This window comes from Mytilus edulis, chromosome 10 (assembly GCF_963676685.1).
Source record: "Mytilus edulis chromosome 10, xbMytEdul2.2, whole genome shotgun sequence".
Taxonomy (NCBI): Eukaryota; Metazoa; Mollusca; class Bivalvia; order Mytilida; family Mytilidae; genus Mytilus; species Mytilus edulis.
This window is the reverse complement of record NC_092353.1, coordinates 39610404-39732645: the sequence shown is the minus strand read 5'-3', so window position 1 is coordinate 39732645 and position 122242 is coordinate 39610404. Positions and strand designations below refer to the sequence as shown.

At 31.4% G+C, this 122242-nt stretch overlaps 3 protein-coding genes across 5 annotated transcripts; 1 reads left to right on the top strand and 2 right to left on the bottom strand.

The window, feature by feature from the left end:
- The first annotated feature begins 4290 nt into the window (after nucleotides 1-4290).
- LOC139491147 (calcium-responsive transcription factor-like) lies at nucleotides 4291-28131 on the top strand. 3 transcript variants are annotated; one of them, XM_071278562.1, is made up of 13 exons: nucleotides 4291-4377; nucleotides 6715-6878; nucleotides 7294-7518; nucleotides 8555-8694; nucleotides 9714-9903; nucleotides 11547-11655; nucleotides 11829-11966; nucleotides 13370-13582; nucleotides 14601-14751; nucleotides 15807-15951; nucleotides 16735-16874; nucleotides 17491-18385; nucleotides 27938-28131. In XM_071278562.1, exons 2-13 carry the CDS (start codon nucleotides 6722-6724, stop codon nucleotides 27955-27957), a joined length of 2523 nt encoding a protein of 840 aa, XP_071134663.1. In that variant the 5' UTR covers nucleotides 4291-4377; nucleotides 6715-6721; the 3' UTR covers nucleotides 27958-28131. The 3 variants fall into 3 exon arrangements, with proteins under 3 accessions (XP_071134663.1, XP_071134664.1, XP_071134665.1); XM_071278563.1 differs by having other exon boundaries at nucleotides 4357-4555; XM_071278564.1 differs by lacking the exon at nucleotides 4291-4377 and adding an exon at nucleotides 4575-4640.
- Nucleotides 28132-34777: 6646 nt separating this feature from the next.
- On the bottom strand, nucleotides 34778-41366 carry LOC139492761 (microfibril-associated glycoprotein 4-like). The gene is made up of 6 exons (XM_071280912.1): nucleotides 41354-41366; nucleotides 40404-40661; nucleotides 39441-39568; nucleotides 38871-38967; nucleotides 35534-35704; nucleotides 34778-35022 (listed from the first exon to the last, which is right to left on the bottom strand). The coding sequence occupies exons 1-6, from the start codon at nucleotides 41364-41366 to the stop codon at nucleotides 34778-34780; spliced, it is 912 nt and encodes a 303-aa protein (XP_071137013.1).
- An 11139-nt stretch (nucleotides 41367-52505) lies between these two features.
- On the bottom strand, nucleotides 52506-72887 carry LOC139492760 (microfibril-associated glycoprotein 4-like). Its single transcript, XM_071280911.1, has 6 exons — nucleotides 72714-72887; nucleotides 63597-63854; nucleotides 62193-62320; nucleotides 61813-61909; nucleotides 58512-58682; nucleotides 52506-52741 (listed from the first exon to the last, which is right to left on the bottom strand). The coding sequence occupies exons 1-6, from the start codon at nucleotides 72757-72759 to the stop codon at nucleotides 52506-52508; spliced, it is 936 nt and encodes a 311-aa protein (XP_071137012.1). The 5' UTR covers nucleotides 72760-72887.
- Nucleotides 72888-122242: the final 49355 nt, after the last annotated feature.

Here is a 122242-nt window from a genome sequence, read left to right as displayed (position 1 = left end):
TTGAATTTCTTTCCCTCAATGATATGCTTAGAGAAAAAAACAACAGAGGAAGATGTTATATTACCTAAATTTTAAATGTTAAATAAACAGAAAATACATTTCTCTTTTAAAACCTTTACCCCCCCCCCCCCCCTTTCCAGCTAATCCCCGTTTTAAAACTAACTTAAATATGATCCTCATTAAATTCGATTCAAAAATAGTCCTTTTATAAGAATAGCTACCCAAAAAGTCGTTATAATTTCATTGAGTCTGAAACTAATCCAAATCAGATTTCTTTTATTCGGATATTCTTAGATACATTTCTTTTTTGGCAGAAATTACCAAAAATTGTTTTAACTATCTTTCTAACTTTAAAACACTGATTTAGATTTACGTTGTACACAAAATATAATTAAATAGTTTATGTCCCAGCTTAGATAAAAAAAAAAAAAAAGGAATGAGAAACCTTTTGTTTTCCTATTTTGAAACTACGATGTTTGTACGAAGTTCAACTCTGTCGTAATTTCAAGGCAGATGGTGGATTCGGGGGTGGGGTTGAACAGGTCTTTAACCCAGGTCCCTTGGATTGGACAAAGTATCGTGTTTTAGCTTAAAATAGTCAATTTTGTCTTTAGTCTCGCTACACTCTGTGATATTTTTTTTAATTTGATAGAATAACGCCCATTTTAAAATCCAGGAACCGCCCCTAAGATAAAAATAGATTTGAACTGTGCAGTATATCTGAGGTAGTTAATGCACACCTTTGCTGTGCATAATCCAGATTATAACACAGTAAGAACAAAGAGATTTTACTCTTGCCATGTGTTAAAAAGTACATCATTCATTGTATAATTTTAAATACAATGTTATTTAAACCTAATCTCTCAAATAAAAGGGCTACTAAAATACAGTATAACAGTGATTAACCTTACTCACTTTTATAATAATAAGAGATAGTGCATTTCAAAAGTAGCATAAAAATGTTCTTTTATTTTCATTATTAAGTGCCAATCTGTCTACGAATCAGGCAGTGGTGATAAAATGACAAAGAAATGCACAAAACTTTATCAATTGAGGGGAGTTAACTCCAAAATTTGCTATTATTCTTACCAAATATTATCTTGATATTTCTTGAACTAGCAAGTATAATAAGGCCTGGCCCTGAAGTCATAAAACTTTCGAGCCCGTTTTTGTACTCATACTCCAAAATCAACCAATCAAAATGCTTGATTTCATGTTTCAAGCATGATATTTGTGCTCTGAACACTAAGCAAAGTTTCATGACTTCAACTACTGGTCTTTTTGTTCAATTTCTTTTGTTTTGACAAGTTTCAAAATTAATCAACCATGCAGCATTATTATGTCAAGTGAACTGCTGAATTTTACAAAGTGCAATCTTGTTATAACTGGCTGAAACTATTCTTTTTTAAATAAGAATTTACTTTTAAATCAAAGACAATTTATGTGAAAAATAATTCAACGATGATTTAAGTTTTTGTACATAAACATTTAAGGAACAACTACTAGGGATTACAAGTTTAAGTCAATTATAAAATTGTGTCTACTAATTATGTATAGAATCCTATTTTTTTTATTTGTATCCTGTAAATTGATTAATAGGCTTGAGCCTATTATACTGAATTGTATTTATACATTAAAAACATGTATATAAATATTTATTTATTAGTTTGTAAATTTCCAATTAAAAGGGATGAACATCAAATATGAATTAAAAAAACTGAATATCTAAGAATAAACTTACTGGCTTGCTGTTTATATGTAACATACAAGTTCAAAGGAAATTATCAATTTTCGTGAAGAAAATTATAAAATAATTAATCTAATTATACCAATTGTCTCTTATAATATACTATGTATTTGTATTTCGTTTGTCCTGTCTCCCTATGTATTATCTTAATATGTTTGTATATATTGTCCTCTTGTACACAAGTATGTGTCTGAGGTTATGAATAAAATCTTGAAATCTTAATACATGATGAATGTAATGTAAATAATTTTGTGATTTGTGTTTTTTTTTCATTTACTGGTGTTGGGCAGCACTGCCATCATTGGATGCAAACATTACTGACTTACAAACATATAACCAGGTTTTGAGCCGGAAATTATGACAGGGATTATAATTTCAGATGTTCACCTTCCAAATAATGCATCTATAGTAAATGAATAATAAAACAATAAGAAAAAACTAACAATTTTTTAACAAGATTTATTTCATAGCTATATTTTTTCCGAAAAAAACCCCATTGACAACCTCATTTTATTCCAAAAAATACATATTGATGCTTAAATAAGAAGTGATGTTTAATACATGTATTGACTTTACAATATGTTTTCTCATAAAACCCAACCTCATTTTATTCCCAAAAATACATATTGATGCTTAAATAAGAAGTGATGTTTAATACATGTATTGACTTTACAAATGTTTTCTCATAAAACCAAGAAGTTGTTGTTGAAATGATTGACTGTGATATTGTAAAAATGTATATTTGTTGATTGTTTATATTTGTTATTTAATATATTCCTTTTATCATTTCTATTAAAGAGAGAGACTCATATAACAATTGTCTTTTTATTTCTGTTATGATTCTTTTTTATTATAAATACCAGTGATTACAAATTTAAATGTAAAAAATTCAACATAGCAATAAATTTGAAACTGATGATCCCTTTTCTGTAATTGAGTATATAAATTTATCCGAAAAAGGTGAAATATTTTATATACTGACAAAAAAAACGCTAAACGCTAAATCACTCCAAAGTTCAAGTTTCAAAAGAAGATGGATGCTAACATATATCTTGAAGAATTACTCCCTCAAGGTTTTGAAAAGCATCTCTGTCAAAGATTTTATTGTTCTTCCCGAAATAGGAAAGTTAATTTTAAAATCTTGCACATATCCCAGTGGCGGATCCAGAGGGGTTCAGGGGGTAGGAACCCTCTTTTATTTGGATGATCAATGCATTTGAATGGGGACATATAGTTGGACTACTGGGGGCACTGGTCTATATATACATATAATACACATGCTGTTCCATTATGGATACACATACATTTTTTTCTTGTTAATTTTAATTGCATTTCAAGACATAAAAACTTTAATCAGACGACTCTTTGAATGTACACAGAACTCAATATAAATCCAGTACATCCATATAAGCACAGAAAAAGGAAATTTTTAAGAAAATAGAGTACCAGACACCTTAGAAACAAGTTGTGCCAAAAGTCCTTTAGATTAAGGTGTAAGGTAAAAATCTATTAAAAATATTGTTCAAAGATAGATAAAAAGATAGAAATAATGAATGACAGGAAATGTGGGCCCGGGGTAAATGTCAATAAAACAGAAACCCATCGAGGTGTTGACAGCATAAAAACAGAAAATGTAAGTTCATGGTTTAAACTTTCAAATTATTCAATATATATGATAGTTTACACTTAATGCAGATGTTATTTCCACCACCTCAGTGCCATGACTTTTTTCAAGCAAGCAGCATAATTTCAATTATAATGACAAAGCTAATTACAATTAAAACTTAGAAATCAATTAAATTTTTCATATACTTCCTTCATACTAACTCAAATAATATATATTAGAAATAAAAAATAAATGAGGTGTTGTCATTGTTGAAATAAGTAGAAAAAACTCACCATTTTTTGAGTTTTTTTTTAACTTTTAAGGTATCTTCATCATGCAATAATAGTGATGTTTCATGTGAGCTTGACAGTGGGGGATTTAGAGGGGCCAGGGCGCCCTCTTTTCTGGGAGAAAATTTGGTTGCTTGTTTTGGGAATCACTGAAGCATGTCAGGAGCTGGGCCCCTCTTAGGCAGTCAGTGGGACCCCACTTATGAAAATTTCTGGATCCACCACTGCTTGGAGCATGTATCACTATCCTTTTAAAAAAAAATCTTTGATATTATAATTTAATTTCTTTAACTTATGTTTCCTTCTTCTGCTTTAAATTAGTTATCCCTGATCATCCCTTAGGTTAGTCTAAATAATTATGACGTCTGGCAAGGCTTTTTTGATTTTTTTTCTTGGACGCCTTCCTACGATGTCATAATTATTTGGACTACTCTTAGGTATTCAAAATATTCATATGTTTGTCTCTATTGTACAATGAAGGTCTTGGAAAAGATTTATATTCAATATCATGATTTTAAAAAAAAATCCCTTTACTGTATACTTATATATGCATTTTTATATAAAATAGAAATATTTTGTCCTGAAAAAATCCAATGCAATTCTAAAAATCAAAAGTTCCCGCGCTAATACACTCACGGCAGACACGCCCACTTTTGCGAGTGCGTATACGTCACTTATGTGCCTCATTTTGGTCGCCATATTTATCAGGACGAGGTCCAGTCAATGATTTCGAGGTTTGTGACTCGTTCTCACAACTTTGCCTCATTGTTGTAGTTTCTGTTTGTCACCATATATTGTCCTTAAACTCAGAACGAGTTTTAAAGGATATAACAAATACATTAAATATGCAACTGATTATTTTCACCGAGACACGCAGTTTTGTGCAACATAATCTGTCAAGTAAACCGGAAGGTTACAAAATAAAATATTATTTTCTTTTTTAGCTTGAGATGACCGCGGATGGGGGTCCGAAACGATAATTACATATTCTTCCAAAGTAAACAGCACTGGATGATTCTGTTTAATTTTTTACGGTTACCATAAATGTTTTCAGTCTCTTGACAAGAAACATATGGCTATGTTTTGCATTGGGGTCAAATTTCTGCTGTCTTCATGGAGAAGGGGAGGGGGGGGGGGGGGGGGGAGTGGATAACTCGGACTTTAATTGCGATTACAGAGCCAGAAATAGTTGTGGGGGGAGGGGTTTCCCCCTCACGAAGCTACATTTATTGCTACTGCATAGATTTTGTACATGTCCCTTTCTAGACGTTGACCCACAGGGGCTTGTTTAGTGGGTCAGACGAGGTTTTACTGTCAATGGCGATCGCTATTCCTAATTTTTTTCTTTGGCGCCTTTGACATTATAATTTTTTTCTTTGACGCCTTACTTCGACGAACGAAGTAAGACGTCAAAGAAAAAAAATTATAATAGCCTTTCAAGTCTTCATAATTATTTGGACTAGATATGGTTAAGGGATACCCCAAATGACTGTAGAACTAAGAGGGCTGGTATTGTGTCTGTTTACCCTAAGAACATGTTCGCTCATGGTCCGTTCTCCCTTTTTTGATAAAAATAAATATATTTATATTCAAGTTGAATAAACTTATTCCGATATTTATAGTTATATACTTGAAATTTATGAAAACATTTAGATATATATTAAGAAGTTGATGGCTTGATAGGATTATTAATTTTTCATAGACATAATAATTCTCACTGATTTTTGTGATACTTGTCTTTTGACAAAATGTTTTATGAATTTATAATAAAAACAAACATTTCATTTTGATAAACTAGTCGGCTTGGAATTAATAAAAACAATGATCACGATGATGTACAAACTGTAAGTCATGAACAAGGGTTAACAAGTTCATTTGTTATATACTCTGAGACTGAATAAATATGAGTCTCAGTTATGCTGCATAAATTGACTGAATACAATTATTTTGTAAACAAATATCATTAAACATTTATATGAAAATACATTGTACTCCAGTATTCTACTATTAAGCAAATCAGAGGGAAATTTTATAAATAAGTTGCGGCATTGGCGGCAATACAAATATTCATTCAATTGTTCAACATACTTTCAAATTATAATCATTATGCAACTAGACATTGATTAGAAAAAAATATAAAAATCAAGGCGAATGGACCCTGGACGAACAGGACATCAAGACGAACAGGTACTAGGGTGATTGGACCCTGATTCAGGGGGCGAAAGATACATGAGGGACATTCAAACTCGGATAAAAAAATAAACTGACAACCGATTAAAAGAAAGAAAAAAGACAGAAAAACAATAGAACACAAGACACAACATAGAAAACTAAGGACTAATCGACATGAACACCACCTCAAACTGTGTTTTTTTGGGGTGGGGAAGGGGGTCTCAGGTGCTCCCTTAGAGTTAGCAGATCCCTTTTAGCTTGACCCCAAATTCATGAAATTGGAGTTGTGTAAAGTCTCTGTTTTAGTCATCATATCTATTTATTTTGACTAGACTTATGAAATCATTATATGAAATACCAAAAAATTAGATTATTTGGGCAAATTGACATTAATTTTTGAAAAAAAAGTACAATGTTTATAGATACATGTATAAGAAGATGTGACAACCCTCCATCCAAGTTAAAATTTATAAAAGTAAACCATTATAGGTCAAAGTGAGGTCTTCAACATGGAGCCTTCGCTCACAGTGTACAGCAAACTATACCAAAACTCTTTATTGAAAATTTCAATATGAAATCATTTACATCTTTTATTAAATAAAAAATTTCCACCTTTTTAGTTGACTAGTTTTATTTTAAAATGTCCTGCTTATACACTTAGTAATACATGGATATAGATAACATGATTACAAATTCAACACACCAGCTAATAGTTCTAATGTGATATTCAAATAATTCAGACGCTTATAAATGTATAGTGATTATTAGATAAAGAATTTTACATTTTTTTTATGTTAACTTAGGTAAATAAGTAGTATTGATCAAAAGGAGGAAGCTATTGAAAAAAAAATATTGTTAAACTCACAAAATGATTAAAAATAATTGATTTTTTCCCCCAGGTAGAACATGACAGAACTGGATGTGGTCAGTTCATCCACTGACCTTGTTTCCTCAGTCTATGACCCTTCAAGCCAATCTTCAATTTCTGATTCCAGTTCAGGATTAGTGGTAGCTGATGAGGAAATTTCAAGCTTAGATCCGGATTCATTACATGTGTCTTTAGGTAAGTATTAACATACACTAATGATTTTAAACATCATTTTGAAAGAAGAAAAAAATCAAGGACTTAAAGGATTTTGATAAAGCTGTATTTGATACTGGATTATCATTTTAATATTTTTTACAAATTAGATGAATTTTGAATTGAACTCCATCTTCTATCTAACATTGTTGTCATCATTATTTGAAATTAAAAAATCGCTTTTTTAGCATAATGAACTGCAGTTTGAACAGAGATACAATAAGAAGGAGTTTTATTTTTGTTTATCAATTTTCTAGTGTTCATTGAAAAGAAGTCTGAAGTATGTTTAAAAAATCACATGATATTTATAATTACATCAGTTTAACTTTTCATCATTTGCATAGGGTAAAATTAATTTTTGAATAGATACACATGTATATTTATTATTTTTTTTTAGCTCCAAGTCTAGCCAATCCAACAATCCAAGGTTTATTATCTTCCCCTGTCAGTCTGACGAATGCTCTGACGATTGGTCATCCAGAGGGCATACAGATTATCACACTCAACAATCCTAATGAAATACTATCTGCAGGAAATTCAGATTCAACAAGATGGCAGCTTGCTACAATTATAACAGTAGGGGATGAACATGTGGACCATCATGGAAAGTCAGAAGTACAAGGTATACTAAAAATAGATATTTTAGGAAGATGTGGTATGAGTGCCAATGAGACAACTCTCCATCCAAGTCACAATTTATGAAATTAAACCATTATATGTCAAGGTACGGTCTTCAACACGGAGCCTTGGCTCACACCTAGCAGCAAGCTATAAAGGGCTTCAAAAAATGCCTAGTGTAAAACCATTCAAACAGGAAAACCAACAGTATAATCTATATAAAAAAACAAGAAACAAGAAACACTTATGAACCACATCAACAAAGGGCAACTACTGAACATCAGATTCCTGACTTAGTACAGGTGCAAAAAAATCATATTTTACATGGGTTGTACACAATGTAGAGTGATAAACCATCTGCACATGGGAATTGAATGCAAAATGACATTACATAATTTGGAGTCTCATTGGGAGAATCTGATCTCAGGTCATTCTTATTGTTTCGTTAGAATCGCAAATCCTGCTTATCATTGCAGAAATAGCCCTTGTATTTTAAAGTGTCCTGTTAGACTTTGTTTCCCTTTTTCCCTCACTAAAAATAGATTGACTTTCAAATATCACGCTTACACCTCAATAAGACCCACATGAGTAATAGAGCTGTGTGTTCCTACAGTTTTCCATTACTTCATATTGGCTGGAAATCATAATTAATGCAAGATAAATTGGGTGTAAGTATTAAATTTATATACATTATTTAGTCTGAATCTTTTAGGGCTTGTACATTTAACACAGTACAAGCAGATTTCTTTGTTTCTAATCTTTGAGCTTGTATTGCATTTCTTATTTTACAATGGCCAAAAGTTTATGTTCCCCTCTCATTCTACTTAGTTATTGAGAATTCTGAAGAATTTTTGAAGTTGAACTATGTCAATTATACACAATGGTACCAGGTACATACATTATTGTGTATGCTTTAGTTTTGTTAAAGTTATTTTAAAAAAGGTTATAAAAAAAATAGAAGTTAGACATACTGTTATAGAAAGATGGATTCATACACTAAAAGCTAAAAAAAAACCCATATTGATATTTTTGATTGACAGGTTTGGAAGAAGGGAGTTCTAATGAGGTGACCCCATCAACATCAGATGACAGTGTGTTGATGCCACCCCCTCCTGTCCCTGAGTTGATGCCACTTCCTGCTGATGCTCCAGAATGGGCCAAGAGAATAAGGTGTTGTGAGGTAATAATTTGTTACTCGTATAAGTTGCCCCAGCAATCAGTACACTGGTAAAAAATTCGAAAACCAGCCAACCAGGCATGTTCTTTTATTCATACCACCATGTTTAGATTGAAAATCCTAACTCCTTACTTTTTCTGCTATTTACCAATGAAATATATGCTCAGATACAAAATGATGTTTTACAAAAATATCAAGAAAATTACATTACTTTTTCAAGGTGCATCTAAAAATATTGAGATTTTATTAAGTTGATCATTACCTAGTATTACCCATTTCTGGGAGTATTGCCCACCCCAGAAAACGTGGGAATTCCCGCCTGGGTTTTACCGAATGGGTAATACTTTGCCAACCCTGAGATGATGTCATTAATTGTTTAAGTTATCTTAAAATACAAAATGGAGTTATCTTCCTTTGTCCAGATTGTAACCCACGCTTTATAAAATGGAATATTTAATTTTACTTTCCACTGTTCTTACAAGCACTTTGAATTGCTTTTAATATTTACAGACAGTCCATGATCATTTGTTTACATTTTACATTTTTAGACCTACATAAATTGTTATAAAACTTGGGACAGAAGCTAATGTTCTCAATCATTACACCCTAGCTCTATTGTTGTGTTCTCAATCATTACACCCTAGCTCTATTGTTGTGTTCTCAATCATTACACCCTAGCTCTATTGTTGTGTTCTCAATCATTACACCCTAGCTCTATTGTTGTGTTCTCAATCATTACACCCTAGCTCTATTGTTGTGTTCTCAATCATTACACCCTAGCTCTATTGTTGTGTTCTCAATCATTACACCCTAGCTCTATTGTTATGTTCTCAATCAAGAAATAGAATCGAAGGAAAGTTTGTTCGTTTTTTTTTTTTTAGATAAATGGACTTACATTTTACAATCAACATTACTCATATACACTTAACAGCAGTAATTGCATGCACAACACAGGGATCTGCAGAACCCTTTATAACTTCTTCAAACAATCCTAAGCAATATTTATGACTTTTTTGTTATAGAAAATTGGAGATTATTACAGAGGATATGTTGAAAGTGACATGGATCTTGACCTCCTTTTGACTTTCCACAAACAACAAACACAGAGTCTGTGGGGCACCAGACAATCACCTAGTCCAGCCAAACCTTCCACAAGATTAATGTGGAAATCACAGTATGTTCCTATGGATGGTATACCTTTTGTTAATACAGGTAACTTAAAGCTTTTTTCAGTTACTGTATGACATTATTATAAAGACATTCCTGTATTTAATCTTAAGTTCAGTGCTACTTTATTTTGATTTATTTTTGTGGGTATCAATTTTTTCGTGGATTGAGGAAAGTTGCAATCTCTGCATACAAGGCTTATAGAAAATTTGTAATTTATTGAACATTTGAATGCATGGTTCACCTCAATCCATGAAACCTATAAAAATTGGTATCTTACCAAGAATAATGAATTCACAGTATACTGAAGATATTCTAGAGTACCGTAAAATGATTTATTGATCAGCAATACTTTTCTAACTTTCGAATATTGTTTCCTAGATTGTGAAAATAATGAGTGCAGATGAATTCTTGGGTATATGTATAATTCATTGATACTTACAAGTGAATGATTCTGTACAAAACAATTTGATGATTGTTAGTTAAACATGTTAAATATCCTATGAACAGTATGATTTATAGGGTATTTTTCAAAAGCATAGAAGGTTTGAAGGTATGTAACAAATGTTTTTATATTTTTGAAAGTTGATTAATAAATTATTCATGATCAGCAGACACAAGCTGGCTTTAATTGCTTGTTCTCCAAGGGTAGAGTGGAAATGATTCAAGAAAATGCACAAAACCACAATAATTTTCCTCATGGTTTTGATTTAAGGCTGCTCATGCAAATGATATTTACTGTGAATTCATTATTTTGGTTGAATACCCATTTTCGTGGGTTTTATGGATACAGGTGAACCACGAATTTAAATGTTCAATGAAATCACAAAGGAGTATGTTCGATAAGGTCCTAAAATGGCCCCATTTTTTAGCGTAAATTTCAAATTCGGATTTATTTACCAATATCACGATAAATTATAGCTAATACATTGACTGCATAGGATATAAGCCATTTTATTGAAAATTTCACGTTTCTGCGTTTCATTATGACGTCACAAGTTGTACACATATTGGTTTTTCACGTAAAAATCAATGAAAATGGGTAATTTTCCATAGATTATTGGAGAGGAAACATAGAGCGCATACGTCGACAACAAAGATCTTTTAAAATAATGTTTGTGAAGACATTTCACATGTCTTATTTGAATATTAAGCTTGTCGACGCCTGCGCTCTATGTTTCCTGGTCCTTTGTTTGGTTGAAATCCAGGTGATTTTGTCAAATTTCACAAAAATCCCTTATCTTGACCTTTTTGGGATGTAAAAATCAACATGTTAGAATTAAACTTTGACAAAAACAGTTCTGTTTAACTTTCTCACATGTCTTTAAGGCAACTTAAAGCATTTATTGTCTTGTAACTATGAACTTTATAATTGGGGCCAAATATGGCCCTTACCGAACTTACTCGTTTCTATAAAATTGTATCGAGACTTTGTCAGAACCACAAATCAAATATCCACGAAAATGCAAGCTTTCGAATGCACGAAAATTGGTACCCATGAAAATAAATGATTCACAGTATAGCATCACAATTGTGGAGGTGGAGAAAATATATTCACACAATACTTACTGCTATAGGTATTTAATTTTTCCTAAAGGCTACAGATTTTAAAAATATAGAACTAGATTCTATTTAGTATTTAAATATTCATAAAATAGCAATGATGATGTCTAATATATATATTTTAGGAAGTAGAGCAGTCGTTATGGAGTGTCAGTATGGGCCTCGTAGAAAGGGTAATCCACATAAAAAAGAGACCAATGCTTCAGGAGACTATAAACTTACCTGCCCTGCTAGGTATGTTCCAATCAAACTATTGTCAAATCTGTCCTTTTCAAAAGTCAAATTGTAGCAAAATATTTCATGAAATTAGGTAAACTAGATGCAAAATTATATTTTTCTGAAATTATGGCTTAATTCATGCACACAGTTGTAAAGTGATTAAAAAAATCATTTCTTTTTCTTATCAGGATTTATGTGAAAAGAGTAAAGAAGTTTCCAGAATTTTCTGTAGATTTGAATCTAGATAAAAAGACATTGAAGATGGAAATGGATAGAGCTTTCCATGAATTAAAACAGACTGGTTTCAATGGATTTGGACAAGAAAGGTACACAAATTGAGTAATCTGAATTGTTTTTTTAAAAAGGATATGTTTTAGTCCTATTTACAGGCCCAAAAAGATTGAAGCCACTTTACATCTAAATACAATGTTACACATAGTCTTGCATATAGTTTTTACTTTTTGATAACTGGCTTATTAAAGAAAACTTATTTATAGAAAGCGTTTAACTTGTGTTAGTATGCATGAATAATAAGGGTTTATAAGATATATGGGAGATGAAATAAGTTTTTCATTTAATATGAACCCATTCTTTACGAACTTTACAACACTAACTTTTAGAAAATACAAAAAAAAGGATTTTTTAATCAGTCTGTTCATTACTTTCCCCCTTGTTAAATGTTTCTCTTTATCATTTGCATGTATGTCCTCTTCAACACTATAATCATTTTACATACATGTATGAGGACATTAAACCTAGACATTTGAAAACCATAGATGTACAAATATTTAGAAATGTTAAGAGGTATAAGACAAAAAGGACATTGCTGGAGTTTAATTATCGTTCAATTAAACTAGTACTCCTAAATTATATTTTTAATTTATCAATAGGAATTTGAAAATCATTTTATTGCCATTTTTATGGATTTGGGGTGATTTACACAATGTTACATAATGAGCATTTTTGACCATACTCTTGTGACCCTCCTTTTAAAATCTAAATACCTCAAAACCCATTTCAAATGAGTTGATCTCGTATTCACTCATTCAAAGTCATGTGATATTAGATTAAACCCATTTACACAGTAATATGATTAACATTAGGGCTATTCCAGAAAAAAATGTATGGGGGGGGGGGGTTGGAAGGCAGTTTTTGTCAGCACCCACCATCCAGACAATTGTAATTGAGAATTATAGTGCATATAGTGTGAAAAGTTGCTCTGATACCCATCACCTATGTATTACTAATACAATGTGGCTTCCAACATTTTTTTCTGGAATAGCCCTTAAGTGTTTCTCAGTGGAGAATTTGAGAAGTGGATAGCTATGCTGTATTTGTTTGTTTGAAGAGTTATCAAATGTTTATATTTTAAGGAAAAGGTTTAGGTTGTGTACAATGGTAACCATCAAAGGCACAATTTCATAGAGGGTAGTTTTTTGTGTGTTTTTGAGCATCATACATGATTTTAAATTTTGTTTGGCAAAGGGAGGTAACTCAAATGGAATAGATGTAAACAACAGACCTTAGATTAGATAATAAAAGTTAATATTAAAGACCCATTACCCTTAGCTGAGAATTGCTATTGTTTTCATAATGAAAATAAAGTTAAATAACCAACATAGTATTAGGGTATTTGTTATAAAATGTGTTGTGTAATTGTTTCTCAAAATCTATAAATTTCACCAAATCTTAGTTAAACTTCCATCTATTATCTATTATTTCTTAACAGATATTATGTGCAGCTTCCAACAGAAAAAGCCCATGAATTCCATGACATGACCTCTATCCCTGCGGTCCAACCTGTTGTACCTATACACACTGTAGAGGCAGAGGTAGATTCCGATCAGATAGCACATAGACTGGATCCTAGAGTTGCTCAGAAAATCAGAGATCTTGTAGCCAGTGGAGAAACCAGAGTTTATGCCATCAGAAAACAATTGAGGTTTAAATGATTTATTTTTTACACTCTATTTTAATGGTTAAAAGTATTTTGAATATTGCGATGGTTAGAAGCTTGTTAAAATTTCCTTAATGATCAAGTTGATCACTCTTTTAATATCATAGTGATTATATAACAAACTGATCATGCAGCTATCACAATTTGCTTTCAAATAGAAATCTATTTGTTTTTTTTGTGTTTTTAAACATTTTGGGAAGCAGATGTGATGATAACTTTCTGCTCTGATTGATTTTTTTCACAAGTGTGTCATAGCATAAGTTGACTTCAAATATTTCTAAGTAAAGAACTCATCAGTGCTTGTAAATATTTACATATTCATATTGTCTTTTTAGGAGGAATGGGAGGGAATTTAATGTTGAAATGGAAGATCTTTTATAGCAGCCAATATTTACAACTTTTCTAGACTTTGTTGTTTAGTTGCTGTCATTTTGATGTACAAATGTATACCTACATCTCTCTATTGTGGTGTCTTATGATGTGATTTGTATATAAAAATTGCATGGCAGGTAATGGTTGCATTGCAGGATATCCTTACCTTATTGAAGTATCCTTCCTTCGTGCTTGAAGATATTGATTTGATATTTGATATATAATGTTTAATCATGACAAGTTACAGATCAAGTTCTAATTTTGTTCTGGTCTGATGGTTTTGTGCAGGGTTATGATCCTTTGACTTTGAAAATTCACTCTAATAATCAGTTTTCCACTTTTTTTTGGTCAAACTTGAATATATTGATTTAAAAATTGGTATAGTTTTCAAACACTTTTTTCGTCATGATTGAAAAAAATTACTTGATATTTGTTATATAGTTTACACCATGACAAGTTAACTGTTATAGACCAAGTTAGAAATTTTGTTCCAGTACAATGCATTTTTAACTGGTAGGAAATACTCACAGAATGATTGGTTAAATTAAATGTTTTAGAGCAATGGTAAACTACTGTCATGACTGTTGTCTCATATACAGGTTATACATGTTTGATATAAATGTTGTTTTAGGGCATTTGTAACTAGAGACCTATACCATGGGGGTAATGTTCCAGAGAGACATGATCTGACATTATTCCCTACTGTTAATGATTTGAAGAACCATATCCACCAGGCATTAAAAGATGTAGAAAATGGGACACTGCCTCTAACAGCACCTACGGTATGTTATTCAATATACTGTGGATCATGTGGATTTATTGTTATATGTGGGATACCAATTCTTGTGGATTTCATGGCTAAACTTAAACCATGAATTAAAATGTTCAACATATGAAATATGAATTTTTGATAGTTATGAAATCAAATTTCCACGAAAATTGGTACCCCTCGAAAATAAACAAATCCACAGTAGTATTTATGATGCAAGGTTGCATAAATGATAAACAATCTAAAATTGATAAAATTGGTGCAATAGAATTGATTTGACTTAATAGCATTGTTGTTCATCTGAACAATACATTTGTTTCTAGGTTTTTTTCTACACTGAAAAAAATCTTATTGTTTGCAACTTTGTAATTTTTCGCATTTTCTTATCAATGCTAAAGGCTAAACTTATACTGTTTGAGTCATTACAGTAGATATATGCATTTCCACAGAAAATATACTTCAGAATGAGTTGTACTCTGAAAGTACATATAGAGCCCAGGTGGTCGTGTGGTCTAGCGGGACGGCTGCAGTGCAGGCGATTTGGTGTCACGATATCACAGTAGCATGGGTTTGAATCCCGGCGAGGGAAGAACCAAAAATTTGCGAAAGCAAATTTACAGATCTAACATTGTTGGGTTGATGTTAGACGAGTTGTATAAAGCAAATTTACAGATCTAACATATTGTTGGGTTGATGTTTAGACGAGTTATATATATATATAAGTCTCAATACGAGTGGATGATTCATGAGTATTATTATTAGACTTGAAGAAATCATCTCAACTATTTATCTCCTGATCATTGTAACAAGTCAAAGAAGCCTTACAAAAATGTACATTTATATGTTGCGAAATATAGAACAAATCTATTTTAAAAAGCCATGAAGGATTTCTTGGAGTTTAAAAAAGTGTTTATTATTTTGTGTACATATAAAACTATCAGTAAATACACTTATTCGTCTCTGTATGTATTCAGTTGCATTATGCTCTCCTGGTAGAAATATTTTTATTCTTAACATTATTGATTTGTAAATTAGGGACACTGAGATTTATCAGTATTTTACTTGTAGGTTAATGTGGAGATAATTGGAAATGACAATTCTAGAGACTCCAGTGGAGACCAGTCATTATGGTTGCAGCAAGGTGGGGGATCAGATGGCAGTGAACCAGTACCAGAAACAGTAACTGTCACATTGACTCAACAACCTGGTGAAGGTAACTTTGCATATTTAAGCATAAGTACAGGAGAAATTTGTCAAACTCATATCTTACCTCAGAAGTAGAATGACTAATATTTAAAATGTTAAGCTATACTCATGGGTTCAAATTAGCAATAGTCAGTGGTGTGTAACACCATTTTTTCAGTTATGACCTTTCCTTCTGTAACTAGCTACACCTGAAAAACTTATATTTTGAATCACATCATTAATTCTAGTTTATAATCATTCTTAGAAAATATAATTTGATAAAAGGGAGTTATTTTGATTGCTTTACATTTTTATGCCCCACCATGGGGCATTATGTTTTTCGATCTGTGGGTCCATTCAGTCGTCTGTCTATTCTGCTTCAGGTTAAAGTTTTTGGTCAAGGTAGTTTTTGATGAAGTTCAATCAACTTGAAACTTATAACACATGCTCTATATGATATGATCTTTCTAATTCTAATGCTAATTTCAAGGTCCACTGAACATAGAAAATGATAGTTCTAGTGGAGCATCAGTGTACTATGGACACATTCTTGTTTTTACAATTTCTTGTCACATGACACATGGTGATCATTGTAACAAAAATAACTGAGTCATAATTTACATATCAAGATCATTACAACACCATGAGTCAATTTCGTTTTGGTGCTAACCAGATGCCTTCCTAAAGGAGTTAACCTGATGATAGGCGATCCACAAAGAAAGAGGCAGACAAAATGATACTTCGAACATTGTTCTCAAATATATCTTTGTTTTTTTTATATTGATATTTGATTAATTATATTTCTTTATAGATGGCCATCATGTAATATCTAGAATAGAAACACATCTTAGTGATGGTACAACCAGAGTGAGTACAACCTTGACCCCTGAGACTGCTCAGTTGTTGTCAAGACTACATCCAAATATGTTCCCAGCAGGATCACTTTTACAGGTAAAAATAATTTCATCTTTTCAATTCATAATTCAAATATTGTAAAAACAACTGCTCTGAGCAAATGTTTTTGGCATTGTGAGATATTCTAGATGAATCTTTTCTATTGATCATTCATTGTTAGTCTTATCAATGAAAAAGGTATTGGAGGGTAGACTTTTAACAAAAACCAAAAAACTCAGTGAAATTGCTTTAAAACAAGAGTTCATCATATAGACACACAAGCTTTATCATGATTAACAACAACCAATGTCAAATAATTAAACGATCCTTCCTATCCGTCTAACATTTATTAAATGGAATAACCATTAATAGAAGTTAAATTATTTGTTAAGGTTAGCTATATATGATAAGTGTTTTTAATTGTTATAAATTGATGTCAATCTAGCATATCTAATAAATTTTGGACCAAATGAGTTCAAAAAAGATAACTAAATGCTGGTGTTGAAGTTTTGGATTCAGATCTTTGAAGAATTTTTAGACAGGCAAATCGCATGGTAACTGATGTCATGTAATAGCATGGTAACTGATGTCATGTAATAGCATGGTAAATTTTATAACAAATGACCTAAAAACTTTAAATGAACTTATCTAGATTATTTTTTCTTCTTTTCAGCAACAAATTGACCAAGCAGTTACATCAATATCAGACAAAATACTGACTGATCAAAAACCTGATGAAACTAATGATGTGAACACAGATGAAAATAATTTTTCCTCGGTTGACAATTTTATGCCAAGTTTTAGTACAACTGATAGTTTAGTGACGAGTTTTAATTCTGTACCGAATCTTTCAATTGACGGTTTACAATCAGAAGATGGTATTAGTTCTCAATATACAATAGAACATCTAGGTCAACATATAGGTTGTGAAAATTTAGACCAGAGCATGAACTCGATAGAAAATACATCGCAAATTTGTGAAGGACACAGTGATTTAAGTAATATAATTCCAAAATCAGAAAATTCTGAAATTTCAGAATCTCCGTCACAAACAAACATTCAGACAACTCAGCTAGGAATCAAAAGAAAATGTGAAACATCTCATTTGCAAATTGATCCTTTACCTTCAGAAAGTCAAATAAGTGAGACATCGTCACAGGTGGCGCCACTTGAAATAAACACATTATCTGGAGACATGAGTGGAATCATTCAAATACCATACTCTGTGAATGGATTACAAATTATACCAATTTCTGGAGTAGGAAATAATTTATTTAGCTTTTCTAACGGAAATATTCATCCTGTTCAAATCGGACAAATTACATCAGACGATAATGTTTCTCTGACTTATTCGTCATCAGATTGCACAGATATGCAAATTGATAACCCACAGTCTATTGCAGATATGCAAATTTCTTTTGCAAATGATGTAGTCGATACTACCCAACTTGAACATTATAGTATAAAACTAAATCATAAAGACAATGAAGATGTGCAATCTAATCAAATTAGTTCAGAAATGTCACAAGAGGAAATGGAGACAGCCATTGATGAATCTTTATTGCAGGGTAAATATTGAATTATTACTGTGAATTTCATAGCCTATAGCACTGGTAACCCTAGAAAAAAATAATACTTATCAAAAAAGATGTTTTTATAAAATAAGAGACTTTTATATCATCTCATTATCATGATTATGACATAAACTTTCCCAAATAAGGAGAGACATAAAGTTCTTCCACTGATGTCTAGTAGAATTATTTTTTGTCTTAATTCTAGATTTACAGTACTAGTAGCTATATATGTATATTTTATTTATACATGAATAACTTGATATACATAAAAACATTGATAGATATATGGGCCATTTCAAAAAAAATGAAGCTTTTTACTTTTTGTGGTATATTTTTAAATTAGTTAAGTTTAGAATTATAACACAGGTGTTATAAAATGCAGGATAGTCAGGGCTAGCTGCATGCCAAGTTTCATGAAGATATCTCAAACCACTGCAGAGAAATGTTTTAAAAACAGGCCATTTTTGTCAGGAGTGTGACGCTTTTAGCGTGACATTTAAAAAAATAGAAATTTTCAAAGTAGAATTGAAAAAGGTGGATCGTTTTTATGCTTTACTGAAATATTTCTGGTAGTTGCTACATTATTAGTCTTAAATATTTTTGTAATTTTGTCCAATAAAATTTTAAGATAAGTAATCACTGACCTTTATTGTGAAGGTATGTACAAAAAATAAAGTCTTTCAAAAAATGACACTTTTAAAACTAAAGCTTCCTTGTAACCATGTTTTAAAGTCCAATAATGCCAGTATGGGAAATAAGTTTGTATTGGTATATTAGCACTATAATTAAGGGTATGTTGGTGCTCTAAATCACACATTTTATTGTTTTAATGGACACCAAAGAGAGGCACCCAAAAATGTCAGGAGTGTGACAACTGTCTTTAAACATCTACCAAAGAATACATAGGACTTAAATATTTTCTTCTTCTTTATTTTTCAGAAGTGGCTATTCCAAAGAGAAGAAAAAAAATTATTACAACTGTGATATGTTTATATCATAGATGTGGGAGTGCATTATATATGTCAGGAGTGTGACACTTTTTTTAAAGCGTTTTCTGTCAATTCATAATTTCACAAGGACAAGTTCAACAAGTTTCTTTGTGTTAGAAATGTTAAAACCAAGTTATATTCCTATCATTTACCTCTTAAAAGTGTAATCTATCATGATTGTTTTGACACAATAAGTTTTAATTGGTCATTTTTCTATTTTTTGTGCACAGTAATGCAAATTTATCAAAGGAAATAAGTGTGTACAACTATAATATTATAAAGGAAAGTGAGGAAATGAATTTTGTACAAAATAGAACAATTATTTTGATTTAAAATGGTATATTTAAAGATGTTTCAATGATTAACCATTTAGATGTAATTCGTCACACTCCTGACATGAATTTAACGATTTAAGAAAAATATTAAGATCAGCTTTATTTTTAGGACAGATATTTGAAAGACAGCTAGTAAAATAAAGAAACTTTTGGTAAATCTTCCATTCCTTAAAACATCCACTATACTTGCTGACATAGCCAGGCAAAATTCTCTAGAAGAAATGATTCAAAGAAAGAGACTTGGAAAGAGAGAACCCCCAAATACTGGCTGAATCTGAAATAAAAAAATGATCAGAGGAAGTTGGACAATCTGAAACAAAATGAAAAACTACAAAACCAAGCTAACAAAAAAAGGCTTAAAGAAAGAAGAACTTTGAATTCCAAATTTGATAAACAATATAAAGAAAAACAAAGGCAGTGGCAGAGAAACAGTAGAAAAAAAGGAAGAAAGATAAAAAAGAAGTTGGGTTGAATATATATATATAGAATCGAACAAAAACAGCTCAGATTCAAATGAGAACAGATCTGTGACTGTGTCAGATTCCAGATCTACAGTGAGAAAACCTGCACAACACACAAGAAAACAACTGCCACAAAACAAAAATGCTTGGACGAGTACTTTGAACACATCATTAAAAATGCTACACCCAGAAGAAAGGGCCTTCTCGAAGAGATCATTTATAAGCATTTTTGTTTTGTGGCAATTGTTTTCTTGTGTGTTGTGCAGGTTTTCTCACTGTAGATCTGGAATCTGACACAGTCACAGATCTGTTCTCATTTGAATTTTTGAGCTGTTTTTGTTCGATTCTAAGTCCTTATTCAACCCAACTTCTTTTTTATCAATCTTCCTTTTTTTCTACTGTTTCTCTGCCACTGCCTTTGTTTTTCTTTATATTGTTTATCAAATTTGGGATTCAAAGTTCTTCTTTCTTTAAGCCTTTTTTTGTTAGCTTGGTTTTATAAGTTTTTATTTTAAGATGTTCCAACTTCCTCTGATCATTTTTTAATTTCAGATTCAGCCAGTATTTGCTGGTCCTCTCTTTCGAAGTCTCTTTCTTTGAATCATTTCTTCTAGAAAATTTTGCCCTGCTAATTTCAGCAAATCTAGTAGATGTTTTAAGGAATGGAAGTTTTACCAAGAGTTTCTTCATTTTACTAGCTGTCTTTCAATTATCTGTCCTAAAAATAAAGCTAATTTTCATATTTTTCTTAAATTGTTAAATTCATGTCAGGAGTGTGACGAATTACATCTAAATGGTTAATCCTTGAAACTTCTTTAAATATTCCATTTTAAATCAAAATGATTGTTCTTTTTTGCACAAAATTCATTTCCTCACTTTCCTATATGATATTATAGTTGTACACACTTATTTCCTTTGATAAATTTGCATTACTGTGCACAAAAAATAAAAAAAATTACAAATTAAAACTCATTGTGCCAAAACAATCATGATAAATAACACATTTAAGAGGTACATGATAGGAATATAACTTGGTTTCAACATTTCTAACACAAAGAAACTTGTGGGACTTGTCCTTGTGAAATTATGAATTGACAGAAAATGTCTTAAAAAAAGTGTCACACTCCTGACATATATAATGCACTCCCACATTTATGATATAAACATATCACAGTTGTAATAATTTTTTTTCTTCTCTTTGGAATAGTCACTTCTGAAAAATAAAGAAGAAGAAAATATTTAAGTCCTATGTATTCTTTGGTAGATGTTTAAAGACAGTTGTCACACTCCTGACATTTTTGGGTGCCTTTCTGTGTATTTTTTTTAAATGGCCCTAAAAAGAAAGTCCTGTTCTATGGCAAAAGATGTCAGTAATTGAAATCAATGATATAGCAATGTGTTAAGTGAATTTTTGTGCAAGTTTAAAGCATTTTTCAATCTTTGTAACATATGTCAGGAGTGTGACAAAATACTGAAAATAGAAGGCTTTTTCTACATACAATTACATAAAAACGGTACAATGAAATGACATTTTTATTTTTCCAAATGATCACAAAAACTCAGGGCTTTCAAAGTTTACTATTTTAACTGAAATATATTAAGATTCTTTTTATTGGCAAAAACTTCAATCACTAGTTATTATTATTTTTCTTAAATTAAGCTATTCAATTTGATTGTTATTATATGATTTAGCAGAAAAGATGGAAATTTTGGTTTTAAAATTTTTCTTATTCTATTGACTTTCATTTGGAAAAGGTTTGAGCGATGTTTTCTTGACTGTTTTATTACCAAACTTGTTTATAAGTAGTATGGTTTCTGTTCAAATGTTTTGAGATGTATGTTATTAAATTTTAAGATTATTCAATGTGTCTGTTTCGTTCTGCTTGAAACTTTGGAATTATAAAATCTAAAGTATCGGTAATAGGGTAAGACAAAAAGAAATGAAAAATATTGAGTTTGAAATTGGACCCCCTATGTCGCACTTTTGCTTCATTTTTTTTGAAATGGCCCATATATATTTATCATATGTTTAGTAGTAAATACAGTAGTTTTACATATGTGATAAATAGCCTGCTGTTTAATCCATATCGCGCAACTTTGATGCGCACCCTTTATCGCATACCCTTTATCACACCCCTACTTTTTTTTTTTTTTTTTTTTTTTTTTTTGACATAAAGTCAGTTTTGGTTTTTTTTGCTTAAGAAAAATTTTCCTCAAAATAGGTAAATTTTTTGAATGACGTCATTGTTTGGTATGTGACGTCACGAACGTCGAGTTTTCATATTGTATGTGACGTCACGAACGTCAAGTTTTCATATTTTTTGGCACACTAAATGCAACTATGAAAAATACAAAACTCACAAATTAATACAATAATAAACAAAATATTTTTAAAACAACAGCACGCAAATTGTAAGGTAACCCAGGTGCTTCGGATAAGTAATTGAGCAGTTCTTTTAAGGCCTTTGAAACATACCAAAAGTAGAACTGAAGGTAACCCAGTGGTATGGATCAGAAAACAGTTCATATAATATAAGGGGCAGCCCCGATGTTCCGACACCCCGTTAGTCCGACACCCCATTGGTCCGACACCCCACTAGTCCGACACCCCATTGGTCCGACACCCCACTGGTCCGACACCCCATTGATCCGACACACCAATAGTCCGACAATACAATTAATCCCGACCAATAGTAGTAAGATGATACACAGAAACTTACTAATTTGTGAACCTAGTGTTAGACCAGTTTTTAGAGAGCAATCAGGGACTCATCGATAGTACTATTATGTAAATGTTTATCTTTACGAGGAACAACATAAGATAACTTGCATACCGAAACTGTGAACACACACTTTCCACATCAATGAACTTGTCAATTAACGCGCTATCCGAACGGATTTGCTTACCCCTCACCCCTCCATTGCGGGAGATGCAAACAACAATCTTCAACTTCAACTCATTTATTGGTAAATGAATTGATTCAATATTGTTGATTAAAGATATGCATTCATTGGTTATTTTGACCGAAACCGAAAACTACATGAGTTCTTTCCGTATTTATTTGTTTGTTTATTGTTAGTCCTATCAGATCTATTGTATTTGAAATAAAAGTGAACACAAATTCAGGAATTTTGCGACTTAGATCCAGGGTACCCCTAGAATATCTATATAAAAGGCAACAAACAAATCGACCTATAAGTATATAAGAAAATAGGGCAATACAAATGTTCAATTAAAACAATCCCTAAACAGTATTGTTTAGGGGCCAATTGAAACACGACTCCGGGTGCGGGAGTTTCTCGCTTCATTGAAGACCCATAAGTGGCCTTCGGCTGTTGTCTGTTCTTTGGTCTGATTGTTGTCTCTTTGAAACATTTCCCATTTCCATGCTCAATTGCACTATTAGATAAAAGTTGTTCAAAACAAAAACTCGCACTCACAAACTGAAATGTAACTAAGTGATCTGGAAGGATATTAACAACACTACAAAGAAAGTCTCATCAGAAGATCGTTATATTCTACTTGTTACCGGTATTCGATTGTGTGGAACCAAGAAAAAAAAACATGTACATGTATATTGTTACAAAAAGCATCTAGCTAGGCAAGGTATCAAAATATCAACAAAATAAATGCAGGTTCAAATATTGAATGTAATGTTATGGCAGTTCTGTGTTTGTTTTTTTACGCCCGTCAAAATTTTTGGTATACAAATGCCCGTCTGTCCGTTTGTCCATCTGTCTGTCCGGCGTAAACATGTCGCATCGTAACTTGAGAACGACTCATCCAAATTTCATGAAACTTAAGATAGTTGTTTTTTATGATAATCAAAAGTTCTGTATACTTTTTGATGACAATAAAATTAAAACTTTTTGAGTTACGGGACTTTGTAACTAAAACAGGGGTGTTATTTTTTCACATGTCGTGCCGTATCTCAAAAGCCATTGATGAGTATTGCTTAAAACTTAACATACTTCTTAGTTTTAATAATCTAAAGATCTATATACTTTTTGGTTTTGATTGAAAATTTTATTTTTATGTTTTTTTGTAAAAAAAAAAAGGGGGGGTGGTCACATGTCGCGCCGTATCTCAAAAACGATTTATGATTTTTGCTTACAACTTTATACAATTCTTAGTTATATCAATGTTAAGATCTGTATACTTTTTGGTGATGATTTAAACTTTATTTTAGAGTTATTGATTTTTTTTTATAAAAAAGGGGGGTTCTCACATGTCACCCAATATGTATGAAACTATAATTTATGATTATTGCATAAAAGTTCACACACAAGACGACGGACGTATCATGCGCTCATGGCGCAGCTGTTCATTAAACAAGTATTGCTGCGCATATATCTACATACGCTGATGTCATCGAATGCAAAATGGAGTTCTTTATCGCTTCATATACCGTATACCGGGTTGTTTTTGTGGGGTGTAAATTTTCGCGAATAGAATAAAATCTCCAAATCAAATTCCGCAAGTGATTATGCAAAGGTATGATAAAAGTTATGAATTCGCCAAAATAATAACTTCCAAAATATTTCGCATGTATATTCATTTTCAAGGAAAATCGTGAATTGTTACACCCGCGAAAATAACCCGCTATACGGTATATTAATATAACCAATGAAATTTCAAGAGCATATATTTGTTTTAATAAAATTGAGAATGGAAATGGGGAATATGTCAAAGAGACAACCACCCAATCAAAGAGCATACAGCATTTCTTTGTCAAAATGTTCAAACTTCTTGAGAAATATATATCAGTAAAAAGCATGCATATCATAGTCATGATAATATAACCCATAATAGCGTTCGCAGGTACCTAAATACATGGGTCGTCTTATTGGCCATAATGCACGCGAATGCATTACAAGAATTGTATGCATTCTCCTTATTAACATAATATTACGGACGTACTTATACAGGCATTTTCCTTTTGAAAACTATCACCAGTTGTGTTTATACCTAGTAGTTTATAACATACATAGGCAATATATACTGTCATCTCATGACTGTACATTATATAATTCAACTAGAGGGTTGTCGGATTCGCCTGAAAGTGTCAAGGCAGATAAATCTAAATCCAATAAACCTTTTTGACACATGTCAGATTTGCTCTAAATGCTTTAGTTTCATAGATATAAGCCAAAAACTGCATTTTATCCCTGTGTTCTATGTTATGCCATGTCGGCCATGTTGGTTGGCAGGCGTGGTCATCGATCGGACACATGTTTTAAACTAGATACCTGATTGTGGCCAAGTTTGGTTAAATAGTTATCAAAGGTACCAGGATCATAATTTAGTACGCCAGACGCGCGTTTCGTCTACATAAGACTCATCAGTGATGCTCAAATCCAAATATTTATAAACCCAAACAAGTACAAAGTTGAAGAGCATTGAGGATCCAAAATTCCAAAAAGTTGTGCCAAATACAACTAAGGTAATCTATGCCTGGGGTAAGAAAATCCTTAGTTTTTCGAAAAATTCATAGTTTTGTGAACAGGAAATTTATAAAAATAACCACATTATTGATATTCATGTCAACACCGAAGTGTTGACTACTGGACTGGTGATACCCTCGGGCCATTAGATTCAGAGAAGATTTTTGTTAAAGTGAACAGACGACGACGAAAACGGACGACGGACGCCGCACGCCAAGTGATGAGAAAAGCTTACTTGACCTTTCAAGTCAGGTGAGCTAAAACTGTACCTATTTATTAGCATATGATAGTCATATTACACGGAGTCTAATGAACAGCTTGATTATCATTGAATAAAATTAAGGAGTAGTTGATAACATAAATAATAATTTGAAGTAAAAGTTAAGAAATCAGAAGATAGTACTGTAACAAAATCGACGTTCCTCAATTAAAGTTTTTATGATTTTGCTAATTTTCAGGAAGGCTTCAACAAGTGGATATATGAAACACTTTTTAGGAATTTATAAGTCAATTGCGATCCCTGAAATGGAAGTTGTTTCCCCTAAAATTGTGTAATGACGTTGTTTTAATCGTGCCGATATATATATATATATATATATAAAAGAAGATGTGGTATGATTGCAAATGAAATAAATCTCTACAAGAGACCAACATGACACAGAAATTTACAACTATAGGTCATCGTACGGTCTTCAACAATGAGCAAAGTTCATACCACAAAGTCAGCTTTTAATTTTAAAAAAAGTCCCCGAAATGACAATGTAAAACAATTCAAACGAGAAAACTAACGGCCTTGTCCTTAAAAAAAAAATGAACGAAAAACAAATAGATAACACATAAACAAACGACAACCACTGCATTCTAGGCTCCTGACAGGCACATACATACAAAATATGGCGGGATTAAACATGTTAGCAAAATCCCAACCCTCCCCCTAACCTGGGACAGTGGTACAAACGTATAACAGTACAACATAAGAACGAACTATACAAATCAGTTAAAAATGGCTTAACTCATCAAATGGACAAAAATACAAGTAGACGTGGCCGGGTACTTGTACATCCCAACAAGAAATAGACACTAGGAACATATTTTTTAGCGTGTAAACTTTATATATCTTTTAATGTACGACGAATGCAGTTTGCAATTATGTCTTTCAGTATTTCAAGCATTTGCATAGTTATATATAATGTCATAATCTATGTTAAAAGTGTCGGACTAACGGGGTGTCGGACTAGTGGGGTGTCGGACTAATGGGGTGTCGGACTATTGGGGTGTCGGACCAATGGGGTGTCGGACCAATGGGGTGTCGGACTAACGGGGTGTCGGAATATCGGGGCGACCCCTAATATAATACTCTTCTGTTGAAATATATGATAAAGTGTATAATACATGGCAAAATCCGTATCACATGCCGTATCACCCTCGACCAATATCATCCCTCGGGCCTAAAGGCCCTTGGGCTGATATTGATTTCTCGGGATGATACGACATATGATACGGATTTTGCCATGTATTATTCTCTATATATTCTACGACTGCATCGAGTGTGATACGATATTTATCTACTAGAGACAGTTAAATATTTAAAATTTAACTGTCGAGAGTGGATAAATATCAGATTACACGAGATGCAGTGGTAGAATCTGTTTCTCTAATGATTTTCAAAGAATATGCAGGCAAACATATTCCTTCTTTTCGAATGATCTGAAAAAAGATGTGTTCTTTCTATGTGACGTCATCAGGCATGGTCGCCTATTTTCATGCCGTCACAATAGGAAATTCAGAGGAAAGCAAGAAAATTCGACGTCATAATCGGATTTTAACCAATGAAGAACTTAGATCAAACAAACCACATGTTGATTAAATTTTTCTATACAATGGGTGCAGAAAGGGATAATTTGACGAAGAACATTGAAGAATTAGAGAAATATATATATATTAGGGCTCACACTAACAAGCGATTTGGGCGATAAAGTTGTTTTCTTGTTTGCTTTGCCCAAACGTCAAAAGTGATATCAAGTCTTCCTGTTCACAAAACTGGCTTTCAGTCACTTTCCTCATGGTCAATTTTCAATTTTTACCAAATCAATGAACAGCAATTTTTTATTTAAAAGTAAAGAAATTCAAAGACATAAATGATTTATTTTCTGTCGAAAAGAGGTTTAAAGCATTGCATATTATTTCATAAAGAGCCCTGTATATATGCATATATTACATGAACCAATTTTGCAATGAACATACACTGTACTTAATACATGGAAGTTAGACCTGTACTAAAGATTTTCAAGAAGTCAATTTTTTTTTATATTACAGGTAACCTTGAGGATTCCTGACCATGCTGACATTCTACAGTTATGATCATTCTGAGAGAGTTAAAACATTATAATGGTCACACATTTCTAAGTGCTTCTGATCTTTATAATTATTAATAGTCTTTTAAATTATTGCTATTTAAGATAAAACAATGAGATGTGAAATATTGAGTCACTTTAAATTCAAGAAAAATATTTTATGAGTTTATTTATTTACTTTCTGAACATGCTCAACATGAACATGCACATAATAAAGCACATTCTGAACTGTCATATTCCTGACTTGGTACAGGCATTATCTTCTGTCGAAAATGAAACTACTTCAAGATTGGAATACTTTACATCCTTTGGATTATTGATGCATGTAAAGGTAAATTCTCTTATTGAGTCGTGCTATAATTTTGTTTGATAGTTTTCATTGCCAACTTATTCAGTTATCTATGCCATTACATTTTCTCAACAACAAGTCCTAGTAATATTTTTGGTTGAATGTTGGTGCTTGTTAAAATGTTTAAGCCGTCCTTATTTTTATGCACCAGTTCTTAGACAAGAGTCTGTTGTTCAGTGGCTGTCGTTTGTTGGTGTGGTTGATTGATATGTGTTCATGTTGTTTCTTGTTTGTATCCTTTGAATCGTTCAACACTAGTAATTTTGCTATCCTTATATTTTGTTGTTTGCTGTGAGGTAAGTCTTTGAATTGAAGACAGAACTTTAACCTGTTATTGTTATCTTTTACACATTATGACTGGGATTGGGAGTTGAATTAGTCTTATATTGTTCAGAGAACGCTGATCACATTGATGTAGAAAGAGGTTTCGTGGATAACTTTGACAACACAGCAATGTAAAGTTTGTAATAAAAATAATGAAATAAAATGATGGTATATAAAGTTCTTTATCATATGTTGACATTCCTAAGGAGCACAGAGCAAACCTATGATTATCCTGAATTCCTCCTTTGATAGTGACTTTAGAGTGTATGTTTAGGTTCTAAAGTGAGTGAAATGCCAATACCTAATTTTCTTTTATCAAGCAGTTTATATAATGTAACATATACTAGTAAATACAATGTTGTTTGTCATTTTATCTGTAAGGATAACAACATATCTATGGAGAATGAAAGACAGTTTCAAGCAAGTAGATCTTTCAAGATTGATGCATGTAGCAGATATTTCATGGATCAGTTCAATTCTATTTTGTTTTGATGACCTTACAGCCTTACTCTTTCTGGATATAGTGTCTACGTCTTTTACTTCTAGAAAGATAGAGTTCTCTATGGGCTAATGATGTTGTTCTTGTATTATAACCAGTGATTCAATGAGTAAACACAATGTTTGATAAATATCTTTATTAAAACATGCCCTTTTCATATTATCATATCACATGTCAAATGCCTTTTTTCTATGATTGGCACCCTGCCCTTTTGAAATCCTAGCTGGAACACTGCCTAGTATATTACAAGGCATTAGGAAACTAAGTTACTCAAGGAAATGCCCCCAAAAAATGAGGGAACTATTGAATGATATTAATACTTAATGATGTGGTTAAATTGGAAACAGGACAGGTTTCCACCTCTAAGGATGTTCGCTACTCGGTTTCAAAATAACAAGCTTATTAGAAGACTTTTATAAATTGGAAGTATGTAACAAAAGGAACTAAAAAGGCAGAAAAATGAAGAGTCCATATGCTTGTTTTCGAGAAATTAGCCATCGAAATTTAGTGGTAAATATTTTAGCTACACTTTTCGTAAATTGAACATTGGTACCCTTTTTCTGTTCAAACAAAAAAGAAAGAAAAATAACAAGGATTTTATAGGATTTTCAAATATTGTTTTTTTAAGAACAGAAAAATGGGGTAAGCGTTTTTTTGTCGAGCCTGCAACTTTTGTTGCAGAAAGCTCGACATAGGGATAGTGATCCGGCGGCAACGGTGTTAGCTAACTTTTTAAAAACTTTATATTTTAGAAGGTGGAAGAACTGGATGCTTCATACTTTGTATATGGATGCCTCATGTTACAAAGTTTCTGTCAGTGACATGTCAAATGTCCTTGACCTCATTTTCATGGTTCAGTGACCACTTGAAAAAAAAGTTAAGATTTTTTGTAATGTTGAATTCTCTCTTATTTTAAGTAATAGGATAAAATTTATTTGGTATGTGCATACCTTGTAAGGTCCTCATGCCCGTCAGACAGTTTTCACTTAACCTCGACCTCATTTCATGGAACAGTGAACAAGGTTAAGTTTTGGTGGTCAAGTCCATATCTCAGATACTATAAGCAATAGGGCAAGTATATTCGGTGTATGGAAGGACTGTAAGGTGTCCATGTCCAACTGGCAGGTGTACATGTCTAGCGTGCAGATGTCATCTGACCTTGACCTCATTTTCATGGTTGAGTGGTCAAAGTTAAGTTTTTGAGTTTTGGTCTTTTTATCTAATAATATATTCTATAAGTCAACTATATTTGGTGTATGGAAATATTATATGATCTGTATGTCAGTCGCGCAGGTTTTATTTGACCTCGACCTCATTTTCACGGTTCATTGCTCAGTGTTAAGTTTTTGTGTTTTGGTTTATTTTTCTTAAACTATAAGTAAGAGGTCAACTATATTTGTTGTATGAAAGCATTGTTAGCTGTACATGTCTGTCTGGCATGTTTCATCTGACCTTGACCTCATTTTCATGGTTCATTGGTCTTTGTTATCTTGGTTAATGTTAAGTTATGTGACAGTTGTTATAAAGCTTTATACTTAAGACTATCAACATAATATCAATGATTAGTAAAGAAGGCGAGACATTTCAGCGTGTGCACTCTTGTTTTTAATAACAGAGGATTATGAATTTCTGGCGAAAATTCAAAAAACAAGAGGAGCAAACATCCTTAAGCAGTCACCAATGTGCATATACCATAATTAATCTGATAAACTCTCATTTAAGGATGTCTGCTGCTCTAATTTAAAATAACAAGGATTTCATGTGATTGCTTAAAATGAAAACAACTTTGATATTTAAACAAAATAAAGTAATAAAATCGATAGTCTCGTGTGTAGTTTTCAAAATACGAGACATTTAGAAGATGGCGGGAAAAGGGTTTTCTTCAGACTTTACTATTTGTTAACATTGGAATTGTTTTTTACCCTTTAAACCAAGAAAAAATAACAAGGATTTCATGACAAAAATTCAAATGGTCATAAATGATCTATTGAACAGATTTATGAAGACAAAAGTGGGGTCTCGTGTAAAAAAAAATTTAATACATTTGTATGGATAAAATCTGAGAAAATCGAAAATATGACAAGAATTCAAAAACATGACCAGCAGACATCCTTAAGTTCATATGGGAAAAAGAAAATCAAATCTGACCACACTAATCAAAGAAGACAAGTGACTCACTTATGTTAGAGAGTATGAGACATTTAAAAGTAGGTCACACAGTTATAGTGCTTCCTGTCTTCCTTTATTCGATCACAAACTTTTGATTTTCAACTATTTGAAAACATTGAGAAGTTAAATATTTTTTTTATCATAACTTGAGGAAAAACAAATATTTGATGAAATTCTTTCTTATTATCTGCAGCTGGTATGAATAAATAGTAAAATAACATAACATACCGATCGAAGTGTCGAACACTGAGGAAAATTCAAAACGGAAAGTCCCCAATCAAATGGCAACATCATAATTAAGCTAAAACAAATCAAATGGAGGGATAACAACTGTTATAATCCTTTATAAACTTTCGATGTACAAAATGGTTGATTAAACCTGGTGTCATAGCAAACTAAACCCTAGCTTGTATGTAAATGAATGTAGTTGACCTATCAAAGTATGCACAGCCAATGTGCTGTTTACAATGCTTATTTTATATTAGAAATGAAGATGTTACGGTTGATGTGTTCAGTATTTTTCAGACCTTACTATTTGTTTTATATGTGCTGCCTGGTTATTTAGGGCATTTAGTTTTGATGCTCATAAATGTTTTGTATTTTGGAGTTCTTATTCTTCTAATATTTAATGTCATGACAGTAAACAGTAGCACTTTTTGTGAACTACACTTACATTTGTATGTGTTATATATGGTGTAAATTATTTCATAATAAAACAGTGAATAACATATTTTTATCAAATAACTTCATTAAAATAATATGAATCTTTTATGTCTATGTGCATTCAAGTTCGAACACAAGAAACAAAAATGAAACTTCTTGATAATTAGTTACTGTCTGATATCTGATTGTACAGTGTAGTCCATAAAGATAATGTGTATTAGTTATTCTGTAAGCCATGCACGAACAGAGGTACAGGGGATCTATATAATAACTTTATATAATGTCAATAAAGGACATGGGTACTAAGGTAAACATAACCATTGCGGTTTTTTTGGCTTCCTAATATCAATAAGTACAATTGGTTGATGTATCATCAGGGCTAAGTAATAGTCATCTTGCATATTGGTTCATTTGATACTGTGGTTGTAACATTTATATATTTGAGTGCAACATAGATATGAATTCAAATAATACACAACATAAGCTTTCAGATTTGTTTTGAATAATGAAAAAGACAGGATCATTTAGATAAAAAAAAATACAAAAGAAAATGATTGTGATAATTACTTTATGAATGCATTCCGGGGAGAAGTCATTACATCAAGGATCTCCAGAAATGCATACATAAATGCATCTCTAAATCTGTATATACATTTCCTTATTTTGAATTTTAATTAATATTTATCTTATATTTCATTATTAAACAGAAGCTAGATGAAAGAAAAGCAGATGATATAATAATCATTTTGTCTAAACAATTAATAAAAATTGAGAATGGAAACTTGGAATGTGTCAAAAATAAAATAACCCGACCATAGAACTGACAACAGCCGTAGGCCACAAATGGGTCTTCAAATTAAAGAAAAAATCTCTCACCCACAGTTAGGCCTTAGCGGGTCCCGTAATAAATATGTGCACTAGTTCAGTGAAAATGGACGTCATACTCAACTCCAAATATATAAATGAACTAAAATTTAACAAAAAAAAAACATACAAAACTAGCAAAGGCCAGAGGCTCTTGACTTAGGACATGTGCGAAAAATGCGGCGGTGATACACATGTTTTGTTAGATTTCAACCCTACACTTATACCTCCAGCCAATGTAGAATAAAAAAAACACACAGTAACACGCATAGTAAAACTCAGTTTAAAAGAGTCTGAGTCCGATGTCAGACGATAAAGCAAAGGAAACTAAGCAAAATAACAATAATACACAAATTTACAAAGGAGTCATCAACTAATTACCTTCATTGTGCATCTGTCAAAATTCTAGTATATGTTCAAAAACTTTCAATGATTTTGTATTACCTAAAGTAATATTTACAATTGCAGTTCCTTAGTGAATAATGTAGTTGTACACACTTTTATTATGAACTCAATTTTTAGGTCCCTCTTCAAAATAAAGTTACTCCCACGCACTTATAACTAAATATAAATCTTCTTTTCAACATAGGAAATAATAGATAAGGTTCAAAGTCAACAACATAATTTGTCAAAAATATATTAATAAAATATTATAAACATTAAGTATTCTTTGTGATTATTTTTTCGTTAAATCTTCCATATCTTCAACGAAAAACCTGAAACATCTGGAAAAACATACTCTGCGCTCAATACTAAATAAAAATGTGTTTATTCTCGAATTGACAACAGGTAATTATTTGAAAATATCATTTTATCAAGTATTGTAAATCCTATTCTGTGTCTTAATTCTAATCCTAAAGTAAAAAGAGAAATTTGTCCGTGAAACATATTCTTTGATATTCAGATTACAAGAGAATGTATACATACCAATAACGATTGCACATTGTAATTAACAAGGTGTGCAAAACTCGAGAATTTATGAGTATTTCCCAGCGCTTGTAGCTTTACTAGATTTTATTGGGTAATGATAGGTAACACGAAAGGCCGTTCGAAAAGAGCAGTCATTACTCAATTACGAATACTATTCCGTTTAGATATGTTTGTGTAAAACATACTGATTTTATTTAAAGTCAACTTATAATTCATACTTAGTGTTTGCATTTAAGAAAGTATTGATCCAGCAACCCTGAGAAATTTAGAATCGTATTCAAAACAGTGTGGCTGTGGCCATTGATTGACGACCTAAATTATACCATTGACTGGGACAGATTATGTGAACGTTTGTCTATAACGATCACTGATCACTCCTTTCTTATTATAGAGTTTAAACTGTGGGGTCATCAAAGGTTCTTAAACGCCTTTAATAATAAAATAATTCGAAAATTAATCAGGGATAACCTTTATGTTTTGATTTATATTATTGATATAAATCAAAACATCGTATTATTCCTGAATAGTTTTTCGAATTACTTTATTTGGGTGTTGAGAACCTTTGGTGACCCCACAGTTTCAGTGTCTTAAACAAGTATATAGTGAGCAGTGGTCGTTACAGACAAACGTTCACATAATCTATCCCAGTCAATGGGATAATTGAGGTCTTCAATCAATGGCCACAGCCACACTGTTTTGAATATGATTCTAAATGACGAATCTCAGATACATGTGAAATAAATCTTAATTAAATGCTAGCCTTACAAATTGTCTGCAAATAGCTTATATTTTGATTATTTATTATTCTTTACATTCATTTTTCCATAAATTGAAAAAAATGGTTCCTGTTTCATATGTATACAAATGTTGGCGGGTTACTTTAAGTGTTAAACGACAGGCATGGATTGCATGTTTTTTTTCAATTTCATAACTATGTTTTCTGATTATGTACTTTTAACTTTATTATCATTACAATATTATAGACGACACCAGGGTGTTCAGGTTTAAATGAAAACAGTTTTCCTCCTGATTTTGATATCTGCATATCTTAGTGATATGTCTGATTCAAAGGTATCCCATCGTACACCCCTGCTATCCTCAGTTCCTGGATTGAAGTATATTCCGTTAAGGTTAGCATCGGAGCAATTGATATACCACCATGCTCCACGTCTCAAATCTGGACAGATATTTCCGAATGTTACATCCCATGTCGTAAATATGATGCCGTTTACGTGTGTCAGGGAGTCGCCTAAAAAAGGAAAACATAAGCATTGCTTAATGTTAATTTGAAAGTAGTTGCGCATGTTTTTCTAATTTAAATATTATTGCTTCATTATAATGTATAAAGTGTACGTTGATTAGATTTTCAACTGTTCATTTAAACCAGGAACATATATTTATTTACGATTATAGAGTTATATGGTTTATTTATTGAGCAGTTCCAATAGTTTTTCAGTCAGATAATACCAAAATCCATAAATTTTGGGAAGTCTCGGGGAGTCCGAGATTTTTAAAATTTTATACTGAAAAGCGTATCAGATTAATTTCCCGTTAGGTATGCTGTTCCCAGTTTAACCTTGCTGTAATATTTTCTTTAAGTCTTTGAAAGTTGTAACATATCAATCTCAATTTATTTTGATAGACAGAAAAAATAATAATTTTGATTATATGTCCCTCTTTCATGACCTTTTATAAGTATCAACATTCAAGTTGCACTAGAACATATTGATCTTTATTGTGAAATATGTATGCTAAGATACCTGCGTCACTGTTTGAATCAAAGCCATACACGTTGAGCCTGTAATTATCATCACTATTGCCTATGGAAAAGCTGGAGTACAATGCATATCTTTCCTGATCCGCAGCATTTCGTAGATCTACACGTAACTCGTATTGAGCCTGGTTTGTTAGGAAGTGGATATTTTCATTGCCTGTAATAAGGGACGGATCAATATTTATTGTGGGGTTGGGACCGGTGCAATTCACATTTCTCCCTTAAAAAAAGTTTCTGTCCTACCCTTTGAATATACCAAAAAAAGTTTCTGTCCTATATGAAAAATCTACCTAATAAGTTCATATATGTCCTACCTAATCTATGAATAAATCAAACAGACTTTAACTTCATTTTTATCAGATTAACACAGATCAAATATAGTAGTCTTGGAATTTGTCTGGAAATTTTAACTGATCTACTCCTTGAAGAAGGCAAATAAGGGACCGTTCAATATTTATCAGATGGATGGGCCGGTGCATTCTTAATATTGAAAGAATCAAAGAATAGACTTTGGTGTTAATACAAAATTTAAAATCTGCTAGTTAATTCCATATATATGTATATATTCATGTGTGTATCAGAACCATACATTTTATTGTTTTTTTTTAAACCAGTATAGATATACATGTAAAGATTTGATTTTATATGTGCAGCCTCAAATTGATTTAAAATAAAGGAAATAATTTAAATTAAGGGACAATAACTCTTGGACTAGTAAACATATTATCATTTGCTGAATTACTAATTATTGTCCTAATAACAGCAAGAGCATGTTTATAGTTAAAATACCAATGTCCCTTTATCTATTCTACTTTTCAAAAAAGAAATTATGGTCTTTTTAAGCAAATATAGGCAGACATGTTTTTGACTTTGATGCAGCCTTGTTCGCCTATTAATCAATTCCCTAAATTTGACAGCTAAACACCAAACTATCAAACAACCTTACATTCTGTAAGATCAATATATAAATGAGAAATTTAGAATAAACTTTAAATTGTAGCTTTTTTTTTAACCTATTAACTAAATCCATAAGAATGAAAGCAAAAAAAACAAAGTACTAAACAGCCTGGCATTCAGTAAGATCAATATAAAAATGATATAGCAGTAGAGTTTTATGAAAATGCAAGTTGATTTGAAAAAGTTATGAAAAAAGTTAAAGATGACTATCTTGAAATAACCTAAAACTGAAAATTTGATCTTTTTCTTAAACCTTTTTTTTTTTTTTTTTTTTTTATTAAATCCACAAGAATGACAGCAACACACCAAACTACCAAACAACTCGGCATTCTATAAGATCAATATATAAATGAAATAGATGTTAAGTTTTATGAAAATCCATGTTGATTTGAAAAAGTTATAAAAATATTTAAAGATGACTATCTGGATTTAGCCTACACTGAAAATTTGAGCTTTTTTTAACCTTTTTTTTTTAAAATCCATAAAAATGACAGCAATACACCAAAGTACCAAACAAACTGGCTTTCTGTAAGATCAATATATAATTGATATAGCTGTTGAGTTTTATGAAAAACCAAGTTGATTTGAAAACGTTACAAAAAAATTTAAAGTTGACTATCTAAATTTAGCCTTAACTAAAAATTTGAGCTTTTTTCTTACCTATTAATTAAATCCATAAATAACACCAATACACCAAACTATTAAACTACTTGGTATTCTATAAGGTCAAAGTAATTTAAAATATAGTCCGAACAGAAAAATTTAGCTTTTTTATTCCTTGATTAAATCCTTAAAATGACTGAAATGAACCTGTTTTCTATATTCATACATATGCCATAAAAATATTGCTATCCAATTAGTGGTGAAGACCAAATAAGTAGAAGTCCTATGAAAAATTAAGTAAAAATAAATGTGTGTCCTACTATGTTTTGCACCGGTCCCTACCCCCCAATAAACATTGACCGGTCCCTAAATTGAATGGAAAAAGTAAACAACAAGTGACAATGTAGTGCTGATTTTTCAAATCATACTATCATAGTTTTAAACAGTACTGTTTGGACGTAACACCTACAATTATCTGCTAAAGATTCAATTACAACGATTTGAAAAATCTAAAGGTCACTAGAATACCTTCAAATTATCAAACTCTTATCGGGAATTCAGCTTTAGAAGTAAACATAATATATGTGGTTCTTCAAACCGTATATAAATAGATACACGTAAGTACGAAAGTCAACACATAGTTCGAAAGGTGTTGCCAAATACAGCCAAGATAACCTATTTCTGTAGTAGAAAATCGTTGGTATTTCGAACCACTTAAATTTTTGTAAACACTTAGTTTATATATATGACAATAACGACAATGATTCATGTGAACAGAGAAGTGCTGACTACAGGGATGGTAATATATCCTTTAGAGGAAAACTCTACAAGCAGTGGTATCGACTTATAGATACCAAGATTGACATTTCGTATTTTAATAAAGGCAACAGTAGTATACCGCTGTTCGAATTTCATAAATCGATTGAGAGAAAAAACAAATCCGGGTTACAAACTAAAACTGAGGGAAATGCATCAAATATAATAGGAGAACTACGACACAACAGAAACACAACATTAAAATGTAACACACACAGAAACGAACTATAATATAACAATGGCCATGTAAGACGCGCGTTACGTCTACAAAATATTCATCATTGACGCTTGAACCAAAAAAGAGTGAAAATGTCGAAATGAATTACGAAGGTAAAGAGCATTGAAATTCTAAAATCCGTAATGTGTGCCAAATACAGCTAAGGATATTTATTCCTGGGGTAGAAAATCCTTTGTGCTCTAAAAACTGTTTATATTGAAATAAAAGTTCTCAAGAAAAGGAGTAGAGTTGGTTCCCATGTGAATGCGTATTGTTTTTGAAAAATAAGTCCTCCAAACGTAACAAAATGCGTTTAATCAACAATAATTAATGAATCAAGTATCCGAGTGTTTTACAAAGTACTATTTATCTCTGCCTATAACAAAATACCTGTATCTATGTTGGTCATTTTTTGCATGAAACGTAGTAGTATCAGTACTTTAAGTAAAGGGACATACACCAATTGTAAGAGGAAAACAACGAAACACCAGAAACATTGAACAACAACAAAAGCAAATTCAAAAATACATAGAAATGGATAGTTTGATAACGATTGCCACATTCCTGACTTGGTACAACACATTTTAAGAAAGATTGTGGGTTGAACTGTATATTTACAGTAGTATCATTTAAATTGTGACAGTGTCTTGTACATGATCATACGTTGATACAGTTTTCCTTTCATTCTTTGTCATTCTGTGTTATGTAACCGTATTTCATCAAAGCAAACCTAGATAAAAATTTCCCAGTAAATTTCCAAAGCCTTCGCTGTATTCTGGCCATGTTCTATAAAAGTCTTCAGAATTGTCGATTCTTCTTTGTAAGACCTATAAAATAACAAAACATAATTCTATCTACACGTTGACTTTTTCTATTGAAGTTGACGGATTTAATTCTGGGAAAAATCTTCTTTTTTCATTCCATTCCAATACTGGCTTATAGTACACACTAGGAACAAATGTTATAAGGGGAGCAACATTTTAGTGTCAATGAAAGCTGAGATAATCAAATTGAATATTTATTGATATTAACATTGTTATCAGTCAAATGATATACCATTTAAGTCAAATCAAACAGACTTGACATGTACGTATATTTAAAAACCGTACACGTGAAATGAACAGAAGTATTAAAATATGTGGTTCTTCCCATTTACTACAGTATTCAAAACGTTTAATATGACGTAAAATAAAGGTCATTATTTATTTTTTATTTAAAAGAAATAGCTCACACGAGAAAATGTTTATTTCCAAAATGATTTGTCATTTTAAGAGAAAGAGTTAATGGTTAGGTCACCTACCGTCCATTTTTCACCTGTCGTCTTCATGTCACAGTACACTAACACTCCTCCAGGAATTCCGTCGGGAAATATTCTGTATATACCACTGTCTTTCTGAGGCACATCATCGCAGTCTATGTACCCTTTAACTGTAAAAAAAAAATAAGTCATATTTTCTTCCGGAAACCATCTATTTAATTTCCTGACTGTTTATCACTTTTCTCCTAGGATTGTACAATTTAATTGTTCCTATATTTTCGGTTTTATTCTTTTTAAATTTCAACATAGGAAATACTATTTTACCTTTTGTGAGTTGAATTTGATTCTTGGAGTAAAATCTTTGAATATGTATTGCGCTTGGTATCGTAAGTTTACCGATGCCTTCAAAGCATTAATAGGAAACCGATTGAAAATGAATTGTGTTACTTAGAAGCTTACAATATATTAAAGAAAAGTTTAGATAACATACAACAATAAAAGTAATATATCTTTACCTGGATATACATCTTGAAGCAATAATAGGTGACTAAGAAATTTGGACTAATACATTTTTCAACATTAATGAGGTACAGACACAGTTAGATTTCATAAAATGCTGAGCTGGTCTTATTAATATACAAGTATACGTAGATTTATTGGGTACATACATATCAGTTTCAAAATTATATTACGTTTTTTTCTCTGCTATATAATATGTTTATCAGAGTATTTTAAATATAATTAGACATAGCTAAATTAATTTACAAATTTTACTTGTAATAATTTAAAGTATATATAACCGTCGTATGTTAAATTTCCTGTTATAATATTGTTCAATATTATTTCAAGTTAGAAGTTTGTTTATTGGTTTTGAACTAGCTAACTATGATGTCTTCGTTACACACAACTGGGTGTAATAAAATGTAGATGTTGTAGATGAATGTCCCTCTGGTATCTTTCGCCCTTTCTTTTGTCTGAATCTTAATGCTGATGAACTTAGCTTACCATTGCTGACTTCGTAGTATTGCATCCCGGCTGATGTTATTGAACTGTCTGGGTTGTGCATTTTTTCATTATGTCCTTTACAAATCTTATTTCCAAAGGTGAAACTGATACAAAGTGGAACTTCCGAACAAAAACGGGCACAATCCGCTGTGCTATCCATTTCAGAGGTAAATGATTCGCTCTTGGTAAATGTGTAACCATGTAAATCTGGCCTTTTAACCCACTTAACTTGAACAATATTTCCTGAAACATTGCCCACTGCAATAATAAAAAAAACTAAATTTTACTGTTAAGCATTAATGACTCAGTTAAAAGTTGAACTCACTCAACTGTTCAATAAATGAATATGGTCATGTAAAAATATAAAACAACACGTTTAAAAATTTATTGCGTCCGAAGCGCTTTTCTGGATTGGTATGTTTGAACAGTGGTATACTACTTTTGTCTTTATTTGAAAAGGCTAGAATTATATTTTTTTGAAATGCACATTTAAACAAAATCAGAAGTTGTAGCCCTCCTTAAATTAACCCAGAAAAATGTGGTATACAATAAAAAGAATAAAGTGTTTACGGTTTTGCCATCTTTCAATTATATTTGATCATTAAATATCAATCCCGCTATTGGGAAGACCTTTTCCACAATTTAAAGTTTAATACATGTTTAACCCCGCCAAATTCTATATGAGCATGTTCTAAATTATGAGCCTGTAATATCTGTCTACTTTTGTAGTTATGCTGGTGTTTCATAGAACATAATAATTCATTAGAATCCAGGATCATCATATCACACATTACAATTTCAATATCTAGATTATATATTCATTTATTTATATGTGTTATTACTTGGTTGTTCCTTTGGTATTTTTTTAGTATTCTTAATTTTACATTTTTACAATGGTATCGAAATAACATTATTACATGTTCAGAAATGCACTTTAAGCAATATTTTACTCTCTGCTTTCATTTCGCGAGCAGTTCGTCGTTTAGTTCATTTTTAAAGCGTCTTAGACACTTATTGATAACGGTCTCCGAATTTGGACATTTTCACAAAATAAAGTGTTTTCTGTAAAAGAAAGACTGCTTCAAAGAAAATTCAGGAAGTACAAAACACTACATTTAAACTTCATAAATATTTCCGACTTTGTGCAGTTTTACTTTCGGAGGAGTTGCGGCACAATAAAATCTTTTTTTGACTTTTCAATATAGTGTAAGGATACATAAATCAAATTATTCAATTCCATAAACATGATAAACATGATAAAGGAATGTACAGTTTTGAATTTATTTTGTTTAATATCAATTTTTTTTTTATATCTGAAAGAATATCATCCAGTTAGGTTTATCATACTAGTATTTTATTTTAAAGTCATATGAAACCTCAAATTAAAAAAAAAGGGATGCATATGTTGTATTTTTTTTTTATAACTAAATGGATAGTTTTCAGCATAAGACTTATGTACATATACTGTTTTTGAAGAAAATTGCGTACAGTATGTGTAACAATAATAATTGAACCAATTTATCTTAACGTTTGAATGACTATTCCACAATCATGAAGGAAATTGCCTAGAATTATGACATCATACCTTTGGTTAGTGAAGGAAAGGTTTAGAGAGAAGTTTTCTTGCAATCAATTCTTACCTATCTGACAAGTGTGTGATAGATTGTACCCGCGATGGTATATGTTAGTCTGCATTTTTCACCAAAATAGAGGTTTATAAGTAACCGTATATAATTTTGACAAAAAAGTTTGGAAAGAGTGGTGTTTGATGAAGTTTTAATATTATATACATTATAAATTGAAAAAAAAATATAGTATTTTGATTTTAAGAACAAAGATCGTTAAATGAATACTTATTGGACAAAATGTAAAACAAAAACATTCTGAACTCGGAGGAAAATTCAAGAAGGAAAGTCTTTATCAAATGGCAAAACCAAAAGCTAAAAAACATCAAAAGAATGGATAACAGAGTTTAATTCCTTTACCTTATTTTTTATTATTGTTTATTATTGAAATAAAAGGAAACATAACACACTGTTACATGATCGTAAAAAAACTTACCGATTAGAAAAAATATCAAAATTTTAACCATGAAAACGAATATCATTTTACAACCGACTTCAAGAAACATACATATCTAAATGAGATGGTTAACTTGTAATTAGTATGATAGTTCATTTTATTTTTAAATAGCACTAACCATTTTTATTGATTTTGTTTAATGTGTGAAGTGTCTGTCTATTTAGCATCCCCCCGCACTTGTACGTTTCCTGCGCCATAGAATTCAAATATTGAACCTGAAATGAGTTCATTTTAATGTTAATTTATATTTGTTGATTAAAGGTTAACAAAATGGGATGAAATCTATATTATGAAAATAAATATGTGTAGTAAATCTGAATAAAGGAAATTAAGCTACTTTTATTCTTTGAAATGTATATGGTCGAGGCCAACAGAAGAGTCGTTTTGTTTAAAACAAATATGTTGTCTTTTGTTTTGAAAAGGCCACAAAGGTCGATAACATTACAGTTGTTCAACCTGTAAAAAGGCCAACGTTTGCTACACAAATATTTGCCTTATTCTAATGAAGAATAAAGGTCGATTCCATTATCTTCATAATTCATCAAATGATTACAACTTTTAAAAGGTCTTGCTTATTTTTTTTTTATCTAATGTGACGAAAATTGGGTTAAATTCGGTTGAAAATCTAGTAGCAACAATTATCTGCCTTGAAAAGGGGAAACTAAACACTTCAATATTATGCTCGTTTTTAGCGAGGATATTAGTTACTGTTATAGGTTTTAAAAACGTTCCGGTGATAAGAAATGATATTTGAAAAATAAAACAATAAAAACAAAACCACAATTATATTATCACTTTAACATCCCACATAATTTTGCACACGATGAGTACACCAGGCTTAAAAAGTTATGTGTGAAATTAGTTTAAAATATTTATATGCGAATAAATTCAATTATCGGCCTCAAGTTGATTTTTTACTTACTCAAACAAGTCAAGTAGCTCAGAGAGAATGTTTAAGTGAATTATGATATGATTTTTTTCATACCAATGGCATGGTAATATTTGCCAAATTGGCACAAGAATTACAATAAAAAAACATTTTAGGCTTTTGAAGAAAAAAAATTGTGAGATAAATAAAAAAAAAATGAGATGTGAAATACCTAAACGTATAAAGATGTCTGTACCTTGATCTATATTTACGAATCGTGTTCTCTAATCAATAATAAAATTTTGTTAAAGTATTGACAATTTTGTGATATCGGAAACACCGGTGCAGTATTTTAATACAGAGATTTCTTTCGTTTAAATAAAAAAAGTTGCTACATACAAGGAACGTTAGAAAAAATAGGGATATAAAACCCATCCGATGGTGCGTCAACATCTTAAAAAAGATAATTAACAAAAAGAAATGCAAAATCATCTCGGTTATCGTAAATTTTATTATAAATTTTCCGTAAGAGATATAGATATCCAGACATAGGAAAGGGTAGTGTACATTGTAAGTATTAAATTTATTTAAATTGTAAACTCCGAAAACAATTAACTAGATTACGAAAGCACAAATATAAGATTCTTGAATTTATTGTATATTCATATATGTATATAAAATAATCACATACATTTTCAACGCCTAAATAAGGAAATGGTAAATAATTTCACAGCAAAATATCATCATCTACCGAGGAAAACACCTAGATAAACTTTAAATCTTCAAATATTCTTCTTCACAAAACTGAGTCACAACTGCACCTGCTGTCATATATCAGTAGTAAAAAACATACAATGTAGTGGACAGTTTTAAGGTTCATCATAAGGAATGAAAAAAATATGGCCGTGTTTACACATAAAAATTTACTAATTTACAGACAAACTGATATATCTAGGAAAGTTTTAAGGTATGGCAGGCACTATATATATAAAAGTTATATACTATTCAACAAAATAAACGATACGCGACTTTAGAATAGAATTTATCAAAGTATAAAAACTAAAACAAAATGAATTACACTTTTTTAAAAAGCTTTCATTTGGAATGTATGCACATATGATAATGAAAATCAAAACCTGTCGGAAAGTAACTCTGAAAATCCTTCAGATATATACTGTTGTTGTAAAACTTTTTTCGACAGTAGCACCCAGGATAATTTTGTACAAATTCCTGGGTTCATTTTAAACAGAACAGATCAGAACAGATATCACGAGGTGGAGGTGGTTTGGTTGCTTATTTTTCAGAAAAAGTAACATTTAATAGAAAAGCTGAATTTGAAATAAGTGACATTGAAACAATGTGGTTTGAAATTAAACCAGTTCACAAAAAAATCATTTTTATTATGTTCAGTATAAAGACCTCCTAGTTCACTAATTAATTGGATTAATGAATTTGAAAAAGAAATTATAACTACCATCAATCATAATTCAGATATTAATTTAGTTGGTGATTTTAATATAGATTTTTTAAAACCTAATAAACAACCACAAAAATGGCTAAGTTTATTAGAAACCTACAATCTCAACCAGGTAATTCAAAGGGCAACAAGAGTTACACCTGATTCTAGTACACTAATTGATCATGTTTAACCAATACAGATTTGATACTAGAATCACATGCTGCTAAATTGTCAATAAGTGATCATTATCCAGTTTGTTTAACTAGAAAAGAAAAACATTCCACTTATATCAAAAAAGATATTCATACTACCATTTCTTACAGAAATTTTAAAAAATTCAATGAGACAAATGTTCTAAGTGACTTAGCTATTGCACCTTTTGATAGAATTAAACATGAAAGTCACCCAAATACATGTATTCAGATGTGGTATGACATATTTAATGCAATTCTAGATAAACATGCACCAATTGTTACTAAATGAGTAAAAAGAGACAGACAACCTGAATGGTTCAATAATGAAATTGCAGATGCCAGAAAAATGAGACAGAAATACCATAAATTAGGAATGTGGTCCGAGTTCAAATTTTGGCGAAACAGGACAAAACACATAATCGATGAATCAAAAAGAAATTTTTATTCTAAGATGGTAAAAGATTCTAAAGCTTCTGCAGATTTGTGAAAATGTATTCACAGTCTTAACCCATCCCAACAAGAAAAGCCATATAAACTTTTAAATGAAGATGGTGTTAAAACTAATAATGTCAGTGACCTTTGTAATATTTTTAGTAAGTTTTTTACATCTTGTGTTGAAAACTTGAGGACTGACAGATGTATGAGCAAAAGTCATGATTATACAAAATTAAATCAATTTGTACAAAAGAAATTTACTATGTCAGAACAAGTAAAATTTTCAATTCCACCAGTCACAATAAATGGTCTATTTAATGATATGATCAAACTTGACATTAATAAATCCACGGGATCTGATAACATAGGACCAAATTTTTTAAATTGAGTGCTTCTTTCATAACGTCATCTTTAACTTACATTTTTAACAGAATAATAGATACAAGTACATTACCCAGTGTTCTAAAGAATGCAGGAGTAACCCCTGTTTTTAAAGCTGGTGAAAAATTCATGGCAACAAATTATCGACCAATTTCTGTACTTCCCGTTTTATCTAAACTTTTAGAAAAACATGTTTCAAAACATTTGTATGATTAGATTAGATCTTTAACACCCAGCACAGTCTGGGTTTCGACAAGAACATTCTTGCCAAACTGCACTTATAAAATATCATAGATAAATGGATACAGGATATGAATGATGGTGATATCAACTTAGCAGTCCTGTTGGATTTTAAGAAAGCTTTTGATGTAGTAGGTCATGATATTCTCTGTAAAAACCTGAAATTTATGGATTTGACAACACTGCTGTTTCTTTTTTAAAATCATATTTGAATGAAAGAACTCAACAAGTACAAATTGGTAATGCTCATTCTGAAAAACTTTATATCAATTATATCAAGTATGGTGTCCCCCAAGCTCCATATTAGGCCCCCTTCTGTTTATATTATACATAAATGACCTTCCTATTTATATGCAAAATTGTTGCACTGATTTATATGCCGATGATTCAACTTTACATCTTTCTGGTAATTGTTATCAAACTCTACAGTCAAAGGTACAAGAAGATTTACATGGTGTAGAGGAATGGTGCAATGATAACAATATGTTCATCAATAAGAATAAAACAAAATATATGATTATTGGAACGAAGCAAAGAGCAATGCCACATTACAATGAGAGTTGTTTAACTATTAACAATCAAGTGATACAATATTCCACATGCGAAAGTCTTTTAGGCATTAAAATTGACCTTTCCCTCACATGGACAAATCAAATTGATGTGATCTGCTAAACAATATCATCTAGACTATATCTACTATTAAAGATTAAAAAATTTCTAAATCTAGACTGCAGAAAATTATTCTATAATGGTTATATCTTGCCACTAATTGTATAGTTAGGAGTAGTTGTAGCAGTCAGGGTTTAAAAAGGATATTAAAATTACAAAAGAAGGCTGCTAGATTAATACTAGAAACAGACCGATTTGCTCCTTCTGCACCCTTATTCAAACACTTAACCTGGATGACAGTTGAACAGAGAATAAAATATCATAAGTTAGTGATGGCATTTAAGTGCATTAAAATGATGCCCCATCATATCTTACTAACAAGTTTCATTATGTTTCAGACAGAAATCTATACCCCTTGAGAAATGCTGTTCAAGGAAACCTCATACTCCCTAAACCAAATACAGAATTGTTCAAAAAATCTTTTATGTTTTCTGGACCATTCTTGTGGAATAATTTTCTAATACCGTTAAGAAATATTACAAATATTAATTCTTTCAAATACAAAATAACAGATCATTTATTGAAATCAACCTAGCTGTATCAATAATATTAAAAACTGATCATGTCATCATGTTTATTCTTTCATCACATTTTATCAAGTTGTATTGAACATTATTACCATACTTTACTTTTTATATTAATGTATGCAATGTATATGTTTGCATTTTGTTTGATTTCTCATGATGAGGGCCTCAGGGAAGATTAGTTATATAGCTAACTGTGTAACCCTCTTAAAATAAAGTATTGTTGTTGTTGTTGTTGTTAACTAAAATCCGTGTAAACGATCATAAGGTGCAAATTATTTTTGCGGAAAGTCGGACACAAAATCGACACACAATTTTCTAAATACTAAATCAATTTTCAAATTTGTTTAAAAATATTCAATATGCTAATCATGTTATGTTGATATTGTAACTAAATTTTGGTTTCTGAAATCTCAAAAAAATGCCAAAAAAACCCTGTCAATTTGGAACCTTTCTGTTTAGTTTTAAGATTGTTAACGCTTTTTTAATTTCACTTTACACATACTGTCAATGGTAAATCAATTGATAATGTTTACATTTTAGCGATTTCTTGTTCAGACATACCAAATTCATCTCAGATAAAGCATATTGTCTGTATTCCAATCGCAAATTGTCTGTGTTATTTTTTCATCGACAAGTGAGTTTTTGGTGTTAATTTGATAGTTTGCATATGCTGTTTGCAACGAGAAGCATCCTTCAAGGCACTTTGACTTATGATAACCTATAATGGTTTATTTTTATAAATTGTGACTTGAATTGAGAATTGTCTCACTGGCACACATACAACATCTTCCTATATGTACATTCTGTATCATGTTCTTACTATCTTTCCAGTTTTGTAAAGGTATGAGGTTGAGGCGACACAAATTAAAAATTGTGTGATTTTTCTAATTTGTATCCATTTTTAGACGAAGTATACGTACGCGTAATGACATGAGATAAAAATAAAGAAACGAAGAATGGGCATACAAGAAAGGGAATAAATTCGTGCGGTTTATCACAATTCTAAAAAAGTATTCCTATGCCGTCTCAAACTTTAAAAACAAATTTGTCAGAATGACTCCAATCAGAAATGGAAATATCATATTGATCGCTAGTATGACTCTTTTACATAAAGGCAACAGTAGTATACCGCTGTTCAAACTCATAAATCAATGGACAAAAAACCAAATCGGGGTAACAAACTAAAACCGAGGGAAACGGATTAAATATAAGAGGCGAACAACAACACAACACTACAATGTAGCACACACAGAAACGGACCAAGCACAAGACAAAATCCCACGAGAACAACAAACCCAACATCAAAACCAAATACATATACTTTGAATAGACAAGTACCGTGACACGTCTTATCGCAATGTTAATTTACACTAAAAAATAAGAGAAAACAAACGACGCAACGTTAAATTGTAACACACACAGAAACGAACTATAATATAACAATGGCCATATTTCTGACTTGGTACAGGACATTTTTAAAGGAAACAATGGTGGGTTGAACCTGGTTTTGTGGCATGCCAAACCTCCCCTTTTACCACTGTTTATTTTTTTTACACAGAATTAAAAAAAACGCATGACAACAAAATGTAACCAAATAAACAAAAAAAAGTTGCTCGTTTCTGTTTCCCGTTAATGGATGTCATAACCTTTTCATAATCATGATAATGCAATTTCGTTTTTAATTCTAAAGCGATTTAAGTCGAAACAAAGCGAGAATTAAATGAAGCACGAGGTGTGTCCAGTATCAGTTTTTTTTCAAAATTAAGCTTTACATCAGATTTAGATATAGAATTGTTAAATATGAAATAAGCACAAGTTTGATGTCTTTATACTTTTACTTTTTGCTGTTCTTTTCTCACTTTGAAAACTTATGCAATATATATACATGTTAAACGAATGTCCCCGTAACACAAAATGTACGGTGTTGCGGTATATGTATATGTGCATTCTTAGTGCCAGAAAACAAGCACTCAACAAGTTTCTTGATTCAAATTTGCACAAGACCTGAACAGTTAAAATACTGAAGTAAGTATGAGTAAATGTATGTTATCCATTTCGTTTGATGTGTTTGAGCTTTTGATATTGCCATATAAGTACGGACTATCCGTTTTGAATTTTCTTCGAATTTCGGCATTTTTGTTATTTTACTTTTTTTCATAGTGTTCTACAGAATGGAAAATACATAAATAAACAGTTCTGTCCAATCCGATGTAGCCCGGGCTCCTTTTAACATGTTGAACGTAGTAAATACTACGTTATATCTTACGCTCTGGTATTTCACATACAACTGAATGCCTTACAAAAAACTAAATAACTGACAGACGTATTTCAACGAAGGAGCTGTTGCTTTTTATTGTCCGTAATTTGGATTATATTCATTAATTACTTGAAATACGTCTGTCAGTTTTTAGTTTCAGTGCTAACTGACGATTTTTCCTTAAATCCAAACAAGTAACAAGTAAAACAACTGTTTTACGACTGCTTTGATCTGTTCCGTAATTGACGTCCTTAATGACTATTTGGATGTTTTTGGAATCATACTAAACAGATAAAAGTCCAAATGTTTACATGTAGATCATAAACATCGTCTGTAAATAAAACACTATACTTCAAATGCTATACAATAAATATTCTCCCAGGTAAAGAAACGTTAAATAAATGTCTGCTAAAAATCGGTTGTAACCGTTGATTATAAATAGAAATAACGGCGTAAATGTACTTTTGGCGTATCATTCTGTTAATGTCAACAGCTCGTATCTCAAACCTGAAATTGGTTAACCTTTTCTAAATTCGTTTTCTGGTTTATTTTCAAGCAAAATTTAAAAATACATGTGGAGTTATTTTACTGTAGTTAAATACGTAAATTTCGCCTAAAGTAATGTTTATTATTACTCAGATCTTACAGTATATATACTATGCGGTTGTTATTCTCTCTTTTACAATTTCCAAACGATAAAAAAAAATACACGGGTAAAATAATTTTTGTATTTATGATGTCTAAAATCTGTGAAAAGAATGGAATCATTAAGTTGAACAATATCTGTTATTGATATAGAAAATTATTTATTTACATCGTCATCCTATTTTGTTTTAACCTTCGGAAATTTAGTAGGAATTACTAGGTATCGCAGATGTACATGCATCTCCTTCATATCTTGACTTGCATCTAGATAATGACATGGTAGGTCGATTTCAAACGGATGGCGTCAGCGAGAGCCTGTGTCGAATCAAATTCGGTTACCTTCCATGGACCGTTATAAGTCAAGTCAACTTGGAGATAAAAAGACCATTTCATTTTATCATAGTCAATAATATGTGGACATGTTAGCGTAACGATAGTTACAGTATCCATTAAAAGAAGGATTGCCATCAAATCTTCAGTAAATATCAAGTTATGGTTTACCAGAAAACATGATTAGCAATATGGATTTCAGCTGTAATATATCTTTGGTGATCAGTACAACAGTCATCAGACGTTGGTATAAAGCACCACATTTAGTTTATGGATATCACAGCATGTTACATATATAATAAGCAGTGTACAACAATACACAAAGCCAACCAGAAAAGCCAAACAGAATGTGTGGCACAAATAGAAAAGACCATGAAAGATTATTGAGAAGTTTCCATAGGAGCTTTCAGTGTTAATTAAAAACTAATCAACCTAATAAATGTAAGTAACGGACAACAAAACTCTACATTAAATAATTATAACTATTTTGATATGAGCGTCACTGATGTGTCTTATGAAGACGTACTAAATTATAATCCTGGTACCTTTGATAAATATATTGAACCAGGGTTAAAAGTATTGCAACCGATAACACAGTTATTAAACATATCAAATGCTGAAATGTGGTCAATGACAAAGAGCTAGCTTGAACATTTACAGGACTTATCTACTGCGATAAATCCAGTACTGCACAGTCAATCAAGTTATGTTCCCTATATGTTTAAACCGTCCAGTATCTGTTATTTACATGTACACTTCATCATTATATATTAAAAGCTACTGATTAGTACATAGTTAACTGCAAGTATGTTGTTTTAACTGTGCTGAGTTAATCACAGTCGATTATTCTTGAAAATTCATTCTTTTCCGAGAAATGAAAACATCACCAAATTATACTCATCACCGAGTTTGCACCTTCACGAACTGCTTGCCCTTCCTGAGTACACAAGAAAACCGTGTTATATTGGTTAGGTTTTGTTTAACTCAGTTTTAAGTTTTCTGTGTTGTGTATTATTTGCTGTTGTTAATTTTTTGATTATTTTTCTTTGGCTCGGCTATGGCATTGTCCGTTTAATATCGACACTATGAGTTTCAAAGGTATTTTTCCTCTCTCGTACCGAAATATTTATATACAATGCACCTATGGTCACAAAGAAATATATTGCTTGCTTAGAATAGTTATGATAAACAGTATTTACTAGGAAAAGCTCAAGAGCTATTTAGTTATTAAAATGGTCTGGGCACTGAGCTGTGGGTTTTAAATACGTTTCACTTTTTAATGTCTTTAGTCATTCAAGCAATATTGATTGCACCTACCAGATTGGCCACAGATAACACAGACAGTGTTATTTAATAAATATTCGTGAACTTCATGATACTTAGGTTGCTAGTATTATATTTAAGTTGACAATGTATAATGGTATATTTTCGTCTATAAAAATGTTAATTTTAAACTATTTAAACAATCATGTACAATTTGTCAAGTGTACCTTGTAATATACACAAATATGGAGATAAATTAAAGTTTAATTTCCATTTATGACTTTATAAGGCGCCTGTTTGTGAAAAAAACCAAGACTAGTTCATGATATGAGCATACGAGTCTTCTATATTTAATAGTACAGAATGGCTTATAATTTTTACTATATTTTCTAGTCATTCATAAGTCAACCCAATGCTCAGTTATTAATTCAATGTATTCGACGTATGCGATAATTTCAAGAAGTTCAAGTTCGATTTTGATGCAACTGCCTATCTTGTTCTAACAATTTTAAGCAAAGCAAATATGTATAAGAAAATTTCGTAGTGAATACAGATACACCATATCATGTTCCTTTTATAAATATTACAAATATTTCAAGCCTTGTTTTTGAATGAACAAAATATCTCCTAAAGTAAATATATGAAACAAATACTCATATATTGATATTCTATCGAAAATAAAGAATTAAGTATAAACTATCACTTGAACATATGGTGTCTTACGAACCAAAATATAATATGTTCTTGTTATGTCAAATTTTCTTCCGGATTTTCATGTCTGCATAGCTCAAAGATATTCCATTCTCTAATGTGTCCCAACGTATACCACTGACTAATTTGGTTCCGGGCTGTAAGTATTTTCCATTCAGATTACCAAGGGAACAGTATCCATACCACCAAGCACCATGTCTAGCACTAGGACAAAAATTATCATCGGATACATCAAATGTTTTGAATTTGTTCATATTTACATCTGTGAGGGAATCTCCTGTAATCAAACGCAATCAAAATTAAAAATCATATTTGCAAAAGATTGCAAAATTTGAACAAATAGTGCTTTTTTTTTTTAAGAAAATTGAAATTTTCCCACTGTTTTGAGAGGCGAATGGTTTGATTGATTATTAGATTTTTTTAATCCAATGTCTTTAAAAACGTCTTTGATAATTAGTTTGGGATATTATAAAATTGTATAACATAAAAATATGAACATTAGCCGTCCCGGACCCCTCAAAAGATTTAATTCACAGGAAGATATATATCAGTGTATATAAAGTACGAATCCAGTCAAATCATTTTCACTGTTGTATGCAAGTATGTTCATTGTAGAATAAAGGAACATGGGAAAACTTTATTTGTTTACGTTTTGAAAATACCAAAATAATTTATTTGAAACAAAATTTTATCATATTTTCATTATGGTGTGTCTTTTTAATGTAAAATAACAGTATCAAAGTTCAAATATGTGTAATAAAAGTAACATAACATAGAATATCAGTTATTAAAAGCGATCCATTTTCACTATAGAAGCGATGAATTATCACTGTATGGCATTCATTTCTGATGTAGAATTTTCGAAAATGCGATGAATTTTTATTGTAGATTTATATAATAATTAGACTTGCAAAAAATGAAAAAGTTATTTGATTACTTTAATATTTATATCTATTTATATCTTGTATGTCTATAGAAACTGGCTGGCCATTTATACGTTTTCCAACAGTATTGACATGTGTGAACTGTAAACTGAAATGTTACCCCGCAATGTTTTTTTTCCGGTTTTTTAATTGATATGATGTCGTTATCGTCTGCGTCGTCCGAAGACCCATTTGGTTTCCGATCAACTTTATTTTAAGTGAATGGATCTATATAAATTTTAAAGAAAAAGGGGCATAAAAGAAGCATGTTTTTAGTTTTAGGATAATTACTTGTGTATAAGAATTTTGATTGTTCTGAAATTGTACAACAGTGTTCAATACCACAAATAGAATGTTAGGTTTCATTTTAGAGTTATGGTACTAACAGTTTAGGAATGAAGGAAAAAAAATGGACAAAAAACAATCATGTTTGTAGTTTCCGGATAATTACTTTGTACTTTTTTTTCGCTTTCGATCTTTTATATCTGGGCGTCATTGGTGAGTCTTGTGTGGACGAGGCGCGTTTTTGGCTTATTAAATTTTAAACCTGATGCTTTTTGTTATTCATTAATCATGTGTTTCTTTGTCTAATACGTTTTTCTATTTATTTGTATTGTAGTCCTGTAATATTATGTTGTCATTTCTATGTTATATTTAATATTGCCATTAAAGTGCGAGGTTTGGCATGCCACAAAACCAGGTTCAACCCACCATTTTTTCCTTTAAAATGTCCTGTACCAAGTCAGGAATATGGCCATTGTTATATTATAGTTCGTTTCTGTGTGTGTTACAGTTTAACGTTGCGTCGTTTGTTTTCTCTTATTTTTGAGTGTAAATTGACATTGCGATAAGACGTGTCACGGTACTTGTCTATCCCAAATTCATGTATTTGGTTTTGATGTTATGTTTGTTATTTTCGTGGGATTTTGTCTGATGCTTGGCCCGTTTCTGTGTGTGTTAGTTACATTGTAGTGTTGTGTCGTTGTTCTCCTCTTATATTTATGCGTTTCCGTCAGTTTTAGTTTGTTACCCCGATTTTGTTTTTTGTCCATGGATTTATGAGTTTGAACAGCGGTATACTACTGTTGCCTTTATTTGTAATTACGTTTTTGGATCTTTTTCGCATTATCACAAATGGAAGACTGGGATTTTGTTCGGGGATAATTGCCTCAAACATGCAGAAATTAGGCGCAAAAGAAATGGCAAAACAAATTTGTTTCTAGTTTCCAGACAATATCTTGTGTTCAAGTGTATGGACCTCTCTAAAATTGTACTAAAAGGTTCATTACCAGAAAGGAAAGACTTGGATTTGGTTTGATGGTTATTTATCCTAGGGCGGGAAGAAACCTTCAGTTGCACAGTATTTTGCATACGATTTAAGATCTTCGACCACATTTACCTTGTGTCAGAAACCTATATAACGTCATAAATTTGATCAATCCAAATGCAGATAGTATCAAGCATTAATATTATGTCCAAATTTACCCCAACTGTTCAGGGTTCGATCTCTGCGGTCAGCGAAGCATTTTTAATATTGTTTTACTATAAAACGAGCAGATGTGATTAAAAGTTCCTGTTGCCTTCTTCATATGGTAAGCTATGCCAGAATGGGCGTATCAAGGGGGGGCCTTGGAAAAATTTGGTTGATTATATAGGGAATCACTGAAGCATGACTTGAGCCCCCCACCCCCCTTTTAGGACTGCCATCGGGCCCGCCTTACAAAAAGTTCTGGATCCGCCACTGCCCAGTTCTTCTTTTGAAGTGTTTGGAACAATGAGTACAAATCAGGCTTTCTCCATGCTATCAGTTGTTATGCTTATTGAGAAGTCTTAAAATTTTAATTCACACTGGTCACATTTGCTTAACCCATTAGTGTGGATCTTTCTTATGCCTAGGAAAACTAGCTACCCATTTTGTCTTGAAAGGACAATACGTGCATTGGTATGCAGACCCTTCCTTAACTTTAGTTCTTTTTTCTGTGATTCATCTTCACTTGCCTCCCCTATTGTTGAGCCCCCAAATGCCTCAACATCCATATTCTGAAGGAAAGATAGTTTATAGCTCGATTGTTGCTTGCATGTTATTTACTGTATAAAATGAAAAGACAATGTGACATATAATTATCCAAAGTCATTAAATCTTGAAATGCAAGTCAAGTTGTGTAGGGCAAACTTTATCTGTCAAAAAGGTATACTGATAAAGTTGCATTGGAACATGATGTACGTTTTGTACAGCACCCTTGATACTACCGCAGAGGTCGAACCCTGAACAGTTTTGGATAAGTATGTACACATCATACAAGCTAGACTTCATTTTTTGATGAAATAAAAAAAAAAGTTGAATTTCGGACCCTTTGGGCCTCAATGTGGACCATTTCGATAACTTGGCCCCAAATACCAAATTCCAAATTTAAAAACACGGTAAGATTTAGCATTCCAAAGTACCCCAAATATCAAAATGTTGTTGAAATCCAAAAGAATGTATTTCTGGACAGTTTGGACCCCACAAACTTGTTAAATGGGCCAGAAATTAAAAAATAATAATAAACACAATCATGTATGGATTCAGCCTACCAAAGAACCTCAAATTTTATTTTGGACCCTGTGGGCCAATTTAAAACCGGACCCAAAATCAAAAATCTTACTTCAAAACCTCATTGAAATTGGTCAAGAAGTGATTTATAAAAAAATATTAGAAAGTATTGTTGTTTTTATCCCCTTTTATCCCATTCTATTTCGATAGACATGCGAGATGTACGTATTCAGTGATGAAGTTTCAATGCATTGGATAAATATAACTACACTTTAAATAAAGATTCTGATGAATTATAAAACAAATCTATGACATGCTTCTTCTGATTGGCAAATAGACCCATACTCGAAATCCAAAAAAAAAATTGTTTGCACATGCGTATAATGACTACTGCAGAAACATGAATTTTAAAATATTTTGCATTAATCTAAAAACACTTTCAACTCTGAAATAATCCACATATTGTTATATTATGACAACGATGTGTTTGATTTGAAATAAATATTAATTCTATTGAATTTATTGGAGTGTTCAATCAAACTTTTCATCTCAAAGTCAGCACTATCAAATCCTTTTCTTACTTTAATTATTGTTTGTGCAAGTCGGCTGAATTTGGAATTTAATGCATAAAAATTAATAAAATTCATACAGTGAAAATGCACCGCATATACAATACTAATGTATCGCTCTACAGTGAAAATGAAAGTAAAGTATCATTATTCAACAGTAAACATGACTCGCAAAAAGATAGCATCATAGTGGAATTCAATACAATATGGGCAAACTGAATAACAAAAGCTTTTCTACGTTAAACAACATTAATAATTGTGTTGTAAAGAATATTTTTTTGCAACTACATCTTTCCTGCTAGTTTTTAATCACCTGCACGATTTGTTCGTAAAACGTCCTAAATATTCACCTATTTCGGTATATATTTCACGTATGGATGGCTCTCGGCACGTTAAAAACCCGTCCCAAGTCAGGAGCCTCTGGCCTTTGTTAGTCTTGTATTATTTTAATTTTAGTTTCTTGTGTACAATTTGGAAATTAGTATGGCGTTCATTATCACTGGACTAGTATATATTTGTTTAGGGGCCAGCTGAAGGACTCCTCCGGGTGAGGGAATTTTTCGCTACATTGAAGACCTGTTGGTGACCCTCTGCTGTTGTTTTTTATTTGGTCGGGTTGTTGTCTCTTTGACATATTCCCCATTTCCATTCTCAATTTTACTTGTTGGGCTTTATACATATTTTGATCTAAGCGTCACTGATGAGTCTTACGTAGACGAAACGCGCGTCTGGTGTATTAAATTATAATCCTGGTATCTTTGATAACTATTTACTAATATAAACTACGAAATATCTAAAAAAATCCAAAGGCAAAACGTTTAATTCAAACTTCATGAATATGATTACTCTAGTCTCTAAAAATATTTTTTAGCACATGAAGAATAAGTATATTCAAAACACATGTTTTCCAATCACGAGTTATTACATATGCTTTATCAAATCATATCTTTCTTTTTATCATTCACATATGATTAAACTAGATGTATGTAAATTATACTTTTTACCGGATTTGTAATAATATGAGCAACACGACGGGTGCCACATGTGGGGTAGGAGCTGCTTACCCATCGGGAGCACATGAGATAACCCCAGTTTTTTTTCGGGGGGGGCTTCGTATTGCTCAGTCTTTAGTTTTCTATGTTGTTTCTTAGGTACTATTATTTGTCTGTTTGTGTTTTTCATTTTTAGCCATGACGTTGTCAGTTTATTTTCGACTTATTAGTTTTACTGTTCTTCTGGTTTTTCTGCGCCCCTCTTTCATTGATATAAGTAATTTCGATAGGCTAACAGTGATCTTGCGTCATTCTTCATTTCAAAATAAATTGCACGAATTTTAACATACATGATGACTTACGTTTCCAAACAAAGTACACAGGTAAATAAAAGATTCACTTGACAGTAGTTGTGTTTTCATGATCGTGGCAAAAAAAATTGAATTGTAATTAGGAGTATAAAATGTTTTTGAAGTTATCTCATAGGGTATTAAAAGCGTTGAACGTGGATACATTTTTAGAATGAAGCGCTTTCGCGATTCATATAAAATGTACCTCGGTCAACGCTTTTACACCCCAATGAAGCATTCAATTCTTATATATAAGATTAAACATTGAAAGTTTCTTATTTTATGATCGTTTTCATTGTACATTTGTATTTAAAGGCTGCGAAACCAACACGAATGCCTATAGAATATACGCAAACTTTGTGATTGCCGAATTTCAAAATCAAATTTTTAAAGAATCCATGGTAATTATTAAACGGAAATATTTTTTAATTCACTAGAATATACGTGAAAATCTATGATGAAGCTATTTGAAAAGGGAGTGTGTGCTTGGAATATGTATTTTAAAGAAATTAAGATCTTTAAAAAGGTATTACCGTAGAAGTTTTTCACGTTTTTGTTTATTTTGGTTTGTGAATATACAAACTAAGTGCAATTCCTTTTTAGGAGACGAATTTCTTTTGAAATTTTTTTTCCAGCACGTACAAACAACCTGCATGCATGGCTTATTCTTCATTACATACCTGCATGGCTTTTGATATTGAAACCAGAAACATTCAAACTATATCTTGTAGCATTGGAACTAATGGCAAATGTTGAGTATGATGCATACGAGCTATAATTAGAAGAATTTCGGAGGTCGACACGCAGTTCACAATCAGCCTGGTGTGTCAATACATGAATGTATTCATTACCTGCAAAGAATTTAACTAAGTGTTAACTGAAGAAGATATCAAAAGTTTTAGATACATTAGAGTGTATAACAGAGGGGCGAAAGATACTAGAGGGACAGTCAAACTCATAGATTGAAAATTAATTCACAATGCCATGGCTAAAAAATAAAAAGACAAACAGGAAAATTACAGCAATATTATGTCATGAAATTACATCAATTTGAGATAAACCAAATAAAATTTAGGATCAGAAAATCAATGGAATATTTATCAATTGAGATTTGCTTCGAGCTGTCAATCCGTGTCTGTCAGTGCCTTGTGTTAGTGCGTTGATTCTTTTGTCTTTCTTATAGTTGTTTTTGTTCTTGGTACTAGTCTGATTTTCCTCCACATGATTTTGATGTTTACATGCTTTGGTGTTTCACTGGTGTGCAATGTTGGGTAAGGTTATGTGTTGACATGCATGTTGAAATGGATATTTCTTCCATCATTGGTTTCAACCTTAATCAAGCCGTGGTTTTTTTAATTGATTCACATTTTTTATCCATGGCCTTCCGCGGCTAAAACGTAAAATCCGAGGAAAGTTCAAAGCGGAAAGTCCCTAATCAATGGCAACATCAAATGATAACACATCAAACAAATGGACAACAACTGTCATATGCCTGACTTTCAGTTACAGTTTGCTGACTGCGTAAACCTGTAGTAGTTTACATTCTTGTAATTTGGATATTTGGTTGATAGTTGCCAATCCTACCATCTCATCTTGTCTTTATTACATGATTTATCATTAGGACCGCATATAAACATCTGATATTACGATCAGTTTGTGGGGGTTTGTGTTGCTTTGTCTTTAGTTTTCTATGTTGCGTTTTGTGTAGTATTGTGTTTCTGTTTGTGTTTTTTTCTTTTAGAATGCATTTGTAGAATAATTAGGCACCAATGATAAGTGTCAATAGCATAGCTTCACAATGCTCTTCAACTTTGTATTTATATGGCTTTATAACTATTCTGATCTGAGCGCACTGATGAGTCGTATGTAGATGAAACGCGCGTCTGGCGTATAAAATGATAAGCCTGGAACCTTTGAAACTATTCACACATTCAAACCAGTAAAGTACAATGACAAGAAGAATTTTACTCCAAACTGATTGATTTTGTAAAGTTTCAAAACGAATCAACAACTTTAATCAAACATACTGTATGAGGTACTGTGAATTAATTTATTTTCGTGGGTATGAATTTTCGTAGATTGAGGAAAACCAGCATTTTCCTGGATATTTGATTTCATGGTTTTGCCAATCTCTGTTTATAAAACCTATAGAAAATGTGTAATTCGTTGAACATTTGAATTCGTGGTTCACCTGTCCCAACTAAAACCACGAAAATTGGCACCAAACGAATAATAATGAATCCAAAGTAAAAGTATTTCCAGCCAACATTATTATAATGTTTATTTTGATACTGTTCGAATGTTAGCATCAAAATTCAAACAAATATCCAATAAAAATCTGTTAAAGGTCTACTGAGATTTAAAAAAAACCCGTCGTTTATAAATGAGATGACATTTAACAATTAAAAGTTACCAGACATGTATAACTTATCATAAATAAACCATATAAACGATTGTCGGTCAATAGTTTGTGGAATAACTTTCTACGTTGATAGTTTATTAATCGGTAGCATCCTATCATATGATACAAAAAAAACATGTGTACATTAATAAGGCACCGAGGATAAATGTCCTTTATTATCCCTTTTTGTTAAAATAAAATATGGATACTACTGAGATGAGAAAGTTTGCTTATCGTATTCATTTGTTTAATAGTATACTTTGATGGAAGACTAAAAACTTGAACAGATACCTGTTTTTCCCATTTCCAGTCTCCCATTCCTTACTCGTACTGTACTATCTGACAAAATTTTGATGTTTTTTTGTACTTTATAAAGTTGACAAGCAACTCGTAGATTGCAGATTGAAATATCCCTGTTAGTGGCAAATATAGTTTGATAGATTCTATGATTGTGTTGTTTTTAAACACATAGCTGTCTACACGACTGAAACAGTATTAATAGACAAAGATATGCACGTCATTACTATAGAAATTACGTTATGGTTGTTTCAATTACATTTTTTTTTTAAAAGACTTGATGTAATAACTATGTAAATGCACATAGCATATCATCATTTAAATGTTTAAAAGCCTAATGACAAATCTTAATTTAATAGTTTTATACAGAATTCTTACACAATTAATATTTCTACTAGACTCTTTATGCTGATCGTCAGGTGAACCAAATGAAACGGTTTAAATTTAAAAGAGTATTTTTTATTCGAAAGCATCTGATAATTTAAAAAAAAAATTCTTTGGCATTACAGACATTAATTTCTGTTTTAAATTATATGGATTTATTATATGAATTAATACCGCAAGTATTCATTCCAACTGTTAGTATATTATTTCATCTGCTAAACATTTGCCAATTTTGTTTTCCATTTGTTGCTTATTGGTGTTTCTGGAACAGAAATTTAATTAAATGATTTTCTGTTCTGTAAAGGTACAAGCTGTTTCACATTTCTTGTTGTAATATAACATATCCTAGATATAAGAAGATGTAGTATGAGTGTCAATGAGACAACTCTGCATCCAAGTCACAATTTGTAAAAGTAAACCACTATAGGTCAAAGAGCCTATGTGCCTATATATAATAGTATGACATGTGTTTCTGGAATGCTCTTTTTTTGGTAAATCTCAAGAGAACATTAGTTAATATATTAAAACACAACTTTTTGTGCAATTATCTATGTTATCTGCAAATTCAAATACGGAAATGCACCTTCATTATCATTAATCGATGATTAGTTTTGTAGAAGCAAAGTTCTGAAAAACAACTTTAAATGTAGGGACGAAAATAATTTTAGCGTTAGCAATGTAATGCACCAGATACGACAATTATTGGTTTTGCGGTGGTCATCGAGTTCAAAATATTTATAACTCAAAACCAAAAACAAAGATTGAAGAGATGATTGAACCATAAAGGACCAAATATAAGAGCCAAACCCATCTAATGGTCCACGAGTTTTAGCTTCATTAACGTCACAGCATACATGCATTGTTAAATTTTACGAGATTCCCTATAAATATGCATTTACCTAAGTAGAATTCTCCAATAAGATTTCCGAACCCTTTGCTATAGTCCTGCCATGTTCTATAAAAGTCAACAGACCCATCAATTCTTCTTTGTATTACCTATAAAAGGACAAGACAAGAGACATTATTTTCAAAGTTAAGAATACTGTAAACCATCGTATTTTCGTGGATACTTTATTACGCTTCTTTGGTCACATCGCGGCTATATAGTTCGTGATTTTCTAATTTACTATATGTAAAGATCCTAGTTTATCATTTTTGCGGCGATTTATTTTCGCGTTATTTTTCTACTCGAAAAAAAACGAGAAAATAAATCTGTAGCAAAACATAAGTTGGTTTACACAATACAAAAGCAGAAGATACCTATAAATATACAACTTACTGTCCAATGCCCACCATCAGTCTCCATGTCACAGTATACTAACAGTCCTTCGGGAATTCCAACAGGAAAAATTCTATATATTCCACTATGCTTGTGCTTTACGTCACTACAGTCTGTGTATCCCGTCACTGAATTATGTTAAAAATATAATAGCGATTAACCTCGTGATTTTTTTCATTAATCTTTATTAATATTTAATTTGAAGACATCGGTGCAATTAACTACAAAACTGAGGAATATAAATCTAGCGGGAAAAGAATAAAAAATAACGGTTTATTTAAATCTCAATTCCTCCATTTGTTATCAAAACATACATGTAAATCAACGAAATATAAACATTATTTGGTGTTTTAATTCCTGTTTTTGGTATAATAGATTTTCAATGTAAAACCACAAGTTTTGAATCATTTGTCATTTGCTTTTGTATTGCATTTTGACGAAGTTAAGCCTTACTTTCAGGTTCATATGTGTCTTTACAATGAAAACATATATATTGATATATTTCAGTTCCCAGATTTACTCTTGGTACTCTTGGTACTTTAAAAAGTCATTCAGACTTTAACTAGAATGAATATAAATTATAAAGATGGATTATGATCAAACTTAATCTTCAATTCTGAGAGTCAAAACTGAATGGCTAAAACGATTTGAAAACTAAATATTCGATATAAAAATTAAAATAAACATATCTATGAATATCTAACTTAAACCTGACATTTGGAGGATATCATGTAGATAGTGTTCAATTTGTCCATTAATATCGAACAAAATGATTTTAGAATATTAATAGTATTATAGTAACTTGTGCATTTCAAAATTATAATTTTATTCAACAAATATGTAAAGTCTCCAACACATTAATGAATCAGCAATCTTTTAAAACATATCTGTATGAACGAAGTATCCGAACAATGTGTAAAAATGGTGTTAATCTAATCTAAGAGCATCGAGCTTATAATTCTATACTTTTTTTAAACGAAATGCAAACACCTGTCCTAAGTCAGGAATCTCATGTACAGTGATTGTCGTCTGCTTATGAGGTTCATAAGTGTTTCTGTTTTTTCGTTTTTATATTGATTAGATCGTTGGTTTCCCCGTTTGAATGGTTTTACACTAGTAATTTGATGGGCCCTTTATAGCTTTCTGTCCGGTGTGAGCAAAATCTCCGTTTGAAGGCCGTACCTTGACCTATAATGGTTTACTTTAAATTGTTACTTGGATGGAGAGTTGTGTCATTGGCACTCATACCACATCTTTCTATACCTGTATATGACGGTATTAAAAGAGTTGTGCTACAACCAATACAGTCTAGCATTTGTTTCATTTAAGTTGTGGTCTGAAACCTGTATGAAACCTGAATGAATTATAAGGTAGTTTGTGATATTACAACAAATCATTACTAACCCTTGTTAATCACATAATACTCTGCATTTTCCGTCGCAATGGAATGTGTTGCATCAGCGAATTCCTCAGTATATCCTTTACAAGTCTTTACTTTGCTTTCATATGTAAAACTGGTACAAAGTGGCACACCCCAACATGATCGTGCACAATCAGTTCTGTAAGGCGTTGTTATTGTGAAAGATTCGTTTTTATTAAAGGAATAACCATTTAAGTTTGCTTTGTTTCCCCATAATACATCAGTGGCATCTATAAAGGTCACTAAAAATGTAAAAACATACAATTTAAACCTTAAAGTCCTTTTAACGTTTTCTGATTTTAAATTCTAATTGATGTCTGCAATAACATGTCACAACGCTATATAACCTATGTATATCAGCTGCAGTGTAAAAATGTCAAGTAATGAATCGTTCCAAAAATACTTCAATGAAGAGATAGCAATCAATTGTAAATAACAAATCACTGTATTTAGCACCAACGCACTAACCTCCACTTAATGATGTATTTCGATATGCATAGCATTAGGTGACTAAAAAAAGATATTTTGATACATGTTTATAACGTTAATTGTAAATATCCGGCAGCGCATACATATGAAGTATATATGTAGGACTCAAATCTATGGCGGGTTCCAAATCTATGGTAGATTCCTAATCTATGGCAAATGTGACGTTACAAACGTCAAACAAATCAAATATATGGCAGATTTTTGTTTTCTCCAAATCTATGGAAGATTTAACACGTAACGTCACAGTTGAATAACGCCATATTACATCGTCGCCGCCGCTAACGATGGCGAATTCAATAGATTTTAGCACCATTCCAGATGAAGATATGTCCCTCGAAATAATTTGAGGAAGGTTTACAGGAAGATGTGACCTATTTTCAGGAAGAGGGACAGAATGTGCTGTACCGTCAGAACCCTGCGATGAACAATAGCACCTCTTTTTCAGTACATGATATTTTTAGAAAAGGAGTTATAGTTAATTGTCTACGGCTGGCAAAGTTTTTAAAGTGAAAGAAAAAAATACCGCTTACCAGTTTGATTTAAATCGTCTTCGAATGAAAAAAGATGTATCAACAATGAAATAAATATTATTTGAAAATTCAAACTGCTCATTTTTATTTAGCATTTTTGTTTTAGAAAAAAAATCCTTTTTGTTTGAAAAGGGACTTACTAGTTGGATCAATAAATGGGTTAAGGAGGGTCGAGGGTATAAAAATTTCAGAAAATTTCAAATTTTATTTATTTCCTTTTGTAGTTGTTACTTTATGATATGGTACAAAAATCATTCAAAACAATCAATTCGTGTTGGTCCCAGATGACTTTCAAAATGTATACATCATTGAAAAAGTTCCAAATATCTCCCTTTGGTGGAAAAATGCCATTGTTTGGCTCTAAAATTGAAATATCTTTTTCAACTCATCGGTGACCTATCTTTTTTAATATAATTTCCATATAAGCTGTACTTAAACTAAATTATTGTAAAATTTTAGCGATTTCTATAATAAATTTCTTTGTTTTCTTTCGATATTACCTTTATTTCTCCTATTACTTCAACAGAAAAAAACCGCCTTTACACAAATGTATGCTTCTTTCGAAGGCAGATTGTGAGCGCAAATGAACGGTGACCCTACTTTTTTTATTTTATTTTTCTATTAACTATAAGATAAAGTTCATTTATAGAAAAATATAGAGAAATCCTATATAAATAAATTTAGACCCGCGAACCCCCTTAAACAGGTACAATGTACCATGCACAGATTAGAAAATGTTTATTTTTACGGAACACACCATTTCAATCTTGCAGTCTGTCTTAAGGTAACTTTATGAATTCATCATTTACGAATTGTTCACGATTTTACCATCTTTAATGTTTATTTCACAAAGGTTTATAGACATGCTCCACTTGTCGTACATGTCAACTTCTTTAGGACAAATCATTAGTCGTATATGTACTGCATTGTTTTCCATTTGCACAAGATCTGCCATAGATTTGGAAACAATAAAAATCCGACAAAGGCTAGGAAATTACAAAACTTGAGATAGATTAGGATTGTGAAAAATCTGTCATAGATTTGGGATGGCATGACGTCAAATTTGCCATAGATTTAGGGATCTGCCATAGATTTGTAACCCACCATATATTTGAGTCCTACATATATCTTCAAGTTTATAAGATATCCCATAGCATGTATTTACTTTCATGCATGGTTTCCTATAATGAGGGCTGATAGTCATAAGGAAGCTATTAAACCAAGAAATACAAGAAGTGAAGTTAAAATAACCCCTCCGTAAATTTTACGGACAACATCATGCCTTGGTTGACCGTGACCGTTATGGGATATCCGTTTCATAGATCATAGCGGATATGTTCAAATCGTCGTAACTACAATCAAGACCGCTTTTCTCCGAATGTGAGCGACAAAATTATACTTATTACCGGGTTTGTACTTACACGAGCAACAATATTGGTGACACATGTGACTCAGGATCTGCATACCTTTCGGAACACCTAAGATCGACCTCAATGTTTGATGTGGTTTGTGTTCGTCAGTCTTTAAGGGTTTTATGTTATGTTTTGTGTACTGTTTTTATTATATTAGTCTCTTTCTTTTTACCCATTGTCAGTTTATTTTCGACTTTGAGTTTGAATGTCCCATTGGTATTTTTCGACTATCCTTTTCTTTCTTTTAAAAACTCTTAATCATTTGCGTTTCGGTGTTTGTTTTTTCTATCTTTTGATTCTTGGCTTTAGTGATCAGCTGTAAAGTCCAACAGTTTTTGGTAATTAGTGTTATTTTTTTAAACGAATTATTGATTCATTTTGATTATATATAAATATGTAAATAGCATTTGAATTTAAGATGAATACAGGCATCTCATTGATCATCTTGATGGCATGTTGAGCATAAACTAATTATCATCCTTATTTTCGAACATTATTTTAATTGATTCTGTTATACAAAGACGTTTTGTCGATTTTTAAAAGTTTTTAATCATAATTAACAAATGCAAATTGAAATATGATATATACTATCAATCAAATGACCACGGCTTCTTGACCCTTATTTGTGTTTTAACAAAAATATCTAAAAGCCAATATTTGTATGAAAAATATTTTATTAGATTTGATTAAAACAGAAGATATTTATCTGTTGGTTTCTACTTTTCTCTGTGACGTCAATGTTTAAATTATCAGTGCCTCGTTATTGGCAATTCAATTCAAAATGTCATTATGTAAATACACTGTATAACAATGTTAGTTCACTTTTTTTCTATCGTGTTGTGTTAATTGTTTGTGTTAGCAAATATTACAATCCAATGTCTATTTCAGTTGTACTATTACTTTCACATTCTCATCTTCAACATACTGATCATTGCAAGATGGTTTCTGGCTTTGATATCAATTTCATCAATTGTTCTTTATCAAATTTTATTAAACGTATATTATATTGTGTCATCATATAAATGTAGTACCCTTTTCACAATTTTTTTTAGTATCCGTCAATACAAACCCATGAGATTTTTTGGGGTAAAACACAGCTAAGTTTATTTCTCATTGTAGCGTTCAAAACACATTTGAAATGCGTTACCATATTTTTGAGCACTTTTGAACTTGATATTCATAATATAGCTAGCAAGACTTTAATGAGCCTTCCTCGCTTGATGTTGATTAGATCAGAAATACAAACTGTTAAATATATTGTCATTCGTCTATTTTCATGTCTTTGGACGGGTATGTATATGAAAATGTTCTGTTCGCAACGACAGTACAGTAAACATGTACAGTGTTGTTTCAAAGAAACAAGGCTGATAATTGTTTAAGCCAGCTGATGTGCGTTTAGTTTTCAAAAGACACATTAACGAATAAAAAAGCAAAAAGGCAAAAACGAGTCATAATTTGAAGAGCATTGAGGGCAAACAATTTCAAAAGGTTTTGCCAAACACAGTTCAGGTAATTTATCCCTAAAGTATAAAGTCCTTAGTATTTTGAATAGTTGAAAGGTTTGTACTTCTCTTAATCTATTGCAAAATCAAAAGTCTAATCAATTGTAATTTGTTTCACCAAACTGGTCAACTGATCTAACATTTTTTATCATCTGCTTTTTATCATCTGCTAATGAAAAAATACATCCAAGTAATCAAAGTGCAAATTGACATCCGCAATATTGTTGAGACGACTAACACATTCAATAATGATGATAATTATAAGTTATCGTTTATCATCTCAACGAGATTGATTTTCTCGCTTGAGCCGGTACGGCGAAAGTTAGATAAGCAATCGAGTTGAGATGACCAGTGATTATCTGTTTATCACTATTTACATATGACGACGTTGTCAATTTCATAAGCAACGGCAGGTGCCCCTTAGTTTCTAGCTATAATTTTCATATCACTCGACTTCTGTGAGAAAGGAAATTATCAGTCAGCAAGATTAAAGGAAAATTTTGTAAAATAGCGATAACCATAAGTAAAAATATGAAGATGTTCGTCGTCATCTATAAAACTAAAATGATTGCATTTAGAACACACAGCTTACTACAGATTTCTTGCTTCACCTACAATTGACTGTTGTATGAAGAAAAGGAATGATGTACCAAATTTCCTCTGACAAGTTGATTTTCTATTTAAATATGCAAAGTTATTATTTCAAACAAAATTCACAACACTTTAAAACATCTTATTAGATATAAAATACAAAACTCTTCGATTGAAATTCAATGTAAATGGAACTAACAATATAAATCGTTTAGACATACTTTATTGTTCATGGAATAATACATATCTAATTCCGCTTAGTAGAACATGTATATTAATTTCAGAATGGTCGTAAAATATCAATAAATTAAAGGCCTGACTGCAGTCTATAAAAAGCACTCGAAGAATCTTAAACATTCTTTTAAAACACTTAAATAATCTTAAACATTCTTAAAAAAAACCCGAAAAAATATGAATTCATTCAGTCTATTCTTTAAGGAAATTAATAAAGACTTCGTATTAATGAATATCAATATTATGTTTGGATTCATTGTGTATCGCAGCCAAAAAAATCAACAATGCACCTATCAACCATTCAATTAAATGATATTGTTGACTTCGAACCAATTGTCAGTAAGTGCATATACCCTTAGATCGGTACTTAAGGCTGTGAATAGGGTTGTGGGATTGATGTTGGATATTGATTCGTAGTTTCTAAATTATTTCTCTTCTAAGCCTCAGCATCCTCCTTAGTAACCTTTGTAGACCGAATCAGAAACAGTTCCATTATTTATAACCATTGTTAAACAGGTTCATAAAATCATACAACGCATATGTTTCTTGCTCACAATTTGAAAATTTTTGCTAAAAACAAATATGAATACTATGAGTTTTTGAAACGGTCATCAATTTAAACGTTATCTAAAACAGTTACCGTTGAAGATTCTAAATCTTTGTGTTGTTGTTGTTAACAACAGTTGTTTAACATTAGGTGGATGTAATTATTATTATAATTACAGTTAGGTTTTCTCTTTTCAAATTATTCCTTTATTTGTACAGACAAGCTCTGTGTAGTAGATTTCAAGAAGATTAGAAAGAAGCTAATAGATTTGATTTAGTTTTTTTACTGTACATTCTGTTATTTTATCCAGAATTTTTTTTCTCTTAGTCGATTCATTAACCTTTGAACGGCGGTTTACTTCTTAAACAATTTGAATAATTATATGTTGCCAAGACTTCAAACTTTCAATATTCCGTAAGTCAATAAAGTTTGATTTTGACAGTATTAATAGTCTATCCCTTTTTGAACATACTTTGGTATTATTCCCCCCTCTTTTGTCAATGTAGTTTTAATAATGTGGACACTATTGATCGTTTATACTACATAAAGGATATCAAAGATATTGTTAAGCCTTCTTCATATGTTGACTTACATCTATATCAGATTAATATGTATTGGTTGGGATTTAAGTTGAACCGTAAAAGGGATGAACATGATTTTTCTGCTTGCTCTTTCCATATTTTCCCAGCAGCAGTTCGGCCTAACCAATTTATTTAGATATGATGTTAGACACTGACCCTCCATTTTTTTAAGTGAAAAGAGAGGTGTAGTATTTCTAAATTATATATAGTTCTTGAAATTCATCTTTTGTTTCCATTGAATAGTATATACGAAAACTAATTTAAAACTTCATTGATATTGAAAATATAATCATTGTTTCTTTCTGTTTTTGACAAAAATATATTTGTATCTTAATATACTTGGAAGAAATGTTTGTCCTAAGCAATCAACCTTTGCCCGCTCAAACGATAAATGGTCGGAGGTAATCTTTTGTAAGAGATATCTAGTCGTTTTCAGATAAAGATAAACATTTCATTATTATAAACGTCGCTACAGATTTTTATCTGTCGTTGCTAGTTTATTTTCTATCTATGAGTCTGACTGTCCTTCTGATATCTTTCGCCCCTTTTTCATCTAGATAGTACTTAGATATGTTTTGTCTTCTGCTTAAGTGCCCTTTGTGCTTGAGCCTTTGTTCCAAATATCAATAATAATAATAATAATTTCAACTGTGTGCAAGATACTAGTTATAATTTTTTTTTATCCCTCAGCTTAATTTTATTAATCTTTTGTCGTTTTGCATTCAGTCGATGTTTCAAAATATAAAAGTGTTCAAAATTCAACAACGATTCAACTTTATGAACATCTAAGTCATTATTCATTTTTTTATGTGCAATTTATGCCATTAACTCTTGAAACACCTGGACGTTTAGACAAACCATTTATTCATACTTTTTTATATTTCAAATGTCAAATGAAGCCTTATTGTTTTCGTTTAAGAAAATTCGATAGACACATACTTTACTCCAATTAGAGGGGCAAACAAAATCAAAAAGCAATGTATTTAAGGATAAGTATTTAAAGGTTGCTTTTAATAAATGGTTGTTTATCAATATGAAATCGAACGAACTCTATTGTTTATTACTTGATGTCATTGAATATGTTTTAAACATTAATGTATGTTTTCAAAATTACAACTTTAATTTTATATTTGACCTGAATTTGTCATTAAAAGTTACATTTTGAAATACAAACTTGAAATAGATTTGCAAAAAACGGCAGTTCCGTCCATACACTCTCAAGACCGAGAGAAAAATAAGCTGATGTCTTGCATTGTCCTTTTCTGTTTCCCCTCTGCTATATTTTATGTCAACAAAAAGTTTCTTTATCAAACAACTTTCTTAAACATGTATGTGCATCAGATTATGTTGAAAATAGAAATAAATCAAAATGGTTCATTGTAGTTGGGTCGCCTTCATATTGGCATCCAGAGAAGATATTTTTATTTATATTTTAACAATCGAAAGGTGAAATTCTTTAGTCTCTTAAGTTCTTGAGAATGTTAATTTCGTGTATTCTTTTTAAATGTGTATGACAGCTGGTGTACAAAAGTTGACGTTATAGGTAATTGTGTTGGTCGAATCCTTAGAACATAGAGATATGACATGCGACCCAATCAAATAAATAAAGATAATAATGACATTTATAAATGCAAAAACGCCGTATAAAAAAGGGAGACGTTTCAAGTTTCAAGCAAAAATAACCTCATGACGTTGTTTAAAATTCATAATATAACATAATTTTACATTGCTTTTGAATAAAATGCTCAATCACTTGCAAAATTGTGAATACATTTAACAGGTACAATAATAGACCTGTCACCAGAGCAGATTTGTCTAATTGACGAAACATTGTATAAATAACACATAGCTGAGAGGGTGATAAAACAGATTGGTACCCTGAGACAACATTCTCAACTGCGGCGAAGCCAAGGCTGACAATGCTTTTTCGAGGGGTACCAACCTGCTCTATTACCCTCTCGACTATGTGTTATTTAATTTATTATACTGAATGTCCTATCATTATTGTCGTCTACAAATGAATTTTATTTCAAAGTATTTTCTATGACATCACGTACATAACAACGTTACAGGTATTAGAAAAATCAACAGAAGTGAAACAAGATGTATTATTTTTTTTATTTTGACAGTCAAGTAATAGAATCTGAGCCAAAACGTAGAACTTAAGCAGTCATTGTCTTTAATAACTTGATGCAAATTCATTTCATTGTCCCTTAAATTATCGACTTTTGATTGGTCTGGACGAGAGGGTGACAGTCAAACAACCTCTCAGCCATGTGATGGAGAAATAAACACCCTGAGGGCTCGTATTCGCCAATCAAAATATTGCATTTTAACTTGAGGTAAAATAAAAATATTTATCATGCGACAACAACTGGCACATGCACATGATCATGGGATGGAATTATTTTTTTTTTTTAAATCTTAACACTTTAACCCCATCTAGTTAAAAAAAAATGTATATAATATATATATATATATATATGTCACAAGAGGATGACGTATGATTGTCATTACGACAACTATCAAATGAGTCCAAATGATACTGATTCAAGTATCTATAGGTCACCAACATGTATGTCAACAACTAAATGTTCCTATAATTGATAGGCATTGTAATACCACCAAAAACATAGTCCGTCACATCCGGTTTCATAAGATATCGACAGTTGTATGAAATTATCCTGCATTTCATTGTCAAAAAATAATATCTCGTGTGTTCTGAAGCAGTATTCATTTTTTTTTTGTGTTTATATAAATATTTTGAAGTTGACACCACTACGAAAGCTTGTAAACAGGGGAACACAAGGAGAACATTAGATTGGTTTACTTCCGGTGATGGTTATTATCTTATATGCAATAAAATGTAAAGTGAAATATTTCTTAAACAAACATAAATTCCTCACAATGTTTTGAAAAATTAAAATATAACAAAGATTAATAGGTTGAAAACACTGTTAGTTTTACAACTAGAAGTAAAATGGGGATGGTGGTTGCAGCGGTAGACGTAGACTGATGTATTAATGTATTTTAGTCTAATGACAGGTTTTAGAAATCGTAACATAAAGCATCGTTCTCTCCGAGTTTGGTAAAAAATAATAGAAACACGTTGAAGTTCGTCCCAAAAGATGATAATAATACTCAAAAAACAATAAAGGAAATAATCAAAATGACAATAAAAAAATTATTATTCTCATATTGTACTTGTTACTAACCTTCTAGAATCAGCACAATAATGAAATCCTTCAAAGTCGACATCATTCGATCAACTGATGGATTGAACGCATACTTATTATTGAAATCATTGAAGAAAGAATTGAAATTTAATTCGATTGAGTAATACAAACTATTTGTTCGGGAACCGTATAGTCTTTCGCTTATAAAATAACATTTAATATGACTATTGATTGGTTCTTAACAATTATTCAGTAATCAGTTTAGTCAATTGAGCCTTAATTATTCCTATTGGTTGAATCGCTTATATAATTGAAAGATGAATTTTTATTAGATAAAAAAGAGTATAAACAACACTTTATAAATGTCATGCTTCCGAAGCGCTTTCTTGATTAACCTTCATCAGTAACGCTCACATATGAGTCTTTAGTAGCAAACTCATGGATATATGAATAAAGTGTTTATATATATAACATTTGAAAGCATGGTGAAAAGTAAACACAAAGTACAACATTGTTGAAGACAATAAAAAACAAAAACATTAAAAAAAATCTGTATGATATCATAAAGTAAGGATGATGCATAATTGCAATAACATTGCAAGCTCACTTAAGCATCAACAATCTGGTTAAGCTAGCATTGAAAAAGATATGTTAATTTGAATGATGTTTAAGTGTGATAACGGCATTGCTTTGGTTCATTCCAGGTCGGGTTAGATTTGTTAGTAAAAGCAAAAAAACAAAAATATCGAACTCCAAGAACATTTGAAACTGAATGTCTCTAATAAAAACTACTTATCTAAGCCCTAACCAATATTGAAACACAATATTGATGATTTTAGACCAGGTTTACATTTTACCATTAATGTTATATTACATGTTACTATGGTTTGATAAGCAATCAACAGTTCATTCGCTTGATATGAAAATCATAAGAGAATCATTTCACTTTCACAACAGTACTTAAGTTGAAAAGAAAACAATGTTTAGCTTTGATGATATAACATGTTTTAAATTTGTTCTAACATCACACCATCGTTATAGTGGGCCGGCTTAGTACCGAGATTTGACAATCATGCAAATGCTGATAAAAGCATAGGATTTTGCGACCACATTCTTAAGAATGTACTTATACTAGAGGGTTAACAAACACATTTTTGATTTTTTTTTCATGGCGGCCATCTTGAATTTAAAATTGACCAAACTGTGCTAAATATTTTGAATTTGAAATCAGCAACACCATTTAATGTGATAAAAGACATGACAACTATTTCAAACACAACAAAATGACAGACGCATTTGCAGCGAGTGTATAGTTTGTCAAAGTTGAAAAAGTATGTTAGAAACAAATGATCAAAACTTGTGCTTGTTGAATAGTTTGTATCGTTACTGTTAGAAAGAAATTCGCACTAAATGAAAAATATTTGACTTTCGTCTCATTTTTGTGTGAAATTACGTCAAAAATTTTGAATGCAAAAAAACCCAAATTGGCTGTAAGGTGACCTATAGTTGTTATTGATCATTTCTGTGTTATTTGGTGTTCTGTGAAGAGCTGTCTAATTGGTCATTGTACCACATCTTTTTTTTTATTCTACAAACAATTTCTTGACATACGGAAAATACGGACAGACAAAACAGAAAAAAGCCCATAAAACAGGTTAATTATAATCTTGATGTTCTTATAAATCAATCTCTTTTAAAATGTTTCCTCTCCGTGCAAAAGTAAAGACACGTGCTGTTAATGGAGGATTTTTTGTACTGTTAAAAATAATGTTGCCAACATATTTTAGCGGAAGTATAGTTATGAGACTTAATCCGATCTGCACACATTTTTAGAGAATCTTGAAGCAGTCGTGTGTTCTCGTGTATGGCCGAGTAGAGATCGAAGAGTGGTCGAATGTGGTCGCGAAGGGATCGGGTATTGGGCGAGTTGGTCTTGGATAAATATATACAAGTCGCAGTGATCTGGAAGCGATCGGGCATTGGTCGAGTTAATCTGGAAATGATTGAACCTTAGTCGAGAAAAGGTCGAAATGATCGAGTACTGATCGGTATAATTTTTGTATTCCGACCAAACTCGATCTCTACACAATCCTTTCTCGATATATTCAACCGCTACTGGACTAATTCTCGATCTCAAAAACTCTCGGGTAGAAAGTCAGATCAATGAAGAGCAAGGTAGATTATCCCGAACATTCTTGTCGATTGAGTCAGACCAGTCTCCCGATCACGTAATTTAGCTTGATCGGGCTTGGTTGAGTTGATCAGATCGGCAGTGTGATCAGCCTCTACGAATTTCAGCTGACGGCGACTTTAAACATATATAATTGGTTATAAAAAAGGTCAAAAGACCAACTTCAACGACGATTCAAGTACTACGATTGTGATAGTATAAATTAAATGTACATATTTAAATAATGGGAGCTGAGTTCTCGATAGTTGACTTAAAGTGATGTTTTATAACTGCAATAAGACAAAAAATAATATTATTCACTCTATCTAGTACTTAAATACAAGCAAAACATACGCAAAAAAAGAACATAAATTTGATGTACTTTACCTGGATAGAACTGATTTTAAAAATCAAAGATGGCCGCCATGATTGGATGATTTTTTGTGTGGTAAACTACTAGTGTTTATTTTAAGGTTAAGGATCGGAACACAATATGCAATCTCAAGAATTGCAAACCAACGAAGGGTACAATGAAATTATTATTCGAAGGTTATAGCCAAGGAGCGCTAATACTAGTTTTAACATTGTAATAACATGAGATTCAAGGCATTATTCAATGAGACAACAAACGAGATAAATAAAATCAGGACATTTACGTTCGATAACTGCTCTACAGAAAGAAAATATGCGATTCACTTGTTTTTATTGGAATAGTAATTTATTTATACTTCTATATAATGCATACAAAAAAGAAGAAGATATTAAGGGGACAATCCATACGTAAAGGATCGATGTCATGCCTTACAGAAGAAAAAAATACAAACAGCAGTCTGCAACATACTTCACAGATAACTTAAGGTTCGAATACCACAAAAAAACAGGAGTAAAATGGCTTGTAAACTATCAGTAGACTTATTCCTTTTTAATAAAAGAGTGGCGAAAAATATCAAACAAAAATTGGCCAAAGACAAACTGACAATGCCATGACAAAAACAAATGAATAAACATTAAAAGACAACAGGAAACAAGACAAAACAGAAAACTAAAGACTTAAGAACAAGAACACTTAAAACGAACGAGGATCGTAATCCCAGGTGCTCAAGGAGGTAAACATAACTTACTTCCAATGTGGCATCCGTCGTACTCCCGTGTAAGCAACTACTTTGAACTAATTTCTGATCAGTAGATGTAACAATCGTATATTTCAATATTTTGAATAAATTTGAATTAATTTGAGATTCTATGAGTATGAAAATATTTTGTTGTTTTGTGTATCACTATGAAATAATGTACAATGTACATATTTTAATTCAAGCAATTTGTTAGACTTTGTCATCTTTATCTTATTTCTCACTCCTGTAAAGACGAAACGCGCGGTTGGTGTACAAAATTATAAGCCTGGTATCTTTGACTATTACTTTTCAAAAACAACATCAATATTCACATCAAAATAAGTTAAAAATCGAGGCAAATATCGATCGGAAAATTGAGGTTTATTACAGTAAACATCAATGAGAAGTGACATTAAAATAAATTGACACAGTATATTAAAGTGTTTTTTTTTTATTTATCGGTGAGCAATATCATATTTTAATATATATTTTTATTCAGAAGAATTAAGTAATAACACAGACTTTTCAACACTTCATATAGATAATGTAGGAAGTCAATTATAAGCAAATGAAATTGATAGTATTTTTATTTAAGCAAGGCTTTATTTTGATTTATGGAAATACAATCATAAACACTTTCGTTCCTTGTGTTTACAGATACTATATTGCTTCTAATTTAAATGTGTAAAGCTTTGGACTACATTTACACAATAAGTCAATGCAATTCAATTAATTGACAGCAATCAAACTCTATTTTTGACATTATTTGATCATATCGGGCAATTCTAATGTGTTAAACATCAAAGCCCGTGAAATAGAGAGATTTAAATTATATAATGTCCACATTGACGATACATCTGATTTATGAGTAACATGAAAATGATAGGTCACACTTATTTAGAGAAATACCAATGCAGACATTCCCATTATCATTATATATTTTTTTTATTACTTTTATTAAAAGGTTTGAAGTCTGTTGTGCGTTTAATTCAAATTGATCACATTTCTGTTTCTTCATCAGTTGCAAGGACCATGATCTTTTGTATGTGCATAGCAATAAAAAAGGAACAGTTTATTACTCATATTGTACAGTTTGGAAACTTATTGAATTCCAATAAAATTATTAAAAAAAAACAGCAAAGATTATCTCGTAAAAGCAACGGAGCTTTAACTATAGATTAATCGATTATTCTATGATTCTAACTATTTTAATTTTATCAAAGCAATACTTTATGACGATTGAGTTTATCTTGATATCTTAAAAGTAATTCTGGCTGGTTTTCTTACTTTATGTTAAACAAGATTCAATTCATATAAAGAATTAATGACATTTTTGAAACACAACATTTACTTTGTCAACAAAATGCAGATCACACAAATTGATATGCATAAATCAGAGGAACAAAACTACGCATAATGTTCTGACTGTGTTTTGGCAGAAAGTAAAACTGGTGAATAAATAAAGGTTTTGTTTTTATGGTAATGATTTTCATTTTTTCTGTATATTTCCTATCATTTTCAATATAAAAATTTGATAATTTCGTTTTAGATCTATACCAATCACTTTGCAATCCATGATGGCAGCAATATATTTTTTTTACTTCGCACTATATATCAATTTAACCAAAAACCATAACTTATATCTCGTCATTTGTGTATTGTATTTTTGCAATTTTTCACACTTCTTGAAACAAAGGCATAAAGAAGTCAATAGATATTTTAAAGAACCAGTTTTTGGATAAACTATTCTACAATAGTATACATTTTTGTTTAGGGTCCAGCTGAATCACACCTCCGAATGCGGGATTTTCTCGTTGTATTGAAGACCCATTGGTTGACTTCGGCTGCTTCCTTCTCTTTGGTCGGGTTGTTGTCTCTTTCCCTTTCGGAGCACCTGAGACCACTCCTAAATTTTGGTAGGGTTCGTGTTGCTTAACCTTTAGTGTTCTATGTTGTTTCATGTGTACTATTATTTGTTTGTTTGTCTTTTTTCATTAACAGCAATGGCGTTGTCAGTTTATTTTCGATCTATGAGTTTGACTGTCCCTCTGGTATCTTTCGTCCCTCTTCTATACCCACATTCCTCATTTCCATTCTCAATTTTGTTTGATTTAAACATGATAATATGCGGCGTGCTGCATGATACCGTTACGAAAAAAATGTTACACACCATGTTTTACCCATTCCATTATTTGTTTAGAACAAATATCTATATAGTAACTATAGCAATCCTTGTTTAAAAGACAACAGATTCATTCACACATTTTTTTCAATATAGTATTATCACTTACAAGTAATACGAGTCGTACGATGGTGGCAAGATATCAATTGGGCATTCAAAAACTGTAATTTGAAGAAAACAAACTACATTATGGACAAACTATCTAGTTCTGTGGACACGTTTATCCTGGGTTATCGGAGTTACCTTTCTTAGATAGTACACCATAAATGTATGTGATTTAAAAAAAATAAACAGCGCAAAGATACACAATTTCCTTATTTATTCAATCATACTGATTCAAATAATGTTGATGATTGTACATGCCAGCGACTTATTTATCAGCGTTTGTTTTGTTTTGTTTTGCTTTTTTATTTATTTTGACAAAGTTGAATCTAGCTGACTGCTATTAGCCAAATGGAATTTCAATACTCTACTTTGAGAAATGATTGATATATGTCTGAATCATAGTAATGCCCCTTCAAACCAATCTTTTGAATTACAAGCATGATTGAAATGAACAAATAGCATGAAAATAGATAAACAGTCATTTATTTGAATCTTTGAAAGTAGGAGATGAGGTTCAACTTTTTCCTTTCTTTCCCCTTTGATTTTCGTGAAAAAAATTGTGTATATTCTTTTGAAAAAATATTCATTGAATGACATGCGGATAATACACAAACACTCAGTTAGCAGAAGTATAATTGCTCCATACAAGGTATTAAATAAGCAGTTATTGATACAAATAAAAGAGAAAACATAAACAAAAAAAATTAACGGACGTTATTTTCAAGGCTTAATTCACTATGTTCTACCTAAACAAAAGGTTTGTGCCAAGTCAAGAATATGTCTATTGTTTTTCATTGGTTTGGTGTGTTTGACCATGTGGTAAGGGAGTTATCGTTTTGCGTTTTCCTTTGCGTTCAATACTTTTGTTGTTTCTCATATGTGTAATATTAACGTCGAATTTGGCCGAATATAATGCTCTGTGTATAGCTTTGACTTACAGAAAAAAAAACATTACTGCAAACGGAAAAAACGGGGGTTAAATGTATGAAAACAAAACGTCTGAAATAAACAGGTTAAACACCCCTATCACCTATATACAGATAACTAGATGAGCAACAGTTGGTAATAACGTTAACAAGTTTTCAAAGAATATAACCAGAGAGAGGGTTATGTATAGTACCGATGTAGTTTACAAACAATTGCAAACAACTAAGGGTGAGAGACCAAAGGGACATTAAAAACTTGTAAATGGAAGACAAGCTGACAGCAGCATGGAAAAAACACGGAAAGCGACGAATGGAAGAAAAATGCAAAAAGAAAATGATTATCGAAATTGGTATACACTACTTCGTTCTATAGTTTCATGTTAGTTTGTAAGCTACAAAACCATGTCAACTACTCAACAGTTTCTCTATTACCATACTACAACACTCTGATATGAAAATTACATACTATGTATTTGTATTTGACAGGAAATTACTTCTGATTTTTTTCTGAGAGTTATGTCTCTTTGAACTTAACATAGTGATCTAAATATTCTACTGCAGCAGTTTGTAATCGGAACTCCTCTGAAACCACACAACATAATTTCATAAAACTTTGTAGTTAATGAGAACACAATATGTAAATGTGCATATCAACAAAAAAAAATGATCAGATAATTTTTGTAGAGTTATGAGTCTTTGATCTTAGGAATCTGGTGAGATTTTTTTTGTCTAGTGACAATGTGGGAACGGTTTACAAATCGATGAAATTCTCTGAGTTGTTCTTCAAGACTTTTAAAATAGTGCGTTAACCGATCCAAAACAGGGATGTATCGGATCCTGTTACAGCATGTGCGGCTGAGAGAATGTTACAGATGGCTCAATATCTTTAATTGTTTTTACATAGGCGGTAATGGTAACGTTTTTTCCTGTAGCTCAGTCCATATCGTAAACTTGGATATGTATGATAGCTCGTTTCGAAGCTGTGACATTTTCACATATGTGGTTAAATTTTCGGGGTACGAAGTGAGATTACGTTTTCCGTAAATTAGCATACCCCGAACATCCTTTTGTGATGCGGCTCCTTGTGGTAAAATATCCCCTTTTTAACACAATAAGTTCTTTGAAAATTTAAAACTTTAAACACATTCAATAGCTCCATAGTTTTTACACATTTATTCTATGTTCCTCTACTTTCCTAATCACCACAAATAATTAAGTTCAGTCATTTGTTAACAATAAAAACATGTCCAATATCACTACACAGAGATTTTTTCTTTACACGTGACTTTTGAGTTCCTCATTTCGAGGCGCATTAGGGATGTTGTCCCAGATGTCAAACCAAAGACTTTTACATATTTTGATAGGTATATAGCAGAGCAAAATATTTGTGCCAGTTATATTGCCGTTTGAAACCAAAGTTGCGTATGTTGATTTGGGGGAATAATGAACGCATAAGATCAGTACATCTGTATCTGGTGACTTCATTATTATCATACCCTTGATTCTTTCTACACCAAACACTTTGACTGCATGAATAGTATGTAAAATCATGTAAGTTTCCACTCCTTCGTGCGTACAAAACCATTCACCATATCTGAACACTCCTTTCTAGCTAACTTTCTTAACATAAATAAGGTCCGTAGAAATGCTAGCTAGATAAATGACTTCCCCATTTGTCATTGTTACTGTTGATCTACGATGATGCTGAGCAATCAATTCGCCAAAAAATCTTATTAAGGCCTGCTTGTTCTCACTGACCCCAAGAAACTTTTTCCAGTCAGGAATTTGACGACCTTCTATGACCTGAAACACTTTAACTGATAAACAAGAACTTGATCTTTGATCACGTTCCGTTAATTTCATTGACTTTTCTACATTATACCTGTCCAAAACGTCGACTAGACAACCTGTACTTTGCAAGCAAAACAACTGGGACTGAAGAAAGTCTAGTGCCAAATTCCCCAAAGAATTGTTTTCACTTGCAAAGCTTGAAAGAGGGAATGTGCCATATTTCGGGTAAAAAAAGTGTCAATTACAACAAAACTATAAATTCAATAAAACAATTAAATTATAAAAAAAGCAAAAAAATTATAAAACTAAACAACGATCGTCAAACTTAATGGAATAATAAAACATACAAATCAACCATACAACTAGCAAACATAAGAAATGAAGTGAGGGACAATTGTCATAGCTAATGACCTGACATTGAGAGTTACACAACGTTTAACGGCACGAGAAAATGGAATCAAAGCAGATATTTTGAATTATTTTGAGTTTTAAATTGCTGTTTTCCTCGCATCGGTTAACATTACACTAAATATATTTGGTAGGTATGCATATGTCTTTAATCAGGTTTAAAAATCTCATGGAAGTAACACTTAATAAATTTGTTTTCGTTGAAAATGTTTTGAATTTCAGCTAAAAAATAGTCTTACTAAAATTCTGAAATACACTTATATTTAGATTATATAAATATTTTCAGCTGTCATTATATAATTAATTTGATATCAAAGCTAATTGCTATAAGTACCATTTAGACAAATAACAGAGAGAAAGCAATAATTTAATTTTTTGGTGTTGAAGATGACCTTTAGGATGCAGTATCTTTGGGTACCATAAGAAACCGCACAGTTTTGAAAAACGTAATCACGGGAAATAACGACGTCATTCATGATTAGAAAATATAATGATTTTCTATAGTTTGCATATTAACTTAGCTGTGTATTATCAGTTAACTTAAACTCGTTAACGAGAAGCCTTTTTCGATATTTGGAACCCTTCTGCACTGGATATTAAAAAAAAATATATTAACTCAAAAATGATGAAGAAAAACTTGGTACACAAAGTAAAAATGTATCAGAAGTAAAATATTGCGTCACATGTGAATTTAAAATAGTAATAGATAAATGTCAAAACGCCATTTAGAGGACAGGGAAAATGTAATTATAGTGACATTTTTAGTGGGTTTGTGAAGTTTGTGAGTTAATATTTATATAAGGGTTTTATCTAATGAAAAAAAATAAAAATAATTTACTGACTTATATTTAATCGTCTCGTGACGATAATAAAGTTGTCAACTTTTGATGGATTGTTTTCGTTAGCCTCATGACCCCCCGTTACAGTTAACATTTGTGGCATTTTGGTCACTTGTGGAGAGGGATAGGGAGACATAATCATTACATTCCTTTATTGTATTGAAATATAGTACTATAAAACGTCTTATTGGTTGATCGATACGATGTGTCTGTGTTTAACTAACTAACGACATTTTTTACCACGTCTTAGATTGAAGTTCGTCGTCTACGTCGTTCATCTGCTAATGTGTTATGTCTTATCGTTTAGTTTAAAAGTTGTACTTCTGATACATGTCACATATCGCTCATATGTCAGTATGATTTAGTTAAGTTCCAATTTCCATGGAGAAAGTCTTGTTGTTGTTATTTATTTTGGTAGGCGGCTTACTTATGTAGTAATTGCGCCTTAAATTCATAAAACATTAATTTCATGTACATATACTTTCAGTCCTTAATTTATTTTAAGTATTAAGTTTTGGCGAGTAATTATATGAAACTTTTGAGTAACATGGTTGATTGAGCTTCTGAGTCACTACGTAGTATTCATATGTAGGGAGAGGAAAAACATATAACAGAAGGTACATGTAATAGGCAAATGATAGTTACCAATGAAATGTACATTATTAATTGATAGGTATCATAAAATCGTTTAGAAATTTATTCTGGTTGTTCACCTTTGTGTCGTCTGTGATATACTTATAAAAAAAAAGTATATTTAGAAACATATAACAAGACATGTTCTGGTTAAATGCTACCAATGTAAGGACGTCTCCCACGATTGATGTAGCAAATAAAGAATCCTTAATTACCAAACGTGACTTATTCCCGATTTATTCCCAATCTAAGACGTGGTAAAAAATGTCGTTAGTTAGTTAAACACAGACACATCGTATCGATCAACCAATAAGACGTTTTATAGTACTATATTTCAATACAATAAAGGAATGTAATGATTATGTCTCCCTGTGACTGTTTTGCTGAGTGTGAATTCGCATTACTATAAGACGTGTTACGGTGCTTGTCTATCCCAAATTCATGTATTTAGTTTAAATGTTTAATGTTATATTTGTAATTCTCATCGGATTTTGTCAAATGTGTTGACGTCTTTTCTATTATATTTATGTGGTATGGTAAAGAAAATTAATCACCGAATTCATTTATTAGGTCTTTCCACTTTTCCGTGGAAAGACCTATTGGATTTCTTCTGATTATTATTATTTTTTTTTTTTTCTTCCGCCTAATTTTTTTCCTTCTCTATTTTTTTGTTTCGCAAGATGTCGCTTTGATTTTTGGAATATGGTATCGAACAGTTTATACGCTTTTGAAACCAACTCTGCTTTACCGAATACTTTCCCAAATAAGAGTTATCTCCCCGAACACTGTTATCTCTAAGGCTTCGCAACCGTATAAGAAACCGACAAATTTATTTTTCCAAATTGCTCGTTACATCCTCAGGATGTTCTGTTTTATTTTGACAAAGTCGTATACAGATTCCATATGAAAGTTATCCCCCCTGTTATGTTTGATATAAGAATATACATTTCTAACTGGTAAACCATAAGTGATAGAGACCTAGGGTCTTTTGATTTGAGATCCTTGGTCCAAAAAAATGAAAATAAGGTCAAGGTCAAAGGTCAAGGTCATATTATAAATTTTGATCTTGGCTTATTTTCACTTATTTTCAAAAGCTGTATAACTTATCGACAAATTTTTTTACTAAATTGTTAGTTGCGACATGTCGTAACACGTAAATTTTAGTCGAAAGAGTATGTAGACATTTGATGCCAGTTTTGCCCCCTTTTATATCTAATATTAGTTGTAAGGTAATACAACTCATTAACAATATATAGTAGAGGCCTAGAGTCTTTTGATTTTAGTCCTTGGTTGATGACCTCGAAATTGAGCTCAAGGTCATAGGCAAATGTAACGTTCTATATTTTGACCTTTGCTTTTACCTTATATGTATACATGATCAAGACATGGTACTTTTTAAATTAGGTTGCAAGCAATGTGATCTAGAAAAAGACAACAGGAAGTGACCTTTTGTAAACCGGAAGTAGCTATATTTTGTACTTAATTAATGAAAAAAGTATATAGAACCATATATTTTTGGAATCAGAGTCAAGTAAACAATAAAAAATTACCGGAAGTAACTTATTTTAAACTGGAAGTAAAAATTGATCTCCCTTATTTATATCTTTTTGTATAGAAACTATATATTTTTGGAATAAGCGTTCAATAAGCTGTCATTTGACGCTAAAATTGACATTTAAAACCAAATTTTAATATTTTCATATAAAAATAGGTCTTAACTGGTGGAAAGACCATCAATGGTTCTCTAAACAATTGGTTTTTAATTAGATTTGATTTTGTTCAACGTAATCAGTACGATATTTTACGTTTGAAGTTAGATTCAAAACAAACCGGACATAGCTTTATAATATAGTTAATTGCTACCTTAGTTTGCTATTAATAAGACCTTAGTATTAAAATGTGCATTGTTATTAAATGCAATATCAGTATTTAGTTCAAATATAATCTTAAATCAATCCTAATTCTATCTTATTCATTCAAATGTGACGTCATTTTTCATTTTTTGATGATCTGTTTTACAAATTCAAATGACGTCATTTTAATTGTAATTTTTTACAATTTCAAATATGACGTCACTTGGCGTTGAGGTTTAAACTTATTCGGATGTGACTACATTTTGTGTTGCAAATGTCTGGTTATGTAATGTATTTCAGTTGTTTCCTGTAATAAGTTAATACTTCAGCTTTATCATGTACATCTTTTGTATAGTAATTTTATAAATTTACTGTTTGCAAAAGTATAAATTATTCTAAATAATAGGGATGTTCTGGTAACTAACTGAAAACTCTGGCCGTTTTTGGCACAACTTTTTTTATCTTTTGGTCCTCGATGCTGGTCGACTTGTGTGTTTGTTTCGGCTTTCAAACTTTTGTATCTAGGCGTCACTAGTAGATCTTGTGTGGACAAAATGCACTTCTGGCGTATTAAAATTTTGAACTTGTTGCCTTTTGTTGGCTGTTGTTCGTGTGTTTCTTTGTCAATTGTGTTCTCCAATTTAATTATATTGTAGTCCTGTGGTGTTGTCATTTTAATGTTATATTATATGGAGAAGACGTTACTAAGTTGAAAAACTTGTGTCTAATCCATTTGTCTCTTTTTGGAACAATAAAATATGTTTAAACTAATGTTATATTTCACATGGCTATAAAAGAGGGAGGTTTGGAATGCCACAAAGCCAGGTTCAACCTACCATTTTGTTCTTTAAAAATGTCCTGTGCCAAGTCAGGAATAAGGCCATTGTTATATTATAGTTCGTTTCTGTGTGTGTTACATTTTAACGTTGCGTCGTTTGTTTTCTCTTTTTTTTTTGAGTGTAAATTCATATTGCGATAAGACGTTTCACGGTACTTGTCTATCCCAAATTCATGTATTTGGTTTTGATGTTATATTTGTTATTCTCGTGGGATTTTGTCTGATTTTTGGTCCGTTTCTGTGTGTGTTACATTGTAGTGTTGTGTCGTTGTTCTCCTCTTATATTTAATGCGTTTCCAACAGTTTTAGTTTGTTACCCCGATTTTGTTTTTTGTCCATGGATTTATGAGTTTAAACAGCGGTATACTACTGTTGCCTTTACTTAAGTAAGGATTGTCTGTAGTTTTGTCCTTTTCCATAACGGTAAGATGCATCAATTTTTCCAAATAAATTTCCAAAGACATACTGGTATTAGTGATTCCAACAGAAAGTATTGTGAAAAGTAAAATTACAAATATACTGAACTCCGAGGAAATTCAAAAGGAAAGTCCCTAATCAAATGACAAATTCAAATGATAAAACATATCAAACAACTTGCAGTCCAAATAATCCTGACGTAGCATTTTCAATAGTCGTCTGGCGCGAAAAGGACAATAACTCAAACTTTAGAATATAATATTTTTGGAGACGGTCAATTTCAAGAATAGCATGCTTTATCATCACTACACTTTCTTTACCGTCGACAACAGAACTATTGCTACAATCTTGGACAATAAGGTATATTTAATAAGGTAGTATTATTAATGTATTATCGTGGTATCAATATATGTTAGTAATGTTAGGTACCTGAATTAATTGTTTTTTTGGCAAGGACAATTCATCACTTCCCCTGAAAACATGATTTTGTAAAATATCACTCATCGGCATCTCCGGGCGGCAAACCAGATCAATTTCCTGATGATCTTTACTATAGCATTCTGATAGTTATTAATTGCTACATATTACCGGGTTTTTTTTTAATTAATGTTTGTATACGTTATCAACAAATATGAGTAACATTCTAGGTCGAGTTGTCGTTCGTAGTGTATAGTTTGTTTCAAACCATTGTTTGTTTCTGGTAGAGGTTAGTTTAAACATATTTATTTATAGTGGATTGGGAAACAAGTTTTTACAACTTATATTAATCCCTTTCCACTTTGCGGGTGCGAGTGCTGCCTTGTAGCGGCATTAGCCTACTCTTTTTCGAAATCTACAAGGGTGTCTTTAACGTGCAAGAGATATGGCTCTCTCTTAACACGGGCCAGCCATTTATCGTCCCCGTCCGACGGACTATCATCGTTTCCTCAAGACCATACTCGCAAATGGTGTCAAGGGAGAGCCGAAAATTGAGTTCCTGAAATTTTCATCCCAAACGGGAATCGAACCAGGAACCTTTGTGTTAGTAGTCCGATGCACTAACCACTACACCACGGCTCTCAACTTAGTAACGTCTTCTCCATATAATATAAAATTAAAATGACAACACCACAGGACTACAATATATTTAAATTGGAGAACACAATTGACAAAGACACACACGAACAACAGCCAACAAAAGGCAACAAGTTCAAAATTTTAATACGCCAGAAGTGCATTTTGTCCACACAAGATCTACTAGTGACGCCTAGATACAAAAGTTTGAAAGCCGAAACAAACACACAAGTCGACCAGCATCGAGGACCAAAAGATAAAAAAAGTTGTGCCAAAAACGGCCAGAGTTTTCAGTTAGTTACCAGAACATCCCTATTATTTAGAATAATTTATACTTTTGCAAACAGTAAATTTATAAAATTACTATACAAAAGATGTACATGATAAAGCTGAAGTATTAACTTATTACAGGAAACAACTGAAATACATTACATAACCAGACATTTGCAACACAAAATGTAGTCACATCCGAATAAGTTTAAACCTCAACGCCAAGTGACGTCATATTTGAAATTGTAAAAAATTACAATTAAAATGACGTCATTTGAATTTGTAAAACAGATCATCAAAAATTGAAAAATGACGTCACATTTGAATGAATAAGATAGAATTAGGATTGATTTAAGATTATATTTGAACTAAATACTGATATTGCATTTAATAACAATGCACATTTTAATACTTATTAATAGCAAACTAAGGTAGCAATTAACTATATTATAAAGCTATGTCCGGTTTGTTTTGAATCTAACTTCAAACGTAAAATATCGTACTGATTACGTTGAACAAAATCAAATCTAATTAAAAACCAATTGTTTAGAGAACCATTGATGGTCTTTCCACCAGTTAAGACCTTTTTTTATATGAAAATATTAAAATTTGGTTTTAAATGTCAATTTTAGCGTCAAATGACAGCTTATTGAACGCTTATTCCAAAAATATATAGTTTCTATACAAAAAGATATAAATAAGGGAGATCAATTTTTACTTCCAGTTTAAAATAAGTTACTTCCGGTAATTTTTTATTGTTTACTTGACTCTGATTCCAAAAATATATGGTTCTATATACTTTTTTCATTAATTAAGTACAAAATATAGCTACTTCCGGTTTACAAAAGGTCACTTCCTGTTGTCTTTTTCTAGATCACATTGCTTGCAACCTAATTTAAAAAGTACCATGTCTTGATCATGTATACATATAAGGTAAAAGCAAAGGTCAAAATATAGAACGTTACATTTGCCTATGACCTTGAGCTCAATTTCGAGGTCATCAACCAAGGACTAAAATCAAAAGACTCTAGGCCTCTACTATATATTGTTAATGAGTTGTATTACCTTACAACTAATATTAGATATAAAAGGGGGCAAAACTGGCATCAAATGTCTACATACTCTTTCGACTAAAATTTACGTGTTACGACATGTCGCAACTAACAATTTAGTAAAAAAATTTGTCGATAAGTTATACAGCTTTTGAAAATAAGTGAAAATAAGCCAAGATCAAAATTTATAATATGACCTTGACCTTTGACCTTGACCTTATTTTCATTTTTTTGGACCAAGGATCTCAAATCAAAAGACCCTAGGTCTCTATCACTTATGGTTTACCAGTTAGAAATGTATATTCTTATATCAAACATAACAGGGGGGATAACTTTCATATGGAATCTGTATACGACTTTGTCAAAATAAAACAGAACATCCTGAGGATGTAACGAGCAATTTGGAAAAATAAATTTGTCGGTTTCTTATACGGTTGCGAAGCCTTAGAGATAACAGTGTTCGGGGAGATAACTCTTATTTGGGAAAGTATTCGGTAAAGCAGAGTTGGTTTCAAAAGCGTATAAACTGTTCGATACCATATTCCAAAAATCAAAGCGACATCTTGCGAAACAAAAAAATAGAGAAGGAAAAAAATTAGGCTGAAGAAAAAAAAAAAAATAATAATAATCAGAAGAAATCCAATAGGTCTTTCCACGGAAAAGTGGAAAGACCTAATAAATGAATTCGGTGATTAATTTTCTTTACCATACCACATAAATATAATAGAAAAGACGTCAACACATTTGACAAAATCCGATGAGAATTACAAATATAACATTAAACATTTAAACTAAATACATGAATTTGGGATAGACAAGCACCGTAACACGTCTTATAGTAATGCGAATTCACACTCAGCAAAACAGTCACAATCGGGAATAAGTCACGTTTGGTAATTAAGGATTTTTTATTTGCTACATCAATCGTGGGAGACGTCCTTACATTGGTAGCATTTAACCAGAACATGTCTTGTTATATGTTTCTAAATATACTTTTTTTTTATAAGTATATCACAGAAATCTCAATCTGAATGTGTTTAAATCCCAGGAGAGATAAATCTTGTTACACGAGGGGAGAGCTCATCAACTATAGTCTATTTTTAAAACTTCTTCTAGATATGTATTTTGCTTAACCATGTTTTATAATTCATCTCTCACTTTGGGCTCGTAAGGTAAACTTTAATAAAAAAAAAACCTGAATATGTATTTGCTATGTAATCTTTGTGGTTTTGTGAATAGAAAGTTTGTATTGTGTGCGTTGAGGCCTGGTAGAGGTTGGCAGTTGTTTAACAACAATAAAGTTGTTGCAACTAAAACACATGTTATCTTCAGTGTGTGTGTGTGTGATTTTTTTCTTTCTTTCTAACTAGTAATTGTTTATAAAAACAAAATATTTTTAAATACATTTGGAAGACAGGATTCGTCATGTAATTGTTATTTACCTTGTTTAAAAATAGAAATTGTGTGTTTTTATATTTAACGATTTACATGAAACTTTTCAGTACATATTTGTTAAATTGAATAGATATTAATGTTTTGAATTCATTTGTTTTTATTTATGTTATAAATTTCAATATTTGCATCGTTGCTTATCATTTATAACCTTTGTTGAAAGACTTAATCATTTGATATAAGTTGTTCGGAAATATATTGTTGATTGAAAGCACTCTATTGCGCTATACAGTGCTACCTAGGCTAAAGCTGTATATGGTTGTTGACAACATCAATCATTGAGATTTGTGTGTGCCATGGAAAGCTGTGCACTGCCGGACGCAGTCTAAATTATTGGATTCATTCAATGCTACATTTCTCTACTTTTGGTCTAATTAATAAAAATTGTACTTATTGAATTATATATATCAACTATACAGCATTGATTTGAAATAGTCTTTAAAGACCGTCATAATCAATTAAGTCTTTGAACTTGTGTTGTAAAAATAATTGTGAAATTTTTAATCTCATTCAAAATTAGAGTACGAATTATAGTATTATATATCCGTCACTGTTTGTTATCGAGTTCACCGAAACAGTTCATGATTTTTTTTTTGTCTGTGTATCATGCATATACACTTACTGACTTAGAATTAAATGTCTTACGGTCATATTGAGATTATTGAATTTTCCAATTGAAAAAAAAACAATAGTATGTAAACGATATTGTCTGTAGCGTATCGAAATATCTACTGACAAATACAACAAAACAATAGTTTTCTTCAATATGATATATGGTTTATGTTTATTGAAGCTATCACCTACGTGTACATAACTAGCATATTTTTCAATTGTAGATATACATATTATTCGAACATAAATTTATGGTAAGGTATTTTTCTATCATTCAGCTTATGCTCTATAATATTGATATCTGATAATATCAAGGATTGTGACTCCTTCTGTATAGTAGGCCTGTGAATCACAGCAGCAAAAATAAGTAATACAAGAGACGTGAGCTTTTCTTTTGTCACAAAAAAAGGACCGTTACGTCTCGGTCACACATTAACGGATAGCTCGAACCGATGCCGAACGGATAACTTTTTTTCAATCCGTACATGTCCGTTGGACGTCCGTTGGACGTCCGTTCTTATCCTTTAGACGGTCGTCCATATCCGTTTCATGTCCGTTTAGCGAAAGTTTTATCCGTCGACGTCCGTTCTGTCCGGTTGAAAATTTTGAGCATGTTCAGAACTTTGAAATTTTTCCGAATATCTTGTTCATCCGTTTTATCCGGCACGCTTCCGTTAGGTGTCCGTTTTCTCGTACGTTGCTTATCCGGTGTGTGTCTGTTATGCACTCGTTACGCGTCCGTTTTATTTGGTCAGTAAATCAACGGACTCCAAACGGATAACAACTTTGACAACGGACAACTTTTATTTTCATCCGTTAGGCGTCCGTTCGTGCTATCCGGTAAGGTGTGACCGAGGCTTTATTAACAGCCATAATATTCCTTGGTTCAATTGCATTTAATAGGCGAGTGTAATATTTGGAAAAGACGTCTAGTTAAGGACTTTAATGCACTCACCTAACACACGGCTAATTTTTTTTTAAATGAAAGAACAATGATTTATCTTTGATTTTTGCCCGGTCGTCACAAAATCGTACGGTGCAGTTTTTGTAAAATTGACGTTTATTTCAGAAATTAGTTGAAAATTATAAAATTACGACATGTTTTTAAGCAAAGGAAATTAGTCGTAATTCTTCTTTTAGGCAGAATAATTAAGTGAATTAGATTCTTAAAATAATGAAAAACAATATTTACAACTGTAAGTCCGCATGCTTTTGCATTCCTTCTAAATATTTGACATTTTGTACGAAAATGTTCATAATCCTGACCTGTTCGGATCTACAATTAAATTTTTATTAAATGATTTTGCACTCTATCCGTTTTAGAACACACCAAATTACTCATCAGTTATCGGATCTTCATTCAAGATCAAGACTTTATCTCAACATTTCTTAAAATCACGAATTTCTGTATTTTTATGATGAAGGGTACAATCACTATAGTTTCCGGAATCCCTTATCTATTTCGTTATCGTTTTTTACTGAATATATTAGTCGATTTCCGTGTACTTAAAGTTCTATTAGTGTACGATAAATCATATTTAAACGGTTCTATTTCTATCTTTAACTTCAGTGTAGCTCAAATAGATATAAAATCGTCCGAAATTAAGATCAAATCTAAGTAAAACATAGTTTTTGAGTTCTGTAGAATTCACCCCTTTCTAAATAAGGAATCGTATCGGAAAATTGTAGAAAATCTTCCGAGTCGTGTCAAATTTTCACAGTCCAGTTCACAATCTTTCCTATGCTAAAAAGCAAAAACTATCCATTGATTGACACAGATATGCATAGTCTGTCATGTATTTACTACATAGAAACTATGTAGTTAAACACTTAAATGAAGATACAGTTGTATTGCTGCAGTGGGAAAACGAAAAGATGAAGTTTACAGAAGACTGGTCGATGAATATGAAATAAATGAAAACATCCCATTTGAAAATACAAAATATCATAAGAGTTGCTATGCATATTTCAAAAGTAAGCACAACCTATCATCTTCTGCTTTGTCTGTACAAAGATTTTGTACTACATGTACCAATTTTACCTACATATATCTTACAATGATCTGATTTACAAAATGGCTCATGATAATTTTACTATTAAATCTGTATACCATCGAGCTTGCATCGCTAAATATTTGCTACAAAATTTGAAATCAGAAAGTAAAGAGCTATTTAATTCTGAACATAAAACAGCTTTTACTAACATTTCGACGATTAAAGATGACGTGCCTATACACAAGGAAGTATTCTGGTTGACAACTTTAATTACTTGATCAGTTAACCGGGCTTAATTTCTGCACGTGGATCGCCGCCGGGAAAACTACACAACATATTATCAGCTTCAACAAAAACTAAAAATATATGGTCAATTTATAGTTACATGTATACAGCATCAACAAGGCCAAGGTACATCCAATATTGTATACAGTAGCTCTATAATTTTGTCTTATGTCGTAATGACGGAAAATTACTCGTTTAAAATAAATGACTGTGATATACAGTCTGTCAAATTTAAAGATCCGAGTAGTGACTGCGAAACTGGTTGCAAGCACTTTATGCAGCTACTAGTATTTTAGGGAAGCAGATATAGGGTAAGTTGTAATCCAATCAGATGAATATCCATTATCTAAAAACATTACACTGGATTATTCAATTGAAATTATGCCACCTGCTTTAAGAACATTTCTGTATTGTCTTTTGGGTGATGGCGCATCTGCGGCAGTTAATAAAGCGTATGATATTCCTATTGACAAAGTTTTTAGCTGTTTGGTTTTAGTAGAATGTATATTATCTATAAATGTTTTTTTTTTACTCTTTTTCATTTAGGTTTATTCTTACAAATGCACCGTATTTATGGACACACCTTTGATAACAATTAACAAGTTTGACTGCTCAGGAGATTAGAAAAATTGAAAATGGGGCATACATTCTACATGGCATTATTTTTCTTTTGGGGTGAAACTTTTATCCAAGACAATGACAACCTAACTACAGAAACAATAAAAGTTCTCTGTATGACTTTGGTTGGCTAAAAGGCAACATCGGTCCGGTATGATGTCATCCAACTTTCTACAAGATTTGATCTGTTCCCGCATTGGTATAGGTATAGGGGAGGGTTGAGATTTCCAAAAACATGTTTAACCCCGCCGCAATTTTGCGCCTGTCCCAAATCAGGAGCCTCTGGCCTTTCTGAGTTTTGATTGATTTTTTATTTTAATTTCTAGAGTATATTTCGAAGCTTAGTATGACGTCCATTATCATTTCAAACTAGTACATTTTTGTTTAGGGGCCAGCTCAAGAACGCCTCCGGGTTTGGGAGTTTCTTGCTGCATTGATGACCCATTGGCGGTCTTCGGCCGTTGCCTGCTTTTTGAACGGGTTGGTGTCTCTTTGACAAGCCCTCATGTCCATTCCCAATTTTTAATTCAATCTGTATATAGTAGATCTTGTTTCCGCTTTGAGCAAAACCTCTGCTGTACTGATATATGCCCATGCCAAGGAAGTTGTCTTTGTATGGATATGTTTACCGATAAGAATGATGAGATAACAAGTTAAAATGAAGCTATAATATTCCGATATCGCAATATTCCGACACCTAAATGGTCCAACATCCCATTGGTCCGACGTTTCGATCATTTAGGTTATACGCTAACGGGATTTTAACATAAGAAAGCCAAATAAAAGGTTCAATATTAGGATTACCTTGTCCTCCGTTTGAAGCGGTGAAACAAGATATAAAAAAGTAATACTTAGTGCCAAAGTAGCCGAACGTCATCACTAGCGCAATTTAAAAAAGTACAGTGTTGTTTGATAAATTAGATAAATTAGATATCTCAAGATACACGGCGGCCGACTAAAGTAAAATCAAACACAGTTTGACGTTCAATGAGTGATCATATTTTCCTTGTGATGTTTTATATTAAAATTGTCACAATTTTGTTGATATAAATATACTAGTAGCACTTTACTCATTTTAGTAATGTTAGTTAGTACTCTTATCATATCTGATTTAGTGATGTAAATGAAATTGCGGTATGATCCAGACTCAACATATTGCACTACAATAAAAATCTACCCTATAGTTGTCTGATCTTGAAGCGGTTGGCAGAATTTCAAACTAACAGGAAACCATACGCTTCCTCAATTTTAATGTACAGCTCATCATGGGACTTTTCTAAACAATTAAAAATACGTTATATGTTATATTTCCCCCTTGCTTCAAATATTTTGTTTCGGATTATTTATATCAAATTTGCAGATATATGTTTGTAAATACGTGCAATCAAATGATATGGAGGTATTATAAGATTTAGATAATGCAAGGGCGACTACAGATACATTTGTGTGACTTAATGGTTGATTTGCAAAGACTCCGAGAGAAAACGTTACGTAACATGCGCTACCGTTAAAATCAGACAAATTAATTAATACTATGATAGAAATATATTTACCCAACAGTAATACAGCATTCCTGTAAAATTGTTTCGTTTTTGCATTTGTTTTGATTTTTCTACTGAAAGTATCCGTGAATTGAAATTGCACCCATGACCTTTGACCTCGATTTAAAAAAAAATGCACCATAATTTCTTTTGACGACCGAGTTATTTAGAAAGTACACATTCTTAGCTTTCCAGTGATATATAATTTAGCCGTGTGTTAGGTAGGTGCATTAAAAATGTAAATTTGGCTCTCATATCACTTGCCTATAATAGCAAATGTGGATTTTGTTGCAAATCATGCCAAGATTTGTACAGAAAATCTACAGATTTAATTAGAGATTTTTAGTTATAGCATTTAAAACATAGATTATTTACCTGTTTGTTCATGTTGTGCTATTATTCATTATTTACAAGTTGTCCGAAGAAGCCCCCGTCGCAACACCAAATACAACTTTGTACTGAATTACTGAAATCGAGGTAGACGGTTTTCTTGAAAAGGTATTTTTTTTTTACTTATGTTGACAAATATCTTTGTTTCAAACTTGTGTTAAGATACAGTAATTCCCTATCTATAAGTAGCAACATGTCAAATATTACTGTGCAAAGGCAAATGCTGTAGATTTTTTTTTATAATCAATTAATTGACATTAAGCGCACAGTTTGTGTAGATTATTTCATAAGATATTTTTTATAAAAGGTTTGAAAATTTAGGAAAAGACAACACGTTGTATAATTTCATGCGTCTGACTTCTGGATTTAAATTCACCAGGAACGCTCAAAGCCGAACGTATGAAAGCCTAGTATGATTAGAACATATCTTCTTTTACCTTTTATCTGTTGCTAGGGCCTTTTCCAGATTAGCTTCTCTTTCAAATCAAAATGCAAATAGTATTTGTAACAATCTAATCGGTTATTTAATTTTAAAACCCGGTTCAATCCACAAGCTTCTACATTTGAAAATGCCTGTACCAAGTCAGGAATATGACAGTTGTTGTCCATTCGTTTTTGATGTGTGTTGTGATTTGATTTTGCCATGTGATGAGGGACTTTCCAATTGAATTTTCCTCGGAGTTCATTACGGAATCATTTTACATCCGAATTGATATGAATGCCAATGAGACAACTCTCCCCAAGAAACAAATCGACACAGAAATTAACAGCCGGTTATATTTCATTGTGTATGATAATGAATATTTAGATGTGCGATTTCTCCATGAAATATTGCGCCACTGCATGTAATAAGCGATTAACCCGTATTTTTCATCCGTGTTTATGCTTTTACATTATTATCACCGTGCAATAAAATGGTAAAGGATGTATTGCAATGTGACAGTCCGTGAAACAGTACCAAACACTGTTTGGTTCTTTCTCAATCGAAATTGATATGAACACATTCAAGATAGGGGGATCTTGAATAGAAAGGTCAAAAGTTAAATTGCTTTTTTATTTGCGAGAAACTTTTCCAACTCAATGTTCCTCTGCTAGTTTTATATATCAATGTATTAAAACAATTTAAAATCAGCTACCCATACCTATAAAGCATTTTGTAATTGGGATCAAGAAGGTTGTTGTGATAACAGACTTTTTTGACAGGGCCGAGCTGATGCTTAGATATAAGTTTGTTGTAATACGATTGAGGCAGACTCTTCTTTATTGCAATGGTTAACACCTCGAACTGATTGACTGTTGATCAGAATAACAGCTAACCGTTTACATTTTGGCAAAAGATTAAAAATAAAAGTGAAATTTAAATAGCACATGCTTTACGAAAAATAAGCAAAATATCATTTCAAAAGACATAGACAATAATAATGCATTGACTTGACATATCAACGATATAAGGATGAGACGTAGAAACGGGGAAATGCGAGGCTCTACCGAGCCTTTTTCCCGTTTCGGGACGAATCCTTATATCGTTGATATGTCTAGTCAATGCACTATTATTGTCTTTATACTGCAATCTAAAAACAAACAAACATTTTTAATTGTTGTTATTATTTGATTGAAATATTGGGAAACTTCCCCCTTTTATAAAAAGGCCTCATATCATGCAGGCGGAGAAATATACAGCACAATGAAATGTACAACCCGCACTCGATGGTGAACGAGTTTGTTTGAGAATGGATTAGATTATCAACAATAGGCATAAAACCATATGATTTATAGTTTGCAAACCAAAAATCTTTATAATTGAAACATGATTTTTTTTTTAAATTGCAAAAAAAATAAGTTTGAGTCTTTGTATACATTGGAAACAAGAAGAGGTCGTATGAATAATTAATTATAATTTCGGCAATTTCTATTTAAATATTCATGAGAAAAAGTGACATCGGGTCAGGGACTGTATATAACATAGAAATATACGGTCAACGGATTTTGACTGCTCAAATAGAACGAATGCATTATAAATTGTACTATTCAAATAAGGTATTTGATATCTTAAAGATAAACCCTTACTATTTACACTCTTCTACCTGTCGATGTCCGTGAAAATGGTTATAAAAGAGTTTTTTTAAAGAAACATTCTAGGCATCCGGTCATTTCTATTTTAACATGTGGTGCTCTATCTACAAACATATACCTCCCACAGCTTCATTCATATACAAAAACATATGTTTGTGCTTTCAAATTATTATTTCTATTACTGTAGACGGATGTGTAATCAACTGAAGTAAGAACAGAAACTCAGAACTCCACATCAAATACAGAAGAAGCGTTCAGCAGTATGACATTAGCACCAGGTAACGATGCATTTGGATGGCTGTGCTTGGAAAATCATGATGTGGATTAACGATCCATGTTATCTATGGTCTACTCTTTGTTTCTATGTTCGACTGTATTCGTCAAAATAAAAAATAAAATTGAAACTCGAAGCCAACTTGGCAACAATAATCCTTATGGTATAGTATAATAAACACCAGTCCCATTTGCTTCTGAAGCAACATAAAAAAAAAACATTAGACCAACCATTACATATAGAACAGAAACAAAAATAGACACAGATTATTTTTTATTTGGCAAATCAAGGACCCTTTTTGAAATTTCATACAATGATAATAAATAACAACATAAGGATACAACAAATAGTCCGTGCAAGCACAGGAGTTAAAAATGTCGATAGAGGAGATATTCATTATAATGCTAGTATTATTTTCCTTTGGACAGAATCTTATAAACTTTCAAGATATTACGTTGTTTGGAGTTTTGGGAAGAACAGTCCAACTTATTTCCCTCATGTGCATGCAGCAATCACTTACATAGTTCCTCTTAAAATGACTGTAGTATAACAAGTATATTAGGTTCATTTGATGTTTGGTGGATATTTGTCTCATTGTGAATAATACCAAATCTGTTTATTTTTATTTTCATAGTTGTACGCGCCAGATGCGTTCTTGTCAATACAAATCTTCAGTAGAACTTGAATCAAATATGTTAGTTTGCAAACATATTTATCCTAAAGACATATATTTATTTGTTTGTCCTTAGATGAAGATTCAACATGTCTACGAACTCCTATCAAAAGAGGAGACAGAAAATTACGCATTAAGTATGGGAAACATAAATCTCATAAATGGAAGGGAAAGATGCCTTTACACTTACATGAAGTAAAAATGGCTCGTTGTATCGGTAGGTATCATTATTTTCAATCTAAAAAAATAAGTTAAGCGTAAACAGGATGTTCAGTCAAATATTTTACAATAGTGCAGATGTAGATAAAACACGAATATCAAGAATATCAAGAAAAAAGACAAAATTAAATCATATCATATAAAATTCGTTCACACTAGCAACTTCAATTAAAACGAAGGACTTAAACCCAACAAATTCATTTTTTTTGTTAAGGTAGCACTACAGTCTAACAATGATTTTTTATCATATTTTTTTTATCACATAATTTTGAAGTAAGTATTATTCTGCACAGTTTGTAAAAATCCCAAGGTCATTATCACATCACAACAGGGAGTAAATTGATAATGAATTTATGTAAATAAAAGCACATGGTAATTAATCTAAATATATAAGCATTTGGGAGGGGCTAATGTAAAACGAGGAAAGGATGGTGTGATTGCAAATGAGATAACTATCGACTATGATAGATCTAATGACGCATAAATAAACCGGTAAAGGCCATGATAAGACATTCAACAAATCAGCACAAATCATACAGTAAAAGTCAACTACATATGACAACAGTGAGAACAATAATTAGAATACTTATTCAGATAAAGGCATTATATACAAATACATATTTGTGATGTTCTTTCACTAAATAATCCAAAATTTGGTGACTATTGCGAACGCATCTATCCCATTAACCTAGAGATAAATGATACAATAGATACAGTTAAGTTCGCCTCATATCTAGAGATTGACAATGAGGGTCGATTGAAAACAAAACTTTACGACAAAAGAGATGATTTCAGCTTTCCAATTGTGAACTTTCCATTTCTAAGTAGCAACATTCCAGCAGCACCTGCATACCGTGTATATATTTCCCAATTGATACTATATTCCAGTGCTTGCATTTCCTATTATGATTTTCTTAATAGAGGGTTGTTGCTCAAGGAAGCTATGAAATCAAGAGTTTCAAATGGTAAATTTGAAATCATCTCTTCGTAAATTTTACGGACGCCATCACGAGTTGGTTGACCGTTATGGATTAACCGTTTCATAAATGATATCGGATATGAAATACAGTTTTCTTTGTATCATCCTTTTTTTACAAAAAAATCGCACGTATGAATTTGAAAACAAAGAACGTATACACTTTCATATTGATCATCTACTAGCTTAATTGCAATTTTCATAGCTATTCCTACTTACACACTTTGAAAAAATAGTATACCGTGTGTTCTTGTGTTAAACACTATTGCATATTATAAAAGAAATACGAATGATACCAACAGATTTTCAAACTCAGAAAAAAATTACCCTGTTGTATCTAATTTTAACTTTTAACAATATACTATATCTTTCCTCTTATGTTAGATATAAGTGTGAACGACACAGTCTATGCGTGTGATACTTAGTGGGACTATACATATATTTGTTTACCAGTTATACAAACTATAATATTCTTGTATTATTTTAATTTTAGTTTCTTGTGTACAATTTGGAAATTAGTATGGCGTTCATTATGTACTTCTCGCTGGGAATTTCTCGCTACATTGAAGACCTGTTGGTGACCCTCTGTTGTTGTTTTTTATTTGGTCGGGTTGTTGTCTCTTTGACACATTCCCCATTTCCATTCTCAATTTTATCATAAAATGTGACACTCGTATTAAATCTATGTGAAGGCAAAAAAAACAATCATGAAAATATAAGTATTCTTTAAGGTAGAGAAAACATGGAATCTCTCACCCTTTCATTAGAAACGATATAAGTTTCAACATTTTTTTCGATACTGATATATAATGAAAAACCTTTATTACTATCAAAGTTTGGTTGTAAGTTGTCTCGTTGGTTATCAAACCGCATCTTCTATTTTTATGAAGATATCGAGCGTATAATTTGGTCCCAAAGTGAAGTCAGATTAAATATGAATTCAAATATAAAGTCAAAGAGCTTTTTAAACAAAATGGTGAAAATTTTTAACTACTACTGTTAGGATATCTATATTCATCAGGGCAACACACCTGACTTATTAATGGTACAAATCTATATGTGGCAATGGTTTTTAGTTTTCCTGTTTAATGTCTTTTTAACGTATTTCGACTAAAGGTATAACTGATCATGAATGTCATTCTACTGAAATTGAACCGGCATATTTAGATGACTAGCTGTCAAACTCATGTTCACCGATTTGACTCAAATTCTTATATCTGATTTATACAATGTAAAACATTTATCCAAATTGTAAAAAGTCTAAAATAAACAATATACTGGGCATGAACTCAATAATATGTAGCTGCTTCGTTTCGTGTGTATTTAAGTCTAGATGCTATCTAAGTTACTGTCGAGTTGATCCCCGAAGACTTTCGATTGCAATATAAGCGATATAAACATAAATATTGATATAAATAGATAGTAAACTGGTGCCTTTTGATTTTTCTTTGTCTGTTTAATTTCATATTAGAGATTAAAAATATAGGTTGATCATCGTTTTTACTTCCGAAAGAACGATTTTTTTTGGATCGAATCAGTCTATCAAATGATTTACCTTAGTTTAACTTTCAATGTTGGTTGACATTCTTTTCCTACAAATAATTGTACACGCACAATGCATGCGGTGTCAATCTCTAGCTAAGGTTTTAACTTTAAGTTCACATAAATACGGGGGTCGAGTTATTCACTTGCAAGTAAATAATTCATCATCAATGCTGCTTAACTGTTTTGACAAAATAATCCGTACTGGCTGCTTAAAGCGAAATATTATTTTATAATTTCCCTTTCGTAAATGAAAAAACCCAACATGTTTTATATTTTGTATACATCTCGTAGCCAGCTTATAGTGCCCCTGTACATGATATTCAAAACCTTGAATTAAGTCGGATCTTTACTCCCTATGGTCATAATATGAATTTCATGCCAATACAGATGATGTCGAAGATTCCCTTATAAACAAACATTATTCTATGTTAACTTTCTTCATATTGTTCCTTTGCACATATAGCTAACAAATAGTTCCCTTCAGAATCACCATGAAAAACGATGTCATTACAACAAATTCACCTCTGAAAAATGATCAGTTGCACCAAATGTCTTTATAATGCCCTTTCATATTACATATTAAATAGAAGATATTCTTTGATTGAGATCACATTTATGTTATTTGTCATTCTAAGATAACAATGAACAAGCGTTATATAATATTTTTTTTGTAATTTTTTTACGGTACAAAAGGTGAAAGTGGGGCTGATGTGAGTAAGAGTCCCACAGATACGAGACAAGGAAAACTTCAATCAACAGAGCGTTCTGGAAGGAACACATCGGAGGTGAATATTTCGCCAAAGAAACGAAAGAAAGGTAGATAAATATAAAATGATATAATAATAAATTACATTACTGGATCTTTAGGGTTACAGTTGGTAACAAGCTGTCTTTGACTATGGTGATTAGTTTCCTAATTAATATCTTTTTAACGTATTGTCGGGAAAACAAAGAGCTTCAACGTTTCAGGGGAAAGTGCTTGACAATCTACTTTTCCATTCCAGTAGAAGGCTGTTTTTTTAGTACCAATATAAATTGGTCAATTGTGCCCTCAATAAATGAGAAAACTTCTAAAGTAAAGTGTACATAGTCTATTGTTATTGTATTGTTATGCCTGTCGCAATTCATTCGTACGTACTTTTTTTCCCAATTGTGGTATTACAGAATACGAGTACCATCCATTTTTTTTGTATTTGGAATGAACATCCTAATGGGGCACTAGTTGCGCATATTTAAACCTCCGTTTCAAAGTGTTTTTATTGCTTAATCGTTACTTTTTAAATGCTGGCAATGGCTGTTGGCTTCACTTTCAATAAGTCACGATTTTGATAATTAAATAACATTTGTTATTTCAATAATAACCTTAAACACGTTTATTTTCGATTTTCTTGAAATTAAGAGACGAATGAAGGATGTCAACCATGTGGTAGCAAAATCAAATTGTATACGAGTAAAGATAAAGATCAACCAGAAAAGCTTTTCAAAATGGACCATTTAGATGGGAGTACTTTGTCAAAGAAAGCAAAGAAAGGTAAAAATAATTAAAGAAAATAATGTGATACACAAATTACATCATTGTTTCTCAAGTGGAACGCATGGTCCTAAATAGTTTTTTTTTAAGTTTTGTCTTCAACGTCTTTTTTTTTTTACAGATCTCACACAGCGTTACCGATAATAAGACAACGCACCAAAATCAAGCAGAAATTTAAAAAAAATCCTTTTAATGCTGGCAATGGCTGTTGGCTTCACTTTCAATAAGTCACGATTTTGATCATTTAATAACATTTCTTATTTCAATAATTACCATAAAACACGTTTAATTATCTACTTTCTTGAAATTAAGGGACGAATGGTGGATTTCAAGCAGCTGCTAGTAAAATCAAATCGGATACAAGTAAAGATGAAGATCAACCAGAAAAACTTTTCGGAAGGGACCTTTTGGATTGGAGTACTTTGTCAAAGAAACCAAAGAAAGGTAAAAAGATGAAGAAAATAATATAAACAAATATACGTTATTGTTTCTCCAAGGGAAACGCATGGTACAAAATGGTTTTAAGTTTATTTCTGGAATGCCTATTTATACAGATCTGCAACGGCATTACCGATAATAATAATATTCAACGCACCAAAATCAAGCAGAAATTAAAAAAAACAAAACAACAACAATGCTTATGTTTGAACAAACGTTTCTTCTGTTGAACTTGTGGAATTCAACGAAGATAACAAAATGTAGGATATAAATCAATGTGAAAACAATCACACCACAGTTACAACAACAACAAAAAATAAAACAAACCTTTAATCCAATTAGTAAAATTTTGATGGCGATCACATTTTCCACCGTGAATTGGATATCCGACATCCTTCCCAGATTCCTTATATTATTACAAAATATTGTAATTTATCTACTTGACACTTTTGAATTTTGCATATATACTAACATGTGGAGAAGTGAAATAGTTATAGTAGTCGGCGACACTTATTTTTGTCAGTTACGATTAAAACAGAAATAAAATAATATGAAATAATGAAATGACAGAAGATTTAGAATTTTGTATGAAGATTCCAAGACAAGTGATATGTTGTGGTCATTTCCAAATCAAAAATCAAAAATCAAATTATGTATAACTCTATGTGTTTTCCTCGGTTTTAGTTTGTAATCTGGATATGTTTCTCTCAATACATTTAGAACCTTCATCGCCGGTATAATACTGTTGCCTTTACATGTATTTATCAGTAAAAATAAAAATATAGGTCACAATGCTGTGTTTATATGTCACCTATCGTCGAGTAAATGTAACGTGTCAAAATTTCACTAAAACGACAATTGCTTAACGATAATTTGTGTGCTTGTTCTAATGTATGGTAACTGTTACATTTAAATATAAAAACAAATATCTGTCATTACAATTATCCTTTAATATCATACTAAACTGTACAAATTGGCCACCATATTTATCAAATAAAAATTACTAACATGTTACAAGTTTATACTGATGCACTTATTATAAATTATTCTTTGAAAGGGACAGTTTTGTTGTATACAGAAAATAGGCCACGGTAGAATAATGATTTGTACAAGTTATTATCTTTTTCTCAATAAGAATTGGACAAGTAACTTCTTCTACAATTGTATTTGTACAAATAACTACTTGTATTACATCATACAAGAAATCACTTGATCAAAATGTTTGTACAAGTAATAACGTGTACAAAATAATAACATGTACACGTCATATATACTGAAATATAGTTTTCCTTATGTCCGCCTTTTTTTGTATGACATTGAAAATAAAGAGCATATACACTTTCTTATTGATCATCTACTAGTTAAAATCAAATGATCATAGCTATTCCAACTTAAACACCGGGAAAGAAAATTTATACTATGTTTCTTGTGACTATTTCATATTATAAAAGAAATAGAAATGATATCAAACGATTTTCAAATTCAGAAATAAAATGACCATATTGTATTTAGTTTTAACGTTTAACAATATACATTTTTCTCCTCTTCTATAAGATACATGTGTTTAGAACAATCTCTTTTCCTGTGCTACTTAGTATGACTATACATATATTCGTTTAAATACTAGTCGTACAAACTTTCTTTAGAATGTGTCACTCGTTTAAAGGCAAAATTAAACGATCGTGAAAATATATGTGTTCTTTTTTAAGGAAGGGAACATATTCTTCAAAAATCTTCTACCAGAAGGAAAATAAAAAAATTACCTGTAGTTCAAAAGCAATATCTTGTTCGCAAATGTAAAGGAAAAGACAAATCACGATTAAAAGAATCGAAAAGAGTTTGTCATAATGGTATGTATTATTGTTATTAATCTAATACAATACAAAGATTCTGGACTGTACACTCTTGTGTACATCAAGTAATCAAATAAATTAACTGACCTGCCACCAGTTTGTTACTTACACGAACAACACGATGGGTGTCGCAAATGAAACAGGGTTTGCCCCGGTTGTTGATGGGGTTTGTGTTGCTGAGAATATTTCTTTTTATTGATTTTTGTTTTTTGGGCTTTTGTCAGTTTGTATTTGATTTATACAAGTTTGAATATCAGAATCTCTCTCCCTAGTATGGAAAAGATTATACATTTTAACTATTTTGTCTATATTGTTATATGCTGAAAAGTCTCTAAGACCGTCAAACTTTGGTAGCTAGTTGTGTGTTGGAAATCATACCGCATCTCCTTATTTTTAGGAAGATAGCAAGCTTATAATTGGGTTCCAACACGAGCGTTTTGTTTTTAGAATTCTATTAAATGTTAATTGAATGAAGGCAGATTAAGTATAAATTTTAGTATGAAGTCGAGGAGCTTTTAAAACAAAATTGTGAAGAATTTGACAAGCTGCTACTGTTAGGATATCTATACATCGGGCAACACACATACAAATACTTCCTACATTTCAACTTGTTATAGACAATTTTTTTAACAAACAATAAATGTTAGTTTCTGTGTCATTCTGGTCTCTTGTGGAGAGTTGTCTTAATTTTTTATACAAATAAACATATCAGATCTATTGTTATTTATTTGAATACAATAGAACTCTTATTTAAAATACTAAGCCATAATTCATAACGCTATACGCGCATTTCGTGTACATGGTCCTCTGATCGAACCATTTGATAGGACAAATGTTGACCCCTTCAATCAAAGCATCAAGATTTATTTTTTGTTGAGATAAGCATTATTCGTTGTAATGTATCGATTAAAAAGTGTGTATTGGGAGGAACAGGTCCAACTTTGATTCAACTTTCCTTAAGTTGTTTATGTATTTTTACAACTAAAATCTATCAAAATGGCTTATCCTATTATAGAAAGATAATTTTTGTAAGCAAGGCTGATATGGAAATTGTAACAGTTTAGCTGAATATTTTAAACTTCAACACTGATGAACACGACCTATGATGAGTTAGAGTTCAACAATTAATAGTTATCTTCAGGAAAAGTATTGTATTATCAAAATTAAATATAAAAATCTGCAAAGCGCATTTTGTCTTATTTATCAGTTTAAAAACGATATTGAAAAATCAAGTTCCTATCAATGCAAAAACTGAATTGTCAAGGAAATTCTTTGGACTAGTAATGTGAAAATAGTTGTAAAAAGTTCGAGACTGCATTTTAGTTATGCAAGTGCGTGACTGCTTTTTATATCCTGTGGTATTATTCGTTTATTAAATACGTTCGTTGTTCTGTAGTTTGCATTTTCTGTCTACTATCATATTATTTGTCTGTGTGCTTCTCTGTTATGAATGTTCTTGCGATTGTTTGTTCTGTATTTCTATAACGTAGTGTCGTCATTACAGCGATATTTTTTTAACATTATCATTAAGCGGGAAGTTTGACTAGCCATTAAACTAGGTCCAATCCACATTTTTTTTTAAATGTCCTGTACCAAGTCAGTTGTTATTTATTTGTTTGTGTCTATGTTTGTTGGCGTTAGTTTTTGTTGCATTTAAAGTTCCTGTTGTTCCATTGTTTTCCTCTTATAGTTGATGTGTTTTAACCCGTATTTGTTTTCTTTCAATCGATTTATGACCTTTGAACACTAACTACTGTTACCTTAATTTATCAGTAAAAATTTAAGTATTATGCTCATATTAGATCAATAGGTCAATAGTTCAAAATGCACATCGTCGAGTAAATGTAACAACGAAAAATTAACAACGATATTTTTTGTGCTCGTTCTATTGCATGGTTACTGTTACATTGAAATTTAAAAACATCTATCTATCATTTCAAATATTGAAATATAGTTTTCTTTGTGTCATCTATTTTTGCAAAACATTTCGTACGTATAACATTGAAAATAAAACACTTTCATGTTGATTATTTATTAGTCAAATGAATTCCAATTTAAACACTAGGAAATAAAAATTATACTATGTTTTTTGTGTTAAGACTCTGTTGCATTTTATAAAAGAAATAAGAATGATACTACAAGATTTTCAAACTCAGAACTAAAATAGTATATTATATTTAATTTTAACGTCAATAACTACCATAAACACGTTTAATTATCTACTTTCTTGAAATTAAGGGACGAATGTCGGATGTCAAGCAGGTGGTAGTAAAACCAAATCGGATACGAGTAAAGATGAAGATCAACCAGAAAAACTTTTCGGAAGGGACCTTTTGGATGGGAGTACTTTGTCAAAGAAACCACAGAAAGGTAAAAAGATGAAGAAAATAATATCAACAAATATACATTATTGTTTCTCCAAGGGGAACGCATGGTACAAAATGGTTTTAAGTTTATTTCTGGAATGCCTATTTATACAGATCTGCAACGGCATTACCGATAATAATAATATTCAACGCACCAAGATCAAGCAGAAATTAAAAAAAAAAACAATGCTAATGTTTGAACAAACGTTTCTTCTGTTGAGCTTGTGGAATTCAACGAAGATAACAAAATGTAGGATATAAATCAATGTGAAAACAATCACACCACAGTTACAACCAAAAAACAAGTTTTACGTGTCTATAATAAATTGTATTTATCATAAATAAAACAAACCTTTAATCCAATTTGTTAAATTTTGATAGCGATCACATTTTCCACCGTGAATTGGAGATCTGATATCCTTCCCAGATTCCTTATATTATTACAAAATATTGTAATTTATCTACTTGACACTTTTGAAATTTGCATATATACTAACATGTAGATTAGTGAAATAGTTATAGAAGTCGGCGAAACTTATCTTTGTCAGTTACGATTATAACGGAAATAAAATAATATGAAATAATGAAATGACAGATGATTTATAATTTTGTATGAAGATTCCAAGACAAGTGATATGTTGTGGTCATTTCCAAATCAAAAACCAAATTATGTTTAACTCCTATAGTTGATGTGTTTTCCTCGGTTTGAGTTTGTAATCTGGAATTTCTCTCAATCCATTTAGTACCTTCATCGCCGGTATAATACTGTTGCCTTTATTTATCAGTAAAAAAATAAATATAGGTCACAATGCTGTGTTTATATTTCACCTCTTGTCGAGTAAATGTAACGTGTCAAAATTTCACTAAAACGACAATTGCTTAACGATAATTTGTGTGCTTGTTCTAATGTATGGTAACTGTTACATTTAAATATAAAAACAAATATCTGTCATTACAATTATCCTTTAATATCCTACTAAACTGTACAAATTGGCCACCATATTTATCAAATAAAAATTACTAACATGTTACAAGTTTATACTGATGCACTTATTATTAATTATTCTTTAAAAGAAAAGTGTTGCTGTATACAGAAAATAGGCCACGGTGGAATAATGATTTGTACAAGTTATTATCTTTTTCTCAATAAGAATTGGACAAGTAATTACTTAACCATTGTATTTGTACAAATAACTACTTGTTTAAGATCATACAAGTAATTTCTTGAACAAAATGTTTGTACAAGTAATAACGTGTACAAAATATTAACATGTACACGTCATATATACTGAAATATAGTTTTCCTTATGTCCGCCTTTTTTTGCGAAACATTTCGCACGTATGACATTAAAAATAAAGAGCACATACACTTTCTTATTGATCATCTACTAGTTAAAATTAAATGATCATAGCTATTCCAACTTAAAAACCGGGAAAAAAAATTATACTATGTTTCTTGTGACTATTTCATATTATAAAAGAAATAGAAATGATATCAAACGATTTTCAAATTCAGAAATAAAATGACCATATTGTATTTAGTTTTAACGTTTAACAATATACATTTTTCTCCTCTTCTATAAGATACATGTGTTTAGAACAATCTCTTTTCTTGTGCTACTTAGTATGACTATACATATATTCGTTTAAATACTAGTCGTACAAACTTTCTTTAGAATGTGTCACTCGTTTAAAGGCAAAATTAAACGATAGTGAAAATATATGTTTTCTTGTTTAAGGTAGAGAAAATATTCTTCAAAAATCTTCTACCAGAAGGAAAATTAAGAAATTGCCTGTACTTCAAAGGCAATATCTTGTTCGCAAATGTAAAGGAAAAGACAAATCACAATTACAAGAATCGAAAAGATCTAGTCATAATGGTATGTATTATTGTTATCAATCTTATACAATACAAAGATTCTGAACTTTACACTCTTGTGTACATCAAGTAATCAAATAAATTAAAAGTCTGACCAACCACCATTTTGTTACTTACATGAACAACACGATGGGTGTCGCAAATGAAACAGGTTGTTGATGGGGTTTGTGTTGCTGAGAATATTTCTTTTTATTGATGTTTTTCTTTTTGGCGTTTGTCAGTTTGTATTTAATTTACAAGTTGAATATGAAAATATCTCTCCCTATTATGGAAAGGATTATACATTTTAACTATTTTGTCGATATTGTTATATGCTGAAAAGTCTGTAAGACCATCAAACTTTGGTAGCTAGTTGTGTGTTGGAAATCATACCGCATCTCCTTATTTTTAGGAAGATAGCGAGCTTATAATTGGGTTCCAACACGAGCGTTTTGTTTTAAGAATTTGATAGGACAAATGTTGACCCCTTCAATCCAGGCATCAATATTTATTTTTTGTTGAAATAAGCATTATTCGTTGTAATGTATCGATTAAAAAGTGTGTATTGGGAGGAACAAGTTCAACTTTGATTCAACTTTCCCTTAGTTGTTTATGTATTTTGCATCTAAAATCTATCAAAATGGCTTATCCTATTACAGTAAGATAATTTTTGTAAGCAAGGCTGATATGGAAATGTGTAACAGTTTAGCTGAATATTTTAAATTTCCACACTGATGAACACGACCTATGCTGAGTTAGATTTCAACAATCAATAATTATCTTCAGGAAAAGTATTGTATTATCCAAATTAAACATAAAAATCTGCAGAGCGCATTTTTTTTATTTATCAGTTTAAAAACGATATTGAAAAATCAAGTTCCTATCAATGCAAAAACTTAATTGTCAAAGAAATTCTTTGGAAGAGTAATGTGAAAATAGTTGTAAAAAGTTCGAGACTGCATTTTAGTAATGCAAGTGCGTGACTGTTTTTTATACCCTGTGGTATTATTCGTTGATTAAATATGTTCGTTGTTCTGTAGTTTGCATTTTCTGTCTACTATCATATTATTTGTCTGTGAGCTTCTCTGTGATGAATGTTCTTGCGATTGTTTGTTCTGTATTTCTATAACGTAGTGTCGTCATTACAGCGATATTTTTTAACATTATCATTAGGCGGGAGGTTTGGCTAGCCATTAAACTAGGTTCAATCCACATTTTTTTTTAAATTTCCTGTACCAAGTCAGTTGTTATTTATTTGTTTGTGTCTTTGGCGTTAGTTTTTGTTGCATTTAAAGTTCCTGTTGTTCCATTGTTTTCCTCTTATAGTTGATGTGTTTCCCTCGCTTAAAGTTTTAACCCAGATTTGTTTTCTTTCAATTGATATATGACCTTTGAACACTTACTACTAGTACATTAATTTATCAGTAAAAATTTGAATATTAGATCAATAGGTCAATAGTTCAAAATGCATATCGTCGAGTAAATGTAACAACGAAAAATTAACAACGATATGTTTTGTGCTCGTTCTGTTGTATGGTTACTGTTACATTGAAATTTAAAAACATCTATCTATCATTTCAAATATTGAAATATAGTTTTCTTTGTGTCATCTATTTTTGCAAAACATTTCGTACGTATAACATTGAAAATAAAACACTTTCATGTTGATTATCTATTAGTTAAATGAATTCCCATTTAAACACTAGGAAATAAAAATTATACTATGTTTCTTGTGTTAAGACTCTATTGCATTTTAAAAAAGAAATTAGAATGATACCTCAAGATTTACAAACTCAGAAATAAAAATAGTATGTTGTATTTAATTTTAACGTTTAACGATATACAATTTTACTCCTCTTATATAAGTTTCATGTGTTAACAATAAAATCTATTATTGTGCTACTAAGTAGGGCTATACATATATTCGTTTGAATTATAGTGATGCATATTTTTTTTAAATGTGGCACTCGTATTTACTCTGTTTCATGGCAAAATAAAACATTTTTTAATATATATGGATACCTTTTGCTTTAGGTAAAAAAAATATTCTTCAAAAATCTTCTACCACAAGGAAAACAAAACAATTGCCTTTAGTTCAAAAACAACATTTTGTTTGCAAACGTAAGCGGAAAGTGCATTCCCGATTACAGCAATCGAAAGCAGTACGTAATTATGGTATGTATTATTGTAATTAATCAAAAACAATACAATGATTCTGAACGGGAATCTCTTTGTGTGAATCCTTTTGTATATCAAGTAATAAAACAGATTTAAAGTCAGAACTATGTCCAGTACATTGATAACATGAGCAACACGACGGGTGTCACATGTGGAACAGGATCCCCTACCGGGTTGTGTGGGATTTTGTTTTGACATTGAGTTTTTTCTTTAATTGATGTTTGTCTATCTGTCGTTTTTTTTTACCATGGCATTGTAAGTTTTTGTTTGACTTACAAATTTGAATATCAATTTGGAATCCCAATTTCTTGGGAAAGGATGCATATCTCAGTCCGCGGCATAATTAATTTTTCCAAAACATTTCCTTTTATATCAAGAATATCGCAAATAGAAAAACTGCTGTAAGTCTTTTTATTTATTTTTTTAAATACTGAAAATTGAAATAGTCATTACGAACTTTATCAAGTTTCAATTAATAAATAAAATGATAGAAATGCTGTAATTATAAGGAATATTTCTACTTACTTTGAAGAAAAATCGTAAACATGTGCGTTGTTTTAATATGTATTTTTTATGATCAATGATGTTTGGAAAATTGACGAATTCACTAGCTATCAACGTAAATAAAACTTTTCTCCAACTTCCATTCAACAATCTTCCAGTAAAATAAAGACATTTGAATATTTTAGTATTTACTATAGAAAAGAGAGGATTGTTTTTCATTTGAAAATTTTGTTTGAGAATGACATTTAAAAAAAAAAATTCTTCGTGTCCTTGTCAATTCATTACATTAATCAAAGTATTGACATATAAGAAGATGATTTTTAACAATTCTACACATTTAAATGCTATTACAGGCACCACTTCCAAATACAATGCCTTAGAAAGTAAATTACAGCTGGCAATTCAAGCACTGAATCAAGATATGTGCAAAAGCTTACTGATTAATTTGCCAGAGATAGAACTCTTGCAAGTACTTAGTTCAGCCTTCCAGAAAGCTTTAATTACAGAAAAGAATGAAATCAAAAAAGTAGTGTTCTCACAAATAGTAAAGTTTTCGCCAGATATAATTAAGAAATTTCGTGCATCAAACAACATTCCAGAAAATATCAATATTTGGATGGCAACAGAATGTACCTGCGATAAAAGAAATATAAAAACATATAAGGATTTACCATGCTTTAACACGCTACCAGTAATAGTTGTTGAAATGAACGAAAGCAGAGCTAAATTTTACAAAACGGGCAAATTCTTTGGCTTTCCAATTAGAATTATAAATCTAACTACAGAAAAATCTGAAGATAATGAAGCGAAAACAGTTTTCAAAAAGGCAGTAGGAAAATCAAATGGGTGTATAGCAAATCACAAAATACATGCTAGTATAGGCAAACATTTCTTTCAACGGCACAGTAATCTGACAATGATCTGTCCATCAAAGTGGAAATCTACTGGATTTAATCAGAAACGAAAGCATGAAGTAGAAAAGATCGACTGCGTTAACTTATTTTGTAAAATAAAAGGTATCGTTCCGATAGGGGAGCATCATTTCCCACAGAAGATTCAAGGTTTCCAGACAGATGTGTTGAACGGAAGATCTTACCTAACAGCTACATTAAAAATAGGAGATAACATGCAATCGGTTACTGGAACTGGAACGCTAGGTGGATTTGTTAAATATTATGGTACAGATACTTTTCTCACTTGCGCTCATGTAATTTTTGGGAAAGACAATTTGCTCGATCTTCAGAAAGATAATATTCATTTTGTGTGTCGAAAGATGACAAATGAAGGATCAGAGCCGGTCGAATGCACCTTGATACGACATGCATTGAATTGCGATACTGTAACTGCGACAGAAATAGACAAACTCGAAATTGAAGAGCCAATCGAATCTCAAAGTACAAATGCACCAGAAACAAGTGTTGATGCTGCGCTGTTACTAATTCAAACTCCCTCAGACACTTCAAACACGATGGTTAATCTGAAACTAGTATTGAAAGATAATGTCTCGTCAACAAAAAGAAATCTAAAAAGAATGGGTTGTTATATTATTGTTTATTTTATTATTTTTTTTATTATGATGTCGTCTCGATATTTCATAATAATGTTCCAATACTGAAATGTATTACATACAAGTGAATACGCTGCAGAATAAGTCATATCACGAATTACAAAAATAACTGCTAAGTACATCAAACAGTCCAGATAACTGTCCACTGTACTTATCATATTGTAATTTTCTTATATAAAATTACCCAAAAGTCAAACACACATAACATAATAAATTAATTCGATATCACCAGGTGCCTTACTTTATTAAGTATATTCCAATCTTCATGACAACTAATGTTAACCAATCTTGGCAGTAAAAATGTAAAGAATATTCTATTTCCGAATATGGTTCCGCTTGTACAAAACACATGGCCATTTACAGATATATTGTCCCTCAGAAACTACAGGATGAAATGAGTTAAGTAGTGACAAACACTTTACAAAACAACTAAAAGAGCATAGTCTAGGACGTTAAGATGACGGCATTGATGGCACATTATTCTTGTTAATTACCTTTGCCTCTTCGCAAATGTTAACACTTTGATTATTTAAAACACAATTTATAGAAGGATGAATGTAGATCTTCTCGAAAATAAAAATCATCCAATGTTAAATGACAAAAATTTAAAAAACAATGTATAACAATATGTATCTTAAAAACCGGTTACGCTGAACATACATGATCAACAACAGAGCTACAAGTATAACATTTAAACTTAATTATAAATAACCTCATTGCAAGAATGTAAAGAATCTACTTACATTGTATATGATCTTAACCTTTTCTTTACTTCCAGGAATAAAATCAATTTATTTGAATGAAAACAAGCTGCCCAATCCTGCTGTAATACAAAGTAAAGCTGTTGCTCTATCGGCTATTACCGGAGAACAAAGGAAAGACATTAAAGTAAAACAGGTAAAAGAGCTTTTTATACGCTATTCAACTCATGCAAGATTGTCGAACAATATAACGGTGTATAACCAACTAACCATTGAGAATATGGACTTTCAATCTGGCGATTCTGGCACATGCATATATGCGATATGCCCCCGGAAAGAGGATTCAGGGTGTATAGGCATGCTTATTGGAAAATCAACTTCCGGTCAATTCGTTGTGACGCCAATTGATGAAATACTCAAAGCTTTAGGAGTGCATTAAGTGCAACAATTGTTTGGACAGAAATTAATTATGTTCTAGTTTTTACCAAAAAGAGGAACAGGTGACTTACAGATAAAACGGAGATTATGGTGTGGTGTTGTTTTTTTTTAATAAAAATGTCCATGATATTCTGAGAACATTAAAGTTGATAGCAAATCTTCTCTAAAAATTCCATGTATTTTCTATTGGTTTCTGCTTTTTATATTATTTTATAATTAACTTCATTTAGGTAAGTTCTATTTGGATTTCTAAGATTTGAGTGATATTTTACCTTTGCAGAAAAGGTGTAAAACCTTCTTTTCTTAAATCATTTCTAAAACAGAAACTTTAAAATTTTCGAGAATATCTTATTTTGCGTTCGTTCCCTTCTAGTCCACTTCGCGAATTTCAAATTTACTTGATAAAATCAAATAGAAAGATCAATGTTTTATATATTCGCGACGATTTTTATTCGCATTTTCTGTTAGTGAAAGTCGCATTTTTTTTAATGTTTTTTTAGTATTTAATTTGAATCTTTAACAACATTCCGATATTTGCAAAGGTAGTGAAACAAGTGCAAGAGAAATTGGTCTCAAGTTTTAAAATCTGCATATCGACATTTTGTACTTCTTCTTCTATGAAAGAAAAACCGATTATTTATCTGAAGTTTCAAACTATTAGTGTTCTAGAGAGAACTGATGATGCTTACATCGCTTAAAAGTAATAGACAAAACAAATCCCTGCTTACAATAAAAGGGCAGTAGATGGCTTGAAATAATGTCAACAGTTTACCATTCATCTAATCTTTCAACCCAAAAAAAAAGGAAAATGACTTTTTCTAAAAAAAAAAAAGATCCATTATAAATGTGTTGTATCATCTTCTTAAATAATGCCTGATGGTCTTGAATATATAAATTCTAGGTCCTGATATTGTAAGGACGTGTTATCGTGTTTTTTTTTTTTATTGTTTTTGCAGATTTGTGAACTTTCTGTTTAATCCTTTTTTGACATATACTTTTGTATAAATACATCCCACAATTGTTTTATTGTGCCATGGACTTTTTTGTAATTTTGTTTTTTACTTCTGCTTATGTTCTTAGTCTTTAAAGTGTTTATATGCCATTTTTTGTTCTTTGTTGACAAAAGTTATTTGTTTTTATAGTAATTTAGATTATGATACAATGATGACTTGCTGTATCCCAATTTTATTTATTTTTACATTTTAAAACATCTGTTTGATTTGCTCACAAATTGATGTCAATATAATGGATTTTTATCCGACTGTCATACAAGTGAGAGGTGTAGCTAGCTTTAAAAAGGGTTTTAAACACCATTTGAACATGTCTTAACCAAGTTATGTATAAAACAGTTGTTTTTAATAAGTTTGATGTGTTTAACCTTTAGATTTTTCCATTTGGTAATGGGATTTTGGTTTTTAATTAACATGGATTTCAGTATTTTTTTTATTTAATTTTTATTGTAAAACTTAATGAATAGATGATACTAATATATACTTAAGGATTATAAATTAATTATTTGAACTAACAATTTTTCTAAGGACACTTCAATTATGAAATTAGTTAGCACCAGTCAGGAACGAATCACCAGCACAGAACGTTTTTTCGCAGGACAACCTTACCACCGTGATTTTCGTCTAATCTAAAACAGCTGGGATGTAAAATAGTTATCCCATTCGGGCTTGGTGTGTCAGTGTAAGATCACCCTCTGGCCTCCGGCCATCGGGATGATCTTAGGTAGCAATACACAGTTAGAAGTTTAGTTTCGCATTATGGCCCCTGTGAATTTTTTAATATGAAAGTTTTTGTACAATAAAATTGATTTTTAGATAATTGAAGAATAATATAGCCTTCTTCGTGGGTTTATATGAACATTTTGATTGTTTTTAACATGTTTTATAGGCCATTTATATGATTGACAGTCCGTATTTTCCTATCCGTACCGTTGATAGGTCCATAAATTATTGTAGTGTTTATCAACAAAGATTTTGCGCTCGATCTTTTCAATTCAATTTTATGGAAAAACGAGCAGAAAAGCATATGATTTTTTTTTTGGACCACTTGATAGATATAAACCTATGGATTCAGGAAAGGTATCACTGTAATTGATTGAAATTTTCCTTTAGACCAAATTTTGGAGACTTTTGTGACATGTTCACCCCCCTTTTTTGCTATATTTTGTATCTAAGAAATGCAGATTGTTGCCATGGTTACAACCAAGAGGGATTATATTTCACCCTTATGACCATTAGAAATGAAATCTATGGAAGATTCTCTTTCTATAAGTATATACATGCATAACACACATATAAAGCCTTCTTTGTTAGACAGGAGGGGAAAGAGGATATATAAAAATTATGAGTGTCAATTTTAAGTTTTTTTTCCTAACTGTGTATTGCTACCTTACACTGACACACCGCGTCCTTATGGGATAACTATTAAAGACAATTTAGAATATAGCAAAGTGCTCTCGACCAATGAAATAAAAGAATGGATGTAAATCATGTTTTTAGTAAGGGATTATCCTATTATCTGGGTCTATTTACAGTTCAAAACAAAGAGTTTTTATAAATGAGTTATAACTGCACCGAAGCACATTTATCAGATTGAAAGGATTTATCTCAGTGATTGAACCTGACTAAAAGTTGTATTGTAAATCAAACAAAACAAGAGGCTCTTACAACGACAGCAAACCGGATTTATTAACATTTATTTGTGTCCTGCCAATATCACAAGAACCATAACTGATGAACGGTGAAAGTGAAAATCGTCAAAATCAAATTTGACATTCATTTTGTCATCAGTATCAACAGATTAAAATTTGAAAAGCTTAGGTTGAATGGTTCATGAGTAAATGCAACAACATGAATGGAAACGCCATTTTTTTATCTTTCAAGAACCATAACTGATGAACGGTAAAAGTCAAAATCGACATTATTGAACTTGACCTCCATTTTGTCATCAGTAACAACATATTAAAATTTGAAAAGCTTTGGTTGAACAGTTCATGAGTAAATGCACGGACACGACTGGAAAGGCCTTTTTTTCAATCTTTCAAGAACCATAACTCCTGAACGGCAAAAGTCAAAATCGTCATTATTGAACTTGACCTCCATTTTGTCATCAGTAACAACATATTAAAATTTGGGAAGCTTTGGTTGAACAGTTCATGCGTTAATAAACGGACACGGCTGGAAATGCCATTTTTCAATCTTTCAAGAACCATAACTCCTGAACGGTAAAAGTCAAAATCGTCATTATTGAACTTGACCTTTATTTTGTTGTCAGTAACAACATATTAAAATTTTAAAACTTTGGTTGAACGGTTCATGACAACATTTGGTTGCCGCCCGCCCGATCGACCGCCTGACCGACCGCCCGACTGCCCGCCTTACATCCCCAAATCAATAACCGACATTTTTGTCACACAAATCCGGTTAAAAATCGAAATAAGTTGAATAAAATTGAGAAAGGAAATGGGGAATGTGTCAAAGAGACAACATTAAAGCAATGCCAGAAAAACTAAAACAGTCTTAAAAAATACAAAATCACCTAAATATTTAGCTTTCCTTTACTCTGATTACTGAATGGTTGGGAAGAATATTCCAATATTCCGAAAAAAAGAAGAAAAAAAGGAATTTAAATATATTTAAGATGTTAAAAGTCATTTTATTAGTACATTTCTTTCACTTAATAAAATAGTATTTGATTTAAAAATCTGCACTGTGAAATGAAACTAGTTGTAGCTCAAATGTTTAAAAAAAAAATTAAACTGTAAATAGAAAAGGATAATTCCTCACTAAAATATTACATGATTTATATTTATACTCACAATCAGGAATCAACTGCAATTCCCACATTTCTTTGTACTCTTTTGTCACCTAATGTCTATAACGCATTTTTTAATACTACACAAATTAAAAAAAAACAGTTCTTACATCACTAAAACTAACTTATAAATGAAATGCTAAGAATGAAGTCATGCATCAATAATAAACATTTAATTTACATTGATCATGCTGACAATGAAACTAATTATTGAATAAAACCAATCAAGGTATCATTCAGGCCTTGAGCACTTTACAATATTCTAAGTTTGTAAGAAAATGATAATCCCTTTCTTCATGATAGGTACTCGCTAACGCTCGTACTTAACCATGACGAAAGGAATTATCATTTTCTTCCATATTCTAAGTCCCATTGTGTTACATAACCATAAGTTCATGTCATACCTTTAGTATGTTTAGGTGATTGAGAGTTTAAATTTATTTATTGACGCGATAAATATATACTTTGTCTTGGAAACAATTGCGTCCCTGGATGCCGCACCGTCCGAGGGATGTATATCCTGTCAAGGTCGTTAAACACTTCCTTCATCATGCCGCACTGATTTTATGTGCGCATCCAGAATAAAGTATTTGAAATTAAAAAAAGTTTTACTTATTGGTAAGTGTATATTTATTTTAATATGATTTTTATTTTATTTTAATATGATTTTTATTTTATTTTAATATGATTTTTATTCTATTTTTATATGATTTTTATTCTATTTTGATATGATATTATTATTACTTATTTTTAATACACATGTTTTAAATGAAGAAATGTTTTCTTAACTTATTTTACAGTCTTATCGCTATGTTAACAAATGCTATACGTTGTGCATTATTTTATCAGGAAACAAAAGGCATAGTGTGTCGAAAGACAACGCTCTTATCCAAATGTGTTTCTGGCATTATATGCCCATAACTATGGTAAGAAATATTGTCCGATTCTTAGAGCTTACTTCGACTAAAAACACATTATTAAAAACACATCTCAAGAAGGTTTTTTAATCATTGATGCCTTGTAAACTGATAAAAGCTTAAAATAGATTTAGGAAACATTATGTAAATAGTATGTATGTGCAAGCGTTTCCATTGTTTAATTTTGTTCTAAGTTATTATAAAATGCAAGTTTAAAATACCTTTATTATATCATTTCTGTGCGTCATACTTTAACCAAAAAACTATAATAAAGGGACTAGTTAACAATGGTTAATGCATGTGGAAATAGGGAGCAGTTATTTACATTATTTTGTGACTAGTATAATAGTCTCAGAGCAAATGCAATATTAAATTAACATTACATTGTTAAAGCTTTAGCCATGTTTTAAATAAAAATTACAGGTTTTATTAAAGAAATAATAAATATCCCTTTTATATGAAGGAAGCTTCTTTTACTTGTTTAATGAACTGGTTCCCTGTTTAAATAGTTATACTGTTTTATCCTAAATAGACAAAGAGCTATGAACATTTTAATATTAAATGTAATATCAAACTATTCATTTTTAGAGTACGTCAATTAAGACTTTGATTTGGAGAACTAAATGTTTATTAGAATGTTTATTAGTGTGTTTACTTTAAAGGATATTTAGTAACAGTAATGAGTCAGTATTGGTCACAAATGTCATCACACCAAAATAAATGTATGTGTTCAAGATTTAAGTGTTTTATTTTACTATTATTGACTTTTAATGTATGTCATTAATTGTTTGAATTTATAACTGTTCATAAGACTGATTGTATGCACGCATCCAGAATAAAGTATTTGAACTTATAAAAGTTTTACTTATACATTTCAGCCAGAAACCAAAGACCTAGAGTCGTTTCTGTTGTTCGGTTTAACAACAAGTAAACGAAAGAACTACAAGTACCCCCGTACTGTAAAAAACAGTTTATACATTATTTTTTTTTGGTTCACACTTTATATTGGGCTTTATCTCTGATCTTATTCCAGTGTGCACAATTCTTATTCTACGTATTTCACCTTTATCAAAATAAGGAAATCTGTTTGGTCGTCCCATTTTGGTGTAGCCAATAAGTAGGGATAATTAATAAATATGACAATGTCTTTAATTAATAATGAAGTTTCTTTTAGATTCTGTTGTACCCTCGAGATTGTACCTTTTTTGCTGTAGTTTATTTTTTATTTGGCATTCGAAGATTTCACTTAGATTCTGTTGTGCCCTCGAGGTTGGACCTATTTAATTCATTTTTTTATTTGGCATTTTGCTTCATAAAAATTTCAGTATTGTTTATGATACACACAGATAAGATAAGTTAATTTTTGTTCCGAATTAGATCCCCAAGGGACATATCACAGTGCACAGTATGATACAAATACGAAGGGGTGCAGGGGCAGATCAAGTCATTTTAAAAGGGGTTCCCAACCAAGGAGATAGTGAGGTGTGTGGGAGGGGGGTCCAACCGTATGTCCCAATCAAATGCAGTAATCGTCCAAAAAAGGGTCTATCCAACTCCCGAAATCCCCTCCTCCAATATGGACACGATTCTGGAATCGAAACCTGGGAATTAGTGGTAGGTAGGTTGGAGGGAATTGAGAGTCAGGCGAGAACCAGGTAATGAGGATAGTGATGAATGGATAATTCATGCGTCCCCAAAAAAAATGGAAGGGGGATCTGTTAATCGTAAGCGAAGATATGTTTTTATTGTGATATTTTTTTATGCCCTCACCGTAAAAGAGGGGACACTTAGTTATACCCTTGTCCATCTTTACGTCCTTCAATTCCATAATTGGGTTTCCGTTCTCTTACTTCTCAATCAAATGTTAAGAAACTTAAACACAATGCATATTAATACAAAACAAAGATCAAGAAAGTACTTGGGCAGCGTCATTTTTACTGTTCTACCCATTACAAATAGAAAAATTCCTTAAATGTTTGCGTCTTTTCTCTAACTTTAGCCTGCCTCATTCAAATGCTATGCTTAAGCTTATAACTACAAAAAAATTAATGGTGTTTGAATTTTGTTGGCTTCACTTTTACTGTTCTAGAATTGTGCCCCTTTCGAAATGGAAAAATTACAGAATTTTACGTTTTTGTTCTCTAACTTAAATTTTCCTCATGCAAATGTTATGAAACTAATACACAATGTTTATTACAACAAACTTAGATTAAGCAACCTTTGGGGGTGGTGTCACGTTTACCGTTCTTCAGTTGGGTATCTTTATAATCTTATATCCAAACGGGGGAATTATCTGTGTCCCATGGACATATTCCCTACTTATCTTAATATTTGTTGCTTGTTTACCCATCTTTGAATGTCGTAACATTTGTGCATAGAGGACATATTTGAGCTCAAAGTTTTCATCAAGTTGACAAGTTTTTTTGGGAGGGAAAGAATCAGACACAATTTGATGAAGTAAATAATTGGACCATTTTGGGTAGACCCATACAAATACTACATGCTTGCAGGTTCTCAGATACCATCTACCGTATTAAAATCACATCATGCAGAAATTCACCTTATGTGATCCTCTTCTTATTTGAGTTTTTTGCTGCTATCCAAAATCAAAATTGTGTATATATTTTATAGGAATCTTTTGGCATATTTGCAATTTTTTCCTCCTATCTCTCCAGGGTTGGATCACACTCAGCTAGCTGTGTTCCATTAACGGAAAATGTATTAAAAAGAAGCTATTCCAAAGTTAAAATGTTGAAAGGAAAAACCCCGATGGAGCGTTGCACATGCACAAAATATAATTTGTATATACACGAAGCACACAAAGCATGTTGCCCAATATGTAGATTAGATATTAAAAGCAATGTCTTACTAAATAAAATCTATGAACAGTTGAATATTTGGCACTGATTTAAATTAGTGTTTCCTCCATGACTGTCTTGGACATTAAAACTAAATATTAAATAAAAGACACTGCTATTTTAGTGTTTGGTACAGGTTCGCTCTCACTGTGTACCACAATTCAACATAGAACCCTATGGGAGAAAACCAGAGACCTCTTTATGTCAGAAAACACTATCAAAAATCCAAACAT

Excerpts from the sequence above, each read along its gene's own strand:
- LOC139492760 (XM_071280911.1), bottom strand. The coding sequence starts at position 72,759 with ATGATGTCGACTTTGAAGGATTTCATTATTGTGCTGATTCTAGAAG. Across the intron at positions 63,855-72,713 it reads TATTGTGCTGATTCTAGAAG|TGACCTTTATAGATGCCACT; the intron begins GTTAGTAACAAG and ends TTACATTTTTAG. Across the intron at positions 58,683-61,812 it reads TATTGGAGAATTCTACTTAG|GTAATGAATACATTCATGTA; the intron begins GTAAATGCATAT and ends AATTCTTTGCAG.
- LOC139492761 (XM_071280912.1), bottom strand. Across the intron at positions 39,569-40,403 it reads ATACTACGAAGTCAGCAATG|TTAAAGGGTACATAGACTGC; the intron begins GTAAGCTAAGTT and ends TTTTTTTTACAG. Across the intron at positions 38,968-39,440 it reads CGACAGGTGAAAAATGGACG|GTCTTACAAAGAAGAATCGA; the intron begins GTAGGTGACCTA and ends GTTATTTTATAG.
- LOC139491147 (XM_071278562.1), top strand. The coding sequence starts at position 6,722 with ATGACAGAACTGGATGTGGTCAGTTCATCCACTGACCTTGTTTCCTCA. Across the intron at positions 11,967-13,369 it reads AATGGATTTGGACAAGAAAG|ATATTATGTGCAGCTTCCAA; the intron begins GTACACAAATTG and ends ATTTCTTAACAG. Across the intron at positions 15,952-16,734 it reads GACTCAACAACCTGGTGAAG|ATGGCCATCATGTAATATCT; the intron begins GTAACTTTGCAT and ends ATTTCTTTATAG.